This window comes from Leucopleurus acutus (assembly GCF_964270905.1).
Source record: "Leucopleurus acutus genome assembly, chromosome: 17".
NCBI classification, from domain to species: Eukaryota; Metazoa; Chordata; class Mammalia; order Artiodactyla; family Delphinidae; genus Leucopleurus; species Leucopleurus acutus.
In genome coordinates, this window is record NC_139159.1 from 65,133,148 (window position 1) to 65,277,326 (window position 144,179).

General features: G+C 40.6%; 1 protein-coding gene across 1 annotated transcript; it reads right to left on the bottom strand.

The window, feature by feature from the left end:
- Positions 1-9,481: 9,481 nt before the first annotated feature.
- On the bottom strand, positions 9,482-117,036 carry ENPP2 (ectonucleotide pyrophosphatase/phosphodiesterase 2; the record flags this gene model as incomplete). The annotated part of the gene is given in 28 exon segments (XM_082858568.1): positions 9,482-10,049; positions 14,603-14,759; positions 16,581-16,713; positions 19,875-19,952; positions 20,650-20,785; positions 21,766-21,902; positions 23,217-23,291; positions 30,516-30,567; positions 33,594-33,778; positions 34,899-34,986; positions 35,151-35,238; positions 37,912-38,039; positions 38,744-38,775; positions 42,035-42,160; positions 44,995-45,103; positions 51,628-51,700; positions 52,644-52,709; positions 57,622-57,677; positions 64,853-64,972; positions 65,722-65,801; positions 66,016-66,113; positions 68,223-68,283; positions 70,325-70,450; positions 74,813-74,968; positions 84,853-84,955; positions 116,805-116,843; positions 116,846-116,979; positions 116,982-117,036. Coding segments are annotated over 28 exon segments (2,862 nt in total). The 3' UTR covers positions 9,482-9,878.
- Positions 117,037-144,179: the final 27,143 nt, after the last annotated feature.

The window sequence follows — 144,179 nt, forward strand, 5'->3', positions numbered from 1 at the left end:
CTCGGGGTCCCAGCTCTGCCACAGATGTACCATCTTCGGCAAGTTCCTTAACCTCCTTAAGCTTTAGCTTCCACATCTATAAAATGGGCCCACTAAGACACTTAACTGATGGGCTTTTGGGTGACCGATTTGTCCCAGCGTGCCTGCGGCTGTTCCAAATATTAGAGCTAAAAGTCCTGTGTTCCAGGAACACCGTCATTCCCAGGACGGTAGATCATGTTATTTTTGTAAGGATTAAATACAGTAACTCCTGTGAAGTGCTGCACGCAGTGTCTGAAACACGGTACGTTTCCAATATATTAATATGATTAGTATAGATCCCCATGGTCACACCTCTGGGTTCTTCTTTTTTTTCCCATGGAGATACTAAATATTCATTGAACTAGGCATAACGCTAGGTGTTGCACATTCGTTATGTGAATGAAGAATATCACCTGCCGTATCAGTAGAAAAGGGATGTTGCAGCCAACAAGCCAGCAGTCGCTGTGGCGGCCCCCAGCTGTGCACTCAGGAAATCTGGGATGAAAAAAACCGAAACAAAACAGGATGCCAGTCTTAGACTTAGATAGTTAAGGTGCATATCAAAGGAATGATTTCAATGAGCCAGAATCTTGAATCTTCCCATACAAAGAAAAGCACTAAATTCCTTGACTTGAGATGCCTGGTTTTCTTTAATGAACAGTGATCTTTGATGTGCCCACTACCTGGTTTTTGTTGCAAAATCTCCTCTATATCCTGGCTCCTCCTGCCTCTTCGGAGCGGTCCCCCAGAGGGATCTGAGAGGCTGGCCTCTTGTCTTAAGTCCTCAGAAAATCTGCCGAATAACACATAATTCTCAACGTTGAGGTTGTGTATTTTTTTTCAGTCCACAATTATCTCTAATTTTCTTAAATATCCAAAGAGGTACATATAAGCATTCTTATTTTACACATGAGCTCACAGGTGAGAAACATGACCAAGAACTAGTACATGACAGAGTCCATGCTTGAACCTACATCTGATTTCAAAGCCCCAAGGTTTTTCCTCATGTTGCAGATTCGAGCTGTTTATGTGAAAGGGCACAGCAGAGGGATGGGCGTCATTTGACCAGGTGGGCAACTGAGTTTTACCAAAGTGGAAGAACAGGACAAAAACTGTAAGTCTCTGGCTGGGGTGTTATCATAGCCCAGGGTGAATGCTATCAACACAAAGAAGAAACACAGTTTTCATTTCAGGAGATGTGGGCCTCTGGATTACCATTTTATCTTCATCTCATCCTAGAGTTTTTCAGCCACAATGACATTATCTCAGAGGGCTGAAGAGAGAGGAAGCCCCATCATTCACTCATCTATTGCTTAATGATAATCAAATCTATAGGGGGCACTAGGCAAATGTCTCTGAATATAATGATGAACAAGACAAGATCCCCTACTTTTGAGGTAGAGGAGATAAATATATTAAAGTACAACACTGGTTGGAGTTACTACTGAAATGGCAAACAAAGCCCTAGAGGAGAAAGAGATAAAAGATTATTAAGATTTTTAGATCAGTTAAGGAAACTGACAAGGCATTTTCTGTGACAAAGTAGGTAATAGAAATGTAAAGTAATGTAAACATAGGGGTATTGTGACCAGCTCATCATGGTTTGCCCAAGGCTTTCAGGTTTTAGCACTAAGTCTGTCAGTCCAAGGCATCTGGTCACCCTACATGGGGGTCAAAATCAAATGCCTAAGGACAAGCAAAGTAAATTCTTGCAGTAGGATAAGTACCAGCACAATAAAACAAAAGTACCAGCACAATAAAAAAAATGGCAACTTGAACTACACCTGGGGTGGAAAGAAGGACAGTAAGAGAGGTATTAAAGAAAGTAAAGCCCATTCATTTATGTAGTGTCTATGGTTGCTTTCACTCTACAAGGGCAGAATTGAGTAATTAGAGGCTGTATGGCAAAGCCTTTTACAGAGAACCTTTGCCAACCCTGTTCTAGAGAATGCTTGCCCTGTCTAAAGGCAACCAGATAGGCTTCCGCTGATGGTTGGCAGGAACTATAGCCTATAAACAATGACTAAGTAAAAAACGCTTGATGTTTTAAGAGAGGTCAAAAATCTGCAATCCGTTGATTCTAAATTTTGGCATCTAATGTTTTTTTTTTTTTTAAGAAGATGTTGGGGGTAGGAGTTTGTTTATTTATTTATTTATTTATTTTTGCTGTGTTGGGTCCTCGTTTCTGTGCAAGGGCTTTCTCTAGTTGTGACAAGCGGGGGCCCCTCTTCATCGCGGTGCGCGGGCCTCTCACTATCGCGGCCTCTCTTGTTGCGGAGCACAGGCTTCAGATGCACAGGCTCAGTAGTTGTGGCTCACGGGCCTAGTTGCTCTGCGGCATGTGTGATCCTCCAGGATCAGGGCTCGAACCCGTGTCCCCTGCATTAGCAGGCATTCTCAACCACTGCGCCACCAGGGAAGCCCCTAATGTATTTTTTAAATACCATGTGGGCACAACAAAGCAATCTGTGGTCTGTATCCAGCCTGTAGGCCACCATTTTGCAAAGTACAATGTACATCATATGTTTTGTACTAACACTTATCCCAAGAGGAAATTATATTAGTTCCTTAATTTGAAGGCAAATCTATGACAGAGGACTCCATTATTCATTGCTTTCAATTTCAAATTTGTTTATAATTCAGTGGCTTTACCCATGAGGGCCTTTCCAGGGTTATCAAATCTTCTCAACAGCCTATGAAAGCTTTCTTCCACCCTAAATAGCAGGAAGTCCTCCCTCAACTCTACCCACCTCTTGCCATTATTGTCTATTTCTCCTACTTCCTATCTTCAAAGGGCAGTCTCCACTCACTGCCTCTCGCGTGGTCTCCCATTCTCTCCTCGTCCCAGTACAGTTCAGTTGTTTCTCAGTACATTCATTGAAGGTGCTTCCAGGAAGGTCATGGATGACCACCTTATTGCAAAATTCAATGGATTCCTTCAAATTCCTGTCTAATTTAACTTCTTTCTGGCAGTTGACATCACTGACCACTTCCTCCATGTTGAAAGTGTCTCTATCCTTGCATTTCACAATACTCACTCTTTCCCCGTTCTCTCCCTACCTCTCAAGCTGCTCCTTCTATTTAAAAGAAAAATGTTTTTCCTGGCTCATTTTTATTTAGACAATATTCTTGAACACCTGACATGTACCAAGCATGGTGCTAAGCATTTCCCAAATGTAGCGGGTATGTATCTCACTCCCTAACTTTATTTCCCTAAAATAAATTTCATTTCTAATCTAAGATCCCAGGTAACATGGCTTACATGATTTTTTTTGCTTTTGTTTTTTTTGTGGTATGCGGGCCTCTCACTGTTGTGGCCTCTCCCGTTGCGGAGCACAGGCTCCAGATGCGCAGGCTCAGTGGCCATGGCTCACGGGCCCAGCCGCTCCGCAGCATGTGGGAATCTTCCTGGACCGGGACATGAACCCATGTCCCCTGCAACAGCAGGCAGACTCTCAACCACTGCGCCACCAGGGAAGCCCTACATGATGTTTTAATTCAGTCTTTACGGAGAGTTCTATCTTCCCCTCCAGGTTACACCAGAATCTAGTAAATGGAGAACAACAGGAGAAGTATTGCGTTGGCCAAATTGTTGGTTCAGGTTTTTCCGTAGGATGTTATGGAAAAAAACAAACAAATTGTTTGGCCAAACCAATACAACAGGCATGGACATCTACACTGTGCATATCCCCAGGTCCCTTGAGGTTTGCCCATCTTCTGTTTCCAAGCCACAGCCAGGACCTCCAGGACCTAGGGCTCCATCTCTCTAAAAGGATCATACAGCACATCTTAGAGTGTAACCACCGCTCAGATCCACAGACTTCTCTCTGTCCTGAATCCCAGGAAAGTTCCCTTTCTCTCTTGGAACTCTAAAGACTGTTTCTTTCCACATCTTCAGTGGGTTTAGGTTTTCACAAAAGAGTATACCTGCAAATCTCCAGCATTGATCCCACTGCCTAATACGGCCTTGTCTTCTCTCCTCTGCCCTGAAATGCTGGCATCCTTCCTCTATCTGGGTTTTTCTCACTCTATATACCTTACAAGGGTAGTGGGGCCCACATGTATTGTATTAACTGACACCTACATACCAGGTGTGCAGATTTTTCCTTATACTGAGTCTCCTACTTCCCTTGCTTCCTGGTCAGATTCGCCAAGATGACTTGTTCACACTTCCATTTCAGCCCTAATAAATGAATGACTTAATTTATTGTCTCCTTGTTACTCCAGCATCTTTCCACCTGTTCCTTTTCCTGGAATTTTTGGGTAATGGCCCCATCATTTCCCCAAGTGCCCAAATCAAAAGCCTCTGAATTATGCTTATCACCCCTCTTTCTGTCAATTGAACCTCCTATGTATCTGTCAGATTTTTCCCTGCTTTCCATCCCCCAAACTACTGAAACTGTCTGGGTCTTCACCCGTATACAGTAACAATAAGACTCTTCACTAGATGCCTACCCAAATTATGCTATGCATTGAAGGAAGATGGAGCTTCCTAAGTCACAATCTTGAGTGGATTGGTCTTCATAGTAAACAAGTTCCATCAGGATGAAGCCTAAATCCTTTCAGCAAGCTCCTTTATTACTTGAACTCAGCCTTACCAGTCTAACTTTTGGTCTCCACACCCCAGTTCCAAAGCCAGCACAGGCATATGCTCCACGAAACTAATTTCCATTCCCTGACAGTGTTACGATCGAGCTTTCAGAATTCCTACTTTTGCAAATGTTTGCTAGAACTGCCTTCTTTCATTTTCTCCCTGAAAAACATTTACTAATTCTTCAGGTGTCTTACTGCTTGAATGTCATCACTTCTCAATGTCTTTTCTGATCTGCTCTTCCCCTCTTCCTACCTGAAAGGCATTTTGGCATGCAGGAATAGCATGGCTCTTGGAGTGAGAGAGGGATTCAAACCCTGCCTTTCTCCTCTTTACCTATGTGGCTGTGGACAACTCGTTTTTCAACAGTTAGCCTAATTTTTCTCAGCTATGAAATGTGGGGTTTTGTACGTACCTCAGGGCTGTTAATAGCAGTGAAAAACATAACATAGGTAAGATAACTAGCTCAGAGTCTGGCATATCGTAGGTGCTTAATAAGTGCTAATTTCCACATCAAGGTAGAGTGACTCTTCCTTTCTGTTCTCACTAAACGTATGTTGCATTGTAACTATATTTTAACATATATATGATCCACTGTACTGTAAGACTTTTAAAGTTAAAACTATTTCTCATGCATTTTTGTATAAAGAACACTGCCAAGGGTCTCAAATGTTCAGCTGAACATTAATCAGCACCTGAGTTTCCATTGAAAGGCAGGAAAAGAACCACCTGAAGGAATTAGAGGGAACAGAGTCCAGGGGGAATTAGAGGGAACAGGGATTGGAGTTTTGCCTGTTCCCAGGAACCAGAGTGCAAAATTTCATAGGACAGGGACACAATTTCCACTTTCATATTCCAGCCCAAACTGGACATCCCTGCCAGGAGCGGGGACAAGAGGGATCAAGGACATGCGCTTCCTAGAAGTGCAGCCCAAACAGGAACCACTGCCGCTGTTGGCTGAGCCTCTAGCAGGCTCTGTTTACCCCAGCCTACAAACTCAAACAGCTAAATCTTGTTCCTCACCATCGCATACAATCCCTCTCCTCCTGGGAGAATTCCCGTTGCCTTTACCACTTCCCACCCGCAGGGCAGCCCCAGCCTGACTCGGCAAAGAGATAGGGAGAGACAGCTGAAGTCAGAGGAACACAAACAGGAGGGATGAAGACCTCATCCGCAGCCCCCCTCCCCCCAGCCACCGCAAGGAATAACGGGCACTGGAATCTGGGGCAAACCCGATTGACACCGAACACTGCTTTTGCTTAGATTTTTTTTTTAAGTCAACCCTCCTAAAAACAATTCAGAATGTTTTTACCCTTGAGAAACTCTGTGGCTGCTTCCCTGGTTTACTCTATTTACAATGAGCTCGTGTTAGAGAGTCACTTTCTGAATCCATCCACTAGAACAGGACCACCGTGCTAGCAAGCAGTTGGCAACGTGCTCAATGAAAGCATGAATGGACCAAGGTCTCAACAAAAAAACAAAAAAAAACAACCCCAACTTAAAATAGTCTTCCAGACCTCATTTTAATAGAGTTCCTGTCCATTCAGAGACTTTCACGAATAACCCCACAATTAATGACATGTGTTTATCGGCAAAACCACTCACTTGAAATATACAGTGGTCGGTATGGAGTTTATTTATGAGAAAGAAAGACTTGACCTAAGGATTAAAAATAGAGTAACGGTACTCAACTAAATTTGCAGCTGCTTTGCCCAAAAGCCTCAGGTATAACCTATTTTTAGAAGAGTTCAATCTGAGGTGATGTGCAAATCTAGCTAAGCAAGGAGCTTGCAAATATTTTTAAAAAGTAGAATTAACACTTCTCTCTTGTAATGCTACTTTTGGGAGTATTAGTGCAGAATTACTGCACCTAATAGGTGTACCCTCTCATATCAGACGTATTTTATGTGGAATTACATTTAGAGCATACTATGTAATTATTGCATATCCATGCCAATACACTGAAATCTTAAATTGAATGTTGTCATACCTTGGCTTGAAACTTCTCAATTATTTTCCGTTGCACTTAGAATAGGATCCTCAGCAGGGCCCATTAGGATCTGCTGACCTATTCCCAACCAACCCCACCTTTGTGTTTGGCCACACCTATTTTCTTTCAGACCCTCACGCAGCCCAAGATTTTTCCCCACCCCTAATCCTTGGCCCTGCTCTACCTTCTCATCCTTGTTCTTGAGGCCATTTCTTCTCATCCCTCAAGTGTTGGCTGTAGTGTCATCGAAGGCTCTTCTCTTTCCACCCCCTTGTCCCTCAGCACCTGTTATCCTCTCACAGAACACATCACAACTAAACCCTGGGGTTTTTTAAGTGGTCTCGTTCTCCCACTAAAGTGCAAGTTCTGCGACAGCAGGAACCATGTTTATCTTATTTAGTTTTAACCTCAACAGCAAGTATAGGTACTGGCATGCAGTAGATGGTCAATCAATCATTACTGAATATTAAATGAATGATGAGTGATATCCCAATTCATTTCTACCATACTTTTGTTACCAAACCAGGTTTGTTTTGCCTGACTTGTAGCAGACCAAAACACTGAGACATTGAGTTTTGCAGCAGAGAGAGGATTTATTTGAAAGGCAGCCAAGTGAGGAGGCATCTCAGAGCCGCCTCCCAGAAGCCAAGGAGCTCGGGGTATTTTTGGGATTAAAAAATAAAGAAGCAGGGCGGTCTGAGGCTTGGGGAGCACAAGGATTGTAGGGAAAGGTGACTGGAAAAAGGTGCAGTAGTCAATCATCATTCTGTGCAGGGGTAACTAAGCCACAGGCCTCTGCACATTAAAAAATGGAGGCGCTTAGCACGATCTGAAGGTGGAGTTTTTGGCCCTGTGATGTCAGAAGGTCACCGAGAGTGAACACTCGCGCATGCCCAGTTGGAGGCTTGGTGGTCCTATTCAGTCTTAACCAGCTCAGCTCAAACTAGACAAAGCTGACTCCAGGTTCCTGGAAAACAACTTGGGCAAGCGTCCTATTGTTTAGGCTACATGCCACTTGGAGGACACGCAAGTATTTTTGATTCATGAAGGCAGGTGAGATGAATTTGACTAACGATCGCCCACGCTTTCACTTCCACACTACCTACCCCAAACTACAAAGCCCAATTGAAGCCTTCTCCATTCCCAGCTTCATGCTTCCCCTTTCCATAAAATCTTCTCTGAGCTCCTCGCTTTTCAATATTTACAGACAAAGCATATGAAGTGCCAGAGACGTGCCTGGACTATCGCAGCTGCTGGAGAAATACAGATGTCAACAGTATGACCATGTTCATTTCTTCCAGCGTATTCCCGTATCTGTGTTTCCCAAACATCCGTTTTTCTCATACCACCTTCATGATTTTTCACATATCCCCACTACCATCTGTCCTACTTTTGTTATTATGTATTTTTTATTTAACACAATGTTTTCCCTCTTTTTTTTTAAATAAAATTGTTTGTTTATTTATTTATTTTTGGCTGTGTTGGGTCTTCCTTGCTGCGCACGGACTTTTCTCTAGTTGCAGTGAGCAGGGGCTACTCTTCGTTGCCGTGTGCAGGCTTCTCATTGCGGTGGCTTCTCTTGTCGAGGAGCATGGGCTCTAGGCACATGGGCTTCAGTAGTTGTGGCTCACGGACTCAGTAGTTGTGGCTTGCGGACTCAGTAGTTGTGCCTCGTGGGCTCTAGAACGCAGGCTCAGTAGTTATGACGAACGGGCTTAGTTGCTCCGCGGCATGTGGGATCTTCCCGGACCAGGGCTCAAACCCGTGTCCCCTGCATTGGCAGGCGGATTCTCAACCACTGCGCCACCAGGGAAGTCCCCACAATGTCTTCCTTCTTACGCAGATTTACTTTTAAAGGAGAATTTATAGAAATTAAAAACCCATTTCACTGACCATAAAAGGTGGCTACTGTAAAAATTAACATGATGAAAAAAAAGTGCTGTTTTTTTTTTTTCTTATGGGAGATTACTAACTGTTAGAGACATGGCGATACTAAGATGCAGTGTTCTCCCTGACACAATCAGAAGGACTGAAAATCTCTGAATGATTCCTTGCTTTGTGCTTCATTATTACTTAAAGCCACAACTGAGTCAATCAAAAATCACCCCACCTATCATTCAGACCCTTCTGTCATACTGCATGATTACTAACACTTTTCACTTGGCATTTATTATTCTCAACTTTGATTGGTTAATTACACATTTATGTCTATATTTCATCCCAGTGTCTTATTTCTCTTTATATCCTCCCTGGTTCTTACGTTGATACTTATACAGAATATAGCCTTAATATAGTCTCTGTTGAGTCTAATAAAAGCTTTTTTTTTTTTTTTTTTTTTTGCGGTACAAGGGCCTCTCACTGTCGTGGCCTCTCCCGTTGCAGAGCACAGACTCCGGACGTGCAGGCTCAGCGGCCGTGGCTCACGGGCCCAGCCATTCTGCGGCATGTGGGATCTTCCCGGACTGGGGCACGAACCCGCGTCCCCTACATCGGCAGGCAGACTCTCAACCAGTGCGCCACCAGGGAAGCCCTAATAAAAGCTTTGAAACAACTTGATCAGAGGAACCTGTTCTTCCAGACTCCAAGATATTTTTAAAATAGATAGGTGAGAGAGGATATTCAGGAGTTCTTCTGTTTCCTCTGCCCTTCTGATTTCCCATAGATATGTACCTCATCTACCTCATCCAGGCCACCACAGTTGAATATTAAGGATGTCCTTTTTTGCTATGTGAACTACATCCAACTAAGAAGAGGGCCCAATACAAGAAATGTGTACATTTTATTCATGAACTATACCAGAAGCAAACACTCTAATTTATGTGAAATAAAGACCAAATAAAACCAGAAGAAAACTGAATGTGTGATTTATTATATTTAAGATTGGTCTATAAGGCTTAAATATGTCTGTCATAATTAACAGTAAGTGAATGCAACTTTACAAAATCAGTATTTCAATACAGTACAGGACTAAATGTGGCAACTGTGCATTGAAAAATTGATATTTCCTCAATGCAAATATCAAATGTGCAGCACCATTTAGAAGCTTCCACTAAAAATGCAAGCTGCAGTAATTATTACAAGCTCTACTCAGAACACAAGACTACCTATATCAAGCGTTAGGGGAAAACAGTGGAGTCATTCAGGCGTAATATGTCAGATTTGGTACAGGATTAAAATACTAACTTTTTTTAATGTCCTGGTTTCAAATTAATAAATACAAAAATAATATAAAAATATACACCAGTTGATAAGACTGCACCGCAGAGGATCAGAAGGTTAAATCTCGCTCTCATATGTATGCAGGTATGTCTTTAGCGTCAGAATTTCTGGGTAGCTGCGGCTGGTCTTGCGGAAGAAATCCAGACTGGTAAGATGTTCAATGTCCCGCACCCGAGCCGTGTGCATCTTTATAAGCTCTTCTACCCATTTGGACTCATCCTCTGAGCTCTGCAACAGAAAGGGAGTACAGAGTCAGAATTTTCCAGAGGAGTTTCTCTACACGGTCCATTTGCTCCACGTCCACAAATGACCTCTACATACTCCTGCACCCAAAGCCAAGGCGTGTTATTCCTTCCTGGCCTCCCCGCCTCTCTCCCACAGTGCTGCTGGCAATGGGCCACAAATACGGGCCCTTGGCTGTGAACATTTTCAGCAGCAATTAGCTGTACCAAATAAGCCAGATGTGTGGTGCGAAACGGCATTCGATGCAACATGTTCTCCTAACATAAATCAAAATTGGGAAAACCAAAGGCCCTGGAGAATTCAGTGATGTGTTTCTTTCCCCTGCTGTCAAATTGCAATGAGAAGTACAGAGCATGAGGAATTAGGAATGCTCCTCTGCCTCCCAAGGAAAGGAAAGAGCTTGTGCCCAATGCACAAAATGATGTGTGTGCATTTCTAGTCCTTCAGAAGAATGTGCTAGATCAAGGACATCCTCTGTTAGACGGCAGTGAATTGATATTTGAATGAGCTCGACTCTAAGCAGCTCAGTTGATACACCTGGCACTTTGGGGCCCGAGAGGCCTGAGCTGGAATCGCAACTCTTCCACTTCCTGGCTGTGAGACCTTGCTGAAGATGCTTGACCTCTCTAGGCCTCAGTTTCTTCATTGGTTCATAAGAATAATAATGCTTACTTCAGCTCCCTGGGAAGGAGGAAGGAGAGGAAGGAAGAAGGGGAAAAAAATGAGTAAAGTAAGGAAACAACATCATGGGTTTTCCCATGATGGGAAGGAAGGAAATCTCTTTCTGTCTTAACTACTTGCCAAAAATTGCCTCACTGGCACAAATTCGAGATGAAAGACATTTAAATGTCCCACACTAAACAATTTATTTCACATCTAAGTAGAAACAAAAAGGCAGTGCAGATAAAGCAGTCCTTTACATTTAAAAAATATCTTCTTTCACTTTTGAGGGAACTTGAGAGAAGGAACGAGATCTGAGAACCTTGAGAATATGGAGAAATGTCTACCTTCGTCAGTAGACATGGGGCAGGAGGGTCTTTGCCAATAATTTTATTCCCAAATGCCTCCGGAATTGCAATGACTTCCAAAAGTCTTTCTACAAGTCGAAGGGTAGCTGTGCATCCCAGGGCTGAGAACGTTCAGGCATGCCCTCGCCCAAGTCTTTGACTGCAAGTGGTCTCAATGAACGACCCACCAAAGCCCAAGAACCTGCACTGGGTTTTCTCAGAAAGCTCCAACCCACACGGACCTGGACAGGAGCTCCAGCAGCTTATGCCAGTGCTAAATATGTACAGGAGGGTGTTGGTTCAGGAAACTGATGCCTGGCCACCCCAGGCAAAATGAAGAAACAGGAAGAAATTGCTTTGCAGGCTGGGGGAAATAAGGATTTTAACCCTCCACGCCCCACCCTCCTAACCCAAGCTAACCAAGATCTCTGCGAGTCATAGGAAAGAACAGGCCTAAATATAACTCTACCCACAACGGTACTGACCAATCCTCCGTGTGACCACATAATTAACGAAGTAGGAGGTCTCCAAATGGGTCGGGACCCCCTCAGAGTAAGCAGAGTAAGCATGAAGTGATATTTTCGGGAGAATTTTCATATTCAACTCATTTATTTGAGTTTTCAATGGTCAGTAAGTCTAATGTTTCCTTTGTAAATGTAAATCATTTGGATGTGTGGACAAGAAGTGAAAAGGTTTTTCCTAATTTAAATAATGGCTAGCCGGGATTATACGAATTTGGGGGAAAATCTGTCTTTGGCTATTTCTTTCCTTGGGAAGTGATTTGCCAATTTCATTTGAGGGGCATTCTCCTCTGGTTCTCACAGGCTAAAATCCGGCCTCCAATTAGTCAAAATACTGGGCTATGTTACACATGAAGAAAATGCCTTCTGCCTCTTGCTAGCAATCCACAGAAGGATTTGCTGCAGGAGACTCTAGTACAAAATGCAAAACTAATAAAAGTCGAATAAAAGTTCATGTGCTCCAAGAGAGGAAAAGAAAAACTTTAAAAATAAATTTAAAAAAGAAATAACTTTACACATTAATGCAAACGAAAGCACAGTCCAGGAACTTGCTTAGTGTTTTTCTTGCTAATGGACATTTATCCTTCACCTGCCTTTTCTCCCTAACTTCCTCCCAAGTGAATTTGTGAATTCAAGTCCCAGAAGTCTTAAGGTGGACTTTAAGGCAAGGACAGGTGTCTGCGTAGGCAAGGGGTTCTTCAATAAGAGGCACGCTGGCCTTGAACTCTATAAGAAATCCCCCTAAGCTCTGTGCAAAGAGGAAGATGTATGAGGACATCAGTGGATTTCATTTGTCAGATGTAACATTGCGGTGAATAAAGAACTGCCTCTGAGCTGAGTTCAGAACAACGTTTTTCAAACTCCTGCATCACCAAATTCCCCTAATGACAGGGAAATGCGAACATACATCCCCCAGGAATTGAGGTGTCTCTTAAATGGCCTACTTTAAGTCTGAAATGTCTTTGTAGTCTCTGCCTTATCTTAAACATGTATGGAAACTTTGAATTTAACTCCATAAAATATGTGTTTCCTTTTTTGCAAAACTTTTGCCTCCCCACAACAAGATTTTAGTAAAACTGAAGTTCAAAAAAGTACATCATGCTACGCAGAGGCATTACATCGCTCTCGGGTATGCCATTACCTAGTCTCGAGGGCTGTGAACAATCAAAACTGAGAAAGTCGAGCCAATAAATTGAGGACAGCTCCTCTCTCACTTGAAGTGCCCCTGCTTCTCCACCTCCCGTCCAATTATTTCTAAGATCTTATTTATCCTTCCAGTACAGTATTGCTGCCTTCCACCTTCCTTTAGAAATTTCCAAGACCACACCCAGTTCAAATTCTGTTCCCTCAATCCTGGGAATCTTGCCAAAGACCTTTGAGGACCATGCTTGATCCCCTCCAATTCAAATTTATCTCCCCCAAACAGAGTCTACAATGTTGCTCTTATGCCTAAACATTTTCCGTGGTTATCTAATGTCTGTGCAATGAGAAAAAAGTCTTCAGGCCCCAAGCTTCCACTATAGAAATCTGATAAATTTGAAAAAGGATGGGCTTTTGGAATCAGAGGCCTTGAATCTAAAGTTCTACTTTTCTACTGACTAACCAGTAACCATGTTACATACTTTTTCTTTATGAGCTACAGGTTTCTCAAGAGTTAATGAAAGGGGAGGGGAAGGAGCTCATATATATCTGCCTAATAGGGTAATGAGATGGTCAGAAGTAATGAATGAGAGGACCTGCACAGTACTTGGATAGTAACATGGACTCAATCAATGATAACTACTACTACTATGGCCGCTATGACTACTACCACGACTACTTTTACTTTAAATCTGATTCCATGCAAACTTTAAAACCTTACCTCCCACTATGATCCTCATTTCCAATATTCTAGCCAACTTAATTAGCTTTTTCAGCCATATTTCAATTTTTTGTCTGCACCTGTTATTTTGTTTTGCATGGTCATAGCCTCAATCTTCACCTGTAATTGAAGCCGTACCCCCAAAGCTGCCTTGTCCACGAAGCTGAAAATCTCTGTTGAAGCTATTCTTAAGGGTCTTTGCCTTTTAGTGAAGCAATTTCTGTGCTTGTTTCATTTACTTTCCCCCTTGAAGGCTGCCTGGAGTGTGACTATGTTAAACACGCCATCATTTTTCCCAGGGTACCTTACATAATTAAGGAATTTGAGTATGGCTTTTTGACTAAAAATCTTCCTCTGTAGATTTTATCTCCTATTCTATTATATAAACAAAAGCATAGAGACTATTACTTCTAAAATCAACCTTGGAGCACAGGATTTCCATCGCATTAAAGAAACCTGGAGTAATCACGTGATTTGTCCCTGAGTGCAGCATTAGTACAGAGCCAGGAGCACAGAGCACGGATCCTGTCTGCCTTCCTGAGGCTTTTTTGCCATGCCGTCCTCCTTTCACGTTGCAATAAGTGAATCAAGAGTCATCTGTGCTCTTTAAGAATGGGGTGACCTGTTACGTCTGCCCTCATAACTAGTAGCAAATGAAACTCTGATTTGTAAAGTATATATTCCTGTGTGTGTGTCTTTTTAAAAAAGTTTTTATGAATGAAATGTTCAAACATCCACAAAAGTAGAGCGAATGATATAATGAGCTCCTGAGAACTCTTCCCTCATTTCAGTAATTACCAAAATTGTGTTACTTTTCACTTTCTACAAAATATCTATGTCTTTTGCAAAATGGAAAACGTGGGCACTTCTATCATTTGCCAAAATCAAACACAGAAATAGAACAACATTAAATGCACACACATCCCACACACCCCTATGCTGAAAAATAAAAAGCCATTAGAGCACAAAGTTCCCAAGTGTTATGCAAAGTTTCCTTTGGGTCCTTTCTAAAGACCCAATTTGTATACCCATTTGTGTAGTGCAAATGTTTTACGATAAGTATGTCCTAGTTCAAGGGTGGGAATATAAATTAAGACACCAAGATGAATTCTGTCAGCAAATCCTAAAGGACACTGTTCTTGAACTCACATTGCAGCTTTCATCATTGTCTGGTCTGTGAGGAAGGATGAATGAGGAGACAGAGAGGGGGCCGTCACACTTGTCGGCAGGCTGGGTGAAATCCAGGCAGCTGGTGATGATGCTGTAGTAGTGAGTTGGAACAGGAATAGAACTGCCTTCCACGTACCTGAAACAGGAAGGCAAAATCAAACTCTAGCCGAGGTAGTAGCTTTCTTTTTTAAATGGTGGCCAGTGAATATTGCCCAAGTCACTAAAATTAAATTTCACTCGATGGAGTCATCTTTCACTTACAGGTGTTAACCCACTTCTATATCTTTGAATATCATGTTTTCAGTGCCTGGAATCCCCTCTTTCTCTCAACCTGGTAGACTGAAAAAGATACTCCAGACAAAGAAAACAGCTTGAACCAATTCTCAGAGGCGGGACATAATGCATAGGTCAATGGAGTAGAAATGTAAGTCTGGAAGAGTCAATAAAAGGCAAAGTAAGGGGGGCTCTGAGTGCCAAAGTTGTAGAGTTTGGGCACTATTTTTCAGGCAGTAATGCTCCACTGAAGGTTTCTGTGCTAGGAAGTACCATTATGAGATCCATGTTTCAGGAAAATAACTTTCATAGACTTGTATAAAATGGACCAGAGGCAGAAAACACAGGGGCTAGGAGAGTGATAGCCCTTCCAGCCACAGTGAGATCCTGAACTTGGTACAGTTGGTACAGAGAATTCATTTACTAAAGAAAATTCTAAGAACTGAGTGCTACTGATGAGTTACAAAAGTATAAAATATTATTTTGAGTAGAGCATAGTATAGAAATTCATAATTCCTTACCTGGTTTTCTATTATCTTAATTTTAATCATTTCAAAATATTGAAATTATAATTGAACTAACAGTATAATTTGGGCTGAAAACTATGACAATAATCAGCAATAAAATAAATGTACAAGTAGGATAAAATTTCTCTTATGGATGACTGGAAAGGGGGTAGGATAACACCTATTTTATTAGTTATATATATGAAAAAAATTAGCATTTTATGTCTGTCTGTCAATCACAATGAAACCCTCTCATATTTTGTGTTGCTCTCTAACTGTTTCATGCATGTATAAAATTAAATGAAGAGGGCTTCCCTGGTGGTGCAGTGGTTAAGAATCTGCCTGCCAATGCAGGGGACACAGGTTGGAGTCCTGGTCCGGGAAGATCCCACGTGCCGCAGAGCAACTTAGCCCGTGTGCCACAACTACTGAAGCCCGCGTGCCTAGAGCCGTGCTCCGCAACAAGAGAAGGCACCGCAATGAGAAGCTCTCACACCGAAACGAAGAGTAGCTCCCGCTTGCCACAACTAGAGAAAGCCTGCATGCAGCAACGAAGATCCAACGCAGCCAAAAATAAAATTTAAAAAATCTTTTAAAAGAGTTCTTCAAATATTAGGTGTATCAGCTCCTTAAAAAAAATTAAATGATGACCTATTATGAATTTGTTGTATTTATATCTTCTTACTTTCTCCACCAGATTGTAAGTTCCTTATGAACAGAGTATGCCTCATCCTTTTATATCCCTAATAGCACCACAGAGAGGGATAGAAATGAGATTTGACCAAAGTTTATATGTAATTTCCTATTGAAATGTACTGACTCAGAAAACCTAAGGAATTCTAAAAGTCCCCCCCAAATAGTGAACACAAGTGAAAATTATCATCTTCCCACTAAAGAGTTGTTGAAGAATAAAGTTAAAAAAATTTCTAATCTTTTGATACATTTTCTTTCATGAAAATGAAAAGTGCATTTATTTACCACAAATCCTAATTCCTTTCCAACCACCAATGCCTCGTTTAATCACAGATCCAAAAGAACTGAAGAAATCACAAGGAGATTCGAAGAGCAACAGATTTAAGAGGTATCAGCTCTTCTCTAGTACGTGAATATTTGAAAAATATTCTTGAGTGAGATCTTGGAATTTAAAAGCACACGTTGCGTGGGAATGAAAAGCTTACTGTTTGATTTTGTCTTGTGTGTCATGTAAGCCATCGTAGTCATAGTCAAAAATTGGTCCACTTATCACATTAACTCCATTTCTTTCTGAAGCATATTTCTTCACCAGAACCCTTTGGAAATAATTCCAGACTCCTGTACAAAAACAAAATCAGTTCTCCGTAAACAAAACTCCTTGCTTTGGCCAAATTCTCTCTTGGATGCATTAAACAAGCCAAATGTCACAAGCCAAGAGACAGTAGATCTGTTGTGATTCTTAAGAGCAATCCATCCTAAAGCATTAGCTGCGGGTGTGTCATTTATGAACCGGCCAAGAGAAAGATACGGAGACAATGGTAGAGGAGTTTAACGTAGCCCAACCAGTCAGGGAAGGATTTACGGGTGAAGTGGTTACTAGGCTGAGATCTGAAGGACAAGTGGGTGTTTCTGAGGCAAAGAGGTGGAGACAACATTCCAGGCAGAGAGAATAGTATGTGCAACAGGGGAAGTATGGTGTTTGTGGGAAATTGAAAAAAGGCTTTAATCTACTTTCTCTTCTTTCACATGTCGTAGATGGGCTAATTCTCAAGTTTATGTCTCTAGCCCTAACCTTTCCAGGCAACTCCAGACATGTTATCCAACCAGCCCTCTCAGGGTGCATTTGAAAACCTAATAATCATATCTAACAAAAAATTATCCAAACAGAATTCTTGATTTTTCATCCACTCCTGATCCAACTCTTGGCTTCTCCATCATAGCCAGTGGCACTCGCACTCACCCCGATGTTCAGGTCAAAATCTTAGGATTCATCCCTGACTTCTCTCCTTACTTCATACGCATGTGAACAAGTCCTGTTAGTGCTACCTCTAAAATACATCCCAGTCTTCCAAATCTGACCACTCCTCACAATTTTCACTGCATCCACCCTGCTCTAAGTCACTATCCTCTTTGCAATGAACTACCACAAAAGACTACTTGGCACCTTGGGAGAAACTCTTCCTTCCCCGCAGCCCATTCTCTTTGGAGTAGCCAGATGGATCCTTTTACACTATAAATGTGATTGTATCACATTTCTGCAACACCCACCTCTAACACTCCAGATGATTTCTCACTGTAATTAAAATAAAATCCCAACTTTCCACCATGGCCCTTGCCTCCCTCCATGACTTTTCCTCCTATTCCTTTCCCCCTCAGGTACATGCCTTTCTTCCTGTCTCCCTACTCACTAAACTTGTTTCAGAGTAAGATTTTGCATATGCTTTTCCCTTCATCTGGAAAACACGTCCCCTGACTAGGCATGCCTAGTTTCTCCTCCGCTATTCCTTTCTCACTTTCATGGTCATCCTCTAGAGAGGATTTCCTTGGCCTCGCTAGCTCCAATTTACACGATAGTCAATCACAGGGGAAGGAGAGGGGCAGAATGGAAAAGGGAAAAGGCAAAAGAAGGGAATAACAGAACACGACAGGAAAGGCAAACCAAAGAAGTTGGCTCTAACATGTTAGATTTAACTTACCATGCTCTATTCTACATCGGGGTTTTGAGGTTCAGGCTGTTATCATTTTTTACCTCCCCTTATTAGAAAATGCTTGGGCATTTTTCCCATAGTGCTTCAACTGCTGATCCTCTATTCTAAATGAGAAAGACAGAGCAGCCCACCAGAGCCAAAATACCATGGATAATTATTTGCAATAAAGAAATGAGGACAGTGGGGAAGAAGTTCAAATGTTAACTTAAGCGTAAAAATTGGAGAGCCATAGAGGGAAAGAAATAACAATGAGAACAGTCAAAAGGCCAAACCCGCAGAAATGTGGCATGCGAGAAAACCATTCCCCTAGTGAAGGAGGACAGCGGGCCCTCTGTGAAAGGCCTTTGGCCACACCAGCCTCAGGGTGGTACCGTGTGCTTCCTTTATTGCTGCTTGGTCAAAAAGGCATCAGTAAAGGATAAAGAAATCCAGGAAACCCTGATTTGTGGGAATTCAATGAAGCTGCATTCCATGTAATATTAGGACAAATGGACCTACGGGGCTTTGTGAAAGGTTTCTCAGCTGGGGCTGAGAACAAACGAGGAAACCTTTTAAAAGCATACTTTAATTTTTCACTCATAGGCAAGAGATTCTACCTTTGAATAAGCCTTTATTTACTAACTTAGGACATCAAATAAACATTTTTTTTTCTCTAAACCGTGTTGGCCATTTCACCAATGTCAAGTTGAGGAGGCTCGGCTCTGTAGATGACATTCCACCATCTCGTGTCCTATTTTGAGACTTTATTTCAGCCCTGAGAGTCATGTAACACAGCCCAATACTCCTTTAGAAAGTGGAGTTATGTAGAAGTGTTTCCTTTTCCTACCTTTCCTATAAGCATATATGTCTGCTCACTGTAAATAAACTAAAGGGAGGGCAAAGCTACTCTATAATGCTTTCTCTGTCTTTGAATACATGGATGGTTGGATGGATGGAGGGATGCAGGGATGGAGGGAATATGGATGGATAGGCAAATGAATGAATTCTTTGTTAGCAGAAATAGAAAACGGATTGTTTTTGTCATTGGACAGTTAAGTTACAAATCCATAGAAGTCATGCAATCAAATCTCATAATTTTATAAATGACAGGCTAAATGGCATTTCTGTGATCACAGAGCCAGTGTTCACACTCCAGAGACCAGAACTCAGTTTTGGGGCTGGGGCTCACTGTGCCTATACCATTCATTTCATCACTACCATCCACAAATATTTATGTCATATACAAAGAAATTATGAGTGTATATAATTTGCACAGCCCTAAAACCTACTGAACTTAATTCTCTGATGATTCAGAAGACCCTTTAAGCTCTTGCTGGGTTTCGGGGTCAATATTCAGAATACATCACCATCCCACTAAAGGAAAAAGGTGTTAGTGGCTTTTACTGTAACATTCTATAAATAAATACAGATGCTGTTAAATGTCAGGTAGCCTCCAAAATACAGAGAAGACTCTTTTAAACCACTGAGCATTGAAATAGAGAGAACACCGGATTAGAAGGAAAGCACAAACTTGGTTTAGCTCAGCTTCTGCCATTCATGGGTCACTTCTTGTGACTTCAATTTCTTAATTATAAACAAGGGATAAAAAAAACCTGCCAAGCTCCCTCACAGATTCATATTTTGGCTTAGCAGTAGAGAATTTACATTAAAGTTCTTCAAAAATTATAAAGGCTAAACACATGAAAGGTATTATTATTATTAAAATGAATAGAGAGGTAGGAAAGGTAAGTGGTAAATTTAGAAACATTTCTTTCCACAAATAATAGTCTACTAGGTAAATATTAGACTTACGTTTGAAAGCAGGATACATTGGAACCATATTGGTTACAAGGAATGCATCATATTTAGTTTCTGGCAAAGAGCTCAGATCTAAACATTGGGAAAACAAATAGTGCCCATTACATAATAAAATCGACATCAATAAAAAAAGGAATCTTCTAAAATGGTCCAAACAGCATGAAATGCATGTATCTACTCTTTTATTCCTACTTATCCCATTCTTTATATACCATTTCCTACTTCCCTTCCCACTCAATCTCTTTTCTTCAATCTCTTTTCTCAATAGTTCTCCTTAAAAAAATTTTTATGATTCTTTTTCTTCCTACTTAATCTTGGGTCTACTAAGTATTTTATAAAAGAATTCTTTGATTTTACTGGCATAATTTGGACTTTTAAAAAAATGTCATCAAGGTAATGAGAGAGAATTAAAGGGCTTCATGTATTCTTAAGAGATCACCTCTATAGTATTATGTAAAAGATTTATGTCAATAATTTCCTATTTCACTTTCAGATGCTCATTTAGTGATGTCAGGTGACACACAGAATATTCCCTTGCATTTTAGATTCCCCGGGAATAGGATTTGTGAAAGCTGGTCTCTTTTCTGGCGGCTGCTTTTGGAAGGCTCCCAGAGAAGTTCATCTCCTCAATCTCTTGAGCGCCCCTCTGGTTTTTAGGTTTTTTAGAAAACCTAAAAACCACTGAAATCCTAAATACCAAGTTGCACACGCCAGACTCCACAAAATAACATCCCTCTAGAATGGTCAGATCCTGCTATCTGTAACTTACAAGGAGGAAAGAGGAATCCATAGGACATCTGTTTATCATTTTTGTAGGCCAAACAGCTCTGACTGAAACTCGGAGAAACACGGACATCAGGCCGGACGCAATTGGTCAGGTGTTCAGGGATGCCAGAGACCTCAGCCTGTATGGTAGTCACAGGTAGTCAGCAATGCCATGGCAGAGACAACACCAAACCAACAGGGAAATACTGAAGCCAGATTGTTTGGTTCCAGACAGCCAGAAGCAAAGCCCCATTAGCTTTTACTATAGCTCATATTCTGATATTGACTCTTTTTTTTTTTCTAAGGACCTCAGTTTTAAATGTACTAAGCTAGTAACTTTTGAACTCTTAAGTCTTTAGTAGCAGGACTCTTTTATCAGTCTTAGGTGAAACAATAATACGCAAGGCAGAAATCTCACTGTTGATATAACAAATGAGATTCCACATAAGACAGCTTAAAAAATAATATTCTGAGAAATGATATAGACATATCTCCTATTTTAAAAAAAAGACTATATATGTATTGTGTGTGCCTGAGTACAAATGAATAAGAAGCTGTGTTTGGGGCAGTGGAAGTAGTCATTTGTATTCAGAGTTTAAAAACATAGTTCAACTGCCCAATGAATTTTTCTAATTCCTGATATAAACTTTCTTACCTCATCTTTACCAAAACTGAAACCCCGACATAAAAACCTTCATTAAAAAAGAACAGGATGTTGATAGTGGGGCAGGCTATACATGTGTGGAACCGTGGGTATATGGGAAATTTCTGTCCCTCCCATTCAGTTTTGTTCTGAACCTAAAACTGCTCTAAAAAATAAAGTCTGTTAAAACAAATGGCCAGATACTGGTGGTTTCTGTAACTAGTGGACCATGTCGAGCAGAGTAAAAAAAAAACTAAAAGAATTAGTATGCTATGCTATTTCACCTATTACCATGAAGTTTTTAGAACACTGCAGAAAGTCTAATTCAAAATATTTTACAACAGATCCAATATAGGATTTCTTTCATCAGGAAAACTTAAAATCTTGTCTAAGACAATTCTGTTCAGCAAACAATCATTATCTTAAGGCAAGGAGCGTAATGACATGAAGAACATGAAACCCAGTTTTCTCAATGACCTGTTTGGAAACAGTGTACGATGTCCAGAGTGGCATTAGGAATATTTCACTATAACTGCTTTCAAAGTCAGTGTGATACAAGATATCATATCTAGTCCGATAAAGCACTGCAGGCCGTCCATAGAGGAGGTGTCTCTCTAGGAAAGAAAAAAATAAACTGTCTTAAACTCATATTAAACTGTACATCAAATGTTAAAGAAATATTGAAAGAGAGTCAAATTGTCCACGATTTGCTTGCTTACTTATTAATAATGTAGCTCCTTCTTCTTAATTTAATCAGGTTAGTTTTCCTAACACTGCTGTGGTTTATTTGATCACCTAAGCGTGGGTCAAGGCTTACAGTTATCAAAACTGTAATGTAAGTACCATATTTATTTGAATGGTTTTTTTCAGTTATAAAGAATTTTAATCTGTATGGGAAAGACAATTATTTATTAAATTTTGAAATGATTCAGCTGAATGGGAAGTCAAGACAATTAGATTTTTATGGAATTAATTCACTTGACCCTGGAAAGGCTCATCAAATTAACCAAAGATTTAATTAAGAGGAAGGTACTCTTTGATCATTATTTGTAAACTGCAACTCAAATATGCATTATTTCAGCATAAAAAGTGAGTACTAATGAGCATTTAAAGTAAGTAGCTTTGTGACATGGAGGAAAACTCTTTAGGTAAGAACTTAAAGGAACATGTATAGATAAAATAAGTGGCATTCAAGGGGGTCCTTTAAATACAAAAGGGAGGTCATCGGTTACCAAAGAACTCAGTTAAGACCCCAGAATGTAGATTCAGACCCCTAAGAGGAAGCTCTCCTCTTAGGAAAAAATAAAGGTTTGAAACTTTATTCTTCTAAGAAGAAGACATGGGAGATTAATGTGCAAACCTTCATTCTACGCCCACAATAAATGCCTCAAGCTTGATCTGCCCATTTTAGACAGGCTAAAGTCAGAACTGCCATAGAGTCATAGAAATTGGGGTCCTGCAGACCAAAATATTGAGAGACTGAGGCTTTGGCAATTCACGATCCCCTAAGTGATAATCCAAAAAAAAATTGTTTTACTATGATTTCTATTAGAAAAAAATCAGTTCTGGCACTTACTAAATTATGTATACATGTTGCTTTAATTAAAGTATTACCATTCTACACAAGTAACAGAGAAAACCCTTTGTAGATTACTTTGCAAGACCCTCCCAAGTAGAACTGCTGATTTGAGGCAAAATAGCCCACAGTTCACAGCACAAGCCTGTTCTGGATAGCTGGGCTTTGTCAACATTGCAGTAAATGTAGAAGTCTTGGTAAAGCTACCAAATTTGGGGGCCCACCCCTAAGAATTAGAACATAATATGCTAATATCGTATAAATGAAATATAATGAAAAGCCAGCAAATCATAACAGTAGTACTTGGGAGCAGTTTACCAGGTCAGACTTTCCTTCAAAACTCAAACCAAACCTTTTCTAGGTTCAAAATTTCCATTAACGTTTTCCTTGATTTCATTTTTGCTGCCTCTGAATTTCCTGGTTTCAGCTGGAAGCAGAAGTATCAAGATTCTTTGAGAAGCTATTCTCTTTTTATCATTCAAGTTTTAATGCTTACCCAACACATTCCTCCAAGCTCAGATGCAAACCTGGCATATTATCCAATCTATCCCATTAAGAGGACAGCAAAACAGCAGCCATAGTCCTCTATGCAACACCCCTCTTTAGAGCAGCCATCAGTCAACACTCTTAGACAATCTATAGACTCCACCAACTCTGGTTCCTCCTTATTTCTCACCATTCCTCAACATAGCACTCCGTTCCATGAAGGCTGATTGATCTGTAATACTGCTCATAATCATTGTCAACAGCTCTATGCTATTATATATAGGACTCCTTTTCTCTCTACTGGGAATAACTTCTCCACCAGTCCTGTCACTTATCTCCCTCCAAATTTTTCATTAATGTATTCCCCCCCCCCCCCATCAAACATATACTGAGTACCTTCTTTGTGTCAGGCCTTGGGCTATGGAATAGAGATACTTGGTAAAGACAATTAAGATAGAGCTTTTGGGTTTCCCAGGTGGCACATTGGTTGAGAGACCATCTGCCGATGCAGGGGACACGGGTTCATGCCCCAGCCTGGGAAGATCCCACATGCCGCAGAGCGGCTGGGCCCGTGAGCCATGGCCGCTGAGCCTGCGCGTCCGGAGCCTGTGCTCCGCAGTGGGAGCGGTCACGACAGCGAGAGGGCCGCGTACCGCAAAGAAAAAAAAAAAGATAGAGCTTTTACCCTCAAGAAGCTCACAGTTCAATTAGAGAGACAAACATGGCATAAATAACTAAAATGCAATATGCTGCTCACTATATCAGAGATATCTACATAGTGGAACAGGAAAACAGAGCATGAGGCATGCCGCAGATGGGGATGAGGTGGCATCAGTACGGACCTTACAGAACTTATGAAGCTAAACCAGAGTGACCCCACATCCCATTTATGCCTGTTGCCCTGGCATAATTGTCCTTCTCACCTTCAAAAGGGGATGACAAATAATATGGTCACATAGCTCAGCTCCCATGAAAGAGACATGGGGAGGAGAGGGAGAAAAGGACAAGACGGGAAGAGACATCTTAAGAGTCACTTTCTCCTGAAAGATTTCTCCAGTTAAGCTTCTCCATCTCTACTCATGCTTCTGTTCTGCATGTAGAAACTCAATTTTCTTTGGAAATGTGGGTGTCATAGCTCCCAAGATATGCACAACTGCAGTTTTTGGCACACAGTTGGAGCCCAAATATATCATCATCTGACTAACTTTTTCTCAATTGTTAACTGAGCATGTATGGCATGAAGAAAAAAAAATGTAGTGGCTTTGGCAGTCTCCTAATATCCAACCAAGTTCCCCAACTGACCCAAAGAATCTACTTGGGTCTTCCTGTTGCACAATAGCTTCATCTAAGAAAGAGGTGAAATCATCTTTGCAGTAAGAAACACTTTAAGGTCCAGAAACAAAATTTAGATTTCCCTTTTTCAGTTTATCAGGGTATCAAACAATCACAGGTTCTTGGTCACAGCCTGCTACTCCCTAGGACATCTTAGACAAGTCACCCATTGCATTTCTGTTTAGCAAAAAGTCCCTTGTTGAGCCAGAAGAGTGTACTTGAACCTCACTCTTTGGACACATAAGTGCTTCATCTAGAGACCAGCCACCCTGGAGATGAGCCTGCAATCTTCTGCTTTTGAAATATGTTCCTCGTGATTTCTTGATATGGATCTAGTATAGCTTGTGTCTTCCCAGGCTGGGTTCCTACTCTGTGAAATTCCAGACAGAGCCTCCATTCCACACTCCAGTTCCCTGTTTACAATAGTGGCTGGCATTTTTGATACATGCCACGGTTCTCCTCCAGATACCACGTCGGCAAAATACTGTGAGGCAAATCTTTTTAAGTGGTGTGGACTTCCCCAGCGCTCATTCTTTTTGTCTTCCAAAACTTGGTCATCCAGACTTGAGTGTGTGTTTCTTTTCCCTCTTCAGCTTCCTGATTCATATTCCCACAGATTAGCTGGCTGACTTGAGAGCCACATGAAAATCTCTCCTCTTTTTTGTTTTTATTTTAAACATCTACTCCCACAATAATATGCTCTTACATTTTACCACAAAGTCTCTAGCCAAGGTCTTTCCTTTTCCTACGTCCTTTCTCCTCCTTTGCCTTAGAAGTGTCTACTAGCATTTCCTGCCATGTCAACCTCCTCTGGGATTAGATTTGATGCCTCTGGTAGGGTCCTGTTCTTTCTTACCTCAACCCTTAAAACACTACGCTGGGGCTTCCCTGGTGGCACAGTGGTTGAGAGTCCGCCTGCCGATGCAGGGGACGCGGGTTTGTGCCCCAGTCCAGGAAGATCCCACATGCCGCGGAGCGGCTGGGCCCATGAGCCATGGCCGCTGAGCCTGCACCTCCGGAGCCTGTGCTCCGCAACGGGAGAGGCCACAACAGTGAGAGGCCCGCGTACGGCAAAAAAAAAAAAAAAAGTATACCACAATAATCCCAGGGGAAGGTGATTATTCACCTTATTTATCCTCAAGAGGTCCTTCAGAACAAAACTGAAGGTTATGCATTTCTGAACAAAATCTAAAATGGGTTTTCTTCTACCCAAAAGAAAAAGATGTTGGTTTTGTTTTAAAGGCTACCCTTAAACCAAACTTGAAAACAGTGTATCTACAATCTCTCATTTGGAGGCTATAAACAAAAGGTAAAGAGGATCTTAAAAGTCAGGCTGTAAAGTTTGATTTTATTTTGTGTAATGAGGATTTTTCCAAGGAGTTTCTGCATTCTAGGACCACAGCTACTAAGTAAGAGACTTTAAGAGAATCCAAGGGAAACCCTAAGGAACAATCAAAGATAATACCAGAAGACTGGGTGACTTGGGCAGATCTGTGAGTGTTATCACTATCAGACAAGAAATATTTACTGAATTGATGAATCACTGCAACAAGCATACTAACATGCATACTTAATTTTAAAAATAAAGACTAAGATTTTTAGAAACCATAACCTTCAGGTGGCAATGGTGTCAAGAAACAGCACTCTCGGGGCTTTCCTTGTGGCACAGTGGTTGAGAGTCTGTCTGTCGATGCAGGGGACACGGGTTCGTGCCCCAGTCCGGGAAGATCCCACATGCCGCAGAGCGGCTGGGCCCGTGAGCCATGGCCGCTGAGCCTGCGCGTCCGGAGCCTGTGCTCCGCAACGGGAGAGACCACAACAGTGAGAGGCCTGCGTACCGGAAAAAAAAAAAAAAAAAAAACCACTACGCTGTAATTCATCAACTGGCTAAATCTCACAATAAAATAATAACTTAATGAGGACACGGATTTTATCTATTTTGTTTACCATTGTATCTCTACCTCCAACAATGCCAAATATCTATGTGGATAAATAAATGTTTTATTTTATTTTGCGGTACGCGGGCCTCTCACTGTTGTGGCCTCTCCCGTTGCGGAGCACAGGCTCCGGACGCGCAGGCTCAGCGGCCATGGTTCACAGGCCCAGCCGCTCCGCGGCATATGGGATCCTCTCGGACCAGGGCACGAACCCGTGTCCCCTGCATCGGCAGGCGGACTCTCAACCACTGAGCCACCGGGGAAGCCCTGATTGTTTTATTTTTTAAAAAAATACTGTTCTTTATGACTTTCAAGAACTGGCTTTCTATGTATAACTTGCCTAATATTCCCTCTCTAGCTATTCAGGACTGCTTTAAAGTTAACAAGAATTACTAGCGTTGAAGTCATTTTTCTAACCAAACTAATTTCTCATGGCGTGTGATAAGGAGCCAAACACATAGGTGTTAAGAGGATGTTTAATTCCCTGTCTCACAAAGATGATAGTGAATGCCAACCTAAGAAAATACAAAACATGGTTTAGCAATGCTAGTAGAGAAAAGACTAAAGTGAAAATAAATAGTGCGATTATTCTTACAGTAAAAATTATACCTGGCTCAAGTGCCAGAATTGCTTGCTGTGAGAAATTTAAATATTTCCATTTCATTCATTCATTTATCCATTGATTCATGGATTACAAAATGAAAATTCAATAAGTTTGCCAAGACATTACATACATGTGATCCAGAAAAGCAGCCATGCAATTAAGATCCGGAATTCACTACAAATGTAGAAATAGTAAAGCTTTAGCAAGCAGTTTACATCCCAGTTTTTGAAGCTCATATCTGTTCTTCCTCTTCATTTTAGTACAGGACTTGATTCTGTAAGTTTAGTATTCGTAATAAAATATAGCCTAAGATTAATTTAATATACCACTGTTTTGTTACCTCACATTTACCCTGGGTTGTTTCACTGTTGGAATGCATAGCTTTTACATGTGTGTTTGGTACAGATGTATGAGTGGTTTTATGTCATATGACATTAAAACAGTTACATATGAATGTTACAAATGGAATGGGCATGGCCTATGGTTTATTCTGAAAAAATCAGCTACCTATAGGTGTATTTTTTTTAAAAACTAGGCAGGAAAATAATACAACTTTACATTTGTATAGAACTTTAGGTCTACAAAATGGTTTAAAAGGCTCAATATATATTAGAGATAGCCAGAAAGGGGAAGTGATTGCTCTGAGCACAACACATACAGCACCTCGAATTCACGAGGTTTTACTCCAGCAGAGCAGACGTTGACTATTTCCAGTGGGGGACTAGACTTATGACCCAGGACTCACCATAAAGGCCTGAAAGAACTCAGACCAAGAAAATGTCACTTTGCAGCTGAAGAAATGACTGAGACAAGACCCTTAAGGAGACAGACACCAAGAGACAGAGACAGAGAGAAAGAGACAGGAGAGAGAACACCGAGGCTTACACGTATCCTAGAATCTAAATGAGCAAATGCTTTGCACATAATAAGGCAATGATATATAATTATTTGAATTTCATGTAATAGTTTTAAAGTCTATCTTGTATCACTCCAGCTATTGGCAATTGCAAATAGACATTATTATACACACATACAAAACAATGCTGTATAAACTTAAACAACCTTACCAAAAGTCTATTGAATATTAAGCTGTTAATTATAATAAAAATAAATAAAGTCTCCCTTGTATCATTAGAGACTATCCCATTAGGCCATGAGCAGACCAAGAAGGTGTGCTACCATGATCCTCCCCTAACATTTTATGTCACCATTGTGAAGTTACATGCTGGAAACTATTGGTGACACAGCTGACAGAACCAGACGTCTCAGAGAAATCAGCTCCCAGCCCAGGGTAGGCGCTCAACAAAAACACGTGAGGGCCCATTTCCATGAAAGTATATAAACTTTAAGCCTCGGTGACATAAAATCATCTAGAGATAAGACACATATTCACCTCTGAGCAGAGCAATGGTGCGGTGAGGTCAATAACTATGGCTCTTTCCAGCCCTGAGAGTCAGTGATTCACCTAGAAGATGCCTCTTATTTTCAAGCTCAGAAGTTTGAGGCCACTGTCTACGCTGACTTGTGGGACTGGTTTTGTCCTATGAGCACACTGTCACGAAAAAACTAAATGAAAGATTTTTTTCCCAGATGGAAATGTTTTAGGACCATGAATAGTCAGAGCTTGAATCAGCAAAAACATTAGAGTCCATTCAAAGTTATCATAATTAACTATTTCATTAGTGACTTTTAGAAGAGAAACATCTCAGTAATATTTCTCTGCCTTGGTGAGTGAATATTTAAAAAACTCAAGTCATGAGACTCCATACTCCTCGATCCTGGCAGCATTGTAATTTTTCCAATTCTAATGACACCGCAGTCCACTAGAGGTTTGATGTCAAACACTTCAAATCACTTCTAGATTTGTGAAGGATTTGTGTACCTTCCATCAACTAAGTCCTATCTCAAAAGCCGTGTTCATCCAATTACATGCCAAAGAGTCTGTGTGTTCTATCATCAAAGAGAGAACCGGGAGGGTGGTGATGCAGAAAGAGAAGAAGAAAAAACATGAAGATCTTTATAAAGAGGGGAAATAAGTCAAGTAAATAAAATATTCCACTGGTTTCCTCAACCTTTACTTAATCAGATTGGAAATGGCACGTACGATAAATAGAACCATATGTAAGCTAATAACTCATGTAATGTTCTCAAGAGAATTTGACTACGTGCATCTTTACTGCATGACTTGGGCTGCTGTGCTTGATCTCTGTCTTCTTTTCAATACACTTTTGGTCATTCCCTTGCTGTTACAAGATGCTTTCCCACCTGCTGTAGTAACCTGTGTAGGAGCCTTTCCGTCTTCTTCTAATCTCTTCTAATTTTCCTGGGATTTCAAAACCAGAAGGAAGAGCTTATGTGGTAGATTGCATTATTGTTCCTAATTATTTACTGCTCTTTTGTAAAGGATTATATACTTCTACCCATTGCCAAGTGACTTGTAGGACAGTGTCCTTGTGGAAAGAATATACTTCCCTACTCCACTGGTTTCATGTGCCCTACTTTCACCAATGAACTGGGAATGGAAGTGACAGATGCCTCATCAAAGCAGAAGTGTTGAGACCCATTGCCTGGTTCTGCCATTCCTCTTTTCCCTCTGCCACGAGAAGGGCATGTCCCAGCTAGGGGCTGCTCCTTCAGCCTAGATTCCAGAATAAAAAGTACACACGGGGCAGAGCCACACTTGGCCTATAGTCAGCATCCTGAAATATGAACAAGAAATGCACAGCCCACTGAGATTCTCTTTTTTCATCACAAGCTTGCAAAAGCTGACTAATACAGGAGGGTTATTATTGTACGTAAAATAAGAGGGGAATGAGTTAGGGCTCAAGATAATCCTTCTTTGAAGAGAGATTTCTGATTTGGTTCCTTCTGTGTATCCCTTCCCGTAACATACACACTGACTCTGCAGGTCGGTAAGCTTCAGTAGAGGTACCAGCTGTTACCATTTATAATTGTGACTTCCATTCCCTTCACTGAAGTCCCCATAAGCACCTTAACTTATGACCCATCAGATGCACAATGGTATATTTAATCCCTCTGCTTTTCAGAGGGCTTAAAAGCTATTGAGGGAAAAAAAAGGTAATGGAACTTTTCTGACTTATTACACAGCTGGCAACCTGTGTACATAGAATAAACTAATACCTTTTGCCAGATGGTATAAAAATCACTTTGCAATCCAAATTCGAATTTTAAAAAATATTGTGCTTACACTATGAAGTAAATAAGAAGTCTCTCCAATTTTTGAAAGCTAGAAAACAAAATTATCTGGTTGTTTTTTCCGTCAACTCCTTACCTTCTGTAGACCCTTTTATATGAAGGCGTTTGTTGAGTTCATCCAATTTGTTCTTCATGTGTGAAAACCAAAAAAAAAAAAAAAAAAGAAAAGAGAAGAGAAAGCAAATCAGAAACGTTTTTTCTTTCAGCACCCTTCTCTCTATTTAGTACCCAGCTAAATTCAAAACAGGACCCTAAACTTCATCAATACCATAAACTCTGCAGAGTATTTACTACTTTATCTCAAAATGAAATTTTAGGTTCCATTTCCTAGTGATCTATGGTCACGAATATGTTATTTAATTTCTCCATGATTTTGTTTCCTTTCCTTAAAAGTGTGGATAATCATGGTACCAACCTCCCATGTCGACAACGATGATTAGGGCGCATATATGTAAATTAATTCAAATATTGCCTCAATATTTCGGGTTAATCTCTAGGTACACTAAAGTGATTCCCAAACCAAGTTATGAAATTGCTTTTTCTAAAGCTGAAACATAATGACTCAGCAGTTCTGAAAAGTCACGGCTCAGCAACTCCATCTCCCACTATATATTCTAGAGACACTCTAGCATACGTCTACAAAAAGACATTTGCGGTAATGTCTACTGCGGCATTGTTTGGAAGAACTAACAATTGGAAATTACCAAATGTTCTCAAATAGGAAACTGAATAGAATCTTGATGGTATAATTATATAATTAAATATTAATTATTAGTGGTAAAAATGAATGAGCTAAAACTTCATATTAATATGCATAAATCTCAAAAATACAAGGATGAACAACTAAATGCAGGATACATATAGTATAACAGCATTTACATAAAAATATAAGATATCCAAAGCTATCCCGTAGGTTATTTTAGGGAACTATATACTAAAAATTAGTTAATACATTATTTAAGAGATACATATGTATGGAGTGAAAGTATAGAGGCCTACATGGCAATTATATACACTATATTCAGGATATTAGTTACCTTTGGGGTAGAAAGGAAGTGGGATTGGGGTGTGGGATGTCACACGGAGCATCCATTCAATCTGTAATGTTTTCTTTCTCACAATGTGTGTATTGAAGTATTCATTTTATTAATCTCTATACCTTTTCAGTATGTCTGTATTTATTTTTTTAAGAAAAGGAAAATAGTCTTTTGGAGAAACCCATTGACAAAATAAAGATGATCCCCTCTAAAACGGTTTAAGATAAAATAACCAAAATATTTCTTGCTTCCCAGAAGAAAGGTAATTCAGAAAACAAGATACAGCTAATAGATGCCTCTAAAAATATAACTAGAATTCACTTCAAAGACCACTTCCTGTTGACTTTGGCAACTCAACTCCTCCAGCTGAGGTCTTAGAATTACCTACTTTATACTAATTAGCCCTGTTAGTTCTTATCAGGAGCTAAAGTAGGAAGAATTAATAAAGGGAAGGAGGTAGGGAAGAAGAGCAAACTTCCTCCCATGGTGGGCCTCCCACACTGTGGCTCCTAGGCCCCAAGGAATCCTAGAAGGTAGCAAATGGTAGGGGAGGGGGATAGACCAGTGGGAAAGTTATTTTCCATTTTTATGAGGTCTGATAGAAAGATCACACATTTGCCTGTAATAAAACCACACAGGCAGGGCTACCCTGGTGGCGCAGTGGTTGAGAGTCCGCCTGCCGATGCAGGGGACACGGGTTCGTGCCCCGGTCCGGGAAGATCCCACGTGCCGTGGAGCGGCTGGGCCCGTGAGCCATGGCCGCTGAGCCTGCGCGTCCGGAGCCTGTGCTCCGCAACGGGAGAGGCCACAACAGTGAGAGGCCTGCGTACCGCAAAAAAAAAAAAAAAAACAAACAAAAAAACAAACAAACAAAAAACACATGCAAAAATAAAATTGCTTTGATTTGTGTTGGAACCCTCTCAACCACTAACCAGTGTTAGTGGTAACACTGGTTGTATCTTGCTGTCAGAAGCACTGATGGGCAACTCTAAAAGGTCTTTGATCAATATAAAATTCAATAAGCAAATCATTACTGAACATGTGTAGTTTGCTTCTTTCAATAACTGTCCAAACACGAGGTGCTGGGTGGTCCCTATCTGCACCCCCAACGCCTGCCCTGCCACACCCTTCCTTACCCTGCTCTGTGCCCTGGGAGACCGATCTCTAGGGACTCATCAGAGAGCAAGCTTGCCCTCTAGCAGGGCTCCAACAATGAGAGGTACCAGCGGGGGACTGGGAGGGGTAGATTTACTCCCCCAGCTTCCCCTCTACCAGGTTGCAGTGCGTTAGCTGCACCCATCTACCAAATTCCGTCGTTCCTTCCTATATAGCTCTTCCTCCATGTGCCAGTAACTGCTCCCTCCCTTTATTGTTGAGACCCAGGATTGGTACCCTATTAGCCCCAGGGTACTTCAGCATCCCTCACTGATTTCCCTCTACCCTGCCAGCCTTTGAAACAGTCTTCTCATTAAACGTGATTGAAACAATCTCTTTAAGCCTTCTTTAAAAACCTCTTCTGCATGGGCCATCTGTTTCTTATTGGGACCATGACTGATACACATGTGATCCAGGTTGAAAAAAAAAGAAAACAATCATTTTGGTTGGGAATTGTGATTCCACAGAATAGCATTATGAATTTTACTTTTTTTTTTTTTTTTTTTTTGCGGTACGTGGGCCTCTCACTGTTGTGGCCTCTCCCGTTGCGGAGCACAGGCTCTGGACGCGCAGGCTCAGTGGCCATGGCTCACAGGCCCAGCCGCTCCGCGGCATGTGGGATCTTCCCGGACCGGGGCACGAACCCGTGTCCCCTGCATCGGCAGGCGGACTCTCAACCACTGCGCCACCAGGGAAGCCCTGAATTTTACTTTTTGTTCTTCATTATCTATCCCTGGGCTGTCCAATGTGGTAGCCATGAGCCACATACGGCTCTTTAAATTTAAAGTCACTGAACGAAATTAAAAATTTAGTTCCAAGTGTTCAAAAGCTACATCTGACCAGTGACTACCATTCTGGACAGTACAGATATACCATTCATATCATCACAGAAAGTTCTATTGGACAGCACTGCCCTACACCCAATAGGCTCCTCCATGATAAACGTGAAAAATTATTTCTACCTTTGGCTCTACCTTATCATCACAGGTACAGCCCAGGTCAAAATCAGACTGAAGGTACATAATCCCTGGGTAGCTGGGTCTGGTAACTTCCTCTGGCATGGTTGGTCTGAAAGTGTTAGTACGCAGGAGATGGTTCAAACTTCCGTGAGTCCCATTATTAGGAGCTGGTTTCAATCCCAGGAGATCTGACGAGAAGAAGGAGAGGAGCCAGGTACTTTGTAAATATTTTTGATGAGGTATAGGGAGAGTCAAAGCCATTCACCCTTCAAGGGCCTGAAAACTTGGAACACAAATTAGAATAGCATAAAACCAAATTTAGACTGTAGGCTCGCTTCTTACTTCCAAAATCATTCTTGCCTGATCATGTCTTGGCAACAACTTTCTGAAATAGTATGTTCATTGCTTGATTATAAAGAGAGACATTTCCAAAAAGACAGAGTGAAGAAATAGGGCCTTACTTAGCTACTGCCTGTGTCTGTGATAGTTACAACCCAGGACCATCAGCCTCAGTATCATTGCCTTTCTGCTTCTCTAAAAGTCTAAGGAGACTTTTCTTCCCGAATTTTGAAGTGGGACTTATAATCAATAAATAACCTCTAGTCTGCCCTCTCATGCACTCCACAGAAGTACGGGGACAAGAGGAGGTTTTGGCCTTGTGCCCTAAAGTGCCGCTGTGAAATGAACAGGCTGATTTCACAGCAAGTGAAATGTTTGCCAAGCGAGCATACAGTGACTTGCCTAAGCTGAGAGGTGGGGCAGGGGAGAGCCAGCAGCCAAGATGGGAAAAGAACCCAGGAGACCCGACTTTCAGACTCCCCCTCTAACCACCAGACTGGCACTCCCTTACTAAATAGGAAAAGTTGTCCTCATTCAGCAACTAGAAACTCAAGGAAGAAAAATAATTAGGCGTACATAAATAGCTGGCCAGGATACAAGCTGGCGAGATTTTAACTGGGCGGCAATGGGAGAGATGGAGGTGGGAGAAAGCTCTGTGTCGAACTCTTGCTTTACCCAGCCTCTGACCATTGGTGTCAAACTGTAATGCTATGTTAGATCAGCCAGAGACTGCCAACAGCAACACTATGAAAACTCCCCGTTAGTCAACTGTTGAAGGAAGACAAAGAAGCCTTAGAAGGGGATGATATTCTGTCTCTTGAACCAATGGGCAAATTACAACATTTTTTGTGTGTGAAAAGATGAGGTGATCCCAGAAAACAGACACCTCATTTCTTTCTCCGACATTGAAAGAAGTTCATACGTTAACTCAAGATTGTTTTCTTGGTTTTGATGAAATAAATGACTTACCACACATAACATTGTAAAGTTCAATGTTTTCAAACGGAGGCACTTTAGTCTTGTACTTAAATGTTGGGCCATAACCTACGAAAACAGTCTTCCAGAAGAAAAGAAAACAAACAAAACAATTAGGCATTGCTAATATCTAGTAGCAACCCTTCCTCGATTTATAAATGCTTTGCAAGCTTCACTCACAACACCATTCCCATCCCTTCTTGGAGTCACTAAAACACACTTCGATTCACAGTTCCAGGAGCATACCTGCATACTGTTGACCTTGTTATCAAATCCATGGTCTCCCTGGAAAAAACATTTTCCCGATGGTTTCTTATAAACATCCAAAGGTTTCCTAGAGTGAAACAATTGTACAATCAGTCAGGATTTCTCATGAAATCATTCTGATTAAAAAAAAAAAAAAAAAACCAGTGCACAAAAAATATCTCTAAGGAGTGGATCTTACAAGTATATTCTTCTCATTGTAATTGCATCATTCCTGTGGTGACGAAAACATGATGCTGTTCTTTTGCCCCAAGTGCTTTTGCTTTGACAATCAGCCCAGGACAAATTGGGACCTGAAATCCTGGTCCCCTCCTCATGCCTCGTGCTTGCACTGAGCAAAGCCCTGGTCACAGGTACAGACACACCTTGTAGATACTGCACGTTCGATTCCAGACCACCACAATAAAGAGAACATCGCAGTAAACTGAGTCACATGAAGTTTTTGGTTTCCCAGTGCATAGAAAAGGTATATTTACACTATACTATATTAAGTTGCAATAGCATTTTGTCTAAAACAACAACGCACATACCTTAATTTAAAAATAGTGCTGTCAGAAAAATGTCACCTATAGACTCTCGATGCAGGGTTGCCACAAAGCTTCAACTGTCTGCCTATGTGCTTCACTAGCTCCAGGACTGTAAGACTCTCCACTCTGGGGCCATGTTTGTCTGGTTCATTTCTACATACCCATCACTATGCTCCATGCTAAGCACACAGTTGGCACTTTAAAAATATGTGATTTTAATCAGTGAATGGAGATCTGTACTCTATAAAAATGTTTGCATACAAATTTACCTGTCTACAGATTTACCTAGTAATACCACTAGAGAACATAACTGAGTCATAAGCTTAACATATGTAATAGTGGCATAGCTAAGAAGAGCCAAGCCTCACCTAGACAGTACCTCTATTTAGAAACAGAAAATGGAAACCTTGCTCTCTAGACATCAAAAGCATCTGAGCTTCCTTGTTGAGACAGGAAGATACCTTTTGCTTAGAGTCATGCAGCACTTTTCCAAAACACTTTCATGTTTATTAAGACAAATATTTCCTAAGTACCTATAGGTACATTGCACTGAAGTAAAGTGCTTGGGGGAAAACAAAGAAATTAAACTTTGGGGTCTTTGCTCTTAGGAAAAGTACTTTCAGCTCGGGATAATAAGATATGTGCATATAATAACTCAACAGTGCAAGACATAAGTTGAAAAACTTTACTGCTAATTAAAATGCCTGGCTTTGGTCTACACTAATGTGCTCAACTATCTTCATCTTTTACTTAACTCCTACTCAACTCCCAAGTTTTCTTCATCGAAACCTACAAATGGTACAAATTTGCTCATTCTTCCAAACCATCCCATACTTAGCCAAGCCATTTTGGTCACAGTTTTGTAACTTTTCCTTGAAGACTCCCCATGTCTGTTCTAAATGATCTCAATAATTTCTAGTTTACATACATATCTCTTCACAATCCTACATATTTCACTTTATGTACACCCTGACAATTACAGTAGGATATTTGTGTATTTGTCACATGTGTCTCTCTAGATGTTCCATACTGACTCAAGCTCTTAGAGGACACACATTTTCTTGTTATCTTCTCTCCCTTGTAAATTCATTCAAGTACCAAGCCAGAGTACATCTAGTAGTTGTTCAATTATTGCTAAGTTAATTAAGACTGAGTCTCAGCACTTTTTTAAAGGAGAAAGTCAGAGCAAGAGTGAGTGGGGGACTTCCCTGGTGGCACAGTGGTTAAGAATCCGCCTGCCAGTTCAGGGGACACGGGTTCGATCCCTGGTCCGGGAAGATCCCACATGCCGCGGAGCAACTAAGCCCGTGCGCCACAACTACTGAGCCTGCTCTCTAGAGCCCGTGAGCCACAACTATTGAAGCCCACATGCCCTACAGCCCGTGCCACAAATATTGAGCCCGTGTGCTGCAACTACTGAAGACCCCGCCTAGAGCCCGTGCTCCGCAACAAGAGAAGCCACCGCAATGAGAAGCCCGCGCACCGCAACAAAGAGTAGCCCCTGCTCACCTCAACTAGTGAAAGCGCATGCGCAGCAACGAAGACCCAGCACAGCCAAAAGAAAAAACAAAAAAAGAGTGAGTAGGAAAGGGCTACCCCCAGGTCTGTGTGAAAGTGATTAAGCTTTGGATAATTAACTCTTTGGAACTGGTTAGAGCTTCCAGACACATCCTACATCAGATTCAAGAGCAAGGAATAGTCTCTTCCATATTGGAGAGTCTTTTGTAGTTCCAAACAAGGCAAACATCTGAAATATTTAAGGCAATGTAAAACACGCCTCTGTTCAGTAACAGAGTAACAGAGGTAACAGAGGTTTTAAGATTAACAACATTTTCTGAACTCTTCTATAAATGTCGCTACAAGCTGAGTTTCGTCAACGGAGGCCAAACCTGTCCAGTGTGGTAAGGCAATGTCCCAGGCATATGTTTGACTTACTCAAGTAATAAGAATAGAATGTAAATTTGAAAAACAAAACAGAGAGACAAACACACAAAGATGCACTGAGAGGCTACAAAGAGCCACCAAGATGCTGAGACCAGGAACACAGAGATGTATTGTCTTGGGGCTAATTGTTTATCCAGCACACAAACTCTTTGCAAACGATGAGATTTCCAACTGAGATTTCTTTTTATAATGGCTAAGGACCTTAAAGCACTCCAGCTGCCAAAGGGGTGGTTATGAAGCTGAGAATCAGGGACAGCCTATCCCCAAGTTACCTTGCAACATGCCATCTTCGGTCCACCAGTAAATGGATGTCCTCAATTCTTCTGTTGTTGGCATAGTGCAAACGTTTGGGAAGGTGCTGTTTCATGTAAGGCTTAAAGTGCTGATCTGGTTTTTTACACTGAAATAGAAATGGATATTGAACTTCAGATGGAGTGTCTTCTAGAAAAGTCCAAGACATTCTCTCTAGAAAGAGGAAGGAGGTTTTAAGTCAAACGAAAGGCTAATTACTGAATAAATGGCATTTGTCACCCCTATCAAATGATAAAAGCTGAAAACAAATAGATTCAAAGGGGAACAGATAATGTTGAAGAAGACATAGAAGGTTATCAGAGGGGAGTTAGAAATTTTTAAGATACATTCCTGACTCGCGAGACCATCATGAAGAGCAGCTCAAACTCCAAGGCTTTTCCCAAATGCTTCAAATCAAGGAATGGGACGGTGGGGTGGGAAGGGAGGAGAAGGCATGTTCAGGACCATGTGATTACAGTCTCATGTGCCTTTAAGGTCTCTATCCCGGATGGGAAAACTGTGGAACAGGGTGGTGGGCAGATCTGGTTCAGAAAGAGTAAGGATCTGTTTAATCATGAATGAATACTTTTCAGCCCTAATGGCAAGGTCAAATACTCTCATTTTGTTTTGTTACCAAGACCATTAGGGAGCCTGCAGCTGTCCATGGGCCAGAAAGCTCTTAGGGAAACAAATATACAGGATGGCAGGGCAGTGAGGAAAATGTTCCTCTCAGCCTACAGGGGAGTTGAATACAGGAGATGAGTGTGTGGAAGCTACTCCAAAGGCAGAGGCCTGGTGACATGCAATACTTACCGTGAGATTAGCAATAATGACTTTAGGGTCATCTGTTCAAAGAGAGAAGGAGAAAGATTTCAAAAGAGTTGACAGTAATCACTGAGAGAAATCATTTTTGCAGCGAGACACTCGATTCTTTTTTTCTCTCCTAGAAGACCTATCACTTTAGATTTTGTGTAAAATATATGTAAAACTGTGTGTGGGTATTTAAAATTTCAGTAAGTGAAATGTATCTAAATGAGAGGAACAATTCCTATGGTAAATGTCCCTGCTAGGTCCAAGTCAACCTTTCCGGAAGGGAATTCCTCCTTCCAGAGCACTGGGGTATTGCTGGGTAAATTGCTTTTTTAAAATTCTCCCAAATGGTCCCTCTGGAACCTGGATTGAGTTTATTTGAAATTTAACATCAGGAACTAAACTGGGCATTTGGGGCTTTTAATGTAACTTCCTATGTATCTGCAGATCTTTCAAACAAGCCATCATCCACTTTTAAGATGAATCTTCTAATCCATTATTTTTTCTAAAGGGAATTTTTTTCCTCAGTAATATCACAGGTCTAATTACATAGGTGGCTGCCCCTTTCCAGTTGCAGACACACACACGTATGCACCTTCTTTATTTTCACTACCAGCAAACAAAGGATACTTTAGTCAATACCCTGAACTAGCTAAAAGCAAAACTATGTAAATGATGGCTGTGTATAAACTGTGGACAGGATTATATTATCTGATGGTCCCCTTTTGGCGGGGGGGCGGGGGGAGAAAGAGGAGATTGTAGGTTGGTTGCATTTTGTTTTGTTTTCCAAAAATTTGCTTCAGCATGTCATTATAGAATCAGCAGAAAAGGAAAGCAGCGTTCAGAAGAGATACCGACAGCCATGAGGCAACCGTCCCTGGACTATAAACATCAGTGGAGCAGGTCATGTCTCTGTCATTTCCTGCTGCGTCCCCAGGGCCTGGTAAGCACTCAATAAACATTTGTTAATAAATATAAATAAATATTTGTTCATGTTTGGTGCAAATGCATGAATAAGCTTGCCTTGCAGCATAAATATACACTCTTCAAAGACAATGTTCAGCATCTTAGTTCTAAAGCTATGAAATTCGAAGATAAAAAAATGTGGATTCCCTTCTCCTTAAATTGGGGTCAAAATTGAGTTGCATCTTTCAGTGACACGAAAATAAGTAATAATGGTAGTAATAATAATTAACCCAAATTGTGTCCATACCATGTTCGGTCTCTGTAAGGGCTTTGCAGGCACTGTCTCTCTGGTCATTCACAACTAGTCTGCTGGAAGGTAGGTGCGATCAGAATCCTCACTGAGCCAATTGGCATTTAGAAGGTGGAGGCGGGGGACGAGGGGAACGTGCACACTAGGACCCTGCTGGCAATCTGACTGAGCAAAGCCATGCTTTGAACCTCTACATTCAGTGACCTCATCAACCACAGTCCTCAAAGGGACCAAACAGAATTAGTTCATGTTCTTCGATAATGAAGAAAAATAAATAGCACAGGGCAGTCTTGTGCTCAGATAAATCCCAGAGAACTTCTAGGAAATAACAAATGCCTGAGTCCACGTGTGGGACACCAATCCTTCAATTCTGAAATACTCAGCCTTCTCATGCTAACAGCTCCCAGAGAGCAGGGGAGGCCCCCAGGACAGGGTAGTGGTTAAGAGTCAGTTAAGCATCTGGGTTTAAATCCCCGCTCTGCCGCTCACTGACTGTCGTCCTCTTAGCCGGTTACTTCACCTCTCTCTGAGCCTTGATTGCCACCGTTTATAAGAGGAGATGATAATACCTAACACACAGGCCACTGGAAGGATTCAATAAAATGTGTACACATCTGGCTGAAAGAGTGATGTGACGAAAACATCATCGTCATAACTACCATTTACATAGCTTGACTATGTGCTAAACACTAATCTAAGTGATATGTAGGGAATCTCTCATTTAATCTTCCCCCAAATCCTTATGTTACAGATGAGAAGTCTAAGGCACAGAGTGTTTAAGCAGCTTGAGGTCACAGAGTGAAGCAGCTGGCAAATATTTGAACCCACACATCCTGCCACCGTTGTTTTTGCTCTTAAACACCTCGCTCTCCCATCTCCCATAAAATGTATGAACGTGTTTTTTTAAATACAAGACATTTAATTATTGGTAGTTATCATTTCATTAGCCTTAGGGAAGTTTTCCTTCCACCCCTAAAGCAACCTCCCCATTACTTTTACTGATGTTTTGAAATACTTTTCAAAATAGACAAAAACTTTCTTGCATAAGCCCTAGAATGCAAATACTAGATCAAGAGGTACCGTAGTGACTCTGCAGGCCACTCTGGCAAGGGCCTGCCTAGCTCAAGGGAACAGAGAAGACAGGACACGGAAGATAGAAAAGGCACGGAAAAGAGAAGGCAGAGACACCAACGTTTTGTTTATTTCACAGCGTTGCCTGGAGCTGACCTTGGAACAGTTCCCATTTCTGTTGACTCAGTAACATCGTTTGGGAAAAACTTAATTTTCCAAAGCTTTATGCTTGGTGCCAATGGTTTCTTATTCCCAAGGCTAAAATTGCTAAAGGATTTTTTTCTTCCCCAAAATGCAGCATGCCTCCAATAAAACTATACACGTCTCCAAAGCTAGGTGGTTGGGCAGCATGTAAAACATCGTAGCCCATAAATCAAAGTTCTCGTCAGTGGCATATCATAACCCAAATGTGTAAAACAGAAGTGATAAGATTATTCCTGTTTATTTTATTTCTAATCTTTCAAAACAGCTGCCACTTTCCAAGGACTTAATAGTTTCTCCTGCTGCTTTCTGTCAATCACTTTTCTAAAGGTAAAGAGTTCCCTTTAACCAGGCTCCTAGGAAGGTTTAGGGTCTGAGGGCACTTTTGCCAACCCTGTCATGGACTCCCTCACTTGAGCTAAAGAGTAAACCTGAACCTCTTGTTGGAAAGTTTGTCTCTTGTAAGCAGAAGTTTATGGTTATACCCATGACTCAAATTAAGTGTATTTTTCACATGATAAAAACAAGAGCAAATATTTACATAATGCTACCAGGGGCCAGGAACTATTCTAAGTGATATACATAGATTCATTTTCACAACAACCCTATGAGCTAGTTGTTATGTATCATCCCTTTTTTCAGATGAAAAAAACTGAGGTTTAGAATTTCAATGACTCGTTCAAGTTCACTCAGCTGAGCGGCAGAGCTAGGATTTCCACCCAAGTAGTCTAGCTTCAGAGAATAAGCCCTTCCTCACTCCACTAAATTACCCTTCTAACAATTTAGTATTTTAAGAGTCAACTTACATTTAGCATTATTGCTAAATTTGGGTCGAATTCTTCCTAGAGTTCCTGGCACTAAAGTAATGTCATCCACATTAGTTAGGTAATTGCTCAAGAATTCGGTTCTATCACATGTGACATCTTCCATTCCTATGGGGAGGGAAAAGAAAGTATTTTCAGGCAACTGTAAAATTAAAATCTCCACACAGACACTAAAGGTAACATTCAGGCCTCTCCTTAATTCGTTTTTCACAACTTAACATGAGGATCCCTCTCTTTTGAGGTTCTTAACTTGACTTTGAATTGTTGAATGTTTCATTATATAATCTTTTCATCAGACATTGCTTTAGTCATATCATCTTGCAGCACTAGAAGGCTGAAAATGCATCATCTCAATTATATTTTAAGTCATTCAGCAAGACCAACAAGATAAAGGAAGTAACTGTGATCTTTAAAAAAAAAAATCTATTTACACTGTCATTATGTAAAAGATCTATTCTTTAAAAAAAAAAAATCCCAGATTGCTTTAAACTCTTCCCAGCTAGGGGTGGTGTAAATAGCTGTGTCTCTTTTACAAAATGTCATTTTCCAACTCTCTAATGTATCTTGCGACTCCAGTACATAATCACCAGTCCTCACTCTGCCTTCACTGGTGGCCTTGGATGTTACTGACAAAACAATACTGGCAACAAGAGAGAGAAAGAAAAATGTCAGCCCCAGTGACCGCCCAAACTGAAAAACAAAATAATGCTGAAAACAAGCTGTAAACAATATAATCAGTTAAAAATGAAAGCTAGCAACTAGAATATAAAAAGGGTCTTGGTAGGGAATTTTTTCACCATCAAATATTGCCCCCTCCCACCCATGATTTGTTTCCTGCCTCCCATCAAGGAGAATTTCTTGATCAATATTAAAAAAATAAATAAAAACAAACTCAAATCTTAGAATCACAAGTTATGGAGGCTGGAAGAGAACTTTATTGTCATTTCAGAATTTACGAGATGAGATGAAGCTATAAAGGTTTAATATATTGCTTTGTATAATCCAGTATCCAAATATTTTTTAAGTGGGGAAACTTAAATGATTCTGTAAAGGATTTCCTAAGGTTTTAGAATAAAGAAATATAACTCAGAGTGGCCCAGATATGGTGAAATTCAAATTATCACCTTCTGGGATCCCAGATCCAGACCCCTCTTTTTAAAATATAAATTGGAAGGAAGAGAGAGAAAAACATATCCCAACATAGCACAAGGGTTATAGATCTTGCCTTTTAACATTTAAAATCTCAGGAGGAATAACTGAAGCAATAAACAGCTGTTATGTTCAAGCACAATGTGAATCCAGGAAGGGGAAGTCTCTAAATACATGTTAACGGAAGACTAGAAGAATCTTCCATTTGCTGCCTTCCTAAGTCACTTAAGCCACCCCAATGGTGAACCATCTCTCTTGCTTTCAAAGTGCTTCTCAAGCATCATCACCCTTCACCCTCCAGACTAACTCTGCGTTGGTGGTATTAGTGTTCTCATTCTACAGACCAGGAGGCTGAGACTTGGAGAGGTTTTTAAGTGGCACAGTGCAATTTGAACTCCATTGCAACTCATTCTTACTCCCAAACCCAGGCTCTGGAACACTAGACAATACTACCTTTTAAGAAAGAGATGCTGTGCCATTTATTCGTCTCAGAAGCCTGCACACTGGCAAGACCAGACTGGAATCTAGCCAAGACTTTTACAGTGCTCCAGCCTGTGATTCACTGGAGCCCATCTACTTCTTAGACATATGGCTCCAACATGTAAGCAAGTGTTCTTGACACCTCTGGGCAACTTAAATCAAATCAGCTGTGTCACAGGCTCCCCATTCTCTGTCTTATCTGCAGCTCTCCACCGAGTCAGACTCATGGAACATGATTTTGCAGATGGTTACATTTAGTCCCTGCAAAAGAGCATATTAGTTCTAGGGTTTTCTTTGTTTTGTTTTTGTTTTAATTTCTTATAGATCTTCTAGAAAATTCTATAAAGAAAACTTCAGGCCCAGAGCAGAGTTTTGATTAGGGAGAGTTATCTGCCCTTCTTAACAGAACTACCAAGTCAACTAATTTTCTTCTTCCAAACCCTCTCCTAGAAGGGAGCAGCCCCATATTCCAGAGCCATGATTTCAATTTGCTAGTTCTGGAAGGCAGAAGGCACTCTCAGTCTGCACACCTGTGAAATAAGAATGCTCTCTGCTGCACCCTCCCACCCCAGCTCTATAGACATATATGTTTATAATGCTCTTGATCCATACATGTTTCTACTTTATACAGTGATTTAGAAAACAGCTCCCTAAACTGCTTCTTCCTCTCTTAACAGTCTTCTCTACTGATCCAGGGTCCTCTGACTTGGGTCTTGAATTCGCTCAATGAATGCATGGAAATCACTTTTCTCATATGTCACCTCTTTGACAAGAAGCCTATGTCTCCACCTTTTCTTAATCATATTTAGATTTCTTTTTTAGCCACATGAACTCTGTGGGCTCCTTTTGGGGACGTGGCTAGGAGGGATATGTCACATTCACAGAGGAAGCTCTTAATATCACAAGGGAATTGTCTGCAATCTTTTTTTTTTTTTTTTTTTTGTCATGCTGCACAGCGTGAGGGATATCAGTTCCCCCGCCAGGGGTTGAGCTCAGGCCCCAGCAGTGAAAGCGCCGAATCCTAGCCACTGGACCGCCAGGGAATTCCCTGCAACTTTTTAATATGGGACAGATTTTTGTAGGAAGGCTTTTCCTGCAAAGAATAGGAAGATACAGGAATTCCCTGGTTTTGATCAAAATGTATGCAGGGTCATCTCAGGTCATCTCATAATTTTGAGTCACGGCTTGATTTCTTTCTCCATCCTGAAGAAAGGGGGAAGGAGGAAGAAGAATATAACCTGGGATTCTGAGAGCAAGGGTCTCCCCAGCACATCAGAAACGTTATCTATCTGGATAAAGAAACAAAGCTTTACCATGGTCTCCAACAAAGATGACATTTACACAGCGATGCAGCTTTAGTTGTTTCAGTCCATCCATTAATTGCCCCACTGTTTTGTCAATATCCCTCAGAGGATTTGTCATCTGGAAAAAGGAGCAAATTAGTCCCTGAAGGTTTTTCTTTCTTCCTTTCAGTATCTCATAGATCTTCTAACCCTAAAACATTCTGGAAAGAAAACTTCAGGCCCAGAGGCAGAGCTTTGTCTAGGGAGATTTTCCTGCCTTTCTAAATGGAAACATGGTCTAAGCATTTTTATTTATATTCTTTTAGGAATGTAAAACCTCTCCTCATTCAATCCCTTTCAAGATTCTTTGACATAAAAATAGAAAAATTAAGGACACTACTTTTTTTAGAGATAAAATGGCTTTTCTAAAATGTAACAATGTTCTTTAAGTCCAAGAATTTTGAGAGTGAGTCAGATGGACAGTTTAAGCCTCTTGTTCCCTACGTGAAATCACCTAGGCTTTGAACCATGGCAAGAAGATGGAGGCTAAGTGAATCAAAAGCAGTTCTGAGGTTAAATGGTAACCTTCCACTGGATGCCAAATTAGAGCATCATTAATACAAAGAGACCCATCTGGTGTTCCAAAAAACTTACTGTCAATTTCTGACAACAATAGATTCTTCATAGAAGGACCACTTCTAAGAAGCAAGCTACGACTTCTCAATTTAGTCCCTTTCAAGCTGATTTTGAGTAAAATAAAAATCTACAAGAGTTCAAACTTAAATAGAAGTGAATCACTGAGCTTGTTCTAGAAGGTTTCTTATTTAGCCTAACGAAAACTGAAAACTCAGTTCTCTGAAGAACATTTCCAAAGCACAAGAATCATAATCCATCTCTCACGTTCTTGTTTCAAGTGGAAGTTTCTGATAGAACCTACTAGAGAGTTCCTTCTCCCTCTCATCTCTGTGCAATGGAAAGATTTTCAAGAAACATCCCATCAGACAAACACTTGACAGAACTTTAGCTGAATTGGACAGCTTAGCTACAATCACACATATCCACTCAAAATGACAGAGATAAGAATGGAAGGGATCGGCATATCTTTTTTCCTCAGACACATAATCTTATCTTCCATTAGCATCTTCTCAGATGACTCTTGACCTTTCCTCATATCATGTCATCAGTAAAATCAGGTGTAAATTTGTTTTTCTTCATGACAGGAGTCAGTATTTCAAATTCTGTCCCAAGGAGTAAGTCACAAGTGAAAGTTTCATAATGATGTGTGCGGCATAATCTGAAGAGACTAACAGAGGGTAGACTTAGCAGTATTTGCTTCTGAGTAAACTGTGCTCTCCTCTAAGACCTTCACCTAGACAAAGAAATACCAAATGCACAACCTATGTCAACCCTTGGCAACAAATTCATTTTCTTCAGTCAGAAAGATGACTCAGGTTAAAATCCAGAACCTATTTCTTAGTGATTAGTTCAAACAATCATAAATAAGATAGTGCCTCGGAGGTCTCCGGAGGTTTCAAGAAAAGTAACAACCTATAGGCTATTCTGAATGTAATGAAAAGAGTACACATTGCTCATATCTCTATAAGAAAACACACCCAACTCTATCTACCCATTGTTTTGTCTCTCCTTCTGTCTCAGCTCTTCCCTTGCCTATCATCTAAGACCTCTTCTGAACTTGGAAGGTACAGACCACTAATCTAGTCCAATATACTATTGGGTTCTAATCTATACCGTCTCTCAGGATTTCCCCGACTACCTTGCTGGGTTGTTCTCAAGAACCAAGGCTACAAGAAACTGTGACAAATTCTGTGAAAAAGTGCAAGCAAAACCAATAGCTTTCTTAACACTCATTCAAGCCTAAATATTCATACTAGTCTGGGGCAACTAACTTTAAAGAAAGTAGAAGTTGTTGGGTTTTTTTTTTTCTGGCTGAAAGATCAAGAAGTCTTCACATCAGTGTTAACCTCTGAAGGAGCAGATTCTTCTGGACTCAAAGCCAAGGATGACACACCAGACTTTTTCTTTAACATATTCAGCTGATTTTCAAACCAAGGCACTGAAGGAAACCTTCAACTCAGACCTGCCCGCCACAAAGCTTTGGAACAATAGATAAACTTACTTTGTCCTGACGAGCTTCCGCAGCATAATGGTCCATCCTATGTAATTTTCTTCTTCTTTTCTTTGGAGGAGTAACTGGTCTTTCCTGTCTCCTCTTAGGGGTAACCTTCCTCTTAGGTCTCTTAGCCGGAGTAAAAGGTGAACCATAACTACTGTCCTGTACTGGCGGATAGAGATGTCTGGACTCAGAAGTCGTCTGTCCCTCTGGGTCAGATCATAAAGCTCACACTTTGCCACCGGGGTCAGCAGAGTCTTAGTTAAAAAAAACTGACTCCTTAAGTGAGAAAAAGTCGGTATGAGGGATGATTCGGGGAACTCTACAGAGAGAAGCCTCCTAGATTGATCTTGATGTTGCTGTTACAGCTTCTTCACTGAGAGCAAGAATATAATTTACGAGAATCTGGTCGTGTGGGTCTCTTTTGGTTGAGGGGCCTACTGTGGATAGACCTGAAGGTGACACAGAATTCTGCGTTCCATAACTCCTGCGTTACGGAGAGACTGGTCCTTGGCTATGAAAAGCTCTCCATGTATAAAGTACTAGCTGAAAACGAAATGGAATACTGGTCACTTGGTCATTTCAAGGTGCTAAAGGATTCACGGAGGTGGTTCCAATTCAGATTCTAACAGGTATCTGTTCAGACCACCAACTATATCCAAGCAACTGTCACCTTCATTGGAAAGGATCAGGAAAAGAAATTTTAAACCAAGGATGGAATGAAACATAAATACTAAGCAGTCCTCCTTGGTCATGAATGTACTCCCACAAATCAGCAGAGAGAACTTCCCACTGATAATTTAGGTTTCTGGTAGAGAAGAACTCTGAGCTAAGGGGTAACCATAAATAGAACTAACTGTCTTTTTAAAAATCCTCTTGTAAAATTAGGTCAAATGTAAAAAGTCATCGAGACCTCTTCATCTTGGTATACATATATATATCAAGAAAGATTCTACTTATACTCTTTCTGTTAGACATTCCCCTTTTAGTGGTGGTTGGGGGGTAGTGGCTATACTATGCATTTGTTTTGAAAATCTAGCGAGCAGTAAAGGCTGACATGTAAACTGTAGATGAGGAAGGTAACCTTTTGGGACTTCCAAATGCTGGAGAAAAACAGGCCCCTGATTTGCTGATGGTGCAAAGGTGAATTAAAGCAGCAAGCCCTGCTGTCTACCTAGCTGATTTCTCTCGGTGGGACTGTTCCGAGACTCATTCAAACGCAAGAAGGGCCAGGAGGAGGAACGATGTTAGTGTATCCAAAAAGGAGGCCATCTGCCATGCGATTTCACTGTTTCCAGAGCAAGCCACTGCAAAGGCATCACCACAGCTGTCTCATCCTCTCTCTCCGGCAGAGCGATGGAAAGACAGCCCCATGGACTCTGGTTTGGTTTTTTTTTTTTTAATGCCTCTAGTTTTAGCCAATTCCCCATGAGATGAGAAGCAAAAGGAAAAAAGAGGGTTTACCATTTCATGGTCACCAAATTCATTCAGCTAGCGCTCAAGTCTGCCCATCAGACACTCGGCCATTTGCAAGAGACCTCAACATTCCGAAGGCTCCAAAGGTAGCCCTTCTGACGGCAGCAGGTTAGAGGGGCGGCAGGAGAAACAGGATTTTAGTCAAAATGAGTTTTCATCCAGGGATTATATTGCATGGATTTCCTTCTTTGAATGTTAGAGGTTGACAATAGCTAAGTTTTCACTGACCAGCCATACTTTAGTCTGACTTTAGAAGATTTAGCCTGAGGTTATTAAAAGGATGGGAAGGAGATGGGCAACTTTCCCTGCTTTTCAGGATACTTTGCCATCTGGAGGTAGTAACTAGCCAGCCAAAGCTCTGCCTCTAGGCCTGAAGAGCAGCTGAACGGAGAGTCACAGGGAAAGCACAGAAGCTCAGAGAGAAAAAGGTTGCGCCAGTAACCAAAAGCAAGCATATTTTCTGAACATTCACCATTACACTGTGAAACCAGGAGCAATACGCCATTTCTCGAAGCTATTAGCCCAATGTTTGCGAATCGTCCTGAAAAAAGTATACTCAGGTATTAAGCGAATAAAGCACAAACTTCGAGTGCGTTGGAGCACACAACATTTTGCCAGATTGAATCATTTCGATTAAATTTCAAATGCAAGGTGTAAAAGATAACATGTTACTGATTTTAAAAATAATATTTCAGCTACATGCACAATAAGTGTAGATGAGGGATATATAGGTAGATAAACCAATTCGTCTACCACAAAAAAATAGGTTTTGCTGGCTTTGGTTTCATGTTTTAAACTGTTTTGTTTTTCTTTCAGTAAAAAATAAGATTCCTAGAACCAAATGAGAAATCGTTGAAATCTGAAAACATCCCTTGCTTGTTCGAGAGAAAGTGACCAAGTTCTCAGGTTATCATAACTGAAGATACATCATAAGTGTTTTACCCCGTAGATATATGAGAATATCCCAGTTATAAGAAGCATTAACACTAAAAAGAACATAGCATGAATACTTCCAACTCTTAATTCAAAAATACTCAGGAAAAAATGTTTGTATATTTATGAGAATCCTGAACATAGAACCATCATTACAGCAAATTAAAGTGTCCTATATTATGCTTCATTTATCACTGCTCAGGACTTTAAAAGAACCTTTTAGTTTATTTCTTGATCAAAAACACACTTTCAAGTAAGTAATTATAACTGAACTACACATATTAGAATTCCAGAGATGTTAATGAATAAAGAAGATTCATTGCTAAGCCATATAACTTTTAAGGAAATGAAAATTATAAGAATTATACCTCCTCTGTGTTGTAAAAAGCCAACTTTTGACATAAAGAGAACGTTCTGTGTGGTTTGAACATAGTTATTAATGGACCACTTTGCTTATCTCCTGGACTAAAGGAGAGTTAAATAATTTCCTAGTCTGGGAGTCAGAAGTTCTGTCTCCAAGTTCGCTTACCAGCTGAGCAACTGGAGTAGCTCCTAACCTCTTAAAGTACCAGCCTCTGGCTTTTAAAAGAGCAGCTATAACAAGCGCTGTTTGCCTGTGCCACAGGGTCTTTTAGGGGATACTATTATCCCAACAAAATTGAACCTTTAAATGGAACTGCTTAGGGTTTAGGTGTTTTTTTTTTAACATCTTAATAAAATGAGGTTCCTATTGTTCACTTTAGATTAATCTCAAAGAAAAACACCCTAAAGATAAAACAGCCACGCTTGCTCTGGCAAGAATAAGATTTGTGTTTCATGTACGCAGATGTTTATCTCATTTTATCATTTGTGTTTCATAATCATGCACCAGTGGTTAAACATCAAAGGAATAGGAAAAAGAGCATGAGACTTATATGACTTCAATGATTTAAGGTAAACTAGGAATGGGTTCACACAGCCTCTAGTTTCCAGTGCTTAAGGAAATCACCGCTGAATTGATGTTAAAGCATTCAGAAGTATTTATGGCTCCTTAGTATTTACTGTCTTTGTTTAAACATGCTGCATTTTGGTCAGAAATACTTAAACCAAGACACACTTATCTGTATTTCCTTAGTCATCCTTATGCTGAACATAACAAACTTAATTATAGCCAACAGTGTTGCCATCGGCTATCAGAGAATAAGAGGTAGTTCCCATCCTCAAAGAGTTTATGAAACAATTTCTCATCCAAAATCAAGTTTTATTATGTTGATGTAGACCTCACCACCCTAGTAAGAAAGAGAGGTGGAAAACATTTCACAGATTAAAAGATTTAGATTTGCAAATCCCAGCATCTTTTAAAATGATCTATGCTGAAGCACTGGGAAAATTTCCATCTCTCGATAAAAGAGGAACATGATAAAATATCTCCTTCCCTTTCCCACCTCCTGAATTTGAAGTTATACTGGATGCTACCTTATAGACAGATTGTCTTCTACTAAGATCCCCGAGTGATACAAGGGTGTCACGTTGCTCTGCTAAACAGATTCATTCAACAGTGTATTTCTCCCAATTAAGAATTTGGGGGGTGATGGATATGTTCATACTCTTGATCGTGGTGATGGTCTCACAGGTATATCCCTATGTCAAGATTTATCAAATAAAAAATGTCCAATGCTATCAAATATTCCAGGTTGCTTGTACCTGCTAAGGTTAGTGAGCTGACCTACCCTCTCTGAACAGCATAACCATTTTAAGGGAGCTGAAATTCAGTTGCAATGTTTTATATTGCAGGTTTCATCTCCAGATTCTTTTCTGCTCCTATCCCAGTGATGGCAAATGCCAACCATTCCCGATCCTTCATCTTTTGACTGATGCCTGCAGGGCTGGAATACATTCCTTCCTATGAACACCAAGTTTAGGATATGTTTGAATAGCAAATCAATCTGAAATGAAGTTCCTGTAAGAAAATCAGGTATGTTTAAGATTCTCTTAAATGTTTTTACTCTTGTAGTTCTTTGACTCTGTATCCACTTGGCACATACAAACACCCTAAGAGACTTTGTACAAATCCAGAAATAAGGTCAGTAGATTAGGTGGCCCAGGGACACAGGTTCTCCTCAGGCAGAAGATAAGCTACTAACCTCAGGGCCAAAAGGGCCATATTTGTGTCCAGAGAAATCAGGTTGTTCGGAATAGAAGGCATAGACTGAAGGCCTACGGGAAAATTGGAAGGTTCAGAATCTCCCCCAAACCACACATGACAAAGAATATCAAATATCCCTACACATTACCAAAAACTCCTCTCAAATCAAGTTAATTCATCGCCCAACCACTGTTAGTCTTAGCATGAAAAAAAGTCTCTTTCTTGTTTTTTTTCTACAAGAAAAAAAAACACCCACCACCCCCTACACCATCCCTGCTGGGGTAACTGCCTGGTTACTACCTTCAGGAATAAAAAGTCATGAGGAAAATCTGAATGCAAACTCTGGTCTTGGATCCCCAAAATAATAGAGCCCAGTGATAATTCAGAGGGGCCATGCAATCTGCAGCCTGAAAGAACAACTCCATTCAAGTGAAAAGTCAGTCTTCTGGACTGGGAGCTTGGGATTAGCAGATGCAAACTATTATATATTGAGTTTATAAACAATAAGGTCCTACTGTATAGCACAGGGAACTATATTCCACATCCTGTGATACACCATAATGGAAAAGAATATGAAAAAGAACGTATATATACGCATAACTGAATCACTTTGCTGTACAGTAGAAACTAACACAACATTGTAAATCAACCGTACTTCAATAAAATAAAATCTTTTTTAAAAGTCAGTCTTCATGCTTCCCCAATCCTTGGGATGCTGCTGGTTTATTTATCAAAGCCGGGAACTCCCTCGAGCTCTGCTGCGGTGACCAGGATTGATAGCTGGAGTAATTCATGTAATTAAATGGTCCTCAATAACCTACGTCCACTGTAACCTAAGTCCTTCTTAGGGAAGCCACGTTTAAGGCTCAGAACCACAGAACTTGTAATAATACCAAACAGTGGCTGTGCTTCTATTGCATAGTCCGTCTGGTTATTCACCCAATTCCGACCTAAAGTGGAAATGTACTAAAGAAAGGAGAGGGAGAGCCAGGTGGGATGGGGGGAAGCAAATACCTTTCGTTGTCTGGCAGAGTGAGCCACTGCAGGATGGTTAATATCCTCCGCTCATGAGGGATCATCCTGTAGGGTAGCAACCGGCAAAGCGTGAGGTTAGGTTGCATTTCTACCATCTCCAGCCTGATGAGCTCTTACTCCTGCACCCAGGCCAAGGGCTCTCTATTTACCACCATCTGTTTTCACTTTGTCGTAGTAAAAGATCCCTTTTCCAATTAGTGTTTAAACGTCCATTTCTATTTGCCATATGTCATGCTGCTCGGCCTCTGCTACAGAAGACAACACTGGAAACTCTGATTCACAGTCAAATGAAGAATCTGCCATGCTTATCAGAGGCTCAGCTACAGGCGGAAAGGGCCCCACACTCAGAATCATTGCTATTTAGTGGGTAAAGCCATTCGTTGTAGCCACCGAAGGGCCAGGACTTATATCCCCAATCTGCCTCTTGCTGGTGTGACCTCTCTTGACCTCTATGCCTCTTGACCTCTCTCAGCTTCAGTTCGCTCATCAGTAAAATAAAGATGATAGCAAAGCACACTGAACAGCTTGCTTGTAAGGGGGAAATGAGACAAGAAAGGCAAAAGGCATGTACAGTGCCTAGCACATAGTGAGTGATAAAAATAATCCCTATTTTCATTAACGATCATGATTAGCTATCATTCGATCTCTAAGTAGTTATATGACTTAAGAAACATTATTTAATCTGAAACTTTAAGTTCCTCGTGTATTAAATCAGTGTTTAGGAAAGGTATGCTTGAAATTCTCTTCTAGCTCTATAAAAATCTATCAAGAATAGGCACATATAATTATGAGACTGACAAAAAGGGTATAATCTTCACCCACAATGACTTTTGTGTTTAAGTCTCATTCCTCTGTTGAAATATAATTACCCTCAATCTGGCACTCATTTCAAGAGCTCTCGGCTAACATGATAGCATTGTATCATGGGCTGAGTTACATTAAGATGCTCACAGGCTGAGTGATGTCTTTATTTGTGGGGAAATTTGCTTATTTTTTCCTAACAAGGAACACAACATACTTTTCTGCTTCCCCATCCAAGACCAAGTATTAGAGCATGTTTATGATGAATTTAAACTGAAGCCTAAGTTTAATTGTAGATAGTAAAAATTACTGTGGCCAAGAGTGAACCCTCATATAAACTATAAAAATTACTGTGGCCAAGAGTGAACCCTAATATAAACTATGGTCTCTGGGTGATAATGATGTGTCAATGCAGGGTCATCATTTGTAACAAAGGTACCACTCTGGTGGGGATGTTGATACCGGGAGAGGCTGTGCGTGTTTGGGGGCAGGAGGTAGATGGGAACTCTCTGTACCCACTGCTCAGTTTTGCTGTGAACCTAAAACTGCTCTAAAAAATAAACTACTAAAAATTTATTGTGGGATGTTGGGTGAGCCATTTCAGCTTTTACTTTTGGTAGACATGAGCATGAGAGAGGTAGGAGGAAAGACGAACCTTCAGAGCCACGGTAGACGGCTAGACTTGGCAGGGACTCTACTCAGGCAGCCTCCCCCTATTTCCAACAGGTAAGGGATTTGTCATTCTTCTCTCTGGTGCCTTCTCTGCCTAGAACTATCCTACCAGCCCCCAAAAAGTCATGTTTACCATAAAACAAGTTCTCATTTAAACAAATTCCAATGCTATTGAATAAATGCGATCCTGTCTATTATAACCTATAATTGAATTTGAAGTAGGCATAGCAAAGCCAGGTTAATCGCTGAAGGTATTTAATTCTTCAGCCTTAGAAATCCCCTGTATCTGAACAAAATAATTACATATTTTGAATTCTTTCCTAACTTAAAAAAAAGTGAATGTTGTAGCCTTTTCATTTTACCTTACTTCACTACCTACCTACAAGCTGCTTTATTTTATGTAATTGGTGTTAAGTCACAAAAATGGATTCTGATGGAATCACTTGATGCTAATGGAAAAATACAAATTAATAGAATTTGTTTCAAGCTCAAAATGTTCACCCTTTAATGCCTTCTTTGGATGGGGTACTTGACAAGTAGGGAGCAGGGAAAAAAAGCATCAGCTCTGAGGCCAGAATGCCTGGGTTTGTGTTGGATGAGACTTTGACAAGTGACTTAACCTTTTAGTGCCTCTATAAAATGAGGAGAATAATAGTCCCTATCTTATAAGGTTGTTGTATGGATTAAAAGAGATAATACTTAGAATAGTGCCTGACACATTGAAAAATGTTAGCTTTACGGGAGTTCCCTGGTGGCCTAGTGGTTAGGATTCCGGACTTTCACTGCTGTGGCCAGGGTTCAAACCCTGGTAAGGGAACTGAGATTCCACAAGCCACGTGGCAGTTAGCTTTTATCATTATGTACTGGATTCACAGGCCCACAGATATAGTACACTCATTCACGAAATATTTGTTAAAAGCGTATTACGTTCAAGGCATTTCTGTGAATACGAAAAGAGATACAAGATACTCCTACCAAAAAAAAAAAAAAGCTATTGCGGGGAAGTCACCATTCTCTGCTTGGAACGAGAGGCAGGTAATTGCCATTTTCTGGGCAGGGGATGAATACGTGTGTGTGGTAAGAGCATGAGTACTTTGGAGGCCTGAGTATCCACCGTAACTGTGGCCTTGGGTACATTTTACCTCTCTAGGCCTTGGCACTCTGATCTCAAACGTGAGGAGTCAGACACAGTGGTCTCTAAGTTTCCTAGTCGCTTTAGATTATCTTTATGAAATAACCTCAGAGACCAAAAAAGACATGGCCCTTAGCCATTAATGTTTAAAATTTGAAGCAGACACGGCACAAACAGATCTGACAAAGGAAGAGTGTATTCCAAACAGAAAGGGAAATGGGATTCATGCTGTTGCCTTTACCATTATTGATTGATATAGAATTTCTCATGACACCAAGTACATGAGACATGTTTTAGAAAAAGAAAAGGAAGTAGGAAAAATGGAAAATAAACTAGATGAGTTTCAATAAACCAGATGAGTGATTTAGTGCTAAAGGGGAACAAATTACCTTAGGTCATATATAGCCATTGTCTGGTCATTGTTGAAAGAGGTAATGTGAATAAGAAAACAGATACCATTTATTGGCCGTTCTCTATGTACTAAGTACCCTACTAAGCACTTTAAATAAGTTAACTCATTCTACCTTCACGATACCCTATGATGAAGACACTATCATTCCTCTTTGAAGATGAGGACATTCATTTATCGAGACATTAAATCACCTGTCCAAGGTCAGCACTCTATTATGTGACAGAGCTGGGATTGGAATCAATCTAGACACCCATATATAAAGGGAATTACTGCCTTTGAACATGAATTGACATAAAAGAATGTAATGGAGACTCAGCTGAGGATGATTTTGAAATGAAATGCTATCTTTTGAAAAGCTAGACTAATTCTAGGTTGCAACATGGAACCAGGTTAAAAAGATGACCTTTAAAGTCTAAGTCTATGGCTGAATCTGGTTTTAAATTTTTAAATTTTCAGAATCTATGATGTGTAGATTTCCTTGACATATTAAATATTAAATTATTAAATACCTGGAAGTATGACAAGTTTTTTTAAGTTCTAAAGAGATTTTTAAAAAAGAAAGAAAGAAAATGAATCCAAGTCACTTCCGGGATATAGAAATAAAAGAATAGTCTGAGAAGCAAAGCAAACTACAGACATCTTTGGAGCAAAAAAGCTACCTTCTTATAAGGTTTGAAATGGGTGGAAAAAATTACCATTCAAAACCGGAACACTAAGGCTTTTCAATGAAGCTCTGCGGCAGTTTCGGGGGGTAAAGGGTGGGGACTAGGTATTAATTATGCCGTTGGCACCTCTCCATTCTACCAGCCAAATATGTTGTGGAGCAGAAGAAATCACTTCTATAAGTATCAATGGCAATCAAAGGTTAAAAAATGTAATGCATAAGATTAAATTGGTAAATCTACATGTCGTTTCTAACGTATACTTATTTCTCAACAGAGAAAATCTCTTTTTAAAAAGGGGGGTGGGAGGCTGTTAAGGGACACTCTGTGTTAGCTTCAAATCACCAAACCCAATTTCAATTTAGCCCTTCAAATCTGAAAAAGCTACCTTTATTCCTGAAGTTGGAGGATATAGAGGGCACCATTCTGTGTTAATCTGAACCTGTGATTGCTCTCAGCGCACTACTGTTACAGAGTAGTCAGAGTTTGGTTACGGCATAAGAGGCAAATATGGAAACAGCTTCAGGCGGTTAAAAAAAATAAAGATGGAAAGAGCATCTCAGTGGGAACAAAATCCCCATGAAAGTTGAAGCAGATTCCTTTTCTTACTAAGGAGCCTCAAAAATAATCAACATGTTGACACTTTTATTAGGTAAGTTTCATCTTAAGGCTGCTTTATGAACATTAACTACTAATCCCCCCATCACCTCTGCGGGGAAGAGAAGTAGCTCCTTTTTTCTTATTAGGGAAATCCTGGAGCTCAGTGGGAAAATGGGGTGGAAACAGAGACTTCCTCTTGTCTCCTGTCTGGAGTTTCCAGTCTCTAGCCCACTACATCAGCTGTCTGAGACCATATTCGATTTTTAAAGTTGTGAACCCAAATAAATATAGAATGTTGTAATATATGTATAGAAAATGATAATTCAAATCACAGCAATAAATAGCCTGAGAAATATACGTTCCCTAGGTGCCAAGTTACCAAAAACCTATAAACAGGGACAGAAAATTCTAAAGGGTGACTAGATGTAGGAGAGAAAATCTTCCTTACATTCTATTAAGAAAAGATGGGGGAAAAGAGAGAGAGAAGAGGAAAAGAGAATGGAGAGGGAAAAAGACAGAGAGGATCTCTTAAAAAAAAATGGAGGGTTATTTTGAATCAGAAAATATTCATACGTTGGCGTATGTAAACATTTAACTGAAGTGAAATCAAATTGAATGAATGTTTCTTAAATGGAATCATAATTGTAATTTTACATTGACAAAATAGAGGTAACTTACACAGACCAGAAGAAGGTCCCAGCTTTCACCCCTTGCTTGGTGGCTGTAATCCATAGCTAATGAGGAAAATATAAGAGGCTTAGAACATATTCTGGGTTTGGGTCAAAGAAGAAAAAGGTTTTAAAATATATTAGCTCAGATATGTTATACTTTACCATACCCCACCATAAATTTCCCAATATTTGCAACCTTTTTCTTTTCACATCTGGAAGTCAGAATTATTCTTTCCATAAATGTTATTCAATACATTCTCTGCAAAAGCTTTCAAGCTCTGCTATGATTATAGTGGCTCTTTTTAAAAAAACTTTTATTTCATCTCAAGAGTCTCTTCTGTACCTGTCTTTTCTGATCATTGTTTTGAACATTTCACTTACATGGCAGAACTCTGCTCATCAAAGGACCCCGAGTGACCATATGTTTCCTTGACTGTTGAAAGCCTACAGAGGAAAACCCCAATTTGGCACACAGATGCCAGGATCTCGGAACCTAGCTTTGTCTTGTTTTGTTTTAAATGAGGTGAATGAAATGGGGAAAAGGGGCTATTTTTTATTCTGGTTTTCCCCTTGTACCTTTTACTTAGCCTTTTAGTAAGTGGAATTTTAGGAGTAAATTCCTGGGATAAGTTAGGTGAACCAAGCATGTCATTAAGGCTTTTAAAATATTCTTTCCAGGGACTTCCCTGGCGGTCCAGTGGTTAAGACTCTGCGTTTCCACTGCAAGGGGCATGGGCTCGATCCCTGGTTGGGGAACTAAGATCCCTCATGCCCCGTGGAGTGGCCAATATATGTATATTCTTTCCAGCTCATGCTGTTGGGAGGTAGAAGATACGGCAGTTAAGAACCTGAGCCCAGCGACCAGCTAGCTGCATTTTAAGCCTTGTCTCTGTCACTTACTAGCCTCGTGATCCTTCAGCTAGTTATTTAAGGTCTCTACATTCCTTTAAAATATAGATAATATTACCTAGCGCATAGGATTATTCTGAGCTTTAATGAGTTAATACATGTAAAGTCCTTAAAAACAGTGTTTTAGCATTTGGTAAACACTAGACCAATTTTCATCTTAATTATTATGCATTAATGGAAATAAATATAATCCAGTTATTTTCAGGACACTAAAAACAACTTAGAATGGCCAGTGTCCCATTGAATAGAAGTCCGTGGAAGAAACCCCTTAGCTTTAGGAGGCAAACAGGAAAAAGAAGTGTAGCTTGGTTTTTTACAAGACCAAAACAAAAATGGTCTACGAGTTGCAACCAACCTCCTTTCTGGTTTCTTTGTCTCCAGAATTTGATAGTGTTTTACTTACTGCAGTTAAAATCTTTGTTTTTTGAGGAAAGGGGCAATTTGGAGGTGTGGGGCATTCAGGAGCTTGGCCATGGCCTCAGTAAAGGACTGGAACGCCTGGCCTGGGAGAATTCTGCAAGGACCCCCAGGCCCCTGGGGAGGACTGGAAACCCCCAGCTCCAAAATCACAGCTGCTGCAGCCGGCAAGTGAGGGATGGGGCAGGAGAGCATACAGCACCCTGCCAGATTCCTGGAGGTCTGAGCTGCCAGCGGATGTCATTAGCATGGGAAAGGTGGAGTCCTTGTCCCATTAGGATGGACCAGAGAGATCAGGACCTCAGATTGCTCTAAGCATCCTACCAGGGTTTGGTCCAAAGTATCCTTCTGCTTTACAGATAAACTCTGGCATTTCTGGGTATCCTCAAGCCAAGGAGGACTCAAATGGGTCCTGGAGTTTCATACAGTCTTGTGTCAGCGCCTCCTTTAGCAAGAAGGTGAACTCAAACCGAGTCCTGGACACCCTGCAGGTGCCTCAAAGCCACCTCAGATCCCAGAGAGATCAGCTTCTTATATTAAGTGATCTATTCGCATACTTATTTTAGTTTCAGAGACACATCCTTGGTGCACGCACAGCCAAACAACTTCCTAGAAACTGTGGTGCCTTGACATTTCCAAGGAAGTTGTATTAGGCAATATTTGGCAGATATGAAATGTAAAATCAATCTGGGGTTTTCTAACGGAAAATTTTTTAATACAATTTTGTCAAATGATGACCCTACATTTTCAAAAGTTATATTGTGGAATACATGCTGATGTTGGCATTATCAGAGCAACAGGAAGCCCTATAAGTAACTTTTAACTTATTAACCCTCAGGGGGAATGATCACCAAAGGAGTCTTTGCAATGGTATAAGGAAAGAGCACTAGGGGAGACGACAGATGTGAGGGTGCCTAAAATTATCCCAGTGGCAAAATCAGAATCATTGGTTTTTTGTACTTGTCTGTACTTCCCCAAAATTTTGTAGTGACAATTAACATCTTGGTAATCAGAAAAAAAAAAAAATTAACCAGCTGTAAAAAGCAATGTGAACTATGAAGACAAGCTAAAGGTAAAATTTTTTTATTTATTTCTTCCAAAAAAGATGCAAAAAATTTCTCCCTGCTTCTTGGTACAAGTCGTGTTGGCCGCATTTTCTAAAAGAAAATTGGGAGCATGGTCAGAAAAGTGCAAAGAATGAACAAATAAGAGAGAATACTTGGAATTAAAAAAACATTTTAAAATCTCAAAGGAAAGGACCCTAGCAGTAATGAAGCTGGTCGGTCAAAGGTTTGGCAAATGGTATGAAACTGAAGCATGAAGAAAGTTTCTTAAGTTAAATCAGATCATGAGCAGTTATAAAAGTTCCTTTGCAAGTTATATATTATATTTCAGGACTCTAAAGTTAAATCTAGTAATTACAGAGAAAAAAGTGCAGTAAAATATTGGTCCAAAGGAAGATAAATGAAAAGGAGCCTCTTGGTCTATGAAGTGGAGGAGGCACAGGGGAGGGAGAATCATAAAACAGAAATCATAAAACTAGTTTCTTGTTAATTCAGAGAAATAGGAATTATAATTTCCCATTTCCCATTCTGAATTTGAATGTAATCTGTATTTCCTCAGCAATGGGCCAAACAACACAGCTAAAAAATACTTAGCTAAGAAGACACTGAGTCTGGCCTTCCCACCTTTAATCCCAGTATTTCGTCCATTGCTTTCCTTTATCTAGAGGCAGAGTTTTCAACATTTGTGTCCTAGATGCTACATTTTGAAAAGGGGACAAATGGAAATAATATTGTACCTTCTTGATATGTTATCAGGAATAAAAAAAAAAGAAAAGAAAACTCCCACTGGGACCAGGAGCATTTAAATGCGAAATCCAACACTTTCTCAAATTCAGGAGAATATGCAGCTGTGGGAGAAGGGGAGATGTTTTAAAAAGGAAAACATGCAAAAAAACATTTTTGAAAACCATGAACTACTATTGTAGTCTTCCTAGCAGTTCTTTGCAGGGAAATTATTCCTTTGCATTCTAAAGCACAGAGGTAGAAGAAATAGAATTCTGGGACACCAGAGGAATGGGCGGGGCCCTAGTATCAGCAGGAGTAAATCAATCGCTGAGATTCAAGAGTAGGAACAAACTAAAGATGTGAGGGTTCGGGGATGCAGCAGAATAGATTGTGAACCAGTGTGGCTCTTTCCAGGTGATTAGGGCCAGAAGAAGGTGAGTGATGAAATCCAGGAAGAAGTACAGGCAAACACGGCTCAGATGGAGCTGTAGAACAGTTCAATCCAAAACATAATAAATGGACACCTAAATGTGTTAGGCTGTGGGTTAGGTCCTGAGAATAAAGAGATAAATAAATCAAGTCTCTACCCTCATGGGGCCCATAGACGAAAGCAGATTATGTGAATAATTTCAAATGATATGGTCACAATTATGATAGAAATAACAAGAAAACCCAAAAGTGGGTCCCTGAGCTTAGCGAGGGCTGAGGGAGCTTAGTGAAATCTACTTAGAAAAGGTTGCTTACAGTGAAATTTGAGAGAGAAATGAGCCTGGCAGCAAAGGGACCAGGAGAGTAGAGTCTATCCTAAGTACATTATGATACAGTAAAATGAGAAAGAAATATAGATTTATCACAGTATATGGAAAAGAAACACAATAAAGAAAAGGTAAAATTTTCCTGGAAAAAATAAAAAAGAAAGTCACCTGTTAGACAAAGTGGTAAGCAAAGACTAACATTTTCCATCAGGCCAATCCCTTTGGCCTGGAAGTTCACTCCTACTCTAATGTCATTCTTCTTCTCTTTGCTATCTCTTTCTTGAACCTGCCATCTTTCCTGTGTTCTTACACTACAGTAATTCACAAGGATGGTCTCAGGACCAACTCATTGCATCACCAATGCTGGCCGAAAACCACCATAGGCCCAGCAACTTGAGAAGTAATAGGAATGCAATAAACTAGTAAATAAAACAAAACAGAAGCAGACTCACAGATATAAAGAACAAACTAGTGGTTACCAGTGAGGAGAGGGAAGGGGAAGGGGGCAATATAAAGGTAGGGGAAAGAAGGGGGGTTATTATGGGATTATCTGATATCATGTGTGTGAAACTTTTGAAAATTGTAAAGCACTATAGAGTTTAAAGAATCTTTCATTCAATTAAATTTTTTTTTAAATTTTTTAAAAGAATCCTCCTTCCTCCAGAAACTATGGCTCCAGAGGACTTGCACCATGGTAGGGTGCTGGACTCATCTCTCAAATCATCACACGTAGTGGGCCGTGTGGAGTCTCATTCACTCTCCACCTCTCTAAGTCCAGCTTTGAACAGGACAGGCAATTTCCTCACTGAGTTATCTTAGTATTAGAAATTGCAGGATTAGAATGGAGAGATTTTTCAAAGAAACAAACACACTTATGGCACTCTGTTAAGAGTATGGAACATACTTTTGTAATGAGAAAAAAGTAAATAGTTTCAAAACAACATGAAAAGGAATCCCATTGTAATATGTAGGAGAAATGTAGGATCGTACAGTGAATGACAACTTTTAATAGTGCATTCTGAAGATCAACAAATTAAAAGGAGACTCAACTTTGCTAAAGTGGCTATATCAGTGTTTTAAAAATAAAATTAAATTATAGAAATTATTTTTGGAAGTTGAATGGTGCAATTCAAATTGAATGGACACTACAAATGCCTCATGTCATATATAAGATTTCAAACTAGAATAAGAATGGTTCTTATTCACCATTTAATATGACTCATATATTATTTAGCCAAATGTCTTTCATGGTTTAATCACTCAGTAAAAAATAAGTTGTTTGACTTAATTACCTGTTTAAGATTTTTATAAATATTTTCTCTACTCCAATTATTTTTTCACTGTGAAATATACAAGCCTCTTATGCTTAAGGAGTATTTATTAAGGCTCATCTTTTCTTATAGCACTTATAATTTCTTATACTCATACTGTAGTTTCTTATAGTTCCTGTCCATATATTTTTCCTATGTACCAAGTTTCTATAAAACATGTTTTTAAATGATATCTACTGTGCTCCTTGGATTTCTTATGGTGGCATCTTGTTCAAGAAGATAGACAGAAACACAAATCAGTTTCAGTGCAAATCTCCGTCAGCACTAGGGAATTACTAAACTTAGTGAAATGTGTCGACTTAGAGAGTTAGTGAGGAAACAGGCAAACAGGGTTAAAACAGACTTCACTTCATTGAGCAGGTTCACAGCTTTCCGTCTGCTCTGTTTCTGCAGGAGTTAATGAATATGTGGACTCATCTTCTGAGTCATGCCAACCCAGAGGAAGCCTAATATCCACACTCACTGGAAGTTGATCCAATTTGATAAAATTACTATTTATATCCTTTGTGGTTCTTCAAGCAAGTTTGCTTCCATGACAAAATTAATATAAAACACCAACTAGCAACAGCTCTTGACAGAACTCAAATTTCAATTATTTTATTTATACCTAAAATCTTCCTCTATCATAAACTTTGTTTGGGAAATCCACACTGTAAACAAATTTCACTTTGCTTACAATGTAAGACATCACAGACTTCTGGGAGTCTAGCCTGAATAAATACAGCAGAATCAGAACCTCTGATAGAAAGAAACACTTCTACAGATATACAAGTCTTCCAACTTTTTTTTAAATGAAAAGCCCATATTTAACCATGCATACTGATTATGCAATATGAATTTTTTTGTCATAGATGACCTTTTCTCAAAAAGCAATACCATTTTTTTCATACTTTATATTCTCTATTTAGCCCATAGACTGAAGCAAACATTTCCAGGTAGGAGATCATTTGGAGATGGTAGGTATGTGGATATGTGCAGACTGCCCACTCTTCATGCCATGGCAGATTGCACAAAAGCCTCCCAGCCCCCCTTCCCACCAGTGTTCCAGGGAGCCATGGCCCCCAGTCAGAGTAGACATGAGATGGAACCATTTGCCATCCTTCTTCTACATGTTTCTGATTGACTGTGTGTACTGGGATGTGTTCCTACGGGGATTCAGATCCTTCTACCCAGGGTCACGTGCACTTAGTTCAATTCTGCACATTAAACAGCTGTGGATTTATGTTGCTGCTTTGCTCACCTCTGACCAAAGCAAGCTGCCTGACCGTACACATACACACAGTCACAGGAAAAATATTGTGCAGAAAGCCACCTATATCCCTTTTTACTTTCTGCCCAGCCATTTGATCTGAAGTAAATAGGATGATTTCTTTCAAAGTATCCATCTGCTGGTCCAGAACCAAGGTAGATTCCACTTATACGTAACTTCCAAGATTTTTTTAAAAATGGATTAAACAGAAGAATTCATAAATTCACTGTGGGTTTCATTGAGATTTTTTTTTTCCCAGCAAGTTTCCCTGTTCCTGATCATATGGCGCTTGGGCTAAATTTTTGTGGCGGTCATGTCATTCACTTCTTTTTCATTGTGTCCACAAATCTAGTAAATCAATAAGATCTGAGTATTCCTTCTTCAAAATATTTCTGAAAGTTACCCCTATGTCACCATTTCTACCACTGTCACCCTAATGGAGATCCTTATCATCACACACTTTTATAATCATAACCTCACGTACACATACACACATGTATAAACATAGACACATAAACATATGTATATACAGTATATATACATTGCATACACACATATGTTAACGCATACGTATATATACATAATACACATGCACACACATATTATATGCACATATAGATACACATATATTATGTACACACATACACACATATATATATATACAATATCAAAAGACAGAAACATTGCCAAGTACAAGGAAATTAAATGCATCTTTTCAACAGGTAACAAATTTGGGGGTGGGTGAAATGTTTCAAGGCACAGACACACAAAAAAATGCAAAACTCACCGGTTGACCTCCCCACCACCTATGATTAAATTTCTCTCGCCCTCGAAGATGGAAAGTGGCATCAAATACAGGATCATACATTGAATTGCCAACAATTCCATGTGATTCTGGATATAGGCCCTTTGTGGAAAAGCAAATTTATTGTCAAAATAATCCACACATAATAGTTCTATCATAAATTTTCTTATCATAGAAGGTTTTATAACAATATTTAATTTCCAATTTTATATAAGACATATATAACCTCTATACGTGTCTGTCTTAGCAAACAGGAATATTATCTATGGACTGATTATAAGCCATCTGTGAAACTTGACATGATTATAAGAAATTTAATATTGGGATGTTTTTTAACTGTTGCATTTAATAAGATGACGATAATTTTTATTACAATAAATTACCCCTTAGAATGAAATTTACTTATGTGCCTCCAAAGTTTCTAAATACACTATTGCTTTTTCCTAGGTTTTATTTCTACTCCAAACCAAAAATAACTAAATAAATTATATTTTTTAAAGAAGAAAGCAAGGTAGAATTGGGAGTATCTGAAAATTTAAACATAGCAGCTCTGAAGTCAACATTTTTTATTTGAAAATTCGGAAAATAAAGAATAGCTCCTGTGGTATTTGAGAGGTTGAATGTATATATGCAGACAGAACTGCAGCTGAAAAAGAAAGGTTTTAAAATTGCAATGAAGTTCAGTCATCCACAGAGTTGTAAAAGGCATTTACTATAAACAACTGATACAGGTAAGATGAAAAAGAGAAAGATTTTCTTTGAACACTAAGGAACATGTTTTTTAAATCTCTCTAAGTCATTTCAGCATGAAATCAGCGCTTTGAATCTACACCACTTGAAAAAATACTTACAGTGGCCAAAGTGTATAAGTTAGGGAAAGTTTTTGTCGGGTACACGGGCCTCATGTAGGGAGAGTGAGTGCCACAAGACCCTAGAAACAGAATTCAGGTATTAGAGCAAGAGAACAACCAGGAATCACCTCATGTATGCAAATCCATTCTATAAATGAGCAAAGACATGTGCTACCTTCACTTTTGAACTTCAAATGGTAAAGTCATGTGTCCATACATCTCAAAACCGACAGCTAAGTGGCTACTGGGCAGATCATGGATTACAGATAAGAACACAGTATGAAAATGACTTACTTAGTTTTTCAATGTTAGGCATGACCTTGCTGCCTTTCTTCATGTACGATGCACGGAAACCATCCACAGAGAAGATGATTAATGGAGGGCGGACAAACCTTAAACAGTAACACATTAAGCTTTAGAAAAATTATTGTCACAGCTTTGCTTTATGCCTAGTCATTCTCAATAATTGGAACCGAGGGTTTCCAAGATGAAACTTCAGGTGAGGATATCTGTACAAGCCTGGGCTTCTAGCCACATAACATTTGTGGCAACTTAAGTGCAGAGTTAAATGACCAGGGAACGGACTGGACTCCAGATTTCCCCTAATGTACTTTCTCCACTGCTGCCTCTTGCACTGCAAACAAGGTTTTTCACAATGTAAAAAGCTGCTATATTTGCCTGGAATATTGATTCTCCCGTTTGCTACCTGAAAAACTCCTATTCATTATTTAAAATTCAGCTTAAGAGTTCCTCTTTCATAGTATTAGGTGTCATGCTTCTGAATCCCTTTAAGATATTAATTAATACCTCTTTTATCATTCATATATACATTACACTATATTATATTGCTATATTAACATGTTTACCTTCTTCCCTCGTTTCAAAGCACAGTTTGTGTCTTATTCATCTTTTATTTTGTGGACCCATAGTAGGGCTTCAACAAATATTTATCACATACAAGAAAAAAGGAAGGAAGGAAGGAAGGGAGGGAGGGAGGGAAGGAGGGAGGAAGGGATGGAGATGAAATTAATAGCAGTAGTACTCCTGTCACTAGAACTAAATACTTATACAAAAATTATTTTAAGTTTAATTACAAAATAATTTCAAAAATAATTAAAATTGTTGAAGATCTAAAAATCAATCAATAAAGAACTAGACTATCCACCTAACTAGGGCAGGACTGATGAAATAGGCCTTTTGTTATATTCTAAAGATACAGTTGTTCGATCAGACTTGAGAATGCTAAACTATGTGCAAAACTGTTTCTAATAGTTTGAAGATAATTCAGCAAGCACGGGCTTGAATTTACTTGAAGCTACATTTCTTATGAGGCATTTTAAAAAATATTTATTTATTTATTTGGCTGTGCTGGGTCTTAGTTGCGGCACGTGGGATCTTCATTGCGGCATGCGGGATCTTTTTAGTTGCGGCATGCAGAATCTTTAGTTGCAGCATGCAGGATCTAGTTCCCTGACCAGGGATCGAACCCAGGCCCCCTGCATCGGGAGCATAGAATCTTAACCACTGGACCACCAGGGAAGTCCCAAATGAGGCATATTTTAAATGACTCATTTAAAATAGAGTCACATATAAAGAACTTAGAACAATACTATATGAGTTCATTATTATCATAACTATTATAATTTTACGCTTCTACCACATAGACTGCTTTCACCTCCAAAATAACTGAACACATTTTAAACATTCAGAAACTATCGCCATCCCATTCTAAAAGTCCAAAGAAGTTCAAGTAGCTCATGAAAGTTAAAAAGGAGACAAAAATAAAAATATTTAAATTCTTGGATTTTGTGTCCCAGGCTCTGCTGCCTAAAACAAAAAGAACTCGACCAAATACATTCATGAAAACACATTTGTAGAACATTTTATTTTCTGCCAGGCATTTTAAGGGTCCATGAATTTGCAACAGTTTCCTGGAAGGCGTAATAAGTGTCTTATGCCGGTCCCACTTGAGCTGTGGGGTGTCACTCAAGTTTGGCTGTATCCCAGCAAAGCAGGGCTGTAGTGGTTTGTCAAGTTTCTGTAGCATCTGGTAGGAGTTACCATCGCAGATAATATTTTTGAGATATTCTGTAGTCCTCCCTTCAGCCACCCCACCACCACTACTGTCACCAAAAAAACAAAAAGCAAAAGCAGCACTTCAGGAAAAAACACAGGAAAACAAACCAAATCACTGCCAGAATGTTTCTTTTCTTCCTCAGCGTTATTTATATATACTTCGTAAAACTTCAGCTAAGGTGAGATACAGAGGATATTCAGTCTCTGATATGTGCAGGTGATAGGAGAAAAAACATTTTTTTAATTCCCTACTTCAAGATGTACATTCCAGCATTCGACTGGTAAATTACTCAGAAGTACTCATAAGTTTGCCTATATAAGAGGATTTCAGTTTTACATTGTTTTTAACCATTTACCCATCCATAGCCTGTGATATTTTATGAATAAATATTTAAAACTGTATAATATTCATAAAATGCACTCACCCTGCAGGACATTCTGGGGCCTTTATTTCCTCACAGTCATCATCTACCCAATGGGACTCTCCTGTAAGGAAAAATGGGTAGACTTTTTGATGAATCTAATTATAAATATCATCCAGAGCCTTGAAGTGTATAATTGCAGGACCTGTGTCCTGTTTGATACTCATTGTTTATGGGACGCCATCTAAAAAGAACTTCTGAAATAAAGCCTAGTGTCTGTTTTGGCTTACTAAACTATACCCATACATGATGGGAAAGTCTAGATTTAATAACCCCAAGTGGTGTTTATTTGAGCCTTCCGAGTCTAAATGGTTTGTAGATAAAAACACCAGTGGCGTCAGTGAACAAAATTCCATGTTTGTTTCCCTCCAGAAATAAACTGTTTGGTCATTAGACAGAGCATTTTTTCCTAGGCCACCAAACATCTCATAGCCGTAGAAAACATGGCACAACTTCCCTTTAGTTGGGGAAAAGATTTAGGCTACTCAGAGATGATAGATGGAAGATTGCAATAGAGAGGTTATTTGCCAATGGATCCGTGAATAGCCCTGGCACTTAGGAATAAAAACCAATGCTATCTTTCACTTTTATCTTCCACTGAGATCTGGAAGCATAAAGCTATGTCTTTCTTGAGTTACTCCCACCAAGAATAGAGAACAGAAAAGAGCTTAGATACAAAATGAAGCTTACTTTGGAGAAAATGAAAATTAGCAAAAAGCATTTGCTTTAAGTTCTCCTAAAACAAAAAGAAGCATATGTCTTGAACATAAGTAACATTTGTGACCAAGACTTTGGAGAAATTGCTCCCATGTAAAGAGCACTGGAGATCTCCCTGGTCAATAAGAATCTAACTACTGACAATTGTGTAAGTACCATGCTCCTTAAAATAGGGAAGCTTTGCCACACGTGTAATAACCCAGGCGTACATATGGGCCCTACAAAAGTACTGCAACTAGAATTTTAAACCAGCAAAAGCCAGCATTTCATGATTCAACGACCAGTGATACTTAGGACTTTATTTTCTCTTCTAATAGCCTTTGTGGCTTATTGGTACATTTACTAGGGAAATAAAAGGGAAAAGGAAATAAATTCTCAACGAGTTTCATGCTTTATCAACAGTTCCAATAATCATCTGGGGTAGGAAAAATTTTCAAACTCAGCATTCAAGCAGTATGTCTTGCCATAAATAAACACTATGCATATTTCAGAACTGATTTGCTTTTCCCCCAAAATATTTGAACAGAAACTCTATTTAAATGTTCCATGTCACAGCTAGGAAGAGGACTTAATTTAGACACTAAAAAATGACTTGCAAACTTTACACAAAGATCCTTGGATCCTTCCATTAACTTTAGAAGTGGGTGCGATGGTGGCTTAAAAATCCTTAAAGACAGAAACTGCATATTTTTATATGTTTGGCAGTCCATTGAGTAGTATTTATTATTGGAATAAAACCATCATATTTGACACTCAGCCACACAAAGTCAGCACACATGCATGTATGGCTTTGGGGTATAGCAGGAGCTATTGGTGTCCCATCCCCTTTAGCAGCTAGTACCCCCATCCCCATGCTGCTGCTGGTGCTTTGCCTTACAGCTTACAGCCAGTGAGTACAAAAGCCATGCCCCTTGCCTCAAAGGTAAGGACTCTGGGATTTACCTTCCAGAGCCCGCAGTAGAGCAGACCAAGGTGAGACCTCCCCTGAGGCCACATCCTTGCTTGCTTTCTCCTCTCCCACATCCCCTGCTCCCTTATACGGTTTTCTTGCAGGGCACTCTTCCAATAAATTCCATACACAGAATTCCTGTCTCAGGCTCTGCTTCTAGGAAACCTGACCTAGGACCAAGGCAGGAACTCTTTTAGAAATCTCCTCATTATTCCGGCTGTATCTAATTATGGAACTTGGGGTTATTTCCTTGTTATTTCAGATCAGTGAAATGCAGAGAAGCAAAACTAAGAACGAAGCATGAGAAATTAGGGAGGACAACTCATTCCTGCCTCCCAAGCCCATATCCAAGGTGATATAGCCACAATATCCAAGGTCTCTTCAAACATCTCCAGTTTTTATTCTTTTAGAGATCAAGCCAACCCGAGGAAACATGTACCTTTGCAAACCACTTGGTAATTAGTACAGCAGTCTCCCTTGGCCAAGCAGTCCTCTGAGCAGTGACAAGCATTGTCTTCATTTCTTACTTCTCCGCATCTGTCCTTAGTACACTCCCAGCCGCCAGCTGAAATCGGCACAACAGAACACTCACTGCTTCACACAAACCAAATAAAAGAGGCCACAATTGCTTACAACGTTTGCCAAGAAAAAGAGCTAAAATCCCACATCATTTAATCTGCTTGTGAAATTAGAGTTGGCCTGAGGCCTAGATGATATTTGGAGGGCTTACAAATAGGATGGAGTTTTAATTTTTCAAATCAGAGTACAAAGCCAAATGCCACTGGGCTCCTTTGGAAAAATGAAACCCTTAACCATTTGCCAACTGTCCTAAATGACCCAATACAATGTATAGTGTGTAAGGTTTGTGATAGAGATACCTACCATTGTAGGCATAGTTGCTATAGCTGGACTCTTATTTTCCCAAGTAGCTTTATTTAAACTTTAATCAGCTTGATTTAAATACAAATGATAGTGCAACAAGGACCTACTGTACAGCACAGGGAACTCTGCTCAAATTATGTGACAACCTAAATGGGAAAAGAATTTGAAAAAGAATAGATACATGCATATGTATAGTTGAATCACTTTGCTGTATACCTGAAACAAACACAATATTGTAAATCAACTACACTCTAATATAAAATAAAAAGTTTAAAAAAAAATAATAGTGCAACTAAATGGCCCCTTCCTGCTATAAGATGCACTTGGGGGTTAAAGTCCTAAACAGATATGAAGAGTACAAAGGTATACTAAAAACGTTCACAGCTCTAAGCATTGACCAAACTGTGGCCCTACCCACAATCAGAGGTCAGAGCCCTTTTTTCAAGGAGGTCAATCGCTAGGTTACAGATTTCTATCTGAGCATACTTGATTGGGAGCTCACACTCAACTCTACCAAGAAAATATCTTCAGAAAAGTAATATTTTTATTTTAAAGAGTGTGCTGCACTTTTTGTGTGACTTTTCATCTGCTAGACTGTAAGCTCCTGGAAGGAAAAATCACATCTCTCCTTTCACCACTATATCCCCAGTACCTGAGTCTATCTACCTGGCACACGCCAGGTAGTCCATGAACACTTATTCAATCTAATTGAGAATTACCATGAAAATAAAATATGACTCTTTAAATTTGGGGTTGCTGTATTGAGAAACTTCAGAGTTAATTCATTTATTCAATAAATACATCTACTATATTTTCCGTGTTCTAGGTGCTGGGGAGGTAGTGAAGAACAAGGTCTTGTCTTCATGGAGCTTCCATTCCAATTGGGAAATACAGACCATAAGCAAGTAAACTAGTCAATGAGATCATTTCAGCATGTGCTAAGTGCTGTGAAGGAAATAACAGGATGGCATGGATAGTGAGTGACAGGGGTGGGCCCGGTCTACTTGACATAGAATGGTCAAGAAACGCTTCTTTGAGCTAAAGGACACTTCAGGTCTTCACCTCTTAAAACATGTCATAAGTGGAAAGCAATGATTTTAGAAAGCAGTGCTGACTGACATCTGTACACTAATATGTATAAAATAGATAACTAATAAGAACCTGCTGGGGCTTCCCTGGTGGCGCAGTGGTTGAGAGTCCGCCTGCCGATGCAGGGGACGCGGGTTCGTGCCCCAGTCCGGGAAGATCCCACATGCCGCAGAGCGGCTGGGCCTGTGAGCCACGGCCGCTGAGCCTGCGCGTCCGGAGCCTGTGCTCCGCAACGGGAGAGGCCACAGCAGTGAGAGTCCCGTGTACCGTAAAAAAAAAAAAAAAAAGAACCTGCTGTATAAAAAATAAATTAAATTAAATTTAAAAAAAGAAAAGAAAGCAGTGCTGCTCCTTAATAATATTCTACCTAGAGATACTACAGCTATGTGAATAAATGGATAAGGGGATAACAGCTGCCATACTAGAAAACAATGCAACTACTGTCTAGTTTCCATTCTTTTAGAATTACCTTTGCATCCTGATTCCATTCTCTGATTTTTTTTTAATATCCCCTATTTCCACTGTCTTCTCTTTCCAACCAGAATGAATGCTTGGAATTCTCTTGCCCAGGGTATGCTATTCCCAATGGTTAGCAATTTTCCAAGGTTACTTTGACTGATAGAGGTCATGCGAGTCCTTTTCCTCAATTCAGAGATAACTCTATCAACCAGTATTCCTCTCCTAGCTTATTCCTCCCTAGTTCCATAAGAAAATCCCTTTGCTCACAAAACAGCATCACTATTAACAAGCTAGGTTTATTGAGAAATTACTAACTTTGTATAAGAATGAAATTTTTAAAAATTCAGTGAACTACAAGTAAGGTATGATTCAGTCAGCTGTATAATTTTCAAAGCAAATATGGGAATAAACACAAAAAACGTTGAACTTTATTGGATAACAAGAAAGTTACCTATCAGAAAAATATTATTTAAAATGAGAACATGCTGAAAATGGAGTGCTGAAAAGCTCTTGTGCCCTTTGAGAGAAATATCAACTTTGAGAAGTGTAATTCTGTAATATAAATTTTAAAAATGCATATACGCTTTGATCCCCAAATCTCATTCCTCAGAATTTATCTCAAGGAAAATAGGCAAAAATATGAATATGTATGAAAAATATTCATTGATACATTGTTCATAATAGCAAAAATTACCGAAACATAAATGCTGATCAGTTACTCAATGAAGTAGCTGCATCTGTCCAATAGAATACAATGTAGGCATTCAAAAGGGGGATGTGTATAAAGGTACACAAATACAGATACACCTCACACAGGCATAAATACACACATGTATAAATGTGTACACACATTCTAAACACACACCCAGTCTCAGAGTTTACATTGAAACATTGATTGTGCTTATCTCTAGAGAGTGCCGTGTCAGCATAGTAGAATCTCAGAGATTTCTGTTTGCTCCTTCAACCTTTTGCTATTATTTTATATTTTATTCTTCCACATTTGGCCTTGTTCATTTCCACAGGGAAATGAACTACTTTAAAGTGCTATTATAACCCATATTTATTAAACTTGGGAAGAAAGGCATGAGCTACATTCAGAGAGAGCTAATCTAAAGGCAGGAGATCCATTAAACTTTGCAAGGAGCTCCAAGATCAGGAATCTGGAGGGTTGAGATGACGTGTCAGGGACAAGATACTCAAGGTAGAGAGGAAACACACAACATTAGTTAGTTCCTCAGTGCCAAGCAAATACAGACCGCTGGTTTGAAATAACACTTTAGAGCCAAAAACTCTCCTGGAACATCTGTTCCATCCATATATTCAGGTTACAAGCTTCTCAGCATTTAAGTTTACAAACCCACAACTAAGGAAGCTGGGAGAAGTTCCAAAGGAAAGTAACCCAAAAAATGGCCAAATGTTTGGGAAATGTATTATGCAAAATAACAGCCTAATAAAATTCTTCTTATCTGGGGCAGAAAACAAACAAATCAGAACTAGTAAGGGGGTTGACATAGGTTTTCATGTAAATCAGCGGCTATTTCTTTAGTAAAGGAGAGTAATGTCTCTGTTTCTCATGATGTCATTAGAAAACTCAGACTAATGTTAATGATAATATAAGTCAGATTTTTGAAAGAATCATCTAACCATAAATGTCTGCAAACAGGTAATAATTTATCAAGAGAGCTGTAGAATCATTGTATCTAATGGTGTTAAGAGCAGGGTTGCTCATCACCTTTCCCAGAAAGTTTGAATGTGATGTTGCCCAGAGGCATGATGGATAGCCTACAAGGTATCTCAAAAGTCCCCTCTAAAGTGTTAGGCTTTGGAAACAGAGCAGGTAGAATGGCAGGAGTCTCCAAAGTGCTTCTTCTCAACTCATGTACATTCACTCAGAGGCCTGTATATTCTACTGGCTCTTCCAATAGGGAAGAAATGTAAAGAAAGGTCAGGAACCTGTAGAGGAAGATCTGAGAGCTGCCTTGAGCACGCGACCCCAAGTAGAATTCCATAACAATTTTCTACCTGCACTGAGAACAGGGAATGACATCAAAGTAGTATAGTAGTAGACTATAAGATGAAATAAAACAAACGTTAGAAACTGGGCAGGCAAACAAAAAAATTAAAGTTGAAACAACAACAAAAAAACCCCAACACTTTAAGAATGTGCACAGTTTCAGCCCAGGTATCCTAGCAGTGAATGAGGGAATTGACAGCAAGAGACAGAAATGATAAAGATGAAAAAAAAAAGGCTGGCCTCAAATACTTCCAAAACTAGCAAATAATGACTGCAGCTGCAAAGAACCATCGTTGGGTGGGTGTTATGTGGACACAACAGTCACACAGGGTGTGCTCATAATAAAACTGATAATCATTCAAGAAACAAAACTAAAACTCACGGTTTGGTTTGGCCAAAGCAGAATGGCAATGGCAGGTTGTACAACAGCAGGGGGTCTTAAGCCATCTAATCAAGGCTAGAGAAGACTCAAAAGTTACACACCTGTCTTCAAACAAAGCTCATCAAAGTCATGGCAGCAACTGCTGTAGCTCTTACACAGGTTGTCACACCGACAATCAGGGGGTCCAACCTCTTGAAGTTCAAAGCATCTGCCCTTGCAAGATCCAGAGGTGTTGGTCCAGGGGGAGTCTGATAGCACTACAAGATACAAGAGACAAAGGCAATGGGATTAGGGAATGGGTTATGTTGCTATGGAGGGGTGACCCTGTGTAGCAATACAATGTGGTGATGCAGTCAGACTCTGGCTGAGCAGCCGGATCCATCACATGCCGTCTATGTACCTTCAGCAGGTTCCTTGTTCCAGTTTCTTCATCTGTAGAGTGGAGGATTAATAGAAGCAACTCGAGGTTACAATGAGAATTAAATGAAACAAACCATGCAAAACACTGAGCAGGGTGTCAGCCATGTAGAAAGTAACAAATGTTGGCTATTGGCTTTACTACTGTTTACAATGATTATTACCACAAAACTACTGTTTACAATGATTATTACCACAAACATGAGGGTTAGTTTCTCTGTGGATGCTGTGATGCCAACAGAGAACAGAACTTTGAAGTATATACTCAGAAAGAAGAGTTCGTTCCCCTATTCAAATATCCATAGCTTTTGTAAGGAAAATTGAGCCTAAATGTTCTGAGAACAGTCTGAACAGATGGGATTGGAATAGAAGACTCTTAAGATCTCTTCCAGCCATAAAATCTACACCTATAACTAGGGTTACACAAACACAAACTCTACAATCTCAGCTTTTCAAACATAAATCCTCCTACATTATCTTCATATGATATGATTGTATATCTAGAAATCTCAAGAACCGACTAAAACTTTTAGGAAAAAATAATTCAATGAGATAAAAATTCCACAAATTTGTAAAATACAGGCAATATAAGTTCAAAAATTAAATGGAAGTTCCATTCATCGTAGTACCTAAAAGGTAAAATATCTAGGTATAAATTTAATAGGATGTTTAGAACCTACATGAAGAACACAGTAAAACTCTACAAAAAAATATATTTTAAAAGATTTAATTAAGTGGTAAAACATACCATCTTGGAGGTAAAAATATCAATATTACAAAAATGTCGGGAATTCCCTGGTGGTCCAGTGGTTAGGACTCTGTGCTTTCACTGCTGAGGACCCAGGTTCAATTCCTGGTCAGGGAACTAAGATCCCAGAAGCCATGGCACAGCCGAAAAAAACAAAAACAAAACAACAACAAAATGTCAGTTCTTCCTAAATAAACTTAAAGATTCAATGCAATCACAATAAAAATACAAAAAGGAATTCTTGAAACTTGAGAGGATATTAAATGCTTATCAAAAATAAATATATGAAAACAAAAAACACTGAAAACAAAGTAAAATATATTCTGAAGTTAAATAATTAAAACAGATTGGTTATAGAAAATAAGTAGATCAGTGCTGGGCATGAGGATGAGAAATAGGACCAAATATAAGAGAAGTGATTTTATAATGAAAATAACATTTTAAATCAGAGAAAGAAAGAAGGATTAATCAAGAAGTGAAAAAAAGATTTATCAGTAAGTAGTGCTGGGCTGACTGGAAAAATTAATCTGGATCCTCATCCTAACTAACAAAATAATTAATTTCTGACGAATGGAAAGTATAAGCAGTATCATACCTGTTGCTAAGAATGAAAATTTTTATTAAAAATTTTATACAATTTGGAAGTATCTATCAGCACTATTAAATACATATGAATCTTTCACCCAGAAATTCCACTACTAGGAATTTTTCTCTCACATATATTTGCAAAAGTTTGCCAAGATACACGTACAAGAAAGAATCACTATCTCCATAAATGGAATATTGCCCAGCCCTTAAAAAGAACGAGTCAGATCTGCATAGGCTAATATGGAAAGATCTACAAAATTGATAAACACATTATTTTAACCAGCAAAGTACAGAAAACTGTTATAGTAGTAAATAGTACATATAATTGATATATTTTGTGTTAAAAATAGAGCCAAAGCAATAAGGATAAAGATAAATATAAAATAAAAACAGAGGCCAGAGCTCGAGATGAGACAGAGGGTGAGAACAGAGGCATTGAGACACGGTGCCAGTATGAATAACCATTTTATTTTCACTGTAAGAAACTCCTTACAGGAATTACCTTTGGGGAAAATGAGAAAGAGAGAAGCAAGGAGACTTCTTACTTTTCTGCAGTTTGAAACGTCTAACATTTTACAAATGTCCTTTTGGGGTTTTGCTTGCTTACTTCTCTCTCTTGTGTATATATGTATACATGCATGTGAACATATGTGTATAAAGTATATGTTATATAATATTGATATACAAATATCCTAACAAATGTTATTTAAAACATGATATTTGTCATTTTATTTCCTTATTTACATTTACAAATTTTTCATTTTTTTATGATTAGTATTCATTACTTATAAAATCAAAACACCAGAGGCAGGGAGAGAACAGATGTTAAATGACATTTCTAGGTTCACCGAAGCCATTTATCTGAACATCCTGTTCATCCCTTAGTTCTTTGTCCTCTTTAAAGTCAGAGTCACCCAATCCTCACCCATATGGCATTAGATCAGTTCAACTAAAGCAAACAGATTCACTAGACCGTGAGATGTGAAACGCTTTTACATGGTTCATTCTGGGATCTTGAAATACATACAAAGCACACCCGTTCGGTTTAAGAAATAACGTCAGGTTTCCAATGCAATGCCTTACCTCTGGTTCCTAAATGACATTTTTCTATTGACTTTGGCCAACCAATCAACAGTGCATGCTGGACCCTAAGAAACTATGAGGGGAGGAGGGTTGAGAAATAGAAAAAGGAAAAATAGAGAAATCCTATAGTAGAGATAAGAAAAAAGATAAAGATAAGAAAAATGCTTATAATTGAATTTTTCCTTTTTTAAGGGTACTGCTTAGACAGAATCATTCCAACAGCCATCTAATAAATTCGAAGTAGTATTCATGCCTATGAGCTGCATACATAAATATGCTTGGCTACACTTATAGCTGAGATAATCAGAAGAGATCCAAAGGCACATTGTTTGTAGTTGTTTACTTGTCCTGGCTCCTCTTCTTCATAGCATCCCAGCCTGCATGTGAAATTTTCCTCCATTCATGCCCTTTGCTTTCCCCTCATCATAATCTCTTTCTTCTTTCTTTCTTTCCTTTCAAAATATCTGTACAAAATTTTAGCCATTTTAAACCTTTCTTCATCCATTCTATCAACGTGATTTTTACTCTTTTCTTACAAAGTTGGTTATTCTCTAAGTTTATCCCTTACTTTGTCTTTGAAAATAATTGAATTTCCCTCAATAGCTTGCCCCTATCAATTATAATCTTCCTTGCCAACCCTTAAACTGAAGACAGCTTTGTTAAGAAAGATTTGCCCTTACACTCATAATGCAAAGATACATCTCATAAAAGTACTCAAGATTGGGTTACCAACAGCTTTCAGATGAGAGCAAATTCCTGGGCCTATGTGGATTAGGGATACATATGACAAAACTCATTCTTGGCTGACTTGGATTCAGCTGACAATGGCAGGAAGAGAAATAGGAAGATAAACAATTGAGCCGTATACTTCTTCAAGTCCGATGAGCCCAAGAACTGAACTGCCGCAACTTTTCTAAGAAAATAAAGGGATAGAGTAGAACAAAGTTTTCTTTGCCTTTCCAGGGCCTATTCCATCCCTGCCATCTTCTTTCATAACAAGTTCTAGCGCTGCTTCTTTCTGTAGTTCTGTAATTCTTCCCCATGTGCTGGCTTTTTCATTTCATGCCGAGGTCCCATGTCTTTCTCCCCACACCAGGCTAAGCACAGATTTTAGGACTTCTCTTTTTATTATACCTGATTGAATGATCAAACATTCAATCAAACAATCAAAGATTCTCTGACTTACTTTGCTTGAAGTCTAAAATCTGTAAAGCCTTCCTTTTCCAGACCTAATAAGCTCAGAACTAACAAGAAAGATAAAGACAAAATGAAACAAACAAACAAACAAAAAACTTGAAAACGATCAAGTCAGAAATCTGTGCTAGGTGCAATGGGGGTTTGAAATTTTGTATGAGACATTTGCCAATTTAATAACATACTTAAATGGTGTTATTTTACTTCAAAGAAACTAGTCTGTTCCAGAATCTTAAAAAATAAATGTTACAGATCTACACAGATGGAAGTTTTTTAAAAATAGGGACTTTAGGGCTTCCCTGGTGGCGCAGTGGTTGAGAGTCCGCCTGCTGATGCAGGGGACACGGGTTCGTGCCCCGGTCTGGGAGGATCCCACATGCCACGGAGCGGCTGGGCCCGTGAGCCACGGCCGCTGAGCCTGCGCGTCCGGAGCCTGTGCTCCGCAACGGGAGAGGCCACAACAGTGAGAGGCCTGTGTACCGCAAAAAAAAATAAAAATAAAAATAAATAAATAAATAAAATAAAAAATAAAAATAGGGACTTTAAATTTTTAAATATGTGTGTAATGTACATGTATGATATGCATAAAACAATGTTATACATTTCTTTTTTTTTCACAGAAGCATAATTTCATGATTTAGGGAAAAAACACCAATATAAAACCTGATTTATTTCATTCAAATTCATAATTCTGAGAGAAACAAGTGAAATTATTTTTATTTCTTTAAGTAAAACCTTATTTCTAAAACGTTCCATCTTACCGTATCGACACAGAGGTAGCATTGTGGAATTCTGGTGTCATTTATATACAGAAGAAATACTATTGATAATTTAATTAGACTATTGGAAAGAACCTAATTCATGACAAGTGTTGTGACCTAAACATTACTTCATCCTGGAGTCCCAATCATATTTCCCTTCAACTCTCTCTGCAAAATGGAAATTTTCAGATTTGGATGATGGCCAGTGAAGGAGGCTGTATTTAAGTTTGAAAACATTTAGCTCAGCATAAAGCTGGATGATTCTTCTACGTTTTGTCTGGTCCTGCATTCAGAGTTTGTGATATGACACCCTCTCTGTTCCTCCCATTCTCCATGGTTCCCAGCCCTAGTATTTCCTGACAGTGAGAGTAAAAGCTTGAAATGAAACAGACTGTGGTTATGTCGCCTCCTTTTCAAGAGCATTGAAACAGATCTGGTTATCCTGTGTCTTCCTACCCTGTTTGAAATATAAAATGCAAGGAAAGGAGGCAGACAACATGAACGACACTCAAGATACCACCCAACTCCAGGATTTAATACTGTCTGATGCCTCTTCTGGAGTATATGATTCGTTCTTTCTGGTCATACCTTCCTGTACTGAAGTCATTTTTTCTTTTTGTTGTTTGTTTGTTTTTCTTTTTTTTTAATTTTTATTTTATTTTTTTAAATTTAATTTAATTTAATTTTTATTTTTATAGTTGCTTTACAATGTTGTGTTAGTTTCTGCCATACAGCAAAGTGAACCAACTATATTATACATATATCCCCTCCTTTTTGTATTTCCTTCCCATTTAAGTCACCACAGAGCAGTGAGTAGAGTTCCCTGTGCTATACAGTAGGTTCTCATTAGTTATCTATTTTCTATGTAGTAGTGTATATAGGTCAATCCCAATCTCCCAGTTCATCCCGCCTACTCCTTCCCCGCCCTGGTGTCCATACATTTTGACCTCATCCCTTAGAAAGCAGCACTTACATACCGGCCTACATGTCTGTATCTCTGCTTCCTAAATACATCACTTTCTATAAATACCTATTACTTAGGCATCACTATTCTCTCCTCTTCACAGCTTCTGAACCAGATTTCATAGACAATTTTTTTAATAAATAGGTCCACCTGGGAAGTTTTCAAACACCTGTACTTTCAATAAACTACAAGAAAACAGATTTCTAGATGACTTGAATGAAATTTAAGACTTTAATTTCACTTATAAACCACTCAAATAGCATTTATGAGAGTAGTCAGTAGTGTAAGTCTGAACGATCTACAAATCTGCTACCAAACAATGAAACATCATTTTATATAGCAGGTATTGTCAACTTGATAGGGTAAAAATTTAGACACTGACCTTCAAACAAAATTGGAGGTAAATTAAGTGTATCATCATATACTTAACACTTTATATTCTCATCAGTCTTAGCATGGCATTTTGTTTTAAAAAATCTTTTCGGATAAAGAGGCAACATTACCCCCATTTTCCTGGTTGGAAGAGCAGAGCTCTAGGCCTAACTTGAGTTAGCAAAGGCCTAGCTGCAATTTCAGATCATCTGGCTATAACTACAATGCCATTTTCATTAACAAAGGATTTTTCAAATTATGTACATAAGCTCTGAATTTTAGATGTTCTTTTTAAGACATGATCTTGGAAGATATATTCTATTTGAACTCTATTGAAGATGGAGATTTCTGGTTAATGCAACAAGATAGAAGATTCCGTATCATTTTTAAGATAAATGAAAAACCACTGCACCAAAGCACCAATTAAAAATGAACTGAAAAATCCATGCCCTCCTTAAATTCTAATTCAAATTATTTCATTCCATTGACTTAAACTCCCTCTGATTTCTACACTAGATTTAACATAAAATCCCATGACGTGATAGTCCCCTTAATTTTCCTTGCAGAGTAATGACTGATATATCTGTCAGCTTTGCAGTTCCTACATGCTGCCACCCTATCATTTAAGTGACTTTTCATTGTAGAATGAGGACTGAGCTTTCCAGTCCGTATTAGCCAGTTATTCACAAGCTTATAAATTTCCCTTTGTCTTTCAAGTATTAACTTGCTTCTCTCAGAGGATATCCCATTTCCACCTGGAGACTGGAAGAGTACATATCACCAACTTCAGTGAAATAGACTCCACCACCACAACACAAACATACACATATATGCACATTACATGAGTGTGCACACACTTGTATACACATAAATTCGCTTGCAATTTTAAAGGTAAATCAAGCTGGCTACATCAGATGTATGCAACAAGGATGTCAAACTGAATTGCACATATTCTTTACATTCTCTTTGAAAAGTTATTCCAGCCATCTCATTTACCTGATGGCCCGTTACATTTACCCAACAGAATTATAATTACCTCTGCTCATTTCATATCTTCTAATAAATCTATAGATCTTCTATGATCTGGTAGAGGAAATCCTATTCTACCATGATTTCCAATAGATCCCAACATCCTAACAAAAAATCCAGCTAACAAGTGTGCTGGTTAATTAATTATAACAGTTTGCACTGCCACAGCCTTGAAACTTAACACCTCAGTCTGTAGTACGGCAGCAAGGGTGTGCATGAATATAGAACATTCTCAGCTACAGTTGAGGATTCTGAGGACCTACATTTGCTCAACAAAAAACTGAACGCTTGTGAATGAGAGGTCTTGCTCCGGTCAGTCTGAAGCTGGCCGTATGTCAATACCCTTTATGTTCCTTCTATTTGGTGGAAAGATCTCGAAGCATCTAGCTTCCCAGGATTTCTCTGGAACATGAAAGCATTGTTGAAAATAAGCGTAGCAGCCTTTCCTCCTAGTACCTTGTTCTAATACATAAGTAATCGTTCACCCAGTGTTTTCCGATGTGTAGGCTTTGCTGACAGAATAACCAACTATATGTGTCATTTCAGGCACATATAACATTTAAAAAGATGAAAATGCTTAAATTCTCTGCACTATGCTCTCACTCAGTTTCCAAAGTACATCTTGGTCTTTATTCAGGAGAAATCATCCACAGTGCCTAGACAGCCGGTAAGCTATATCAACAGAAAATTTAAAATAAAAAGTGTCAGGTACACCAAAATCCCAAAACTCAGACTTAAATGGCATTGTGTCCCAAGACTAATACTTCTTAGCCATAGAATTTTCACTAATAAATTTTTTTAGAAGATACCATAAAGACTGAAAATAATCAATGATTTAATTAAATAATTCAAGAAGCAAATATTTTGTAGTATGTTTAAGATCACTTCAATTTATAGATGATAATTTAGATTATATTATTTTTCCAGAAGTAGCATTGATTCATTAGTTCTTATAGTTATTCTTAATAATATATGGAAATAATTTATTATACACAAAATATATTCAAGGATTAGTAAATCTGGTCTACATTTTTCAAGTTCTCCTGAAGAGAGCACACACATTCAAAAGGCAATGAAACAGAGTGGACAGAATCATGGGCTTTTTTAATTTCAAATCCAGAATGAAAATTAAAAATCATCTAGGCCTGTGCCTTGTCGTACAACTAAGGAAGCAGAATTCATAAGTGACTTCCCCAAGACGGCCCAGCAAGTGATACAGATCTGGGGTGCCAGTCCAGGACTTTCATGACCATTTTCCAAAGAAGTCAACTTTGAAAATAATGGGCGACGTGATTTTACAACGTTCATCAGGGAAATCACTTTTAATATCAGTTTTAGCCAAAGTAATATATTAATACAATACAGGAAAAAAGTTCCTTTAGGGTCCATTGGAAAGAACCAGCAATGGGCTCTCAAGATGTTAGCTTGCCCACGTGACCAAACTAAGGATCCAATTCCCCCCTTCCAGCCTGAACAGTTACAGTCAGTGTGAATGGGAGTTATGCTTGTCTGGAACAAGAAAAAGAAGTCTTTGAAGAGAGCATTTGCTATCAATCAAAACAGAATTCTCCAGCCTAGTGATCTACTTTCCTCCCCTTCCCCAACAGAAGACAACTCATTCTGTCCATTTGGCTCCCTGGGGGTGCAATTTTTTTTTTTTTTTTTTTTTTTTTTTTTGCGGTACGCGGGCCTCTCACTGTTGTGGCCTCTCCCGCTGCGGAGCACAGGCTCCGGACGCGCAGGCTCAGCGGCCATGGCTCACGGGCCCAGCCGCTCCGCGGCATGTGCGATCTTCCCGGAGCGGGGCACGAACCCGTGTCCCCTGCATCGGCAGGCGGACTCTCAACCACTGCGCCACCAGGGAAGCCCAGGGGTGCAATTTTTTATGATCTATTTTCTCACTTTTCACCCCAAGCACACCCCACTTGGACTCACTAAACTACTTCTAATATAATTTTTTCACCCTTACTCAAAAGTTACTTGCTTGATGTAAGGAAGACTCAGTATTCCACCAATGTATGGATCACAACTTGGCTAATAAGTGCTCATGCTGGCTAAACAGAGACAGGTGAGAGTCTCTTATGAGTCAGGTCAAGAAATACAGTGCAGAGAAACACAAAATGCACAGGAAGGCAGACGAACCTGCTGAGATGTCAGGAACAGTCAAGAAAAGATTGTCCCATAGAGTACCCATTACTTCATAAGTAATTTTTATTCATAAAACCATCGGCAGCTCCAATTTCCAGGAAATTAACCAACTCATTACTTAAGACCTGGTCAGTTAAGCTTCTCCATCTGCACAAGGAGCTCCTTCATAAGAATTCCCACACTGCTTATGGCACAGTGTATTGTAAAAGAAAACTCTTTCACTTCAGCTCTATTAGTTAAGTCAAGGTACACTATTAAAACTTACCCCTCCTCAGTCCAAAAGAAAAGTCAATGAGTGCAACTCAATCTTGTAAGCTCCTCTAGGCACCTCCTCTCTTTTATATTTTTCCTGTTCTAGGTAAATCTTAATCTCATAGCCCTGAAGTTTCACAAAGAGAGTTCCCTGCCTTTTTTACTTCCATTCCTATTTTTCTCTAGGTCAGAACTTTCTGGAAGCAAATACTACATCTCATACCACATGACAATCAATCAAATTCATGTATCTTTAATATTAAGCCAGCACCTGTTCTCACCACTTCTGTTTCAGCCTTGTCAGTTCACAAGAGCTTTAATATTATCTTAACATTTAGAAATTTCAGAGGACAGAGATTTAAATAGCCAGTGATCTAGCATGAAGGGATCATAAATGTTCTCTCATTAAACCACATTATCCTATCTGAATTATACACAGAGCTGCTTTTATTCCAGAGACATCTAGGACTAAAGTAGTTACACTGCAAGATCAGTTTAAAGATGAATTTCTTAATGAGCTGACATTGATGACCCAATGTATAAAATTTTTTAAAGATTGAAAATGGGAATAGTTGCTACACTTACCTGTAGGAGGGCCTTCATCCCATCCTTCTGCCCTCTTAATTCGATTTGCTGTGAATCCTAAGCAGATATTGACCCCAACAGCAAAAGTGAACAGGGATATTACCTAAGGGAATAAAGAGCTCAAATTGTCAATGCAGCCAGAGAAGCCTAAATCAAATTCCAGGAAGGCAAAATGCAAATGCCTTCAACATCACCACCCAATCTCACAGCTTCCCAAAGGCACCATACAGTGCTGTCCTCATTTTAGAAACAAAAAGAAAATTCAAAATCAGGAAGCAGCTCTGAAAACCAAGGCTTTCCCGTGGCATTCTGTCATTCTCCTACCTGATACAGCTGACAGGAGTTTCTCCTGGCCATGGCAGAGGGTTCTTGGAAAGCCTTTTGCAGTGTGTTCTGTTTGCCTACACTGAATGCACTGCTTTTTGGGGCTGAGTCCAGTCTATTAACTACAAGTAATCCCACCTGGGAGGTTGACAGGCTCCTCTGATTTGTCCACAGCTTGATTTCATCACAGTTTGTTCACAAATCGCAGCTCTGAGCATAAGAAGCTTGAAATATCCCTCTCCTTCTCTCCACCCCCTATCTGTCCCTCCCCTGACACACAGATACTTTCATGTGGTTTCCTCTGGTAACATAAGGGTTTCTTATGTCGCTGTAGCCAATAACACTGCATGTTCATTTTTCTTCCCTCCTAAAAACATGGTTTTAAAAAAAGAAACCAAATGCATTTTATCCGATAAAAATGAAACAGAGCCATAAAAGGGTTTCTACCCGCTCTAAGCTTTTAAGGTTTACAATGTAGTTATTCAATGTAGTCAACCCCACGACTTTATTTTTTTTTAAAGGAAAGTTTTATAATTTATAAACCTAATAACTTTCTCTGTCTTGCCTATTTATTTATTTTTCTGGCAGTTTAAACGACCCTGTCCCTTTTGCCACATTCTCGGCTACTCCCGACTCCTCAAATATTTCTCACGATGAAATCTCCCACGATTGTAACTAAACACAAGAGATAGCATTATGTTTCCCCATGTTGTTGTTAGAGTTTAGAGAAGTAACTTTTATCAAAATACTGGGAATGTCAAACTAAGCAACACAGTTCTTCTGCCCGGTGAGGAGGGACAATATAACTTCACGTCTCTCTGCCTCTTCCTCCCGAAAAAACTGTCAGCTTGGGTTTGGGGTTTTTTTGGTTTTTTTTGCTTTTGTTTTTGTGTGTTTGGAGGGGTGTGGGAGCAGCAGGGGTGGGATGGGAAAGCTTTATTAATGATTGAATTGAGGAAGGAAATCTCAATGGCAGCAAGAATTTAGCTTTAAAGAATTGCTTCCCTAGGTTTTTCCCAGATAAATTATCATCTAGCCACCAAACACTGTGCCCTTTGATGCTATCGTGAGCATTAAAGTCTCTTTACTAACCTAGTTGGCAATCAGGAGACTCCTAAAAGAAATCAAGGCCTCAAAAGCTGAGAGGTCTTTAAATACTGTACACTTTTAGGATTCAAATGAGGGAGGAAAGCTTATCTTTGGATTTTCTCTGGCCGGACCCGGTGACCATGGTTCTTACACATAGCATATGTGTGTATGTAAACAAATACGGCGCTTACCATGCAACAAATTACTGAGGAAGCAGTGGCTCAGCTCAAATAAAACCTGATAGCACAAAAGCCAGAACTTGTTTATGGTGGATTGCACATTAGTCCTGGGTTTCATTAGATATTCTAGAATTTAGTAACAGCTAATTGAGCAAAAGAAAAAAACACAGTGCCAAACTTTTAGCTGCCTTTCTAACGTCCTTTTCATTTCGCAGTCTTGCAGAGATGGCAGGCTTATGAATTTTCCTATGGAAGTCTCTTGCTTTAGTCTGTACCATACTGAAATGATTTGGGGTCCTGCATTTAGCAAGGCTTATGAAAGATGTTAACCCCACGTAAGATTTTTTTTACTCTTTATGTTCAATTTCAAGATGCAGGCTTGCTTGTACAGAGGACAACTCTAAAGCTAAAAGGAAAATTGCAAGGCAGTCCTGTGACTGCACTCGATGGCACAGTGTTCCAAAGGTGCTCCCCTGCCCTCGCCAATTTCCCCAGCCCTCACCGGAGTCCAGCAGATTTAGAATCTGTCTGACATTTGATGGTAGAAATCCAGCATGAGGACAGTGAAGGCTCCCCTTGAAAAAAAAATTAGACTCAGAAGCTGAACATTATCCATTAATTTTTTTTGACATGCAGAGTAGCTGTGCAGGGGGGGGGAAAGTCTGAAGTGTAATAGCCAGGGTGATCCAGAATTGGCTTCTGTACAGCACTTGTTACCAATTATCTAAGAGGATTGAACTCAGCCATTATTTCTGTTAACCATCTGCCAAAGAACTTTATCTTCTACCAGGTCATTGTGTGCATGGAACACATTCACACGCACACGCACACACACACCCCATCTAACGCAGTTACACAGGATTTTACTAAAAGACATCATTATAAATTAACTGTCAGTAGCATGACCAAAGTCCCTATCTTGGGCATCAAATCAAACACAAAATAAAATTACCCCTCATTATCTAAAATTGAGAAACCCAAAAAGCCTGATACCGCACGTCCAGAAACTCAACTAAAATGATTGAAATATAGTCTAAAGCCTTCTATAACAAAACCGAATCAAGAAAGTTCACCTGCTCTGGTATTTAAGATTTTTGGTATCAGGTCAACCATGGTTGGGGTCAGTAAACAAGAAAGTGTATGAGAAAGACTAAAATTAGCTTTCAGCTTGGTTTATTAATCCAGCCATATTTCAGAGAACACTGCCCCCTGGCAGAAGAGAACCCAAACAAATGTGACAAGTCTCAGGCCCTAAAAATCATTCTGTGGGTCTCAAGTTTTATTGGGCATAAGAATGACCCTGGGAACTCGTTTAAAATGTTGATGCTTATCGTCTAACCCCCAAGATTCTGATTCATTAGCTCCAGGAGGTGGGGAGAAGAAAGGGGGTTTAGGAGCCAGACAAGAACTGACACAATAGGCTATTCTGATGCAAGCGATGTAAGGACCACATTCTGATACAAATCATGTAAGAATAGCGGGGCATTAGAATAAATTACTCTGAATCAGTTAATATCTGCCCTGAAGGTTGACTTGCTTGATCTAATTCATAATGTAATTTTAATATACCATTAATAGCATTCACTACTAATTGGACATTAAAGTTTCAATCTCAATGACAAACCGTGGCTCTTCCTCCATGGGGATCATCTCCAAACTGTAAGCAGCAGAATAGTATTTTATTTACTTTGCTGGTGGTACGAAGCAGCAGTGTGTGTATTGCTTAATTGCAATACAGTAGTTGCATTTATACAAATGCACAGTCCATCTTTTCATGAAATGCTTCTGTGAATCCTTGTTCCCAAGCCCTGATTACGGTAAGAGGGCTTGAGGTTAACAGTGAGATTTGAAAGATCTGTAATTGAGGGATGTCATTCTTGCCTCCTGCAGTAATTATGAAGCATTCATGAACGGATTCAAACTTTATCACTGTCCAGCTTCTCATGGTGCAAAATTAACTGCAATCATGGTGACCTGACGACTTAATTCTAGTCCCAGGATACTTCTAAGACTATGGTGTTAGACAGTCACTGACCACCTGATTTTCAGGGGTACCACTTAGCAGTCACTACAGCACACACACCAGGAAAGTAAGAAAACCGCACCCATGTGTATCCTTCCTATCCTATTTTAAAACTCTTTAAGTCTTGTTTTTCAATTCTGCTGTGGTTGAGGACTATTAGAAAATTCAGAGTAAAAACCGGACAACAGTCTCTGCAAAAGGGATTTACCAATCTAAATGGAGCAAAAACTCATGACAGCTAATAGAAAAACAAGCAGGCTCAATCGCTCCCACAACCCAGGACTGCCTGTATGTATAAAGTAGACACCACTTAAGAGTTTAAACCACAGAGGCAAAGTTTTATGGGTAATCTATGGTCCCGGGGGTTTCTCCAGTGGAGAAATAGCATACGCCTATTCAAATGAAAACAGTACTTGTGTTATTACTTATTACACAATTGAAAGCTGAAATCAACACTGTCACCTCTTTCAATGACATCAACTTATATCATACACTTCTATGCATTACATTTACTCCCAATGGTATCTAAGCATGAGCCCCTGCAACTGGAACACACTCTAAGAATATGCATTCATTGCACAAATGTTCATTAGCTCCTACTGTGTACCAAGCACTCTTCTGGGCACTAGTTCTATACGAGGAGCCAAACCAAACATAGTCCCCTGGCTGCATATCAATCAAATAGACACAGAAATAAATGTAAAATTGCAGCTGGGGCAAGCATAGATGTAAAGAAGTCTATGATGCTATGAGAACGTGTAATTCAGGTTTGATGGTCACGGAAGACTCTGAAAAGTGTCAGATGAGCCGTGATTTGAGGGATAGAGGGGAGTAACTAGATAAGAGAGGAGAAAAGGATTCTAGGTGGAGCGAACAGGAGCCGCAAAAGTTGTAGCCTGGAGACACCAGGCATCCACTAGAAGAGAAGACAGCCCGTTTGACTAGTTCAGGGAGATAAAAGGGAGCCTGGAGTGAAACAAGACTGGAGAGGTTAGTAGAGGTCAGTCCATGTGGGGCCTCATCAGTCTTGTAGGGTGGTATAGTCTTTATCCTAAAAGCTTTGGAAAGCCTTTAAAGGGATTAAGTCGGTGGAAGCTTAATTAGATATGAAGCATTAATCTCTGTACAGTGTGGTTATGAATTGGAAGGAGTCAAATGGATACAGTAGATTAGTTTGGAAATGACAGCAGTAATCCAGACAAAAGACACTGAGTGATATTTTGCACCAAGAAAATTATGGTGTTGGTGGAGAGGCAGAAAACTGGGAGAGTTATAGGAAAAGGACTTGTTCATGCATTGGGTATGGAGGTTGAGGGGCAGGCAGGTGTTAAATGTGATGACTCCTGAGTGAATGAATATGCAATGATCGTGATGACCAGCAAAGTCACTTCTTAAATTTTAATGGAATTATAAGAAAGACTTAGAGACATGTATCCATTTGCTAACACTCTAGAATTAAATAGTTAACATAAGGGATCTCGCTAATAGCTTTAAAACGTGTCAGTAGTCTTAAAATCTTCTAAGGCAGTGGATTTAAAGTAAAGTTATAGTAGACTTGAAAACTTGAAAATGCATTTATTCATAATTGAGGTTAAGAAGAATTACCCCCCAGGAAATAACTCAGCTTTGTTCCTAACCCTAGGTTATAATAAAACATTTTAAATCTCAAACTCAATTTAAGTCTTTTTTTTGGGGGGAGGGGGCTACTCTGAAACGTGCATGTAAAAGTCCAGGTGAATGAGAGACGTTTGAGTCTACTTTGCCATGTGGATTGTGTAACATCTGAGCACGAATCGGTGGGTATGTGACTAGAGAAAATTGTTTTGCTAAAAGTATCAACACAAGGTTGAAAACGTTCAGCCTTTACCCTCTAGTCTCCCATAAGCAGGCTGAGAAGCTGTTGCCAACACCACTTGTAGATAAAGAGATGGAGGTAGGTGACATCTCAAAATGGTAGAATGAGTGACTGAGTTTCTAGAAACCATGCCTCCTAAGCCAGTTTGGTCCTCTTCCCACTATAGTGTGATGTCTCTCTATGAGGCCACGCAAGGGCCTCAACTCGACCCGTTCAAAACACAGCTACCTCAACAGCCACTCTGCTCTCCAATGTCTTTTCATGGAAACCTTAAAACCACTTTTTGTTCTACAATCCTTTCATCTCTTGTTTCTAATCAGAAACCATGTCTGCAGAGTCTCATTATTAATTACAATTATTACTATCCTTTATCAGAGCCTGCTGAGTGCCATTAATACCTAAATTATCTTTCTGTGTGATTACTTTTAGATTTATCTCTTCATCTTCATTCTTCTGGACACACATTAGAAGTTCATCTCATAACTATTCTTCCTGTGTGCCTTCTCTTCCCCCTCCAAACACCATTTCACTGAGGTCTCTCTTATCCAACTTGTAATTCATTTCCATTCCTTACCCAGAGAGCCCTGCATAAAATACAGGCAAATCTGATGATTTCCCCGCAAGCGGAAAACCTTCCAGTAGCTTCCTATCACAGCAGTTCTCAAAGTGTGATCCCCAGGAGGGTCAGAATCACCTGGAAACTTGTGAGAAATGCAAATCCTTGGGTCTTACCTAAGAAACTCAGGGGTAGAGCCCAGAATCTATGTTTTAACAAGCCCATCTGGTGATTCTGCTGCAAATTTGAGGACCACTGACCTAGAGGATGAAATCCAAACTGCTTAGCAAGGTGCACAGGACTCTAAATCCAAAATTAAGCTCCCCGGATTCATATCCCAGCTCTACCACTGTTTAACTGTGAGACCTTACATGACCCTTAGGTGAATTACTTCTCCACCTTAAGACTCAGTTTTCTCATCTGTATCCAGCTCATAGGATTCTTAAGAACATTACATGAAATAATCCATGTAAATTGCCTAGCACAATGCCTGACACAGGAGAATGCTAAATAAAGGGTAAGTTTTCTTAATTTGAGGACTATTTGCTATTCCCTGATTAAGCTGTGCTTTCCTACATCTTCGTTCTTTAATATACCTTGTTGTTTTAGCCTAGAATGCTCTTCTCCACCTACTCTCCCTGGCAAACTCCAACATAATCGTGAAGATTCAGGTCAGGTGTCACTCCTCTGTGGAGCACCCCCTGATTTTTCCCTTCCCGGGCAGAGCAATGGGCCTCCCATACTGTCTATAATCTCTTTTTAGGCATCTCTATCCCTTGTGGTCCTTCAAATGCAGGGACCAGTCATCCTTGCACTCCACAGAGCTTTGAATCTTTCCTGGGATATAATAAACAGACAATAAATGTTTGTCTAATGAAGCACTTGGCATCAAGAAGTTTAAATTGGAACTTGAATTGAACTTGAATTCTTGCTCTCTTACTAACTAGCTGTGTCCCTTTAAGCCCATATTTATTCATCTGTAAAGCAGGATTATTGGGCTAACTCAGTGGTTTGAAACACTTTTTTAAGCATTAAAACCTTATTTTCAAATAAAATCTCAAAATGAATACCAACATCTAAATTTGGAGCTGCTCTAGTGCGAGTGGGAAGCCAGGATCCCATCTAAGCAGCCACCTCCCTTCTCTCTCTGGCACTTTCTCAGAAATGTGGAAATTCAAGGAGTACAGTTTGTAAAAACAAACAAAAACAATCAATAAGTAAGTTAATTCCATTACTTAAATACTTTTCTAAACCCTACCCTTTGTTGTAGTATTCATATACCTACACACACACCAAAATATGACCCAAATTACCCCCAAACCAGATCTTCCATTGATAAATGACAGAAACTCTCACTTTAGTCAGACTCTTCCCCCCCCAGAAGTCCAAGCTAATTTCCACACTTCTCCTTATGCTACTTCTCAGCCCTGCTCCTCTTTCCATTGTGCTCATACAAATCTTAGTCAATCCATTCCTTTCCCCAAGGCTCAGCATCTTAACAAGAACCCTCCTCACAACTGCAATACCCACTGTGCTATCCTCAAGAACCTATAGATTCTACCCAAAACATGTATCTCTTGTTCTTTAGTATTGCCTGTTTTATTTAAGTATTTCCTGTCTCAGCAATAAGAATATAAATCCCCAGAGAGCAGGGGAAAGAAACAAGAGTCTGGATTCTGGAGTCCATCCAACCTAGGTCTGCCACTTTTAAGCTTAACTTCTCTAAAACTCAGATTTCTTTTAATAAAAATAATAATAGTTCTCATCACACAGGGTTGATATGAAGACCAAATGATATAATGCATGTTAAGCAGGTAGGTCAGTACTTGAACACAGGAAGCATACAAATATTAGCCATTATTAAATCCAGGAGGATAAAGACTTCATCATCTACTATTATGTTCATGTAACTGAAAGTGGGGTCCGGCTGCTCTCTGCTCAAAAGCCAATAAAGAGGCAAGGCTGGTGGAAAGGAAAGTTTGCTTTATTTTGGATGCCGGCACCCAGGGGGTGGGGGAGGGCAGATGCCGGTCCAAAGGCTGACTCCCCCCTACTCCCCGACAATCAGGGGGCAAGAGCTTTTATAGACAGAGGGAAGGGGCTACATGCAGAAACAGCACAGTCAGCTCTGACAGTCATCTTGAAATTGGTCACTGGTGGTCTGACCAGCCTCATCTTGATGGTTTTAGGCATAGTTAATCTTCAGTTCCAGGGTCAGTTTGTTTCCGTTTCTTTGAGGCCAATCCTCAGAATGGTGGCAGCTCATGTCATTGCTATAGTCATGTCATAATGGTCATCCTGGAGTTAACTTCTTCCACCTGGTGGGGGTTTCAGTATCTATAAGACAGCTCACAGGATATGGCTCAGAATATTATCTATAGCCCTTGAGAAGGAATTAAAGGTCCTTGACTATGCTTAATGACTAAACTATTATTATTTGGTCTCCTTTGACTGTTTTCCTTTGTTTCTGCAATTTCTCACCTCTCTGATTAAACTTATTCTTTGGCTAAAATCTTTCCACAGACAAAAGGCAGGCTGAGGATATGGGGGGAACAGACCGTAGGGCCCTGCTCCGTTTCATTCTCAGTAGGTAGCAAAAGGCTGGGCACATAATAGGTGCTTAGTAGTGACAAAGGTTCTTGGAGAATTCCCTTTACTTATGGAGAGATTACATGTAGGTTTAAGTTAGACATGTTATAAACAACTTTTTTTTTCACATTCTCTCTAACCTCAAGAGAAAATGGGCAGCACTTATTTGGAAAAGGGTGCAGTGACTCTGGGGACAGCTTTCAAGGTGCAGGTTTTAACTACAATAATAAAGACCTTCTATTTGAATTGGAAAGTCCCGAGAATTTGAGCTTCAACTCAAGAAAGTTGTTGAACTCAAACCTAAAAGGAAGTTTATACTTGCTAATGGAATGGCATCATCACATGCTTAGAGTACAATGGTACCCTCTCAGGGAGGAAGCAAAACTGCCATTTCTGTGATTCCCCTTGAAATCAAACAACAATTAGTGACATTCAGCAAAGTAGGAATAGAAACAAACTTCTTCTGCCTGATAAAAGATTTCTTCGAAAAACTCACAGCTAACATCACACTTAACAGTGAAAGACTGAATTCTTTCCCCCTAAGATCAGGAGCAAGACAAGGATGTCTTCTCTCACTAGTTCTATTCAACACTGCACTTCCAGCCAAAGCAACTAGGCAAGAAAAACAAACAAAAGGCATTTAACTTGGAAAGGAACAAATAAAACTATCTCTATTCACAAATGACATAAACTTGTACATAGACAATCCTAATGAATCTTTTTAAAAAATATTAGAACTGGGCTTCCCTGGTGGCACAGTGGTTGGGAGTCTGCCTGCCGATGCAGGGGACGCAGGTTCGTGCCCTGGTCCAGGAGGTTCCCACATGCCGCGGAGCGGCTGGGCCCGTGAGCCATGGCGCTGGGCCTGCGCGTCCGGAGCCTGTGCTCCGCAACGGGAGAGGCCACAACAGTGAGAGGCCCGCGTACCAAAAAAAAAAAAAAAAAAAAATAGAACTAATAAATGAATTCAGGAAGATGGCATGATACAAGCTAAATGTTAAAAATCAATTGTATTTTTGTACACTAGCAATGGGCAATCTAAAATGAAATTGAGAAAGCAGTTGTATTTATAATAGTATCAAGAAGTCTAAAATACTTAGTAATCAATTTAACAAAGCAAGTGTGAGACTTGTATTCTGAAAACCAGACAGCATAGTTGAAATATATTATAGAAGACCTAAATAAATGGGAAGACAATCATGTTCATGGATTGAAAAACATTATTGTCAAGATGGCAAGAAAGTGAAAAGATGGTCCACAGAATGGGGGAAAAATTGCAAATTATATATCCGACAGGGGTCTAGTATCCAGAATATAGAAAAAATTCTTACAACTCAGCAATAAAAAGACACATAGCCCAATTTTTTAAATGTTCAGAGGATTAGAATAGACATTTCTAGAAAGAAGATATATAAATGGACAATAAGGACATGAAAAGATGCTCAATATCATTAGTCATTTGGGAAATGCAAATCAAAACTACAATGAAATATATACTACTTCACACCCACCAGGATGGCTAAAATTAAAAAGACAGAAAAGAATAAGTATTAGGAAGGATGTGGAAAAATTGGAACCTCATATATTATTGATAGGATTATAAAGTGGTGCAGCAGCTTTGGAAAACAATTTGGCAGGTCCTCAAAGTGTTAAACTCTATGTTAAACATAGTGTTACCGTATGACCCAGTAATTCCACTCCTAGGTATATATCCAGGAGAATTGAAAACATAGTCCACACATAACCTTGTACACAAATGTCCATAGCAGAATTCTCAACTGATGAGTGGAGAAACAAAATTTGGTATATCTATACAATTAAATGTTATTCAGCTATGAAAAAGAATGAAGTCCTGATACATGCTAAAACATGGATGGACCTTGGAAACATCATGCTAAGTGAAAAAAGCCAGACACAGAGGCCACATACTGTATGATTCCATTTATATGAACTACCTACAGTAGGCAAATCCATAGAGAAAGAAAGTAGATTAGTGGTTGTCAGGCGATGTGGAAGTGACCGCTTTCGGGTATGAAGTTTTGTTTTGGAGTGTTGAAAATGTTCTAAAATTACATTATGGTGGTGTTTGCATATCTCTGTGAGTGTATTTAAAAACCACCAAAATGTTCAGTTTAAAAGGATGGATTTTATGGTTTATAAATTATATCTCAGAAATTGCTGCTAAAATAAAAGAGAGCTAGTGAGATTATTCTCACAGTGAAGCAAATTCCAAAGCACCTGGACCCACAGAAAAGGAATATTAATCCTGATCTGCAGCTTGGGTCAGTGCCTTCAAAGCTGTCTCCAGAGTCACCTCAGTTACCCTCCAAACCTGATAATTAACAGGAAAACTGAAGCATTTTGAGTTGTGGTGTGGACCTATTTTAACTAGCCCCGATGTGTGATGAAACCCTCTACTTCCCTAAAAATAGGAGGATTTCCTGGGACTCCTTTAGAGCACTTCAGGGTCTCTGCCATTCTGCTTCATCAGTTTCCTGCTTCATTTTACTTTCAAATAAAGTAGCCTAAGAAGAAAACCTAGGGCATTGTAGCCCTGTCATTTCACCTACAGATCTCAAGGGGCTTGAATTTAATGGCAACAAACAGTAACCAGAGTCTGTGGGACGGTTGTGGGGATTTAAGAACAATGACTTGGAACAACATGGATGGTCCTTGAGGGCATTATGCTAAGTGAAATAAAGTCGGACAGAGAAAGACATATACTGTATGTTCTCACTTATAGGAGGAGCCTAAAAAAAAAAGAGCTCAAAGATACAGAGAAAGACTGATGGTTTCCAGAGGCAGGGGGTTGGGGAGGGCAAAATGGGTGAAGGGGGGTTAAAAGGTACAAGCTTCCTGTTATAAAATAAATAAGTCATGGGGATGTAACATACAGCTGGTGACCGTAGTTAATAATATTGCATTGCAGGTTTGAAAGTTGCTAAGAGAGTAGATCGTAAAAGTTTTCATTATGAAAAAAATGTTTTGTGACTGTGTGGTGATGGATCTCAACTAGAGTTACTATGGTGATTATTTCTCAATATATACAAATATCGAATCACTGTTATACACCTGAAATGACTATAATGTGATATGTTGATTATACCTCATTTAAAAAAATGTGTCTTAACATTTAAAGAACATTTCTTTAAAAAAAAAAAGGGCTATGAGTTAGAAGAATTAAGGCTTACTCAGTCTTCCCACTTTGCAATCAATAAAACTGAAATGCTGCTCGTAGGCAAGGTCACAGAGCTAAAGTAGCTCTGGTTGGGATATCAGGACAGCTCAGGACTGGGTGAAGGAAAAGGGAAAAGCAAATATGCATGAGTGGTACCATACCTGGCATGGATCAGACACCCCCTAAGTGCTAGTATTTAGTAAGTGCCTGCATTTTGCCCAGCAACATAACTAGAGATATTTTTATATATTGCCTTATTTAACCTCATAAAGCCCTTCAGATTATTATCACTGTCAACAAGCTCAACTTGGGCAACTTGCCCAAGTTCAAGTACATATTAAGTGGGGGAGCCCTCTTTTCTCCATGATTTCCCAATGAAAATTACAAAACTAGCAAGATCTAAAAGGAATGGGAATTTCAACTATTTTCTAGAAGAAACATGATTCTATTAAAAGCAGAGAATCTGATAAGTGTCTGATAAGCCTTGATACTTGATAATGTTTCCTATTTCAGAACATATCAGAAGCCACAGATTAACTTCTATTCTAGACTGACCCCAAAAAAAGAATCAGTTGGCAATGAGGAAGTGATCAGAGCCATGGGCATCATAACCGTGTCATTTCAAAGTTCCTAAGGGATCAGAGAGCATGCAGGTCATTGTCAGACAATGGCTCTACATTTTGGAGTGTGAGAGTTTTACAAATTCATATAGTGTGGATTCAACACAGATTTAGTAAGCATTCCCTATAATAGAAGCTAATGCTTAGTAAAAGCTTACTCTGTGCCAAGTACCACATAGTATCAGGGATATTGAGGTAAAAAGCATGTTTTCATCGGAAGAAATGGAAGTCAACTGTCTGTTAAACACACTCTGATGAGTTCCATTGTAGAGGTATGCAAGGGTTATGTGTGGAAGAGACTGAGAACTGGCTCCTTCAATCTCTACTCCACCCCACTTCCAGGGAGCCCTCCTGTCTTGCAGGCTTTTTGTAGGATGAGTTATAGATACAGTTTATAGACTCTGCCAGTTATGCTGCTGAGATTGTCTTTATGTACATGAGATTGGGACAGCAGAATGAAGACAGGATCTCTCTTCCAGCCCCTTTCAGCTGCTTCTCTGTGAAAATAAGATTGTGGAAGTGGAAGGTTTTCTGAAACATTATTTCAGTGTCCATTCTCCAGCTTCCTATGCCCTAGGAGACATCTGCGGGGGTGACAGAGATGGTAGCTTCTTGATTCCTGAATCATGGATACAGGGTATGTTCTTGAACACAGTATTCCAGCAACAGCTAGGTGCCACGTACTACGTACCATGGACTGAATCGAAATTCAAAAATATCTTGACAGGTTGAAGTCAAAAGATTTTAGAAGAAATAGAGAGAGAGCCAGATCAATCTGTCTGGGGTAAGATTCTTGAACTAGAATACAAAATTCAGTTATAAAACTTCACACTAGGAGAGACCAGAACTGAAAACAATCCTTATAAAAGAAAGCTGGGAATTTTTGTTACCTGCAAGTTCTATAGGAGCCTATGCTTGACCACAACTCTAAATGACCTCATTTTATCTTAGGCTCCTCTAATAGACAATTACCGCTCAGATCCAGGAGAGAAAAGTTCAGCTGAGCCTGGCACTGCATGGACTCCGTCTGGACTGTTTTCACTTCTGGATATCTCATTTAAGTGACCACTTATTTTAGGTCACTACAGAACCAGACAGCACTGAGAGAGGCAGGACCAAGATGATGAGCAGTCCCTATTACCCAATCCATTTATTAATTCATTCATCTATTTGTTCATTTATTCAACAAACTTTTATTGAGCACTTTGTATGTATCTAGCACTGGAAATGCAAAGTGAACAAAACGAAACTTCTGCCTCATGGATCTCACATTCTAGTGGGCGAGAAATATAATAATGTCAGGTAATTAATAAATGATAAGGAAAACAGAGCAGAGCAGAGAACAGAGAGTAATGGGAGGAGTTATTTTCAATTGGGTGGCAACAAAGGTCTCTCTGGAGAGATGACCTCTGAACAAAAATCTGGATGGAGTGAGGGAAGAACCAGGTGTCTCTTGGGAGAAATAGCAGGCGGGAAGGCTCTGAGGTAGGGACAGCTCAGGGTGTTCAGGAAGGCCCGTGTGGCTGGAGTGGAGTGAAAGATGGGGGAGCAATTTCAGAGGACATCAAAGACTGGATCAGGTGCTGGTTTATGTAGGACCACCCAGGTCACAGTGAGCCTCTATGTTTCATTTTGGGTGTGCTGAGAAGCTACTGGAGAGATCTGAGTCAGGCAGTGACATGATCCGATTTCTGTTTCAAAAGGCTCACTCTGACTAATATTTAGAGAATGGATATCTAATGGGCTCCCCTCATGGCCCATGGCTGAGGAACCTGTGACCACTTGCATGGATGGTGGGAGTGCCTTGCATGGATGCCTTGCATGGATGGTGGGAGAAGGTGGGTGTGGTTGTCTTTCTCAGATATTTGAAGAGCATTGCACTTCCTTGAGCAAAACTAGAAGGTACAGAGAAGCATGTTTCGTCTCATAATAAAATGAACTTTCTAGCCAGCCGTGCTGCCAGAGTTCTCTTATAAAAAAGGAACTCATGGTTACTATTCAAGAAAAGGTTGGTCTTATAAAGTATCTAAATTCAAAGGAAGATTGGCTATACAACATTTATGGTCATTTCCAACTCTACGCATCTATTATTTTTCTCTCTTCTTACAACTCTCTTAGGGAGCTGAGTTCTCTCTATATATATAATGACCAGCAAAGAGCTACTCAATTAAATTAAATAAACAGAACTTGGTTTTATTTTTCCTGAGTAAATCCAAAGGAAAGCTAAGGATCCTATACACACCTTGTTCTTACTATTTCATTTCCTGAAGGAAATATACATATAGATATAGATAGGTATAGATAGATATATAATACCTATGGCATGCACAATGTAATTTATGCTAATTAAAGGGAACACTGTCAGGAGTGGGCTGAGAAAAGGAGGAACACCTTTCACAAAATCATTTGATGGACTTAAGATATGAAGCAATCTACTTCTGGATGGATCTAGAAGACAGGCATAAGACAAGCTGACCTTATATCGCCTCTAGCAGCCTTATAGGTCTCTTACAATCCTTTGTAAACAGAGAGCCACTGAAAAGTTGAAATCCGATAACCCCAGCTTGCCACTAGAGTATTATGCAAGAGAATGCAGAAGTCCTGGACCTTCCGTTGTCCCACTAAGCTTCTGTTGCTCTTATGAGAGATGTTATACAACTTGCTAATTAGGAAAATCCTGGGCTCTCAGGCTTGGTTAGAGTCCTGACTCAGATGCTCACTAGCTGTGTGGCTTTGACTAAGTTAGAAAACCTCCCTAGACCTCCATCTCCTCATATGTAAAATGGGAAGAATCCCCTTACCTTCTCATAGGGTTACTGCAGAATTAAGCAAAATAATCCACGTAGTGTTCATTGTTAACAATAACAGCTACCATCTATTGAGCCCCTAGAATTGCCGGACATTGTACAGGAATGAACTCACTGGATTCTCTCAATCTTGCAAAGTACATATTGGTTTCTCTTTTTGACAGAGGCTCACAGAAGTTTGAGTAATTTGCTCAAGTTCACACAAGTTCATTCAAACTCGGGTCTGCCTAACCAGAATCCAGCTTCCAAACTCGGGTCTGCCTAACCAGAGTCCAGCTTCTAAGTATTTCTTGCTATAGTCCACTAGGCTATATTTTGTTTTATTATTTTTAAAAGAAATTCCTCTGATCTCACACTTGAAGGGCAGTTGAGAGTTTCTTTTCCTAGTGCCTTTAACAATTCAGAAACAGAACAGAATTTGTCAAGGACAGTTTCTCACTTTAGCACCAACTCCAGGCTGGGGCCCTTTACCAGTGTACTATCTTCGTGTCATCTGACCGAGGCAGCTGCTTTGCATGCCTTCTAGGTTTGGAGCTGGGTAAGTCTCAGTCAGAGACTTATAGCCTATGGTCCCATGTGACAAAACATGTTGCTAAAGATGCTATTTTCTCCTTTTCCCAGACTTTCCTCCCTTTCTGCAGCTGTTTCCCCTTCTTCTTGAGAATTGATAAAAATTCTGAAACTCTTATTTTTACAATTAGTCTCATGTGACCTTACTATTGACAATGACCCGGTTGCTTCTCCCAGCTACAACACAGTTGATAAGATTCCAGTGCTAAGAACAAAGATCACCTGACAGGGCCGGGAGCAATCTTTCTGTATTGGGTCCTGGCCTGGTACGCACCATATTCCACCCCTAGTAATGACACTAAGCACAAGGACAGGTCCCGTGTGCTGGGAGCCGACAACTGGCTAAATATTTAACCTAGGAGTTAGCATTCATTCACTTGCTCGTCCATTTACACAGTAAATATTTTATTGAGAGCATATTATGTTCCAGGCATTGTATTTAGGCACAAACGACACCAGCAATTAACAGAAGAAGCCAGATTCTTGCCGGAGCTTACATTGTTTTGGATGGAAAAAGACATAAACTATACAAATATGTCAACGAGTGATAAGAGCTACAAATAAAGAATAAAAAAGGATGGTAAGAGTGATGAGAGAATGCAGTTAGCTCTTGAACTACACACATAAGGCCATTAGAATTATCCTATTTTACAGACGAAGATTTGAATAGTTTGCCCAAAGTCACTCAGTGTTAGAGCAGAATTTGCCATATTCTGATACTAACAGTAATAAATACAGCAACAGTGATTACTAGTCACCATCTATTAAGGTAGTTATACAATGGCATGAAGTAGTTATAAAACCCCATTTTATGAATGAAGAAACCAAGACTCAGAAAGGTTAAATAATTTCCTCAAGACTACATGGTAATGGTGGAGAAAACCCAGACTGAATGGTTCAAATGTCTGATTTTTTCACCACACCTTGCCTCCTGGGTTGAGTTTGTTTTGTCAGAAATTCTTCCTACTAAACTGAAAGTTCCTTGAGGACAGGGATTGCCTCTCCATCATCTCCTGAAAGTTCCACAACATCTGGCATAGAAAGTGTTGAACTTCCTCCGTCTGGACCAGCCACATTCCCCAAACAGAACTCTAAATACCCAAGAAATATGGCTGCCAATTCTACCATTCAGACCTCCACAACCTCCCTTGGCAGTGAGATGCAGTGTGTAATTAGTACTGCAGGCAATATTACCCATGAACCCCAGAGTGCCAAATGACATTCAGAGTTCACAATGCAATGGCAACCTGCTAGCATTAGTCTAACCTCCCCAAAATACCCATCTTCCCAAGTGGACTTATGACCTGGACACACTTGTTTGCCTCTTTATTAGACTTGTGTTTGTCTAGGAATGAAAGGAATAAGCAAGTGGGATGCACATGCCTTGCATTTTAATGAGGGCCAGGATCCTTTGGAGCAAAGAGGGCATTGTGATGCATTTGAAGAGCATGCGGACTCTGGCCGCATCACCCCAAGTCCGGGCTAACAATGCTTTCCTCAACATTCCTTGGCGTTGGTCACAGCTGTGCTCTGCACTTGCGTACACATCGTGGCTAACCCATGGTGAATGATCAGATGGGGTGAAGGATGAATGATTTCTCTCCTTACTGTCGTTCAAGTTGCTTCATGGGAGGACAACACAGCTAAATGTACACATTTTGGGAGCAAGTATAATTCTTTCTGGGTTAAGATTTAGTGAAGAGTGGAGAATTCTCAAAGTCAGGCAAGCCTAGGTTCAAACTTCAGGGCTACTGTTCACTAGCTGGCTGTGTCTGGAAACAACTCATTAGACTTTTCTGCTCTCACTGAGCCTTCAGTTCTCAGCTCAGAGAAAGGCCTTCCTGACCCCATCCACACCCCTCACACACACACACACACACACATACACACACACACACACACACACACACACACACACACACACACACACGTCATTATTCTCTTTCTCCCCAATCTTTACGCCTTACAATATTTACTCTAACTGTAATAGAGAAGAACCTTCGTATTCTATCACAAGTTAATCACTAAAGGGATGTTGCCTATAAGCTTAAATTATAGATAATGGCCCATCTCTGGGAACCCTGCTTTCCAGGTAATGAGCATTAAGCTAAAATACCTTTGTTTAGCTCACAGGAAACATCCTGACCAGGTCCACCTGTGAATGACTACAGGGAGGAAGAAATGAACACATCCCCTCTGGAGGCTGATGGGAACCAGGAAGTGTTTGACTTTACTCCCTCCCCTTTTAGTATAAAAGGAGCCTGGATTCCAATTCAGGCAAGTCAGTTCTTTGGGGCACGAGCTCACCATCTTCCTGGTCGGCTGGCTTTCTGAATAAAGTCATTCTTCCTTGCCCCAGCAACTCGTCTCTCAATTATCGGCCTGTTGTGTGGCGAGCATATGAGCTTAGACTCGGTAACAACTTCTGGCCTGTGTGCCTCTCCCACTAGACTGTAAACTCCATGAGATTAGAAACCAAGTCTGTGCCTCTTCTCATTTATCCCCAGAGTCTGGCACAGTGCCTGGCACACAGAGACATTCAATTAATGTTGGTTCAATGAATTAACAAAGGAAGAAGATTGTGAAGAGAGAGGAAGGGAAATGTAACCAGAGTGTGGAGGATTGAGACAGAGGAGAAAAGGGATGAGGCAACTGTCCTGCAGCTTTATTCTCTGTAAAATGGCAGCAGAGTTGCTGGAGGCTTCTCCCTCCACCTCCAAGGCTAGAGTTCTCAAGGATTTTCTAGATCCTAGAGGATGGCTAAGCCAACCCTAGGAAAATAATGCTACTTGCTTTGCTCCTGTTTCCATGCACCCCAGGCACGCTAGGAAATTGCAAAACCCTGCTGATAATGGCCATGCATGCTCGTGCCACTTCACTTTTGCAAAGCAAAGTCTCCAGGAGTCTTGGCCATGTTTTTAATGACTACATATTGACTTAGCTCTTGAATGGTTTATACACAACATTGCAGATTTTTCCAGTCTTTTCAAGTCTTCCAATTCCATCACTCTCAGGGAAAAACGTTTATCTCCTAATCTCCTCAAAAGATCAAGGCTATTCTAATATATTTAACAGGGTCTACATACAGATTTTATTCATAGTGACTCCATACACAAAATATGCTTTGGAGGGTGAGGAATACTGGTAAAAACTGATTTTTTTTCTAGTTTTTGCCTAAGGATTAAATTATAGATTGAGGTGTTTCTGAGGACAATTGCCTGTCTTGTGCTATTTAAGAAGGTTATTCTCCAGCAGCCTGGCTATATTTTTAGTCAATTTGGAGCCACTGGGGGTGGATATTAGGGCTATAAATATCAGAGGTAATAGTAATAAGGGGTTTAAGGTCCAGTGAGCACTGGATGGACATCCTGTAACATCTCACAGCACGGCTTCCCAAGGCAAACACGGCCAACCAAGGACTAAAAGACACTCTCAGAACAAAGACATCTCTTACAAGCTCACCTCAGAGATATTACGGGTTTGGTCCCAGACCACTGCAATAAATCAAATACCACAATAAAGCAAGTCACGCAAATGTTTTAGTTTCCCGGTGCATATAAAAATGATGTTTACACTATCCTGTAGTCTGTTAAGTGTGCAATAGCATTGTGTCTAAAAATCAGTGCACATAACTTAATTTAAAAATACATTATTGCTAAAAAATGCTAACTGTTGTCTGAGCCATCAGCAAGTCGCAATCTTTTTGCAATAGTCACATCAAAGATCACTGATCACAGATCACATAACAAATATAATAACAATTCAAAAGTCTGGACTATTGCAAGAATCACCAAAATGTGACAGAGACACAAAGTGAGCCATTGCTGCTGGAGAAGTGGTGCCCGTTCACTTGTTCCATGCAGGGTTGCTACAAACATTTAGTCTGTAAAGAAAAACGGAAGACAGTATCTGCGAAGCACAGTGAAGCAAATAAAATGAGATATGCCTGTATAAAGAAGCCAGACAAGCATCTTTCCATGCTGTGATCTGACAAGTAGGGGCCGCTGTGCTCTCTGAGCTTCCTGCCTGAACTGTTCTGTCAATCAACCATGGCAGATGTTCCCAACTTTTCCAAACTGTTTATTTTACCCTTGCTTTGAAATAGTCACTTGAGATAAAAATAATAAATGCCTAGTGGACCACTAGGCAAATGCTCTTCCCGTTTTGTTTTGTTTTGGTTTTGCTCTTCCCGTTTTTTTAGACATTGTCTCACTTAACCCCAGTAACAATCACACATATAGGAATTATTATCATCTGCAATTCACAAGGGTGGAAACTGAGATACAGAGAAATTAAGCAGTAGAGCTGGGGCTTAAGCATTGTGGCTCCAGAGCCTGGGTGCCTAACCACGACCCCATTCCTTCTGCCTCATCTTTGGGATGGACAGTATTTAATCAGAAATCTGAAATCAGTTTCTCCATTATTAAACCCATTTAGGATAAATGTAATTGACTATCAGCCTTAGGGTCAGCTGTAGTCAGAAGTTTTGGAATTCAACAGACCTTAGTTTGAACTCTAAGAGCTGTGAGAACTTACCCAGTTTTTTAAACTGTGGGCCTTCATGTTTTCATTCTAAAAATGGGAATATAGGTAACTCCTTCAAAGGGTGGGTTTGAGCAAGTGTAGGCAAACTTTGCTTGCAAGGGGCCAAATAATAAGTATTTCAGGTCTTGTGAGCCATACAACAATCTCCTATCACAGCTACACACTTGCTGTTGGAGCATGAAAGCAGCCACAAACTATACAGAAACAAACGAGGTGGCTGTGTTTCAACAAAATTTTATTTACAAGATAGGCAGTGACCGGATCTGGCCTGCAGGCTATAGTCCTCCGACCTCTGATTTTGAGGATTACATGAGATAATGCATGTGCTTTGCATGATCCCTGGAACACAAGTCATCAAAAACGGTAATAAAATTATGGTTTCAGCGTGAGATGACAGTGCTTTCAAGTTGGGTCCAAAAAATCCCAACCAAAATCAAGGAAATTTAACATTTTCAGGAACCTCTGAAGTCTTACTTGTGTAAATGTATAATTTTCATAACTTTTGAAATATTGACAAATTATCAACACTCTACCCCCAATATAACCTTATAGGTAGGGTTGCCAGAGACAATACTTTTTTTAGTATTTTCAATATCGGGGACATCATTATACTAAAAAAGTATTTCTTGTTTATTTGCCATTGAAGTTAAACTGGGGCATCCTGGAGGTTTTACTGTTGTTGTGTATTTTGGTTCCCTTGCCCGTTTTTTCCTAAATCTGACGACCCTACCTACAGATCTCTGTGATTCCACAATTTGGGAACCACTGGTTTTATCACATAACAAGAATAGCCCAACACAAGCAACATTTTGTTCTTTCAGGGAGGGAAAGAATTACATTCTTATGGAATTATCCCTAAGGTTCAAAACTAATAAGTCCCCTGGGTAGAAGCCACTGAAACACTATGAGACAACCAGCGCTCTGCGTTCACGGGTGCCAAGAACAAGCTTAGGTCACCCAAGGAAAAAGTGCAATAATCTTGCATTTGTTCCTGCTGATTAAAGTCAAGCAGCTTCCTGGAAATTGCTTGGCGCCCCTCATGTCACTATGTTGAATTAATATCTGAGCAGAATTAATGATGGAAAAACTCAATTATATCCAACACATCCAAAGTTTCGCAGTTGGATTTGTCAGTAATCAAACTGTGTCCTGAGAAAGCCCATTTTGTCAGTAAACAAAGCTTCTGTGTGGAGAAGAAATATTCTGTGCACATAAACACGGTGCCTAAATTCCTGATAAATAGTTGATAACGAGGACGTGGATGGAGTAGGTGCCTTCAGCCAATCAGAGATCTTCCAACAAGTAGGATTATAAAATCATTCTCAGGGGATTTAGGGAGAAAAAAAAAACACACGAAAAATCTGGCTCAGCATGCCACAAACGTGTCTTTCAAATTTTAAAGAAGGAAGATGACATTTGACATGTCCATGAAGGTGAAAAGCATTGTGTTTTCATTAAACTAGTGTGGTATTTAGTATCCAAAAGCCAATATCTGAGTTTCAGGTCTACCTCTTCCAAGCTTTGCAACTTTGAATAATTCACTTAGTCTCTCTGAGCCTCTGTTTCCTATCCCTAATGGGCATTCTTACAGAGATGTAAGAATGCCCATCTCTTAGGCTTTGATCAGGGTCAAAGGAGATCACGGTAATGAAAATATTTGCTAACTGAAACAGCAATATATCGTCAGCTGTCATTCCTAGGGACAACACCATAATCTCTGGTTACCAAAGAGCAAAATAATGTTGTATTGTTACCAGCTGAAGCCATGCTAAGGGGATTATGCTCTCATGAAATCTATATTAATTCAAATCTGTATTAAGCCATAAGAAAGTATCACAAACTGGATGGCTTAAATAACAGAAATGTACTGACTCTCAGTGCTGGAGGCTTAGATGTCCAAAATCAAGGTGTCAGAAGGGTTGGTTCCTTCTGAGGGCTGTGAGGGAGGGATCTGTTCCAGGCCCCTTTTCTTTGGCTTTGTAGATGGCCATCTTCTCTCTGTGTCTCTTCCCATCATTTTCCTCCATGTCTCTGTGTTGAATTTCCCCTTTTTATAAGGACACCAGTCCTATTGGATTAGGGCCCACCCTGATGACCTCACTCTACTTTGATTACCTCTGTAAAGACCCTATGATGGTTAATTGTTATGTGTCGATGTGTTTGGGCTAAGTGATGCCCCTATAGCTGCCAAAACATTTCTGGGGGTGTCTGCGGGGTGTTTCTGGAAGCGACTAGCATTCGAATTGATTGAGTAAAGAAGATCACCCTCGGGACTTCCCTGGTGGTCCAGTGGCAAAAAATCCACCTTCCAATGCAGAGGATACGTGTTCCATCCCTGGTCGGGGAACTGAGATCCCACATGCCGCGGGGCAACTAAGCCTGCCCACCACAACTATTGAGCTCACACACCTCAATGAGACAGCCCATGTGCCGCAAACTACAAGCCACCACAACTAGAGAGAGAAAACCCGCACACCACTAGAGAGAAGCCTGTGCACCACAACGAAGAGACTGTGCACCGTAACGAAAGATCCTATATGCCTCAACAAAGATCCCATGTGCCGCAACTAAGTCCCGACACATCCAAAAAAATGAGGAAAGGAAATAAACTAAATAAATTTTTTTAAAAAATCACCCTTAACGAGGCTGGTGAGCACCATCCATCCCACTGAGGGCTTGAATCGAACAAAAAGATAGAGGAAGAGTGAATTTTCTCTCTTTGCTTGAGTTGGGACATCCATCTCCTTCTGCCCTCAGTATCAGTGCTCCTGATTCTCAAACCTTTGGACTCAGACTGGGACTTACACCACCAACCCCGCAATTCTTTGGACTCAAAGTGAATTACACCACCAGTTTTCCTGGTTCTCCAGCTTGAAGACAACACATCAATGGTCCTCTCAGCCTCCACACTCGTGTGAGCCAATTCCTATTATAAATCTCTCTCTATCTCTCTCTCTATATATATATATATACATATATCTATATATAGATATATGTATATAGTTGACCCTTGAACAACTCAAGGTTGGGTGCTGACCCTCAGAGCAGTTGAAAACCCGTGTATAACTTTATAGTCAGCCTTCTGTACCCACAGTTCCGCACCTATGGACTCAACCAGCCTCAGACTGAGTAGAAATGTAATACATATTTATTGAAAAAAATCCATGTATAAGTGGACCCACACAGTTCAAACCTGTGCTGTTCAAGGGTCAAGTGTATATCCTATTGATCCTGTTTCTCTGGAGAACCCTGACTAATATGGAACTTATCTCCAAATAAGATCTCATTTAAAGGTATTGGGGGTTAGGACTTCAAGGAGTGGCGGATAGATACAAATCAACCCATGACAAGATCTTTCATTTATTTTGTTAAAAAGTCACCAAACTGATTCACAGTGTTTCCCAACCAAGGCCTGCTTCTCAGATGAAACATTTCACTCTACAGTGGAGACCTACCTGCTCCTTGAGTGTCTAAGAAGATGAATTATTTACTTTAGAATAAAGATCTAAGGCCATGGCTACATATCTCCTCCAGACACCAGAACGTTAGGCAGTATCTCTCTTTTCAGAGAATTCTCTTTATCCTGCAACATACATGTCATCACTTTTCCTTATATTTAGCTTGGAAACAAAAATTTGTCACCCTGATATAGTCACTGAAGTTTTTAGATTTCAAGCTCAATTCATTGTTCAAGAAATGTATTCACTTGTTATCTCTCACTTCTGCATCAAGCCCACAGATTGTTGTTACATTTTCAAATCAGATACCTTCATGAAATTAGAGAATTAATAAGTGGAGACACACACACACACACATGCACATAATATCTCATATATAATAGATTTATATAACATAGAATAATAGTGAAGTTTTTAAAGTAAAATTAGACCTTTTTTAAACTCATGCTTTCTTAGCAACTCAATATCAGTTTTTGGTCAACTATCCTGTAATTTTAGAAAATGTAAATGTCCCATATAGATGGATATATGGGTACATGGATGTATGTCTCAGAGGGTCATCAAAGCATTATTTGTAACATCAAAAGATAGAAACAACCTGATGTCCACCAGAAGTTAGTTAAACAAACCATGAGACAGCTACAGAATGGAACACAATTCACCACCCCCCAAAGACCACGTTTTTGAAAAATATATAATGACATGGGGTAACACACTTGGTATGTTTTAGTGAAAAGCAGGTTACAGAAGGATATGCATGATTCCAATTTTAAGACTACATGTGCATAAAAGAATATAGAAGGGATATTCACTGAAATGTTCACATGCTTATCTATAGGTGCTACGATTGTAGACAATTCTTTGTTTCTTCCTGGTACTTTCCTTAATTTAAACTTTTTCTACAAAATGCATGAATCACTTTAAAAATGAAAACATGACTTTTTCTAATAAATGGGAATTTCCTTCTGAAACGTTACTGCCTTACACATTGTACCCTTCATACCACTGGCTGACTATTTTTCACAGATCTTAGTACTGGACTTCTAGGGGATAATAGAGGGAGATCAAATATTTATAAAAATAAGTATGTACTTAGCACTTTAATGCAACCCATGGTGTTATAAAAAGGCCTTGATGAAAAAGTATATTCTCAATGAAGGATGCAGAATGCACAGAGGAGGAGTATTCCTGACATAGGAAACGGCCTAAGTAAACAAACAGGCAGCAAAATGCCAGGTTTCCTCCGGGAGTAACAAAAACTTCAGTATGAGTTGTTTGTAAGGTTTCTCACAGAATGCCAGGGCATGAGGCAGGAACATTAAGTCAAGGGATGGATGATCATAAAATTTATTGTTCAAACTAGGACCTTTTGAGAGTGAACGTTGAGTGCTCATAATAGCTACTAGGAGACACCAGGCATGCACTAGGATTATACAGGGAAACCAGGACATAAGACTTCCCTACAAAGGGCTGGGTCACAGTGAGCCTTAAATGCCAGCCTAAGTAAGATATTTGAACTTCATACACACAGTCTTGGAATCCTGGGGTTGAAAGGAAATGTCAATGCCCTCCAGCTTGGCCACCCCATCCCTGCCTGTCCAAATTTTCCAAGCATATTTATCAAGCCTTTGTTTAAATATCTCTGTGACAAAGAATGCATTGCCTTGGAACAGCTCTGTTAGAAAATTCTTCATTGTATTGAGCTGAAGTTTATCTCCCTGTATCTCCCACCCATTTGGCCCAGCACTGCCATCTCAGAGAGAAAAGCACAATACTAATCTCTCTTCCCATGGAGAGTGAAAGATGTAAAGACAGATACTATAGCTCTCTAGACTTTCTCCTTTGCAGGTTAAATGTCCTACAGACATCCTTCCTACAGCATCCCTGAAGTTTGTCACTATTTGCTTTTTTTTTTTTTTTTTTTGTGCGGTCCGCGGGCCTCTCACTGCTGTGGCCTCTTCCGTTGCGGAGCGCAGGCTCCGGACGTGCAGGCTCAGCGGCCATGGCTCACGGGCCCAGCCGCTCCGCGGCATGTGGGACCCTCCCGGACCGGGGCACAAACCCGTGTCCCCTGCATCAGCAGGCGGACCCTCAACCACTGAGCCACCAGGGAAGCCCTGTCACTATTTGCTTTGTGTCTCCTAATTAGCTTTTAAAATGTTCCTCTCTTGTCATCTCCCTGCTACCATCTTTGTTGGAGCCACCATCCCTTCCTGCTTATACTATAATAACTCCTCCTATGTCGTTTCTCTCCCTCTCTCCCTCTCTCTTTCTCTCCCTCTCATTGACCATCCCTCCAACGCTTTGTCCATATTGACCTTTCCAAAACACAAAACTGATTGTGACCCTGCTGTGCTTACGACCTTCAATGGCTCCCTGTTCTTCTCAGGATCGATTACGGATTCAGAGCATGAAGTTCTATCCCCGGCCACCACTCTAGTCTCATCTCCCTCATCCCCTCTCCTCCGTGTGTGTATCCCTTCTCTCAGTTCCTTGCACAGGACTTTTGCCCTATGGAAGTTACTGTCACCTGCACTTGGAACCCTCTTCCCTATACCACCTGTGCCTTGATAACCCCTACTCAGCTTTTGGGTTTCAATTTAAACATCACTGCCTCCGGAAAGTCTACCCCAATTCCATTAAGTCTGGATTAAAAACCCCTTCTTACGTGGTTACTCAGGGACCTAAGCTTCCCCTATTATACAAGTAAAACATTTAATTAAAATCACCTGCTTATTCATCTAACACCTTTGCTATATTGTGAACTCTGGGAGCAGGTCTGCTCTTTTCAGCAGTTGTCATAAGTGTCTAGCACAGTGATTGGCAAATAGTGTGTGTGTGTGTGTGTGTGTGTACGTGTGCACACATGTGTGTGTGTGTATATATATATATATATATATATATATATATAAGATATATGTATGTGCTCAAAAAATGTGTTAATGTGTAGCACGCAGAACCAGGTACAATTGTTCTAAATGTGGTCTGCATAATACAGATTAGAAGGTCTATTGTTTTCCATGTGCTATACACCATACCTCTTTTAATAAAACCTAACATTATTTTATTTATTTATTTTTTTTTAAAGAAGATGTTGTGGGTAGGAGTTTATTAATGAATTAATTTATTTTTGCTGTGTTGCGTCTTCATTTCTGTGCGAGGGCTTTCTCTAGTTGTGGCAAGCGGGGGCCACTCTTCATCGCTGTGTGCGGGCCTCTCACTATCGCGGCCTCTCTTGTTGTGGAGCACAGGCTCCAGACGTGCAGGCTCAGTAGTTGTGGCTCACGGGCCTAGTTGCTCCGCGGCATGTGGGATCTTCCCAGACCAGGGCTCAAACCCGTGTCCCCTGCATTAGCAGGCGGATTCTCAACCACTGCGCCACCAGGGAAGCCCCCTAACATTATTTTAGAAGAAACATCTCATGGTTGATTTATTGTCAGTTTAAATCCCTAAACCTTAACTACATGAAGCCACCACTTCTGTCTTTAACTTTCCCTCTTCTCTCTCTCTCTCTCTCTCTCTCTCTCTCTCTCTCTCTGTCACACACACCCAATAATTTGCAATTGATTTTTGGCAGCCATACATGATATATTTTATATCTATTTTTGCACACTGCTTCTAAAAATAAAAAGTCAAAGTATGCTACAACTAATTGATAACTTCTGGACTCCTAATCCTTATGCCTTTTCTCTGAGCAAATGTGATCAGTGTGCTATGCCTTCATGGATGTTAAGAATATTGAATAAAACAGGAATGAAGATGGACCCCAATAGCATACCATCCTAAAGACGTCCATCTGTCAATCAGCTATTCTTTAGTAAACGCATCCTGTCATTAATCCGGCCCACGTGCATGCTTCTAATCCAGAAGAATATCACAGGATCTGGGCCCTTCCTAAAACCAAGGTTTTTGAATTGATTAACGTTAAGTGAGTATAACCATGTTCCAGGTATTTTCACAAACTTTATTTTAGTCACCATTTTCAACACCTACTATCCTTTTTAATAGATGATAAAACTATCATTCAGAGAGAAAGTCACACAACGAGCAAGTGCCAAAGCAGGGACATGAGCCCAAGTCCTGTGACTCCAAACTCAATACCACACATTACACTGAGATCCTCTAAAAGAGAGAATATGCATTATTGGACTTACGTGGGTTCCTATTAATCACCACCTACTCTCCCAAATATCTGTTGAATGAATGAATTCTTTTTTTTTTTTAAGATGTTGGGGGTAGGAGTTTATTAATTAATTTATTTATTTTTGCTGTGTTGGGTCTTCGTTTCTGTACGAGGGCTTTCTCTTGTTGTGGCGAGCGGGGGCCACTCTTCATCGCGGTGCGGAGGCCTCTCACTATCGCGGCCTCTCCTGCCGCGGAGCACAGGCTCCAGACGCGCAGGCTCAGTAGTTGTGGCGCACGGGCTTAGTTGCTCCGCGGCATGTGGGATCTTTCCAGACCAGGGCTCGAACCCGTGTCCCCTGCATTAGCAGGCAGATTCTCAACCACTAGGCCACCAGGGAAGCCCTGAATGAATTCTTTGATTCAAGATTCTTAACCCGAGGTTCATGACAACACAAGGGGTTCCAAGAGTAGGCTTGTACGAACCTCCTGAAAGTTTATGGAAAGTACCATGTTTGTATACTGTGCATTTTTTCTGAGAAGAGTAATGTACATTTGAGTCCCATGAGGACTGTGGCTCCAAACAAGAATAATCTGCAGTTTAAATAACTCTCTTCATCATCATTCACCTCTGTCTAGAGTTTCGAATGCACAAATTTCTTTAGAAAATCAAACAGAATGTTTTCACCTGTAGCCTCCATCACTCTCTAGCAGCTCTTAGAGAGCTCACCTGTTGGTCCCTTCTGAGCCTTCCTTCTGGTATCAAAAGATGCCAGCTTGTATCTTTGATATCAGCTTATCAAAAGGCTCTCTTACAAGTCCACCTAGCTTGGTCTTCAACCTCTTCCTGGGCCAGGTACTATACTGAAAACGGTTCCCTCGCTTTCACAAAGCCAAAGCAAAATTGCAAACAGCTTTTTGTGCAGCTTTTCCCAGCCTTGGGCAAGGTTGGGATAGATGTGGACAGCAGTAGGAGAAAGCCACTGAGATGTGGATGGGAGAGGGAGCTGGTAGATCTGGAGAGTTGGGGGATTATCTTAAGTACCCAGAAAGTCTACACCCTTCTTCTGTTAAATAATTGGAAGACTACACCTTTTCCTGATAATCAGGGTTGACTTTCATTCTTCATTCTTTACCATGTTGTATTATACATTGTATCTCTTTCATCTTATTCAATGCCTGGAGATCATAGTCATTGACAAGAATTGTACAAGAATTCCCACAAATTTACTGAGCATCCTCATTGGGTCCAGGCTATAGGCTCGGAGTATGCTCAGACAAATAGAGCTGATGCCAGCCCTCGAGGAGTCTACAGACCAGTGGAGGACAGACAAGTAAATAGATACTTGCAAAAAAGAATGGTAAATGCTCCGATAGAAGGAACAGAGGAAGCTCTGGGAAAAAAGGGGAGAGCCACCCACCCATTCTGAAGGATGAGGGGCGGTCTCCAAGAGAAGTGGCTCTCAGCTGAGTCCTTAGGGAAAAATAGAAGTTAGACCTAAGAGAAGGACAAAGAGGAAAGTCATGTTTAGTAAATAGTTTGATATGCATAAATTTGCATACAACATGCATAAAGTGTGTATTAAAATGTGCATAACATGTGTAGAGGGAGTGACTGATGAGAGATAAAAGGGAAGAGAAAGGCAAGTCCCAGAGAACCTGTGTACATCAACATTATTCTCAAAAGGAAAAAAATAGAAATCCACGGTAGACTTTTCAAAAAAGATCTGCATGATCATATTGCATTTTAGAAAGACCATTTGATACAGTATGGTGACAAGACAGGGGGCATGGGGATGGGTAGTAGTGGCCTCAAATGAGACTAACAGAAAGTTGTGACCAGAATCAAATTTGGGGTGGTACTGACTTACACTAAAACAGTGGAAGCTGAGCTGGAGACACAGGTATGTGTATGAAATGCATTAAGCAGGGAGAGCAGATAGGACTAGGTGTCATGAATGAAAGAGAGGAATGATGATTCTGTCTAGGATGATTCTGTCATGTCTGGCTTGGACAATTAGGGATGCCATTTGAGCACTGGAGAATAGAAAAGGAGGAGCAGCCCTGGGAGAGAATGAGAGAAGACAAATTCAATTTAAACATGTTGATTTTAAGGTGCTCCATGGAGATGCACCTTAAAGTGGAGATGCTCCTTAAAGTGGAGATGCTTTATAGAAAAGGTTGGTATTTAGGAGAAATATCTGGATAGGCTATAGATTTGTATGTAGTGGGTGAACCCATGGGGGTGGAAGAGGTTTCCTAGGGAGACTACTGGATGGAAAGGGAAGAGAGTCAAGGAACACAGGGGCACACCAATGCTGATGAAGGGAAGAACTTTAGAGGCATTAAATGAAACTCAGAAGGTCAGAGGAAAACCAGGGAAGTGTGGTATCAAAGAATCCAGGACAGAGTTTAATTAAAAAAAAAGAAAGAGAGGGATGGGGGGGGGTGGCCAACAGTTCAAAATGACACAGAGAAGACTTGGGGGAGGTTGAACACAACACACTCTCTGGTTTAGCTCCCAAGAGGTCTCTGGTGGCCCTGGCCAAGGTTTGTCTTCAGAAGGGAGGGCAGAAGCCATTGACTGTGGATGAGCAAGTTACTGGGTAGTGGGGGCATTGAGATGGTGAATGTCACCCACTCGTTCAAGAAGTTTGGTGGGGCAGACTTCCCTGGTGGCTCAGTGGTTAAGAATCCGCCTGCCAAAGCAGGGGACACCGGTTCAAGCCCTGGTCCGGAAAGATCCCACATGCCGCAGAGCAACTATTGAGCCTGTGGTCTAGAGCCTGCGAACCACAACTACTGAAGCCCGCATCGCGGGCACCACGACGAAGAGTAGCCCCGGCTCGTTGCAACTAGAGAAATCCTGAGTGCAGCAACCAAGACCCAACGCAGCCAAAAATTAAATAAATTTGTTTATTTAAATAAAAAACGTTTGGTAGGAAGGTAAAGGAGAAAAAAATTTTTCGGCTAGAGAGGAAGTGCAGAAACTCAACAAACACCGATTGACTGAAGTGAGGAAGACGTCCTATTCCCGGCAGACCTGGCTGGGTGAAAAATTCATAAACAAATGCCAGAACCGGCTTCCCTCTCTGCGTCCTGCTGAGCGCTAGAAAGGCTTTTGTTTTCATTGTCTTTATCAGTGAGAAGCGGCTCGGTTCGGGGCTGAACCTGTTAAAATGAAACCAGAGTGTGTAGCAGGACAGCCATCGAAAGCCTTGGACCCACCGCTCGCACCTGAACGCCGGCTGCCCCTTCCGACCCTCCCCACCTGCCGTATTTGCCCTGCGAGATTTCCAAGTCCGGATCAGAAGCACCCCTGCTCAGCTGAGACTCCGGGTTCCCTCAACTCTTCTCCAAAACCGAGCCAGATTCATTTGAAAGTCAGCTTGTTCAAATAGTGAAGTACAAAGGGCCGAGGGGCTGGCTGTGCCGCCGCCGGCTGTGTGCACGCCGGGCAACACCTTCCCTTTGTGGAGCCCCCGAGGGGACCCGGCCATGTGGAACGGGCTCCCTCCATCTGCGAGATGTCTATTGCCTTTGGAGTCAAGTGTAGGATCCCACAGCACATTACAGAAGCAGATGACTTTAAAAATCCCTATCCTCCCCGCAAAGCCCTGGTCCAACAGGTAATCCACCAAACGCCGAGCCCTCTCGCGGCCCCGGAGGACCGAGCTCCCCGAACCCCGAGACCCGCTGCGCCCAGGGGAGCTCCCACTTGGCACAGGTTCCAGCCGCGGTGACCGGAGACTCGTCCACGGCCCCTCTCTGCAGGGACTACCGGCTGGGTTTCCAGAAACGAGATACATATTTACAAACCCAAACATTCCCTGGCAACCAAAGCTCGAAATGAGTTCCGCTCTGCATCTCGCGCGCCTGGAAATCGCTGCAGCTGAGTGCACGGGAACGCAGCCCAACGGGGACCGCTTTCCGGCACATCCGGAGGCCCTTTGCAAGGTTTCTCGGCTGACAGAACAGCAGCTGGGACCCGGGAGCCCAAGCAATGGAGGACGGGGAGAGGGAGGCGCCTACCGTACCCGCTCGGCGCGGCGGCTCATTGCTGCGGCCGTCTGGGCGCCTGCTCCGGCCCGGGCGCTGCGGACGCGGCCTCTGCTGTGAGCTCTGCCCCGGGACGGCTGCCTCGGGCTGCTCTTGTTTGCACTGGGCCGTTTGCTTTTGGGATTTCTCCAATGCAGATGTAGTCAGGGGGCCGCTGTCCCGGGGGACAATGATTCCATTGGAAGCTGGCCTTTGACAAGACTCACACATGACCTTTGACTAAAATGGCTTTGGGGAAGGAAAGTGACCGGAGGCTGAAGACCGGGCATCCAGGGCAGCCGTCCGCATTCCCACCCCCAACAGTGCCAAGTTAATTTTTCATCCCGTAATCTTTCAAGGAGACTCTCTGCGAGGTTTGATTTGCCATTTCTCCCTCATTCTGCCGGATTCTTTATCCGGGGTTTCCGAAAGGATTTTGCTGCCGAAGTTTCCTGCCGTGTTGTTGATGAGTTCCCTGAATTAGCATTCCCAGGTTAAACGCGAGCAGTATGTTGTATAAATTCCTCTAACACTCTGGAAAATAATACCCCCATTTTTTCCCCTAAAGCATGCTACAATTGACAAAGGGCTTGTGACAATCATGCTGTCACTTGGCCTCCCAAACAATGCCAGGAAGGCTCTCCTATTACTACCATTTTACACATAAAGAAAAAGAAGCTCCAGAAAAATAAGACATTTGCCCAATCACCCAACCAGAAAGTGAAATCTGAGTCTTCTCAATCACATCCTGTCCGCATCCACAAACCACCCACCTCCCTGCTGGGTGACCCACCCCAGTAACTTAATTATAACACGTAAGCACATGTCATAATGCATAATACACAGCAAGAGTAACTATAGAACATTTTAATGTTTGGATTATAAAAGCGTTAGGAAGTGTTTTAAAATAATAGCTGTTTTGGTTAAGGACATCCACAGATATCTTGAGTTCATGGACCACGTTTCTTTATGGTCTAATTTTTTCTCTTTACCAGCTGCTAAAAGAACGCTATAGGAACCAGACTGGCAACTCTGAGGTGCTGGTACAAGACTAGGGATTCCTGAGGCTGCTACGAGAGTCTGTCACTAGTCATGACCAGAGCATTTTTCCCTCCTTTTTCTGGGTCCTTCCAGATGGCACAATGCTAAATAGAAGGGGAAGAGGCTGTGGGATTGTAAAGAAAGCCCCCGTGAACAAGGAGGCAGCCTCCCTGAATTTTAGTGTGAAGAGGAGAGCTGTGATGGGGGTCTGCGGAGATGCTCCAGAGATGTCTGGTCTGGCCAATGGCATCACCCTCATTTTTTCGTGATACTCACACTCAGCCTGGCAGGACTGGAAGGAGTCAGCCAGGAGGAGAAGAGGAAGAAGCACATCACTGACTCATACAACATCATGTCCAAAAGCTGTCCTGATGCCTTTGGCAAACTGAAAATAGTTCCTGCAGACAAGAGCGGAGGGTGTGGGAGGCTGTGTCTAGAGAGGAGGGTGTGGGTTTGGACTCTGACCAGCCTCCTGTGTCACCTGAGGGAATTTGGACTTCATCCTGCGGAGCCCAATGGGTTAATAGAACTGGCTCCAGGTTACCAGCTCATAAGAAAAGGATGCAGGAGTCCTATGCTGTTCTACAACAAAAAAAATATATCTATCAACCTGGCTTGGTGGTTATGGGCATTGGCTTCATCAGACAGATGCAGTTCCTTCTTCTTCCTAGCTACAAAAATGCGAGCGGGCTTCCCTGGTGGCGCAGTGGTTGAGAGTCCGCCTGCCGATGCAGGGGACACGGGTTCATGCCCTGATCCGGGAAGATCCCACATGCCGCGGAGTGGCTGGGCCCGTGAGCCATGGCCGAAAAAAAAAAAAGTGCGAGCAATATATTTAACCTCAGTAAGCCTCAGTTTTCTCAACAGTGAAATGGGGATTATGGTACATGCTATGAGAATTAAATGAAATTATGTAGGTAAAACCCCTTGCCTTTTTTCTGACATACAGTCGTGCTCAGCAACAGGTAGCTACTGTTGTCTTTTAAAGTATTGATGCTTTAATGTGTGCAGCAGCTACCATGGAATAGGAACTCCCTTCCTTCCAGCTCATTCCCTTCTCCCCATTATACGTTTTTGGCTTTTGACTCATTAGAGTTTGTCCTTTATTCTTTCCACTTTGTTCCTCCTTCTCGACATTACTTCCTTCCTTTATGTCCCAGCCTAGACTTTAATGTCGGTTTCGATCTTACTCTCCTTCCACCTCAGTTTGTTCATTTCCTGGTCCAGCCACTGCCATATACCATCTGCAAACCCTCAGCCACGATGTAACGGTCTGCTAGAGCTACACAGCATCACACACCGTGTCCACTGGCACCACCCCCTGTGTGTGCTCTGCAGCCTAGGTGCTAGGTCCAGCACCACTGTATTCCTTATGAGTGTCCCTGGTCAGCCCACATCTTCACTTCCACAAAGTCACTCTTCCCACCCCTGGAGAACCCGGACCCCACTCCCAGCTGACTTTCAGCAAACGACCTCCTCTCCCCCAGCAAAGGGCACAAGCGCTATCAGGAGGGAACTCTGCTTCCTGTCCTTGCACCAGAAAACTTATTTCCAGTCTCCACACCTTGCCTCCCACTTTCGAAGTGGCCCTCCTTCTGTGTGCTATGGAATCCCTCTCTTCCCATGTCTTCTGGAACATTCTTTCATCAGCCATCCCTCTATCCTTCAGTTTCTTCTTTACTGATTTCACTAGTTCAATTATTCATCAGACATTTATACATTACATGTATAAATCACATGACAGTCAGCATCTTTGATTCTGGGAATACAAGAATAAATAAAATATCACAGGGGCTTCCCTGGTGGCGCAGTGGTTGAGAGTCCGCCTGCCAATGCAGGGGACACTGGTTCGTGTCCCGGTCCGGGAGGGTCCCACATGTCGCAGAGTGGCTGGGCCTATGAGCCATGGCCGCTGAGCCTGTGCGTCCGGAGCCTGTGCTCCGCAACGGGAGAGGCCGCAGCAGTGAGAGGCCCGCGTACCGCAAAAAAAAAAAATCACAGTCGCTAAACATATTCAACTGTCTCTCATACAATGTACTCTGTTTTTCCTAATATGGTCTGAATACATGCCTGTTCGTTTTAACAACAATAACAACACACACACACACACCACATGTATCCACTGTCTAGAACATACTTCCTGTGGATCTTCCAAGGTCAGTTCCTTCCTTTAGAACCAGGTTTAAAGTCACCTCCTCAAAGAGACCTTTCCTGACAGCCAATCTAGGGAACCATCCTCTCCCTCATCATCAGCTACCTGTTAGCCTTCTTTATTTCCATCACATCATTTATCCCATGTTGTAATGAGAGATTCCCTTGTTCCCTTGTTCCCTTACTTGCCTATTTCCTGCTGCTTCCACTAGTCTGAACCTTCATGAGGGCTTGGACCCATCTTTTAGTCACTGCTGTATCCCCAGTGCCCAGGGTGTACTTAACAGGCTCTCAGAAAACATTTGTTGATTGTTAAACCCCCAAGTGCCACACCATCTTCGCCTTAATCTTTTTTTAATTTTTTATCTCCATCAGACATCCTACTGGTTTCCAACATTGACTACAATTAGAATTCCCTGAGGAGTTTTGAAAAATCCTGATGCCCAGAGCACCCTCTGGGATGAGACCTTGGTACCAGTTTTGGTAAGCTTTCCAGGCAATTGTAAAGCCAAGCTTGAGACCACTGACCTAACCTCTGCCTGACACGTGGGTGATGCTTGAGAAGGAAATGAAGGGATGAATGAATGATTCAAAGGATGGGGTCACTTCGCTCCAGCTTATCCTTCAATCCTCTTCCCCTGAGTCCTCCCATTCATCATGTTATCCAGGCATGCAAACCGCAAAACAAGCCCTGCACTGTCCTTGCTCCAAGCTTTCACGTAATATCAGCTCTACCAAGAGCACCCATAGAGCATCTCAGCTGTCTAAGGAGTTTCCTTGCCTCTGGACTTCCCGGTAAAATCTGGATTGGGGCTCCATACCATCTCCTCTGCCAGATCTTTCCCAGTGTCCCCAAAGGGCTCACCTTTCTCTTTGCACGTGTCCCCGTTAGAGCCGTTGTGCTGCCGCCAGCAGCTGTGTCATGATTGGTTTTGACCCGGTGATCCTTCCTCCTTGTACCCCCATGTCTTGCAGACCGCCCAACTAGAGATAAATTAATGGATTACCACATTAAACAAGTTTTTAAAGAGATGCTCTATGTTTTTTTTTTGTTTGTTTGGGGATTTTTAACAGCCTAATTGAGCTGTAAATCACGTAACATAAAATTCCTCAATTTAAATGGTACAAGTCATGGTTTTTAGGATATTCACAGGGTTAACTATCACCACAATCAATTCTAGAACGTTTTCATCACTCCAGGAAGAAACATTGTACCCCTTAATTATCACTCCCCATGACTGCTCAGCCCCCCAGCCCTAGATAACCACTAATCTACTTTCTGTCTCTATAGATTTGCCTCTTCCGGACATTTCATATAAATGGAGTCATACACTCCTTGTTTTGTGTGTGTGTGTGATAGGCATTTACTTCCACATTTGAAGACTTATTTGGCCGCAGGATCCCTCTCATATTGAGTCGATGTGGCAGATTATGGACTCTGTAGAGAGATCTTGGAGGACAAACCAAAGCAGTATTTCTTAGACCACATTACACAGCAACCTGGTAAATTACCAAATTCCTGAGCTGGGAGAAGGAGGATACAGGGATTAGCTACACCTGCTACCGCAGAAGAAAGGGAGAGCGGTTGGATTCCCGGATGGCTCAGCTCTGCCACACCAGTCCCGTCACAGCCAGGCCGCTGGGAAAGGACCTCCTGCACCAGAAGGACGCCACATCGAGGACAAGCTGCCTGGATCAGACTCTAGCTTTGCCACATGTTAGCTGTTACTCTTCATTCCCAGCTACCTCATTTCTAAAAAGAGGATAAAAACAACCCTACCTTATAAGCGCCACATCATAGGATCGTGATAAAGATGAAATGAGGGGATGCATAGCAAGTGCACGGCACAGCACTTGGGCCATTACAAGTGCCTGATAAATATTTATGGTGCGGTACTTGTCGATGTTTGACTACAGCTGTTTTCATATTGTTCTTCTAAGTCAAATTTAATATGCGAAGAGGGTTCTGCTGCTTTACAAAATAATTCAAACCGTTATTCTGGGAAAATTTCACACACCATGCAGATACCCACTGCCAGATGGTCGTCTGTGTTTTGCTTGATGACAGTAGGGACAGTGGCAAGATGTAGCTGAAGCCAAAGAGTACTTGTCAATGGAAAGTTGGAGGGAGGAGACGGATTAGGTCCATTCCTGGCATAAAAAGCTGATGGAGAGAACCTACTTCTTCCCACCAAATGCTCATCAGTGCCATTAGCAGGCAGAGGATGTAGGCTAAATGGACCCTGTGTCTTGTCCTGTTTATCTGCACTCCTCTCCAGCAATTTCTTTACTTTCCTTCTACTATTATGTGTCAGCCCTGCCTCTGGCATCCTCTGCTAAGCCCTCCTACAGTGTCTCTTAGGTACATCTGAATTCAACATGTAGGTGGCTACAAACAACAAATGCTGGAGTGGGTGTGGAGAAAAGAGAACCCTGTTGCACTGTTGGTGGGAATGTAAATTGATACAGCCACTATGGAGAACAGTATGGAGGTTCCTTAAAAAACTAAAAATAGAACTACCATAGGACCCAGCAATCCCACTACTGGGCATATACCCTGAGAAAAACATAATTCAAAAAGACACATGCACCCCAATGTTCCCTGCAGCTCTATTTACAATAGCCAGGTCATGGAAGCAACCTAAATGCCCATTGACAGACGAATGGATAAAGAAGATGTGTCACATATATACAGTGGAATATTTCTCAGCCATAAAAAGGAACGAAATTGGGTCATTTGTAGTGAGGTGGATGGACCTAGAGACTGTCATACAGAGTGAAGTAAGTCAGAAAGAGAAAAACAAATATCGTATATTAACGCATATATGTGGAATCTAGAAAAATGGTACAGATGAACTGGTTTGCAAGGCAGAAATAGAGACACAGATGTAGAGAACAAACGTATGGACACCAAGGCAGGAAGCTGGGTGGGGGGTGGTGATGGTGGGATGAACTGGGAGATTGGGATTGACATATATACACTAATATGTATAAAATAGATAACTAATCAGAACCTGCTGTATAAAAAATAAATTTTAAAAAAACCACGTAGGTGGCTGGGCCTTGGTAGGCAATCCAATGGTCAGACACATCCATCTGTAGCAAGTGGGCACAGGATCTACCCATTTTGCTATCAAGTGGTCAATTATCCTGCCAGCTCCAGGGGTGCTGTTCTTGCCTATAAGCATCCAGTGTCTATTTCGAGTTACAGAGGATAATTCGCGGACCTTCATCTGACTTCTGCTGCTTTGAATGGCCTTTCCTGCACATCTGGCAAACCTCTGTACAGATTCAGCTCAACTGTCTCTCTTTCTTGACTTCCTCCCCTCTGTGATCTCACAGCCCCTGTACATGCCTGTGGGGCAGAGCCTAGACAGTGTCCAGTCATCACCTGTGCGTATGACTGTGAACAACTAAAACACAAGGACCTTTTTCATTTATTTCTGTGTCTCCTATTAATAGCCCTGGGCCTAGCACACGAGGCTCGCTCCTCCAATTTTACAGATATATATTGAGAGCCTACTATGGGCTGACACTTCAAAATGCAAATATTTCAGAGAAGCATGGGAGTTTCACTTTGAAAGGAGTTTTGAGACAAGCAAATGAAGCCCAGAAAAGGTTGTGTCTTATCAAGTTTCTACAATGCCTGAGAAAGGAAAATATTGGGGATAGAATTCAACTCTCCTGACACATTGTTCTTTTAAGGCAGGGATTTTTTTTTTTCCTTTGGTTAAAATAACAGATTTTTGGGGACTTCCCTGGTGACCCAGTGGTTACAACTCCATGTTTCCACTGCAGGGGTCACAGGTCGATTCCTGGTCAGGGAACTAAGATCCCACACGCCGCGTGGTGAGGCCAAAAACTAAATAAATAAAATAAAAATAACAGATTTTTGAACATGGTTAGAAAACTGGAGAAAATATGAATGATTCTTTTGTTCATTAATGGTTTTTCCAGATCAAACACTAGCGCTCAAAGCACCCCTGAGTTGGTGAGGGAGGATATTAACACAGACCAGTGCAGATCTGCAGTGTGGCTAATTCCCTTACCGTCTGACTCCCTGTCCTTCTCCCACCCACCCCTGCTGGCTCACATCTCACCCACCCCAGGCCAACCAAGGGCCTGTAAAAATTTAACTTGGTGCGATTGCACAACCACGAAAGCTCAAATTGCTTTTCGGGGTAATGAATGAGATTCTTCAATTGCCTCGTGAAAATGTTTCCAATGGGAGGAAAAACAGAACAAGTTATCACAAACATCAATGTGCCCCTCAGGCTCAGGTGAGGTGATTATACAACAAAAGGTCATAGGCGATACTCATTTGGGCCAGCTTGGAGGACAAACAGAATCTCGTGCTGTTTCTCTACCTGCTCCTTTGTTGAATGTCTATTGTTAAGAGTCCTTTTGGAGGTTATGGTTATGTTTGTTAACTTTGATTTGGTGTATGCATATGGCCAAACTCATCAAATTATATCCGTTAGATATGTGCAGGTTTTTTATATCAATTACACCTCAGTAAATGTGTTTAAAAAGAAAGAAAAAGAAACTATTTCCTCACTGAGTCAAAATCATGGTGGAGCAAATCCCCTATTCTGTGTCTCTCACCAAGGTGCGCTTTTTGTAAGAAAGAGCAAGACTAGAATTCCTGCCTGGCTCCTCGAAGGCTGCGGCTGAGTTTCTCTTAACTCCTCATGTTGGCACTAACTCCAGTGAATGCCACTCCTTAAGGCCAGGCCACCATAACCTCTCATAGGGACCACTGAGAAAGTCACCTAACCATTCTCCTTGACTCCAATTTGAAGTCTTTTAACCTACCCTCCGTGCTGCAGCCGGACAGATCGTCCTAAAATTCCAACCTGACCTAATTCCTCTGCTTAATACACTGCAGGGTTTCCCATTGTCCCAAAGATAAAGTGTTAATTCCATAATCTAGTTTAGCGATAATCTGGTCAAGGTTGCTGCCTATAGACAAAAGTTTCTAGCTAAGGAGTCAAGTGAGCTAGAACCTGGTCCGTGTTCCACATGCCAAGCCATGAGCCCTAGCACTGGCCCATTCTGCCTAAGACACAGGAAGGGCTGGAGATCCCCCCTGGATGACCTATTACTTCCTGCTGTAGGTGCATATCTAATAGCCCCTATACGTGCTTCCATCCTAACCTCAGCATTATAATCCCGCCATATTAGCATCTCAAAATTCCCCTCTGTCTTGCTTCTGACTCTTTGCCCATGTTCTCCTCCACTTGAACTTTTCTTCATTCTTCTCTTCACGTGGGTAAGTCACATTCTTCTTTCTTCTCTCCACTTAAATATCGCCTTCCCTGACCCTCTTGGATTAGATTAGGAGCCCCCAATATGTGTTCTCAAAGCACCATGTGTTTTTCATAACAGTGTGCTCATTCTATGGTTTTATAATTGCCTATTTATCTCTTTACTTGAGAGCAGGGACTGTACCATGGTTCTTTGTAACCTTCTTGTCTAGGTATTCAATGGATATCTGTTGATTAAAGAAATGAATGAATAAATGGATGGATGCATAAACATATTTTTAAAGAACCTTGAACTCATGTTTCCAATCAACATCACATTTTGACTAAAAATGCTCCAAAATCTTATTACCTACTGTACTATAATGGGCTTAAATGTATTTTTTTCTGCCTTCACAGAATGCATTTCAAAGGGTGGAACTCTAGGTATTGGGAACTCATCTTAGCTCATCCGAAATCACAGCTTTCCCATTTTACAGACTAAAAATGCCAGACTTCTTTCTTTGTAGCCTTGATGGATGTTTCCAAATGAAAAGATGCTGATCTTTCCAAGGTGTCTTCAACTCATGGGCCTGTCCACCTTCCCGCAACATGGCACCCAGGGCAACACAGTGGAAGGCCTTGAATATTTTCATGAGGAGTTTTGCATTCATCCTGCGGGTAAGAGGGAGTTCATGAAGAGTTTTAAACAAGGGAGTGTCATATTCATTTTTGTGTCTTGAGCAATTGCTCTAGAAGGGGTAAGGAAGATGAGAGCCTGTGGGCAGGGAGGTGAGAATGAAAGCCACTGGAATATTCTGGCAAGAGATGATGAAAGCCTGGACCTTGATCATGGCAATGGAGATAAGGATGCAAATTTTTTTTTAGAAATTGAGGAGGAAAAAATCACTTGGACTTGATTAAATATGGTAATAAGAGAGGGAGAAGAATCAGAAAAGATCCTAGGATTTCTAGCTTCAGCAACTGGGTCACTGGTGGTATCATCATCTGAGCTCAGGACTATGAAGATAGAGAGTTCACTAAGATGTATTCAGTGTAAGTTATGGACTTTCCTAAGAAGTAAAGGTAGGAATTATCTCTGCACACACAGTTTCAGACATACCTCACACATAATAGGTGTTCAAAATGCTTCTTAAACTGAATTGAAGGTGGAGTACATCCTACATATAGAATTTTCGATAACTAATTTCAACTGTGTCTTTTGTCAAATTCCATGCAAAGACTCATCCAACCATGCTGCTCTCATATTAACATAAATGTAAGATTTATCCATATGACAAGCTAAGAAATTTCAACCCCCTGGAAAGTATGACTAAGAAACTTTACTGCAATAATAATTTTCACTAAGTGGTGGAAGGAGTCAGGGAAAGGGATAGTTATTATAGCAACCACAAATTGGTCCAAGGGCTACACTTGGCTTTCAATTTCACTACAAATTTCAGAGAAGCCATAAAAGATTCTAGTGAAATCTGGTTGGTTGATTAGAAACATGCGAAGGAACCCCAAACAGGCACGTGTTTCACATTTCCTCCTCCGAAGTTTGCCAAGTATTAATCATCATCTTCTCTGTGTTATTCCAGAAAACATAATCACTCCAGCTGGTCTTTTGGAAGGACAGGACTGGGGTCAGGAGAGCATCCACAAATCCAGAACTTCCACAGAGGATTAGAGAGTAAACGCCACGCAGAGGGAAAGCTGCCACACGTGACTTTCCCCATCTTCCCAGACCCCGCTTCCCCAACATGGCCCTCCATATCCCTGCCCTCAGCCCCGCCCTTGGTCACCTCCACAGCAGAAGAGAAAAGAGAGTTTGGAGATGTAGCCTCTCAAGTGAGAATACTGTTGCTTCAGCCGAACATCTCCCTCCCCAGAACACAGATTCCAGAATTGAACAGGGACAGGCTTTGGAGCCAGAAAGTCCCAAATTTGAAACCAAACTCCACCATCTACTCTGGGTAATTTATTTAACCTCTTTGAGCCTCAGATTTCTTCATTTCCAAAACGAGGATAATAAGACCTACTTTGAAAGGTGAAGAATGAATGAGGTAATTTATGTAAAACACATACGTGTGTGATATTAGCAAACGTGTCCGGACCCTTCCTGTCCCCTTCCTCCTGTATGGTGACCTGCCCAAGCAAGCATGGAGCCCAAACCGGCATTCAACACAATCCCTAATCGCGGAAGTCCCACGGGAATGAGTCAATTCTCCCAGCAACTGGAGCCCTGATCAGGTGCTCTGAAGGGGGCTCAGATTCACCTGCTCTTCCTGGGACTCACAGAGCAGCTGAGAAGACAACAAATCTAGCCTCTCTCAGATTAAAGTGCTACCAGAGCAAGGATGATGGAAAAGCTAGTTTTGCCTGGAACAGTAGGGTCAGAGCTCATAAATGAGGCATCATTTGAACTGGGCCTTAATGGATGACTAACAATTTTCTGGGAAGGAATCAGAGACATTCATGCAAAAGGGGGAAATAAATAAAGACAATGAAGTCATGACGTGCTCAAGAAACTATAACAAGATAGGTATGGCTAGAGGAGAGGCAATGTCAGGGGTGGGTGGGCAGACCCATGAGTGAAGACATCTTAGAAAACCCAGCATCTTTGCATTTGGAAACATCCATCAATACTACAAGGAAAGAAGTCTGACACTTTTAGTCTGTAAAATGGGAAAGACGTGGTTGTGGATGAGCTGAGTTCCCAGCTCCTAGAGCTTCACCCTTTCAAATGCATTCTGTGAAGGCAGAAAAAAAAATACTTAAGACAACTACAGGACAGTACACAGTAAGATTTCAGAGCTCTTTTAGTCAAAATGTGATGTTCATTGGAAACATGAGTGCAAGATTTTTTTTAAAAAAATGTTTATGCATCCATCCATTTATTCATTCATTTCTTTGTTCAAGAGAAATGCTGGGGAAGAACAGTATGGAGGTTCCTTAAAAAACTAAAAATAGAACCACCATATGATCCAGCAATCCCACTACTGGGCATATACCCTGAGAAAACCATAATTCAAAAAGAGTCATGTACCACAATGTTCATTGCAGCTCTAGTTACAATAGCCAGGACATGGCAGCAACCTAAGTGTCCATCGACAGATGAATGGATAAAGAAGATGTGGCACATACATACAATGGAATATTACTCAGCCATAAAAAGGAACAAAATTGAGTCATTTGTAGTGAGGTGGATGGACCTAGAGTCTGTCATACAGAGTGAAGTAAGTCAGAAAGAGAGAAACAAATACCATATGCTAACACATATATATGGAACCTAAAAAAACACTATGGATGAACCTAGTGGCAGGGCAGGAATAAAGATGCAGATGTAGAGAATGGACTTGAGGACACGAGCAGGGGGAAAGGGAAGCTGGGACGAAGTGAGAGAGTGGCATGGACATATATACACTACCAAATGTAAAATAGGTAACTAGTGGGAAGCTGCTGCATAGTACTTGGTGCTTTGTGACCACCTAGAGGGGTGGGATAGGGAGGGTGGGACAGAGATGCAGGAGGGAGGGGGTATGGGGATATATGTATACATATAGCTGATTCACTTTGTTGTACAGCAGAAACTAATACAACATTGTAAAGCAATTATACTCTGATAAAGATCTTTAAATCAATAATTAATTAATTAAAAAAAAAGAGTGACTGACCATCTCAAGTGCTGGCAAGGCAATGAAGCAACTGACCCTCTCATATGTTGCTGGTGGGGCACCAGTGGTCCAAACACTTTGGGAAACTATTTGATAGTTTTTTATAAAGTTAAACATATACCCATCCTATGGCCCAGAAACCCCACTCCTAGGAATATGTCTACAGAAATGAATACATAGAGCCACAAAAATACTAGTACAAGAACATTGAGTAACTTTATGCATAATAGCCGAAAAAAAAAAAGAGAGAGAGAGAGAGAGAAATGCTGGGAGCTGGTGTTCGCAAGGTCAGCTGGGTTAGCTAACCATGAGAGGCAGAGCTTCTGGATTTATCCTACAAGTAATGCAGGATCATTAAAGAGATTTGAAATGTTCTCTTTTGAATTTGACTGTATTTTGTATTTAGCCGTTTTATTCTCATTATGAAAACCATACACATATTTGAAACATTATTCAAGCAGTACAAATGGAGGCCATAAACAATGAGTCCCTGTCTTCATCCTAGAGTACGGGGCTTATTCCTGCTTCTCAGTCTGGGCTCTGTCCAGTTCTTCGAAATGTCTCTTCCTTTCCAATATTATTTTAAAATCCACCCATTTTTTCTTTCATACTTTTATGACTTCCTATTTTATGTTTACAGTTTTAATCAATCAAGAGTTTGTTTTGCTATAAGGTGTCATATATAGATTTGATTTTAGTTTTTCATTCTTTGTGTCTTTCTTTTAAAAGATGATGTTACCCTCATTTCAATTTATTGACAGGATAGAGGTGTTTGTCCTTAGTTACATTCTCTTTGTTATGTTTTCTATTCTTAATGCTTCCTCTGTTTTCTAACTTTTGGTCCGTGGTCTGTTTTTATCTTCTTCGATATGTCTGCTTTTCTTTTTTTCACTTTTTTTTTTTTTTTTTTGGCTGCACTGCACAGCCTGTGGGATCTTAGTTCCCTGACCAGGGATTGAACCCAGGCCCCCTGCAATGGAAGCCTGGATCCCTAACCACTGGACTGCCAGGGAATTTCCTTTCATTTCCTTAGAGAGAACTACCTGCTGGAAGAACAAGGAGTCTGCCTGGCATACAGCGAAGGCTCTTATGTCAGCAGTGTTTGGTGTGTACGTGTCTACCTGTATATGTCAGTTGACCCTGATATGATTTTCACCTCTCTACTGTACACTCTCACTCTGAGAACTCTTGTAGAGATGGCAGGTCTGCAGGATTCTCTTTTGATTCCACTTCCCATGACACTCCACAGTGGGGAACTGGAACTTAGATACTTTCTTAGTCCATCCACAACCCCACACATTGCTGTTTCAGGCACAGTTGGCTCATTAATGATGTGCTGCCTCTTTTTAAAGACGACTGTGGAAATACAGATTTACTATTACTGTCTTTCCTCAATTAGATCCAAATTTTACTATGCTTAGCAATTATTCTTCAGAATTTGAGGTTATAGGTATTTCCTAAGTTCTTTGAAAATAAAAATTCTCTTTTCTTTTTTTTTCAGTTGGTTTTAGAAGATGTCAATAGAATTGGAGTAGAAACAGCTATCCACCCGTCTTAGCCAAAATTTCTCCATTGAAAATAGTTAAGTAGAAGAGAATATGTTGATATAAAACTAATTATGATTTTGACAGATGGACTGGAGGGGAAAGATAATGGAGGCCGGGAAACCAATTAGGAGGCTAGTGTGCTCATTCAAAATAGAAGAGAGGTGAAGCAAACCCGAACTAGGGTGGTGGTGGCAGTGATGGGGAAGAGAAAAAGTCTGTGAGAAATTCTGCAGGCCAAACTGACAGGACTTTGTAACCGATTAAAAGGGAAGATTAGGCCAAGTGGAAAAGAAAAACATAACTTGGTGGATGGCCATGTATTAGCTGAGAGAGGAAATATAGCAGAGGGAAAAGTTTATTTTTTAATCTGTTGAAGTTCCTGGGACATTCAGAGGAAGATAGAAAGCAAGCAGTTGGAAACACAGAACTGAGATTCAGGAAAGAGTCAGGGCAGAAGGTGTGGATTTAGAAGTCTCCAGCACATTGAAAGCTGTAGTGGCTGGAGCCATGAAATAGATTAATTTGCCGAGAAAGAGAGTATAGAGTAAGAGGAGGATGAAGATGGAAGCAGGAGAACACCAGTATTTAAGGGGCTGGTGGGGAGAGCTGAGCCCATGAAGGGTAGAATTGTAAAGGCCGGAAGAAAACAAGAAACAGCGGCATTATGAAAAACAACAGGAGAGAGAAGCAAGAAAGGGTGTATAGTCAGCAGTGTCCAGTGCTGACAAGGGTTATAAAGCAAGCCCTGAAATTGTGCACAGAATTTGGCAATTGGTGAGAGCAATTTGGGCAGGAAGGAAGGAGAGTGGAGGGGAAAATGAGAAACTAATAATAAGTATCTAATACATACCAGGCAATACACTAGTGTTTTGCATATATCATTACAGTTAATCTTCACAAAAATCCCCCAGAAGAGGAAACAGAGGCTAACAGACATTAAGTAACCCTTGTGCCATCACACAGAAGCTAAGGAGGCAGCTAGATTTACACACAAGCTTGTCCTGCATTCAAAGCACCATCCTGTTTCCACTATACTAATTTCCAAGTCAGATTACAATAACTTAACAAATGCCTGTAAACTAAAAAATGTAATATACTTCAGATCATAGTTTCCTAGTGATTGTCATGCAAAACATAATCACTGTACCCAGGGCTGTGTTGGTACAATGTTAGCCTATCAGCCTCCCTCCTGTAAACCAGCCAGACTGCATTGGCTTCATCCCTGTCAATAGTTAAGTGCCCAGGAAATGGTAACTAAACCAACAGAGTTCACAAAATAGTGACAAAAGAAAGGCCACAATGCAAATAGCTTTATATTTTTCCTGCTTATTCTTTAATAGAAATTTGTCCAACCTGAGTTCTGTACACATATTCATTTCCAGCTACGCTGTACAGAGATGAATATGCAAACTTTCTTGACCTGAGAGCTTCTGTTATCATTATACTTTATCTGGGTATCATCTCTTCCCTTGGATTCTGTCTCTGCCACAAGATATCAATGCTGTTCATTGCTCAATACGGTGCCTGCCACATATTCAATGGATGTTTGTTCTACTGAGTTGTTTTTTCTAGGCCGAGGTCACTGCAGGTGGTTCTATAACCTATTTGCCTCTGTTAAAAAGAGCCTGAAAACACCAAGGTTGGGGTAAATAACTGGTGCTCAACCTCATCGCTCAATTAATTCAAAACCAACCAACCAATGAAGATTCTGGAATTCCTGTATGCCATTTCCATCCAGGATGCCTGCCCTGCAAACACAGAGGATCCTACAAGTAATGGCATTTCCCATGGGGCTACACGACCAAGACCCATATATACAGAATATTCACAGCAATGATTCCCCAGACCAACTCAATTAGAAGGAAAAATACAACTCCTTGTTTTGGCACACTGGTGACTGCAGCTTATAAGGTATGCATCCTCCAGCTGATGGATGGTATATCTTTTACTAGACATGTTTTGAGGTATATATTTTCTCAACAGGGAAATTAGTAAGAAAAAAATGACAATAAACACCAGCATTTATTGCACATTGCATCTGTGCCAAGACTGTGGCTTAGTTCTTCCAACAATCTTATGAGTTAAGTTCCTTAACCAAAGTCACACACATGCAGTAATCAGCAGAGCCAGAGTACAATCAGATGTTTATTATTAAATCTACAATCTTAGTCATAAGACTAGAGATGGCTGACCTTCCCCTGATTAAAAAAGAAAAAAATACTGAAATACTGCAGTGAAATACTTTTTTCAGGAGCTTGAAGTTGTGTCAGATCCTGCCAGTTTTCTCCCTGATCTTCCTTCTCCTCCAGTAATTGAATCCCTGATTTTTTTTTTTTTTTTTTTGCAGTACACGGGCCTCTCACTGTTGTGGTCTCTCCTGTTGCGCAGCACAGGCTCCGGACGCGCAGGCTCAGCAGCCATGGCCCACGGGCCTAGCCGCTCCGCGGCATGTGGGATCTTCCCGGACCGGGGAACGAACCCGTGTGCCCTGCATCGGCAGACGGACTCTCAACCACTGCGCCACCAGAGAAGCCCAAATCCCTAATATTTAATTGAATTCTTATGGTCCTGGGTGGGGGGAGACTACATTTCCCAGCTTCCTTTGCAGCTAGCTATGTCCATGACTAAATTTTGGTTAATGTGACATAAGCAGAAGTGGGGTATGCAATTTCTTGGAAGTATTCTTTAAAAAGGGGGGCATATCATTCTTCCTCACTTCCCTCCCTTCTGCTGGATAGGATTTACATGTCATCGCTATAGTTCTAGCAGCCATTTTGGAATGGAAGTCATACCCAGCAGTGCAATAAGAAAGAAGATGTCTAGACCAGTTGCACTGTGAAGCGCTGGCTACTGCCTACAGACCTCTTGAATGTGGGGTGGAAACATGTCTCTTCTTGTTTAAGCTACTGCTTTTCTTTCCTTTTTCCCACAGTTGGGTCTAGATGCCTTATGACATCTTGTGTATTATGAAATGTTTCTTGTATTGTTGTTAAATGCAAGTTCATTGAGTTAAACTGGTATTGGACATGATAAATATTGTAGATAGAAATGACTAAGATACAGTTTTACTTCAAGGAACTTTCCATTTAGAAGGGGAGAGGAGACGTGCCCCTGAGACTAAAAGAAAGGGAATACCTGGTATGCGAGTAGAAAAGTTTTATGCTTAGTGTATTTTTAGGTATATTTTGGAGTGTTTATATCTAGTTTCCCTACATGGATGGAGAAAGCATAGAAAGAGTGCATTTTTCTGGGGCTCTTTTGTTTTTTATCTTTGCATACCAGCAGGTACTCAGTAGTTTGACTGATTGATAAAAATGTTCTTCAGTTGATCCATTGCACGTAAGTAAAACTGGAACTTTGGCTAGTTTCTTGTTGGAATCTCTGAGCCCTGTCTCATCATCCTTCTGTACAAAAGGAAGGTAAAGATTCCAAGAAGAGTAGCCCCAAACCCCACGCTTCCTTCCCCTGGGAGATAAAGGGCCAGGGCCCCGTTAACTAGCTCTGTGCACAGCATACACTTAGAACATCCCGAGAGAAATCCTGGAGGAAGGCTCTCAGGGACTTGGAGAATAAAGATATAGGTTCTAGATCCTGGCTCTGCCATCAATTCCCTGTGCCCTCAGCAGACTGTCTCACCTTTGTGGGCTGCAAGTCCCTTAATTAACAACAATGAATTAATCAATTATAACAAGAGGATTTGACTCAACGGCCTCCGAGGTCATTTAGCACAAATGCTCTGTGACTCTCTAGTTGGAACAAGCCCTAAATAGGGAGTTGAGGAACCTTGAATTCAGTTGGGTTAAATCCTGATTCTTTCACTAATTCACAGGATAATCTTAAGAGAAATATGCCACATCTGCTAACCTCAGGTTCTTCACCTGTAAGATAAGGGAGCTGAACAAAATGCCTTACAATACGTCATAGAGTTCAACTATTCTATAAATGCATTATGAAAATTATTCTTTCTCGATGGAAAAAAATCAAGTTAATAACATTACTAGATTTAAAATCCATATAAATTGTACTATCTAAATAACCTCAATCTAATATTCCATGCACAAAATTAGGATTTTTTTTTAAGTTACCACCCTGTGATAATAACAAAATCGACTCAGAGATAGAATTTTGCATTACCTTTCATCTTTTTGCACAGGCTCTTATATGTCATGACTAAGGTCATAAATGAAAATGACCTCTATGGGAATAGAAGTGCCTTTAATAAGCATAGCGGTTCCTGTTGATAAGCATAACCAACAATCTTAATGTCGCGTTGTTCCCCTTGATCCCAAGTCAAAATGTTTCCTTTTATCCAAGTCCAAACAATTTGCCTATGTCCATTGGAAGAAAATGATTTAGCACCATCCATCCCATGTTTTAACACCCTTGAAATCCTTTTTATAGCAAATACCCTAAAGCCAGCAAAGTATCATGTTTTTTCTTCTTTTAGAGCTTGTACAATGTGTACACATTTCCAGAGTAAGATATTCTACATCAACTCTAGGCTGTAACTAAGGACTTAGTAAACAAAACAGTCAGGGCTGGTTAATGGAGTTTAGTGCCAAAAAAAAATTTTTAAATCACTATCTTTATCAAACAATGAAACCCTGAGTGAATGGAAAATTTTAATGCTTTGGATTCTTCAAGCTGTTTTTCATTTTGTTAAAAGAACATATATTTATTTACCTATTAAAGGTAAATTTTAATAAAATAAACACCCCCAAGCTTTTCCCCTTCCCGAATTGAGGCTGAGTGTTTGAAGCTTCATGTTATGGGCTACATTTTGTCCCCTCAAAATTCATATGTTGAAGTCTTAACCCCTAGTACCTTGGAATGTGACTATATTTGGAGATACGGGGACTTTAAAGAAGTAACGAAGGTCAAATGAGGACATCTGGTTGAGCCCTAATCCAATATGATTGGTGCCATTTTTATAAGAACTGGAGGTTAGGACGCAGGCAACACACAGAGGAAAGACTGTGAGAAGACAGAAAGAGAAGATGGCCATCTGCAAGCCAAGGAGAAAGGTCTATGAAACAACCCTGCTGACCCCTTGATCTTGAACTTCTAACCTCTAGAAAGGTGAAAAAATAAAAGTCTCTTATTTAAGCCACCCCTGTCTGTGGTGCTTTGTTATGGCAGCGCTAGTAAACTAATACACTTTGAATATTCTGTCACAGATTTACAGAAATGGTGAGTTTCTGGGGTCTCTCAGAGCTTAGCACATTGCCTTGGACATTATCAACACTCCATTTGTGGTTGTCAAACGAATGAATTAATTTAAAAACGGAACCACCACTCACCTAGACTTGCCATGCTTAATTCTCTGTGAGGTGATATATGGAAATTAAAAGACTAGCCTATTCTTTTTATTCTCCTCTCCTTTCCCCCTCAGTCTCAGGCCAGCATTTCCATCTGAGTTCTTATTCAGTCTGTGATAAGAACCAACACTTTTGTTATTTTGTTTTCATACATGTTCTGGATTCTTCTAGAATTAGATACACTTCTGCCCACAAGTCAGGAAGTGATCTGAGTCTCTTGGATACAGCCTTACAAGATGCTGGAATAGTGGAGAAAACTTGAGTCAATATCCAAGGTCTAAGGGTACTAATCCATTTGAGAGTTGGGGAACTGATATGACAAAGAAAATCACCTAGTTATTTGGGGCTATATTTTCCCATTCTATGTCTTCTCTTTAGGCCTTATTGAGTTGAAAATTTACTTGCACCCTTCCTTCTACCATCCAAATTGGAAGAGTCTCAATTACAAAATTTCTCTTGAGGAATTCTTCCCTTCCTACTTTGCATTTATGAACACGTCCCCATGGGACTATGAAGATACGTGAGAGCAAGATCAATCTCACTTTAATCTTTGCACGTGGTGCCAGGCCCACAACGTGTTCAACTGAGGTACTGTTGTTGTTTAAATGGGTGAACAAACATCTCCAAAATATAACAACATTCATTCAACCAATTATTTGCTAAGTGCATCGTTGCTGCACGCACTGTACCAGATATGATGATCTAGAAGTGTCATCTAGGAATTCCAGACCAACTCAAAGTGCCAAGAGTGAACGACAACGATGTGATGTGAAGTCAGTCACAATGTGTGTGAAGTGTTAAGGGGAACACAGCACAATGAAAAACCAAACTATACTAGAGCAAGGACTCCCATCTTTTTCCCTACCCATCCTGGCTACCTTTCAACTTCTGTACTCCTGTAGTATTTGACTCATTACAAAGAGCATATATTCAATTTGTCAATTTTTGCAAGTCCGATTGTCTGAACTTTTTATAAACCCAGCTTACACTTTATCCTCTTGGGTAAATCTTTTCAGATGGCACCAGGGTTGAGTCATCTCTACACCTTCCTTACAATCTTCACCACTCATTTAGCAACGACTCCAAGACCACCTGAAGAGAGACCTCAATCACTCACTTGAACTTCTGTTTACATCATGCATTGCTTGTATTTTTACACCTGCCTTAGAGGCTGCAAGCTTCTTCAAGGCAGGAACCATACATACAGAATGTTAGAAACTGAAGGAATTTAATGGTTATTTGCTCCAGCTCCATCTTTTACAGATGAGAAAACCCAGAGTCAAGGACATTAGCACTTGCTAATAAGAACATAAAGAGTTAGTGAAAGAATAAAACTAAAATACCAAAATGATTTGAAAGAGTATCAGAAGGCTGACAGCCCTGACCTATTTTCCCAAGTTTCTGGGTTCTTTGTTTCAGCTTCTAATATCCTCTCTCTCTCTATTTTATTTTATTTTATTTTTGGTTACCTTGGGTCTTCATTGCTGCAGGCGGGCTTTCTCTAGTTGCGGAGACTGGGGGCTACTCTTCCTTGCAGTGCACGGGCTTCTCATTGTGGTGGTTTCTCTTGTTGCGGAGCACAGGCTCTAGGCACGCGGGCTTCAGTAGTTGTGACTCACGGGCTCAGTAGTTGTGGCTCACGGGCTCTAGAGCACAGGCTCAGGAATTGTGGTTCATGGGCTTAGTTGCCCTGTGGCATGTGGGATCTTCCTGGACCAGGGATCAAACCCATGTCCCCTGCAATGGCAGGCAGATTCTTAACCACTGCACCACCATGGAAGTCCCTCCTCTCTCTCTTGAACCTGGTCCCTTTAAAATGGAAGGCAGTTATGCTCACCACTATACCACCAATGCCAGTATAAAAAATGAAGTAAAGGAATAACTTGTCCCTAAGGAATAATCATCCATCTGTGTGTGTGTGTGTGTGTGTGTGTGTGTGTGTGCATGAGTGTGCATGCCCATAGCAAAGTACTATAGAAAACTACAAGCTTATGGTTGTACTTACTCCACACACTTTGGAACCAGATGGTCTAGTTTCAAGTTACAGATCTTCCACTACTTTTTGCTGGGAAGGGATTAACTTTGGTCATCTCCAAGTCTCAGTTTGCTTATCTGAAACATAAAAATTAGAATACTTAACTCTTTTGATTTCTTACAATATCAGACTTCTAAAGCAATATTATAATGCTTGGCATAAAGTAAATGCTCAATACATTTACAACTATTATGAAATTAAATGGCACAGCCTCTGCTATGACCTTGGTCTGACTAATATGAAAAGGAGAGGTAGAGCTTCCCTGGTGGCGCAGTGGTTGAGAATCCGCCTGCCAATGCAGGGGACACGGGTTCGTGCCCCAGTCCAGGAAGATCCCACATGCCGCGGAGCGGCTGGGCTCGTGAGCCATGGCCGCTGAGCCTGCGCGTCCGGAGCCTGTGCTCCTCAATGGAAGAGGCCACAACAGTGAGAGGCCCGCATACCGAAAAAAAAAAAAAGTAGGGGTAAAAACTGTAAGAAAATTTATGATGTATAGAGTCATGTAAACTATTTGTAAGCTGTTACACAACTCAAACCTCAGCATTCCTTTATTACTACTTTTCTTTAAAAAACATTTAAGACACAAAAATCGTTCCTTGCATACTCTTCTATAAAAAAAGTTTTAAGATACAAAAATCCTTCCTTTCCAACCAGAAATGAAGACCACCAGAGATGCCCCTTCACTCGGTTAAACTGGTTCTCTCAGAAAATACTTCTGAGAGAGGGCATTTATTTCTGTTTGCAAGTTTGGAGGACAGGCATCAAGGTAAAAGCACTATTCATAACTTCTAATGCTCTTTCCACCTGCGTACAAAAACAGGAATCAATTCATTTCCTTCAGACACTAACCAGTCAAGTCCCACTGGCAGCACTGAAGGGTTCTAAGGACTTTCCTTTGTAAATGATATCATTAAAAGCCTTGTGAGTTTCCTTCCTCCTGCTTGTGTCTTTCTTAAGAGCAGAATATTCAATCTACTGCTTCTTCTCTTTCCTGCTGGATAAATAAAAATTTATGGTAAAAGTACGGGAAATAACCCCCATGATAGTTTTCCTCCAGCTCTGCCAAAACAAAACAAAAAGCAAAAGATCACCACAGAACTTACGGAACATGCAAACCAGTCTTACAAAATTGGAATGGGGTTTAGCGTGTTTCTGTACAACAGATTGTGGCAACACTTGCTCCCTGGAGATTTTTTGTCATGGACTGATGATCTTGTAGGGAGCTGCTAAACGCTTTTTCTCTCGTCCTTGAAGCTCCAAACAAAACAATTCAGATATGCTCACAGTGGTACTCTACTGAACACAACTGGGATCAAAGGACCTGTGTATTTCTAGCTGGGAGTGATGATTTTGTTAGCGTAGAATAAGGAATGAGTGTAGAGGGGATAAGGAAGATTATTCGCCCCCCTGGTCCTGCTTCTCCATCTCAAGCCCGTTGGTACAGGCATCCCTTGCATGGCAGAGAAATAGTACCAGGATGCGCTCTACAAAGATGCTGAGGTACAGTAGATGGATTTTGTCTTAGGGGCAATTATGTAAGCAAATCTGTCATACATTTGACTGATTGAACCTTAATGTAGTTCACCCTGGGGATTCTCCACCAGGGCAGGGACTCTCGAAGCTGTGATCAAATCACTCAAGCGTTCATTTAATACGCAGATTCCCAGGTCTTGCCCCTGAAAGATTGATTTGGTAGGGCACAGAAATCTGAATTTTTAATAAGCAGTCTAGGTAGGATTTGTGATATAGGTGCTCAGACCACACTTATTAAAAGACTTCCCAGAATAGTGCGTCAGGCACCACATCCTCCTCTTTCAAAATCACAAGCCCTGTGTTCTCAGCCCCACCCTCGGTAAGCTGTCTCACTGGAAAACACCCATCTGACACACAGCAAAGTAGGTAATAACTGGAAAACTCTCCTGAAAAGATTTTTCTTTTTTATTTTAATGAGAGACAAAAGGGTGGTTTGTTTAGAAAAACACCTTCACATGAAAGGCAATTATGAGCATTTCAGCAGGTGAGGGAGGGATAAAATTGGGGGCTGAGCTCAGGAGTTATGGAGGTACCGCTCAGAAATCACTGCAGGTGCAGCTCCGTCAAGCAGAACGGATGAACACAGAACACCCATGCTCACGCCTCTCGGTAGAGCCCGGGGATGGTGCTTCTCCAGGGCAGTCTGGGTTCCGAAAACCCTGAGGAAGCCACTATGCCTGGTCCTTTGGCCTTTCTACCTATCTCTCTGGGGCTCTCAAACTTCCCTTTCTTAACTCTCAAATTTTCTCAGGAGACTTAAGCCCACACTGTAGTTGCCTCCCATCTCACGATCTATCTACTAGAACTGTGAATCAAGCCTGATTTGTTTGGCATCATCAGTTATTGCTTTCCTTTGCGGTTGTTTTTTTATTTTACACTTTTCCAATGCAGAACATCAGTGATCATTGGAAAGCCCAGGAAAGGGAAAAAGATGTCATCCTCAGTTCTCTGCTCGACTTGCCTCCCAGAACTTGCCGTATGATAAGAAAACTACTGAAGATTGCTCCCCCTGAACTAAAGACACCTAAATGCATGATGTGCTAATTCAGACTGTACAGATGTGATTCATTATTTTTGCTCATCAAGGCTGTTAAGATAGTAGAGGGTGTTGATCTGGTGTTCAGAAGCACCCACTAATTCCCAGACACTGAGCTGAGTACTCAACACCCATTATGCAGTTTGAATCTCCTAACAGCCCTGTCCTGAGTAGGAGATGTTATTATGCCCATTTAAGGGATGAAGAAAGAGAGGTTCAGAGAGATGTAAGTGACTTGATGAAGTCAGACACCTAGAAAGAAAGCAGAGAGCTGGGATTTGTCCTCCTGACTTTGATGCCCATACTCTTACCGTTATACCATGCTGCCTCTCCCCTTTAAGCACATTATAAATGATTTAATTACAAGAAATTAACTTGCAAGTCTCAAGGTCCTGAACTGATGGAGTGGACCCTCTATAAAAGCATTTCTTTTTAAGTACCGAAAACCTACACTACATGGATATGTCAGGGACATTTCTCCAGAAATGTGAATCTAATTTAATCAAAACCATACTGTACCCAAAGAGCCAACAGATATTCATAAAGTGTTTAACACTCTAGAGAAGGGTATACTGCAACATAAAGCCCATCCAAGCAACATGCTTAAAACCGCATTTGCAAACTTCATTCTCTATTCAACCAGAGACAGGATGACTTTTTAATTCCAGGGCATCTGTTCTAGATTTGAACTGACGGAAAATTGTTCCCTCCTGACAGCCATTCAGCAGTCCATATTCATTCTTAGTAAATTGGTGCTCCCAGGAGGCAGTGTTGCCTGTGCACAAACTCTGGATGCCACTGGCCTCTGCGGAACCACATGGCAGAGCTGGGAAAAACCTGAGGAAAAGATCAACTTCCTTTAAAAACATCCCCTAAAGGGACCCCATGCTTAAGGCAAAACAGATGCTCCCGAGAAACAACATCAGGCTGAGAGAAGCTTGTGTCGTGCCACAAACTATCCCTTAATTCGTCCCCTTGCCCAGGTCTCCTCTTTTTCCAATCCTCTTCTTTGCTATGTCTTAGCAGCCATGTCCACGCACGCACGTGAGCATGCGCACTCAGAGACCAGAAGTCAATCATAGACTTCCTCAAAGTAAAATCGCAGGATGATGGGGAATCTTCCAGCTTTGCACGAGACTAGTTGTGTGGGACTCTACTGAGCACTTACTGTGCCTGGCCCTGGACCATGTGCTTTCTGTGGATGTGAGGATGAGGAAATGAAGGCTTGTGGAAGTCATTATTTCCAGGATAACACATCTAGCAAACAGGATACAAACCAGGTCAGTCTGACTCTAAAATCCAAGCTGTAAGTCCCCAAACTACACAGTCGCTCATGTCATGGCACCTTTATAAGACTCCTCCGAGGGACTTCCCTGCTGGTGCAGGGGTTAAGAATCCACCTGCCAATGCAGGGGACACGGGTTCAAGCCCTGGTCCGGGAAGATCCCACATGCCACGGAGCAACTAAGCCCGTGTGCCACAACTACTGAGCCTGTGCTCTGGAGCCCACGAGCCACAACTACTGAGCCCACGTGCCACAAACACTGAAGCCCACGCGCCTAGAGCCTGTGCTCCGCAACAAGAGAAGCCACCGAAATGAGAAGCCCACGCACTGCAACGAAGAGTAGCCACTGCTCGCCACAACTAGAGAAAGCACGCATGCAGCAATGAAGACCCAACGCAGCCAAAAATAAATAAATAAAATAAAATAAATTTATATAAAAAGAAAAGACTCCTCCGAAAAACGAGCAAGTTGAACCAATTTGAGATTCTAGAGGGGGAAAAAAGCCCATAAGGCATTGTGGAATGTTTTTATTTGTTTTGTTGACTAATGGTCATTGTTTGCCGGAATTTTTTTTTTTTTTAACATCTTTATTGGAGTATAATTGCTTTACAATGGTATGTTAGTTTCAGCTTCACAACAAAATGAATCAGTTATACATATACATATGTTCCCATATCTCTTCTCGCTTGCGTCTCCCTCCCTCCCACCCTCCCTATCCCACCCCTCCAGGCGGTCACAAAGCACCGAGCTGATCTCCCTGTGCTATGCGGCTGCTTCCCACTAGCTATCTACCTTACGTTTGGTAGTGTATATATGTCCATGCCTCTTTATCGCTTTGTCACCGTTTACCCTTCCCCCTCCCCATAGCCTCAAGTCCATTCTCTAGTAAGTCTGTGTCTTTATTCCTGTTTCACCCCTAGGTTTTTCATGTCATTTTTTTTTTTAAATTCCATATATATGTGTTAGCATACGGTATTTGTCTCTCTCTTTCTGACTTACTTCACTCTGTATGACAGACTCTAGGTCTATCCACCTCATTACAAATAGGTCAATTTCGTCTCTTTTTATGGCTGAGTAATATTCCATTGTATATATGTGCCACATCTTTATCCATTCATCCGATGATGGACACTTAGGTTGTTTCCATCTCTGGGCTATTGTAAATAGAGCTGCAATGAACATTTTGGTACATGACTCTTTTTGAATTATGGTTTTCTCAGGGTATATGCCCAGTAGTGGGATTGCTGGGTCATATGGTAGTTCTATTTGTAGCTTTTTAAGGAACCTCCATACTGTTCTCCACAGTGGCTGTATCAATTTGCATTCCCACCAACAGTGTAAGAGGGTTCCCTTTTCTCCACACCCTCTCCAGCATTTATTGTTTCTAGATTTTTTGATGATGGCCATTCTGACTGGTGTGAGATGATATCTCATTGTAGTTTTGATTTGCATTTCTCCAATGATTAGTGATGTTGAGCATTCTTTCATGTGTTTGTTGGCACTCTGTATATCTTCTTTGGAGAAATGTCTATTTAGGTCTTCTGCCCATTTTTGGATTTTTAAAAAGTCTGAATTTGACTGCCTTTTAGTCAAGACATCCACACTCTGGGCTCATCTTCCCACTTGGTCTCTACTCTTTGCCTGCTGTCCACTTGTCCTCTGAAGGCATTTGAGTTTTCAACCCCTAAACACTCTATAAATATTCTTTTAGCTTGACCATTCTGTGATCTCTATGTGGATGACAGTTACACAGCCATGAGCGTAGGGTGGCTGTAAAGTAGAAAAGTAAAGTCAGTGAGAGGCATTGAAATTTACTGATGGCTGTGTGATAAGACACCAAGTTTGGACTTACATGAGGAATGGCAAACATTATCCATCTAAAGTGCCGATTCTGACCTGTTATTCATAGATAAGTGGAATACTTCGTTGAGAAGAACTCTGAGGCTGCACCTTGACTGAGCAAAGGGCCCAACTGATTCACAGACGCTTGTTAGCCACAGAATGCTTTCCCTGGACAATCGACTTTTAAAGACTCTATTAATAAAACAGATAAAAGTGAAGTTGCTCAGGCTGAAGCAGAGATGGGGGAGCCTAGTGCTACCCTACTGGTTTCCTTTAATTTCTATAAGTACTGACATGGAATCTTCAGAGAGATCCCGTGACTCCTTAGAGAATAATTTAGAAATCACTGACAAAGATGCTCCTCAAGGTTCTTTTATGCTCTGACACACTTTGATTCCTTGAGGCATCAAGAGCCTTTGTAGATGATCAGAAGTATCACAAAGGAAAATAGAGGCTTCTGCTTAAATTCATTTAATCAACTTTCACACAGTGGCAAAATGACATTAGGTAAAGATAGGCTTCCATTTCTGTTGTTCCAGAGATATTCCAAGATGTCCTCTGTGTCCAAGCCACCGTCATCTCTCACCTGGATGATTGCAACTGCCTCCTAGCTGACCTCTCTGCTTCACCCTCATCCTCTGTAGTCTGTTCTCCACAAACACAGAG